Below are 144,179 nucleotides of genomic sequence, written 5' to 3'. Positions count from 1 at the left end.
TCTTGAAGTCCATGGCAAAATTGTAGCAATATAAGTCAGAGATTGCTGAAAAATAAAGGTATTTCTAAAGTTCAATAGCTTGCCTTTTTGTAACAGGAACAAAATTGGAAATGTTAAATATATAATTGTATTATAAGCTCTAGATAAATATAAATTTAGTGTTATAACTTAAGGGAAGTTACCATCCACCTAAGGAGTAGGAAGGGAAAAGAAAGACCTCTGTCCCTTGACTTGAGGGACAGAGGTCACAGGGAGATATAAAGGAGGTCAGAGGACAGAGAGGATGATCATGGGTCCCAGAGTATATCCCTGGAACAGGGGCTACATTTGCGTGGAGACAGGAGGATTTTGTGACAGTAGAGTTTGCCACAAAAACCGCAGACATGTTGAGGGAGAAATTAAGAGCATCCATGCTAGTGCTCTGTTTTCCCAGGCTGTCCAAGCTGGCCTTGGAGCAGCAAAGCAACAAAGAGTGGAGGACGTGTTTGCAGAGATGGGCCTGGTATGGCACACCTGACTCTCCCTTGGTGCTTATAGGACGTGGAAGGAATCCAGAAGCTCCTGGATGCCTCATGGAATGTGAACCATGCATGCTGGCTGTAACCTTGCTAGAGGCAAAGATAGGCCAAGCAGGATATGAGATGGAGTCACTGGGAAGCTGAAGCACCATGTGGTACCTGATCAGCAGGAGGTGATGGCTGAGCTCTTTGGGAGCAATCACCATGCATTGCCCATCTTGGAAGAACAGACCCTGAGTTCAAACAGTCAGATGCTTGGTAGCAGCTTTAATGTGCTTGGAGGCTGCCTCCCAAATACCAGGTGAGGTGAGCTTAACAGAGTATCAGAAGGAAGCAAAGAAGGACAACAGAGAAATCATTCACCTCTTCCTGGACACATCAGTCCATACAAACGTTCCCCTATTCATATTCCAACTCCCTTGAGAAGGTGGTTAGAACATTTGCAGTGTCTGATTATCCAAAAGAGACAGAGTTACTTTGCAATGAGCAAGTTTAAAGATTCTGACATTCCAGAAATGAGAACTCTTGAGCAAGATAAAGTCAGTTACCACAAAATTAAAAAGTGTGTACTTGTGCCCATCTGAGCTGTGGGTCGTCACTTCTGACCCCTCTGTACTATGATTGAGTATGCATCCTGCTGTGGAAACCTAGGAGGCCAATGTTTTCAGACTGTGAAATTAAAAAAGGATTCCCAGAAGAATAACATTTAAGGTGAATTTTGAAGGGCAAGCAGGAATTATCCAGCTATGAGGAGGCAGAAGTATATTTCAGGAAACGCAGAAAACATGAGTCAGGGCACTTTGGTCAAACTAAGTACAGCATGTTCAAGGAAAGCAAAGTTGTCTGAGCTCAGGAGCAAAGGAAAATCAGGTGGAACAGGTAAACTGCAGGGCGGTTCTGTCAATGGTTGTGGAGGTTGTGACCTACAAGGATCTTGGAGAGGTTGGGGGTTGAAAAACAGCATATGCTCTACTCTCCAAGGTCACTGTGTACCCTACAGCAGAGGGCATGCTCCCCGAGGATGTGACCACCCTTCATCCAGTGTTCACACAAAGGCTTGCTTCTCTCTGTAAGCCCTGTATCACCAGGCTTTCTGTGCCTCCAGGGGTTGCCTTCTCAATTTTGCACAAAGTCATCATGTAAATGAGCAGGGATCCTTTAAATTTGGTCAGATTATGGAAGCCCATGCAAGCTACTTTAAAGAATTTGGATTTTAAGGAAGAACAGTGAGGAGCCTCTGAAGGTTTTTGGACAGCGGTGTGATATGACAAAAAAGTTATTCCACAGCAGCTGCATGCAGGGTAGATTGGAGCCAAGAGAATCAGGAAGTTACTGTAGTTGTCCAGGCATGAAGAATAAGGGAGATTCGATGGTATCCATGGTAACAGAAAGGGAAAGATATGGAAATTATTTGGAAGGCAGAAACAACAGGACTTGATTACTGATTGGATATGAGTGTATGAGAGAGGCAGCAATAATAAATGACTCAGGGATTTTGAGCTAAGGAAGCTGTGAGAATAAATCTGAAAGGGAGACACTAAGCAGGAGGGCTGCTTTGAGAGGGAAGACAGAGAGTTTGGGTTAAGGCATGTTCATGATGGAATGTGTAAGTGGAAATGCTCTCCATAGATTTAAAAGGGCAAGACTAGGGCATACTTCCTTTTCTTTTCCCCTGCTTCCTCTTCCCCTTCCTCTTCCCCTTCTTCTTCTTCCTCTTCTTCTTCTTTGTCTTCTTCTTCCGATTTTTGTTCAGTCTCCATGATTTTGAGTGTATCTGAGGCTCTTTTTCCAAAGACTTTTGGGAATAGATTTGCCACTTCCTTTACTTTTAGTAAACTGTGAAGAAGTTTGTCATCATTATCATCATCAACTTTGTCTTCAAGTTAACACAAAGTGTTATTCAACACCTATTGTGTTTGTCATTTTTGTAGACACAATTCACAGTAACAGACTCCATGCCCTTGAGACATTTCCACTCTATGACAGCCAATATTGGTAGGATCAATACATAGAGAACACACAGGATAGAATAATAATCACTGAACAATACCTACGTAAGATTAAAAGTAGTATTGTATTTATGCTCTACAGGAGGAAATAAGGGAAGAGGAAGGGCACTGAGCTAGATAAAACCAGGTGGGAAACTGGTGGGGAGGTAAAAAAGAAAAGCGGCTAGAATTTCTTTTCTGGACAAGACTCATGTAAGTCATCATCTCCTTAGGGAATGAAGATGGATTTAGGATGCTGCTTTAGATGACACTTTAGATGATAATAATCATTATTTTCATTAATGCTTTGTACCCATTATTTCCTCCTCTCCATGGATTCCAGGGCTTGTACAAGACCAGCTCTTCCACAGGAAGCTGGGTCTCAAACTCAAAAAATTTCCAGCCCAGCAGGCTGAACCACTTTAAGGATGATGAGAAAGACCACAGTATTTCATGAGGAAGTTCAGCTACTTTCTAAAAATATCAGAATGTAAGAACCCAAAAACATTGTTGTTAAGGGCAGGTCCTTTGGCAAGCTCTCCTTCTCTGCCTTTTACAGACTGAGACCCTTCTGCATGAAAGGTCCCGAGAGTTGGCTGCTCGTCTCTGGACCATTGGACCAGCACATCCCCTTGACTCAGACATCTCTGTTTGCCTCTGCTGCTATTCCTTGCCTGGAGCAGCTCCCTGCCATATTTTCTCCACTATCTTAGAGAGGAGGATCAACTTTAAACAAAAAGAAAGAGAAAGAAATGACATGTTTTCTCCCTTGTTTTTCTATTTTATTAGTTTCCATTACAGTTTAACACTGTGAGTCAAAATCTGGGCTTGGAGACAGGTGACTTGGTTCATGTTTTTGGTCCACTGATGGGCAAGTTATTTAACCTTTGTGCCAGTGTTTCCTCTGCTGGGCATAGTAGCAAAGCCATGGATGGCTGTTGAGAAGATTAAGAAGCTCAGTCAAAATGGTACCTTACAGACATAGGCACCCTTCAAAATCTGTCTGTTGGTGCTGGTGGAGTCCACATTCCCACCTTTAGAGAACTCTGGATTAATTTAAGTTTCTCTGTAAGTTATAACCATCAAACATTCACCTTTAACTTACATAACATGTTTTCTTCAAGTTTCCCTTAGATTTTTCACTCTACCAAAGAGAGGGACTTTCTAAAAAAGTATCTTTATCTTTCACAGCAAGTTCAATGTATGAAAGCTTGATTTCTTTGCTACCCACACAGTTTCCTCTGGGGCCTTAGTCGGTAAGGCTAAGTCATCATTCTATGACTCACAGCTTTACTTTTCATAAATAGATGCTAAATACTGTCCCTGATTCTATTGGAAAAGGCAGATAAAAATACTCAAGGAAAAAGCTTAACTAATGCAGTTAGATTTGAAATATACAGCAGACCCCCTCCCTCTCTCCTCTTTCCTCTCCTTCTCTTTCTCTTGTGTTTCGGCTCACCAGCCTGCTTGTCATAAACAGTGGTTATCAATCTCTGTCAGATAATTCTATTCTGTTTATTTCTCATTCCTCAGAATCATAACCCTTTTATTTGGATGGGGTTGGGGGAGTCTTTAGTCCTCCTCCTTCTTTCTCTCTTATCCTTCATTTGTCCCTTCTCCGCCTCACTGTGTTTTCTCCTGTCCTATTCATTTTCTCCTCCTTCCCCATGCCTAGGCCAAGCAGGTGTCAGCACTGGTCCCAGAAAAAGTTCCTTCCTCCTGCCAGGGATCTAGTTCATTTGTCATCTTTCTTGATTGCAAAGATCCCTGGGAAACCTCAAGTGTTCAGAGTCAGTGAAAATAAAAATACCCAGCATAATTTCAAGCCCAGTTTGAGAGCAGAAACTGGAGGCACTGAGAACCACTACATTCTGGGTAAGATGGTGGCCTAAAGATAGCAGTGGAAAAGGGATGGAGAGCCCACAATGGGCATAGACACCACGCTTTTTCAAGACAGCTTCTGCACTGGACTCTCATTTTTCTGTACATCTCATGAGCAGAGGCACTGACTTCCTTTGTTTTGGAGTAGCTTTTCAAGGATGCTTGTATGAAAAGCAGCCATGGAAGATAGAGCATTTCCCTCCGGAGCAAAGGGCAGGCCTACTCATGGATTATCGTAATGGATTTGGGTTCCCCAGCTGAGGGTTGAGCTCCTGTCATGAAACCCACTGCATGTGCAGGTGTCACCTGGACCTCTTTGCATCACCCTGTGGGAATTAAGACTCCAGGCATTGCCACAAGAAAATTCTGAGACCCTGTCTACTGCCATGTCTCCGAGTAATAAAGCTTTTTCTCTCTGACCCAGGAGTCTTGTGTCTTCTGCCAGTATCTATGAAACTGTAGCAGACTCATGTTTTAAATTACAAGTGGGGTAAAACCTCAACCCTTTACAGTTGCTAATAATCTTCAGACTTTATATGATATTTTAGGCTGTCAGTAAGAATAGAAAGCAGGTAAAAATTTAGATGCTAATTTTTTCTCTGTCAATATCTTGGAATAGTTAAATATACTTCCCCACCCCCTTCGGCTCCCACCTCCATCTAGTCTAATGTACCTTCTTAATATTGATAATGATGGGCTTTAATGGACCATTTATTCCGCAGAGGGGATTTCTAAAAGCAATTTCCAGATTACGTTCGTGTGCCAGTATTACATTTGTTTTCATTAATAGAGAGAGGAGTCGAGCAGCAGGTTAGAGTTGACTTTACAATCACTTAATCAACAAATGCATCCTGAGTACCTTCTTACTACTGTGTTGAGAGCTGCATAAAGCAGCCTCAGTTCTCAAAGCATGTTAACTTCCTTCACTCCAATAAAGAAACACTTCCCCATAAAAAGAATCCAAATGTTTAAGTCACTCATTCAACCAGGAGAAGCATTTTTATAAGAGGGCTTTTAAAAGTATTCTCGCTTGTCGATCCTGCTCCCAAACAGAAAAGCAATTAGAGGACTCAGGCTCCATACCCTTCTGATGTTGAAGAACCTCTGACCTTCAAGGAACTCAGACTAAAGAGTCCAGATCTATTAAGCCAACATTTTTCTGGTATTACTGATTTATAGTAATCATAAAATCAAACATTGCTATCTGTCATTTCCAATTAATTCAATCCATAATGATGATTATTTGTTGGGGGAAAGAAAGCAGTGAGTCATGGTAAGGCTTTAAAAGTTGGGAAAGGAGCCATGTGAATACACACACATGCACACACACACACAATTTTCAACTTTCACATCAGCTTGAATTGTAGCATTTTCTAAACAATGGTGCTCAAATGATAAAAGCATGTTACAGTTCAAGAAAAACTTAAAGTCTATCCATTGAGAACAGACACGTGATTGCCCAGGTAGAGGGGAGGTGGGGGAGGAATGAGGTGGGAGTCTGCGATTGGTAGCTACAAATTATTATATATAGGGAATGGATAAAGAAGAGGGTCCCACTGTACAGCACAGGGAACTATATTCAGTATCCTGTGATAAACCATAATTGAAAAGAATATGAAAATATGTATAATTGAATCATTTTGGTATACAGCAGAAATTAACACAATATTGTAAATCAACTATACTTCAATAAAATAAATTTTTAAAAAACTTAAAGTCTATCGCCTGTCCTCAATCCTTCTCAGTCTCTGTGATCCCCAATTCAGTCCAGAATTTAACCTCCAAACCGTACAGTACTGATCACTTACGTTTCTGCCACTGTCTTGAGAGAGAGAACACAGGAAAACTGGGTGTAGCTTGGCTACTGAAAACTCACCAGGTTCTACAACCAGGGCACCCAGCAACCAGCCATTAAGGTAGTGAAAGGTTTAAAAGGATAAGACAGCCTTAGGACTTGCATTTTTTCTGTGGGAGTGAAGGAACCCCAAAGCTGTGACCTATGACCTGCCCCACCATTCACAGCTTGTTGCTTTTAGTAACATGGCCTGTTTTCTTTGTATTGGTTTCGCTGTGGAAGAAGGCTGCAGACATTCAGCAAAGTGTGCCACAGGCTGCACTGCTTGCTGTCTTGGCCTCAAGACAAGGATGAGGATGAGAACCTAAGTACCAAAAAAGATCCTTTCTAGGTTTTCATAACTGAATGGGCAAAAAAATGGTTAAAGACCTCCATTATGTACCAAACTGATGGGGGAAGCAGCCTAAAGTTAATGACACTTTTATAATAGTCAAGACTTTTAGGTCGTAGCTGGCTTGGAAGCTGTTCTCTTTTCAATTAAAAGCCAGTTATTTCCACAAATACTCACGCCTCCTTCACTAAATAAGAGGGCTGGAAAATAAAAAAAAAGTGAGGGCATAGGAGAGAGTTAAGTCATATCCAGGTGGCTAGCACAGTACGTTGTTGGGGAAAAACAGGAAAATCTCAAGAAGTTCCAGCATTACACAGACCCAGACAGTAGTACTTTGGAAGAGGAGTCATTAGATCTCAAGAACCACAGCTGATAGAAACTCAAAGTGTAGATTATGAGCAGCTGCAGACAGGGAGCCTCAGAATTCTATAGTAGTATAAGGGCTCCGATTCAAGAAATAATCACTCCAGCACAGACATATGGGGGATAAGGAATAGCATGGCACATAGCAGATAACAAAATCACATCCTAGAATTAGATGAAAATGGGGAGGGAAGGTGAAGACCTATACATGGACCGGGCATAGACATTTACCTTAGGCATTCCTGACCAAACCCTCTACCAGTTCTCTAATGAGTTAAGATGGGAAATCTTGTGATTGCTTGAGTATATAAGATTGGTAGTCTCATGTGTACATGTTGTGTATGTATATTTGCTTGTTAACTGCTTAGTAGGTTGGACCTAGTACATTCTTGGGTATGTGTTTAATTATCCTCATTTAATTATAAGACCCAATGTGGAACTCCCCAGAAAATATCATGATGAATAATTACCTGGACTGGATATGCCCAATGGACAATCATAATCAGATTCTGGTGATTAGCGTAAGCAAACATTAGCAACAACCCTTCCAGAACGTTGCTCCAGCAGGACTACTCCTATCTGGATATGCCATACCACATACCGGCAAGGCACAAGGCTGAAGAAGAAGGGTCCCAAGTGATTTGGTTATGATATATAACTCTTCTCATAGAGGATGTGATCTGACAGAACTTAATGACCTGCCTACCCCCAAACCATCTCCTTCTTCAACCTGACATGTGCCTGAAATTTTTCACTCCCTTTGTTAAAGCAAGCATGATGTTAACATGCAGTTGAGGGAAAGGGGTGATTGACACGCTTAGCTTCTACTCAGGCATTGCTAAGGCCATTTCTTCAGATTAACTAGCAAGGGGTCTCGAATACAGTAAGCATACTTTACACATCTAAAACTGGGTCAAGTTGTTGTAAAAGTAAAAGTGTAATTATAAACTTTAAAAATTTTTGAAATCACAGCAGTACTAGAAGAACTGAGCTATTAAGTTATCACAGGCATGAAACAGGGTCGTTTTAATCTAGAGAGAGGTCAGGGCAGTAGAGCCAGGTGGAATGGAAGAGTGTGGGACCATCAGTATCAGAGAGCATCACAGCATACACAAGAGGAATGGGAAGACAGTAAAAGAATGAGAATTAGCTGGTTCTGAAAAACAAAATGTCACAAGGCTGCCCTGGGTGGTCCTAATGTTTTCACTTAGCCCTCAAAATTTTTGCTGCAGTCTTCAGGGAAAGAAGTAAAAGAAAAGTGGACAAAGATAAGATATCCTACTTTCTTGAACATAAAATATGGATAGAGTGAGTTCTCAATTCACTGTTTCCCAAGTCCCTACTCTATGCCAAGCCCTGATCCCGGCTCTCCTTCCACTGGGCCAAGGACTGGGCGGTAGAGTGCATGTTCCCATAGCGACATGCCAGCGAAGACACCTCATGCCCCACTTATATTGAGCTTTCTATTCTAAATATTTCCAAGGCTTATCTCAAGCAGAAATAGACTTTTCTTCACGCTTCTGAGAAAGGGCTGTAATGATTGATTCTTTATTGCCGTAATGTGCAAAAATTAAGCACGAGGAAAGAAACAAAATAGACCCTCAATGGGCAAGCAAGTTGTTTCAGTTTAAAAGATCATCATCTACCCGACATCTGGGCAGAATATCAACAGCCCTTAATGCAGCTCTCAATTCCATTTGCCAAAATAGCTTTAATAATGTCTTTGAGAAATAAATTCCCCAGCCCCCACACCTCAAAATATCGTGAAAGAGCTAAATAGTTAAAACTAAAGTGATGAGGGATACACTAAGCAAGGAATGGTAATTCGTTTACTGAGTAGGACAGCGACTCACTTCAGATTTATGGGAGGGTAGAGCCTCAGTCAGACCTTGGCTAGTCAGTGTGGGCTCTTCCTGCCTTGGTTGGAGAGCACCACCTAGTGTATCTGCCCCACTACACTTCTCACAAAGTTCCTTGGTCAGCTCCAGGCATCCCAAACGTCCAAGGCTTTGAAAACTCAGGGCCAGCACTAATATTTATAAGCATCAATTGGACATACATGTCTTGGACTGTGGGATAAAGAAAGAGGAAGGAAGGGCCAGCTCTGAAGCTTGGAAAAAGGAGGAGCTTTGGAAGGAGGATTTTAGATTTCTTCTTAGCACCCAGACACCTGGTCTGACCCACTCTACATGAGCCCATTTTCTTGGCCTTATCTGCCACCTGTCCTTTGATCCAAGTCTGCACCAAACTGGACTCCTCACCATCTCTTATATTGTTTCTCATGATTTTGTTCATTCCATTCCCATTGCCTCAGTCTCACTACTGAGTCAAAACCTCCATATCTTTCAATTATTAGTGAAGAATTTTTATTTTTAACTTCATGTAAGCTTTCTTTCCAGCCTTCATGAGTCTTCATACCACACAGGGTCAAGAACAATTATTTAACAGTTAACCTGCATAGTGACATCTCTTGGAGGTTTTATTATTTAATTTTTGCCTGGTTCTCTAGGTATTCATGTGCTTTAGGGTAACATCTTGACAGGTTTTTAAGCTCCTGGAGGACAGAGGTGATGTGAGATATTAATTCATATCACACAGCACCCAGAACAGGGCCTTGGACATGACAGGCCCTTCCTTTTGATCTCATCACATCTTCTTCAGAACATCTTTCATTGTGCTCTGTGTAATTCCTCATAGGAGCTTATCTTTGTGAGAGAGCTCCGCATTCAGTTGTTAACCACGTACTCTGTACTCTCTTATCTTCACACCACAGCAGACAAAAGGATGGGGTAAGGATAGGCAAAAGTGGAGAGAAGTACCAGCAGAGCTTAAGAGTGAATAATTTTTCTTTGCTTCTAAGGGTTCCTCACAACCCAACAAGTCAAGGGGCTTAATTTTAATTACCCAGCCATGCTATGGAGATTCTTGAAATCCTTGTTTTCATTAATATTTAGAAACAGGTTAATGCATATAGCCTGTTATAAAGCATAGTAGCTGAGATCATAAATTTTAGAAAAAGACAGTAAACTGGGTTCCATTTCTAACTCTATCCATTGTATCCTATGTAACGTTGGACATATTTCCTAATACCATTGAAGTTGCTCTCCCCATATGTAAAAGAAGATAACAGTCACCTAATGGGATTTTTATGAGAATTAAATGAGCAATATTCATAAACCACTTATTGCAGTGTCTAATAGTAAGTGGTGGTGGTGGTGTTTATATTCACAAGGCCTAGCAAGAGCCTGGCCCACAGGAAATACTCAACACACACCACACACACACACACGCACACACGCACACACGCGTGTTAAAGTAAAATAGAGTAGAGAAGGATAGATTCATTCTATCCCAGATGCTATGAACAGATCTAGCCTGATCAAGCACTGGGTGGGACAAATCTGTAAAGATTTCACTCTCGGCCCCATTATCAGCATCCAACACTCGTTCAAGCAGTTCGTTAATTACAGTCTTCTCTTTCTGTTCTCATCTTCTCTGAATCTCTGAACTCTTCTCCCAATTTCTACTTCTGGCCCCTTCTGTGCTGATGACCCAGTGGGGCATCCCCCTGTAATATGACCCATGTGCTCTTAGACCCAGTTGAACAGCATAGTCTGGGTCCACATACTCTCTACTCAGTAAAGGTTGTTTCTGCTTCCCTCCTTCCAGGGAATCCTTTCTGATCTCATCAAGGGAGGGAGACGGGCCACAATTATCCAAATGAATAACTACCAAAAGCAAAAATATCAGTCATCTACTTGAAAGATGAATACACTCTCAATTTTTTGATCATATTTTGACTGGTTGCAGGAAAATAACATACTCCACATTTCAACATTGTACATTAGCCTGTCCACTGTTAGAGACTAATGCTTACCATTGTTAATTTTTACAATAACCTATAAATATGTGTCCTGTAAATGTGATGTGCCAAAACCTCTTGCAGTAGGATGATTATTAGACACAGGTAGAGGACCAAAAATGCGTGAACTTGACAAACTTTGTCCTTGGTTTGTTTTAGCATCATTTCCTGGCAAACTGTGAGATTCACTGTTTTTCCTGTTATTTTGCTTTCGGCTAGTTGTCAATGAGTATCCCTCAGGTGTAGACTGACATTGCCTTAAGGTGTTTGAAGTGCAAAAATGTATAAGTCTTAAAATACAATACCTCTCAATGGTATTTATGCTTTTATATGGAACTCTTGAAGAGAGTCCCAAAAGAATGTCTCTCTCACTGTAAGATTTCAGATATCTTGACAAAGGTTGAAAATTACATCTGTTCCTGAAATTACATCATTTGTAGGCTCAGTCACTCCATCGTCCACTAATGTTAGAACCCAGACAGAGTAGACAGTAAGCAATAAAAAAGGTAGAGATGAATATGCAAAATATAAGGCTCTCTTCTTTCATTTGATTTCTGAGGTTAGAAGCAGTCATCGGCTCACAGCTGCTCCAAGAAGAGTTTTAGAACAATCAAGCCCAGCTATGAAAAATCCTCTCCTGGTTGGGCTCCTGACAGACAACAGCTTTTCTATGAAAAGTAACAGCTCCTTTCCCTCAGGTAAAACCTGAAATGGCTGTGCTCTCTGTGAAATCCAAACTGGCCAAAGATTTTGAAAGAATATTGTTTTGATACTGAAACCACCAACATGGAGAGAAAGTAGAAATACTCTTTTTAGCAGGCATTATGAGTCATAAAGACCAAAGATAAAGCTGTAGAATTCAACCTACTTAACATTATTTCCAGAGGGCTCGGGACACCTAAATTCAATGAGCTCCATGGCCCTAACCCTCTAATGTATCGTCCCTATGCCCAGTTCAACATCACAAAACTCCCCACTTTATTTTGCCAATAAATTGAAAAAAATTAATGTCTGGAGGAAACTGTGAAGAAAGCCCAAGGCAACCAGTAAATAAACACAACAGAATATTAAGTATGGATGTGACTTGGCCAACATAGCAGAGTACCATAGAGGAAGGGAGGGGATTGTGTGCGATGCAGTGCATGGCTGGGATCGAGAACCTCAAGGGAGACTAGAGAAAGAAAGGGCCCTGTGGGTAGCGGGATAGTGAAAGGAATTAAATAAACCCCAATCCTGGAAGCATGTTAGGGAGCATTTGAGACGTGAGCCTCAGAGTGAGCTTAGATGGAATGATTCCTATTACATTAAGGCATCATAAGCAAGGCCAAAGACTCTCACTAGATGAGAAATATACAGATGTGATAAAGCAGAGATTTCCAGTTTCATATAATAACCTCTGAATTGATGGTTTTTTTCCTAATTAAAACTTAATATAGCTGTATGTTAAGAGTTTCTTGCCCCATATATTCCAAAATATACTTCTGGGAGAAGGAAATATGTTAACCCAGAAGTATTCCATGAAACTTATTGCCTGGTAAATTTGTGGAAAGAAAAGTTAATACAGGGTTATTAAACAAGAGGTCTGGAAGAGGTTCTATTCTAAAGTCAATAGACTAAAATCAAATCATTATGGTATAGAGCATGAGACAATGCAGAGAGTGTCAATCGAGGTGTGTGGTAGGGAAGTAGAATTATCTCTGGCATCTTTCCAAACTACACACATCTACCACACATAGATTCTGATGGAATCTCAAGGGAAAACTCCTACCCTCCCAATCCATAGAGCAAAACTGCTATTGATGGACAGGAATCATCAGGTTTGTTGACTGAGAAAAGGTTGGGAGTCATCAGCAAAATGAGGAAATCACTGGTCTAGAGTCAGATGGAACAAGAATTGAATTTGGGTTCCCACACATACTAAATACTTGTTTGGGTACTTATTATTTAACTTCTCCCTGCATCTGTTTCCTTGTCTTCAAAAAGGGTGTTGGGGGATAGTAAGAGCTACCTTACCAGTTTAATGTAAACATTAAATAAGATAATATATGTGATAATGATATTAAATAAATATTAGTGGACTCTGAATTACATCGTGCCATTCATAACTATCTATGATAGTTTATCAAACAAATACGTCAGATTCTACCCACTGTTTTCATTTTACCTTATTTTCATTTATATCAATTTTTCCCAGTTTGTACTAAAAGGATTTCCTGGATTGTATATTTTTAATCAGTTTGTGGGAAAGGAAGTTCTCAAAGGAAAGACTCTTTGCTCTATATCCGATGAAATCACTGGCATAGTATTTAGAAAGTTAAGAAAAAATAACTTGTTTACAATTATTTGATTCAACATGGAAATTTCCTTAAGTTCGGATTTCTTTTTGTTGATATCATTGGCATAAATTCAAATTGCTGAATATGAAGATATGAATCTAGTGTTTATGGAACAAAGCTGTGAAGTGCTATCAACTAACCTAAATTTTATTCTCATTGGTGTTATCAATTAATGTGAAGTTAGACAAATAATCTTCCCAGATTACAAGTTAGTCTATCCAAAATCTAAGGAATGCCACCCACTTATTGAAATAAAGAAATAAACATGACATAATTCCATTGTAGAATACCACCACATAACTAGGCTTCTGTAAGTCTACACACTTAAGGATAAAGTCTTATTTACCTGTTTCTATTTATTCTATTTATGTATCACTAATATTTATGTATTACTAACATGTATCTCAGTCAACATTGGTGTATATACTGGTAACTTCGTAAGATTTGCAGTTTGGTGGATCAGATGAGAAGATTATGCTAAGACTGACATGCTCCTTTCTCCACCTAATGGTTTATCCACTTAACTGAAGGCTACTATGCTCGTTGGGAATCTGTAAGTGTTCTTGGTGAAACTGACAAAAGAATTCATTTTCTTAGAATTTTGTGATGTAGTTAATATTCAGGTTGGAACCTTCAGCATTCCAGAAAAGAGTCAAGTGTAGAAAGGAACTCCAAAAAGAGTATTTAAGAAGTGATGGGGAGGAATTTTCCCCTTCCTCCCCATCACAAACCTCTAACCTCAATCCACCTAAAATTCTGAGAAATCAATAAAGTTAAATGAATATGTGTGAGTTTATCATTGTCTCTCTAAAAAGAATTGGGCCCAGGCTTTACAAGCTGCATTTCTGTAGCTTCCGTGCTGTCATAAACTGCAGTTTCATTTAGCTGAGGTTGAGGATATTGGGCAGAGTCAAGGTGAATGTCTAGCAAACAGATTTGGAAACATTCCAGGGAGAAAGCTGAAGCCATTTGTCACTGGAACAACAAATAAAGTGGATTGTTCTAGAGTTTGCTCCTTCACCTCCTTCCCCCACCTCCACTTTCACTTTGGTAGCCAGTATTAAATACTGGTTCTACACTGTTCATGAAATAATACCAAAGGGAACAGAAACTCAACATTCACCTCCTTTCATCAGAAATCTAATCAATAAAATGTGACAAAGTTTCTAACACTTCCCCTAAAAGACATTTTAAAATGTAGCTAAATAAGATATATGAGAGTTTCTAAAAATCAGATTAGCAATAAAAAAAATCATTCTTAGGCTCAGAAATTTTGCCTAAACAGCTTCCTCCTCTGGAGTTCTGAAAAAGCAGAATAAATACTCATCATAAATATTCAACTGCAAAGGGTCATTTATAAAGCAACCATTTTACAAATGAAGAAACTAAGATTCAGGAAGTGCAAATGATTTGTCCTGTCATGGACCTAATTAATAGAAGAGCAAGATGTTTCCTACACTTACTATCTTACTTTTCTGTTCATTATTTATGCAGAATTCCTGAGTATCTATTATATCTACAGTGCTGTATAAGGGCTGTGCAGGATACAAACTCAAACAAGTCATGCTTCCTACTTCCAAATATATTATAATTAAATACTTGACACAGAGCAAAATGATAACCACTATTTATCAAATATTCATCATGTGAGAGAAACTAGGTCAATGTCAGGGTCACAGATATTATCTTCTTTCTTTTTTTCTTTCTTTCTTTTTTTCTTTCTTTCTTTCTTTTCATTATCTTCAGTTTACAGACAGGAAAACCAGGATACAAAATGGTCATGTAATTGTCTCAAATCACACAATTCATCTGAAGTAAAGGTCATATTTAAGCCAAGATCTGCCTGATTCCAAGACCTTAGCTCTTAACTACATCATAAGCTATGCTACCACTGAAACTTAACACTTATCCTCAGAGGCAATAGGAGATACTTGAGCTAAATGTAAAAGGCATTTTTTTTAACATCTTTATTAGAGTATAATTGTTTTACAATGGTGTGTTAGTTTCTGCTGTATAACAAAGTGAATCAGCTATACATATACATTTTTTAAACATCTTTATTGGAGTATAATTGCTTTACAATGGTGTGTTAGTTTCTGCTGTATAACAAAGTGAATCAGCTGTACATATACATATATCCCCATATCTCCTCCCTCTTGCTGTCTCCCTCCCACCCTCCCTATCCCACCCCTCTAGGTGGACACGAAGCACCGGGGTGATCGCAAAAGACATTTTTTAAAGCAAGTTTATTTAATCTGGAATAATATACCAAAGGAAACTACAGAATTTCATCCTCTCTAAATGACTTGAAAATGAGAGGTTTCATTTAAAAGTGGGCCTATGTGATTGCCTAATAGGAAATGAAACCAAATGACACCTCAGGCTTTCTTCCATCCTCTGACTCTAAAGGAAAACAATGACAACCAGAAAACAAAAACATCTACAAACAATAACGTCTGAAAAGTGATAAATATACTGCAAAGAAAGTAGTTGTGCAGTGCTCTTGGGAAAAGAAGCATGGACTATGAAGCTTTAAGATGTTTTCAAGGAGATTTTGCATGGTCTGTCATAGTAAAGCCTGGTACTGAAGTTTGGGCAAAGGTGTGTGTCTGTGTGCCGTGATGAAGCCCATGTGTGGAGGAGGCAAACGTTGCAGATGGCTGAAAAAGATGCTAATGCTGGAAGGCCAGTGTGATGGCTGGCATCCTGAAAGAGAGACAGATGTTTCTTCAAAAGAAGAATTTTAGAACAAGTGGCTTGGGGTCCTATTCAGGCTTGGTTCTTTAGCTGTGTCTCAGTGTCATATACACATCGGAACAACTATGCTCCTCCCTCTGTATCCCAAGAAAAAGACAGAACACCAGGAAAGAGACAGTTAGTTAATCACAAGGACTTGGATAATAGTACCTTCCATTCGAAATGCTTTTTTTAGTTTTCAAGATATTTTCATGTTCTCTAACACTTGCTTTATAAACTTTGCCTTTGTTCACATACTGTGACCCCCTGCAGTGCTCCCATAACACTCTGTACCTTCTTCTTCACAAAAACCAGCCCTCTAGTATTCACTTTTTAATACAATATCTCTTCTCTGCTAAGCTATATGCTCATTTTATGACAAGGGGCATGACTGCCTATTAACCATAAAATCCCAAGGACCTAACACAATGCCAGACACATAGTAGGCGCTCAAAAACCTTTTTTCTCGGCACTCCTGAGAATATCTTTAGATATTCTCAGATATGCCAGAGAGGCAGAAGCTGGATTGGCTCTTTCATTAGGCTGCTTGGGCAAGATCATTCATTCATTCATTTATACAGCAAATATTTTCGAGTTCATTCTATGTGTCAGGCACTGTGCTGAGTGATTGGGTTTCTACAATGAAAAGAAGAAAAGAGACAAAAACTTTGTCCCCATAGAACTTGCATGTCAGCTTAACTACATTTGAGCAAGAAATTTTAAAATCCAGCTATTTGACTACAAAATCCTTTAGTTTGCAGATTGCATATATGGCAAAGGATCTCACAAATTTTCTATCTTGATCAAGTGGGGATATATCTCCATAAAACCAGTAGAGTTTTAACTTGAGAAACATAACTTAAAGGTGTATAAATCTATTGTAATGGACATATCAAAGCCAGTCATGGCCACCCTTCTGTGTGGAACATTAGAAATGGCTTTAGCATGAATACACATGTCCTATTGTTTCCTGCCACCTATCAGGGTTCTAAGTAATGGGTTCTAGGTTCTGATGGGAATAGAAACTTGTGGAGTGTGGGAATATTCGTCCAGAAAAGGAAGTTGAAACTAACATGTACCAAGCTGTTTGCAGGAGCTAAGTTATGATCGACATTTCACATACTGCATTATCTCATTTAATCTGGACAATAAACAAACAATAAATTAAATCATATGGGCTCCTTCTTATTTCCTACCAAATGAGGAAATAGGGTCAAAAGTAGAGCTGTGACTTTACATATCAATAGAGAGATTATAGATTTTGCAATGGCCAGAGCTCCTAAATCACTTATTAACTTCCCAACTAACAGATTTATAGACTTGCCTAAAGAGTGAATAAATGAATGGTCTCACCAGATACTATGAAAATTTGTTTTTCATGACTCTGTGCCAAAAAAGAAATTGGAAATCATCAGACCAGAGAGAATGGCCATCTACTTTCTATTCAGCCAGGCAAGATTTTGTAGAAAAGATGGAAACTGGCTACAGTTGATGCTATTTAAAGAAATCCTGACTTTTAAAATTCTCCACTCCCTTTCTTAATGGCATTTTTTTTCTGTCCTTAAGGTCACAGGCTTTTCTCCAGCTGAAAACACAGCTGTCTCACAGAAACACTGCATAAGAAAATTAATAACAATAAAATCCAGAGGAATCAGGGAAGTAGTGATAAGGCTGCTTGATGCTTTTCCTTTATTCAACTGGGAACTTCCTTTGAGCCTCACTTGCTGAGTGCTAAGAGGCCAGGGGAGAACGCTGGGCACATGGAGAGAGAAAGGAGAGGGGGGAGGAGCAAAGAGACGAGGGAGCAGAGGGAGTTTTACAAAGGAGAAAAGTCTCCAGCTGGGACTGGTCCAAGGAAAAATCGAAGGTCAGCAGAGGGGCTTTAACACAATCCTCTCTCTCTCTCTCTCTGTTCTCTGCCCTGTTCTGATCGCCTTCCGTTCCCATTCCCTTCCCAGCTGCTCTGCTTTCCATCCCCTCAACCACCTGAAACAACAAATGCTCCAAATCAGGAGTTAGCTTTGTGTGTGCAGTGGAGTCTCATATTGTCCAAATTTAACTTCTATTCTGGCTTTAGAACCTAGTCTTGCAACTAATTATTTTTAATCTTCAACCACAACAAACCCATTAGCATGTATTAAGGTTATAGTGGCTCAATAGTAAAAACCAAAATGGAATATATCCTGCAGGCAAGGTTTAGAATTGACACTTATCTCCTTTTCTCCTCCAGAGAGTTAATAGGTACTTCAGAGGCAGAATGTTGTGACGGGTCAGATATCAGAATATGTGTAGTCTTTTTATTCCAACCTTAGTCTAGATCAATGGTAAGCGAATTTCAATATGCATTAGAATTACTGAAAAGCAAAATACCTCAAAACCATTTACACCATACGTCATAGATTAGTTCAGGGCTTTTCAAGCAAAATTTTGTCTCTAGTTGGGACTTTTGAACATGCTCAGCTGCAAAAGTCACTTCCACTGTATGTACTTTTTTCTGGGGAGAAGGTCTATAGAGCTTGAAATGCTCTCTAAGGAATCCAAAACCACCTAAGTTGAGAATCACTGCTCTTCCCATATCAAATCTCACCTGTCTCACATCCTCCTCCCTCAGGAATATCCTGTTCCCTTACTAAATTACTATGGCTTAACTGATAAGTTAAACCGAGTTAAATTTTTCATGGTTCCTGCACCTACATAGCACCTGTACTTTACGAACGACTCTAGCACCCAAACCCAGGGGATTAGATGATTTGGGAAAATTCCAAGAACTCTGGCAGAATCAGAAAGGGAAATGCTTGAGCAAAGGAGTCAAAAAGGGTTTTTAGAGGCTCTGAAACCACACCTTATAAGTAAGCACTTCCTCCTCCTTCAGGAACTTTCTTCTTGGCACTCTCTACCAACCCTACTTCAGCTCTCACACCACTGCTGGTGTGTGGCAGTATCAATGTGACCCTAAATTGCCTGGGTCTGAAGATCTCTAGGGAAATAAAAGAGAAAAGGAAGCTGAAGAGAAAGGACCTGAGAATCTTGAAGCAGAGTGAGGTTTTTAGAGGTGAGACTCTTGAGGCTTCTACTACTCCAATCCTCCATCTGTTGAAAGAGAATAGAATAAAATCAGAAAGTCTCGTGGCCAAGCTTCTGAGATCCATCTCATGTCTTCAGGTCAGACAAGTACACAGAAATTACAGATCCCAAAGTGATTCAACACAGTTGGCATACTTTGCCTCTAAGAAGTGTCACCCTTAAGAGGAGGCTGGCACACAGAGCCACCCCCCAGCCAGTTCTGGGTAGAGAGAAATGACACTGGGAACCCCCTTTCCAACTGCCACACCAGGAAATTACTAATGTCCACTTGGTCACTTTAAAGAATCCACAAATTCTCTGCCTTTGGGGAACATTTCAGGTCATCCCTATTTGAGCAGCAGCTCTCTTTCCTTCTACAAAGCAGAAATCCATACCTTTGTCATCACAACAGCACAGATCAGAACATGCGTGTGCAGAGCAATATGGAAAGCTGAATCCAGTATCTTGCAGAGGTTTGATTGTAGCTAAACAAATACATGAGAAAGATGCCTAGAGATAATAAACACCTTTGCACTCCAAACACTGCATCTGAACTTGGGGCAACTGCAAATAGAAATACAGAAAATTCTATGCAATTAGATGTAAAACCCATGACGAAAGTAATCTATCTGCACATAGAGTCTGGGATATGAGTATGAGGCACAGCAGAATAGCAAGGTAGGCCCTGGATAATGAACTAAGACAGAAATGTTTTCCTTGGTCATGTCTGGCAGAGGGTTTCACCAGTTCCTTGGGATGAAGGAACCAGAATTACTGCCAGAACAGGATTTTTAGTTTGTGATATATTATTATTTTGCTCATATTAACTGTATGGTAAAGTTCATATAATTTTCATTTCATAATATAGACTCACTAACCATGCATTAATTCTTTTATTTTCTTAATAAAATTTAAGATAAAGAATTTCTTCAAATATTGTTATGTCAATATTTCTGGACTGGAATGAAACTTCACTGAATTTTGCATTCAAGATTCTCATATCCAGGGCTTCCCTGGTGGCGCAGTGGTTGAGAGTCCGCCTGCCGATGCAGGGGACATGGGTTCGTGCCCCGGTCCGGGAAGATCCCACATGCCGCGGAGCGGCTGGGCCCGTGAGCCATGGCCACTGAGCCTGCGCGTCCGGTGCCTGTGCTCCACAACGGGAGAGGCCACAACAGTGAGAGGCCCGCGTACCGAAAAAAAAAGATTCTCATATTCAGACAAAAATTCTAGGTAAGCAGCATATGTTCTTATTCCATCATTTTTGTTTTACAAATAGCAAATATAAGGGATGGCAGTATATATTTCCCCTTCCAGTGTCCCATAGATTTGCTCTAATCCTTGTAGGTTTTTAAAAAGATGCAGTCTCAGAGTCAGGAAGTAGAATTGTTCATAGTACAAATCTAAAAGGATTAGATATTCAATGACTTTCCACCTCAGCCTCAGAAAATGGTCCCATATCATCTGAGCTCCCATAATGCCTGGCACCAGGGATCTGCTCATGCTCACAGTTCCTGTCTCTGTTTCTGAAGTCTCATAATTTCCTTAAAAACATCTCTTGCCATTGTGACTTCTCCAAATTCTACCCAACAAACCTAGATCTGTTATTGTAAAAGAGAAATGGTGTCTTTTGGGGGTTTTTTTGTTTTGTTTTGTTTTGTTTTGTTAAAATGGTCCCACTAATGGCCTTGTTGTGATTTCTGTTCTACCAAATGCCACTGGGACTTTGCAAAGTAACTGGTCCTCAATTTGCTGAGTTGTAAAACAAGGGTTTGATCCAGAAGATAATCTGTAAATTGTACATGTACAGGAAACATGAGTGAATGGTACCCTTTCCTGTGAAAAATTCATCAATTTAACAGCAAAGAGATACTACTACACACCTATTTAAATGGCTAAAATCCAACATACTGACAATATTAAGTGCAGACAAGTACATGAAGCAATAGGAACTCTCATTCATTGCTGCTGAGAATGCAAAATGGTATATCCACTTTGGAAGACAGCTGTTTATAAAACTAATAGTCTTACCAGCAGTTATGCTCGTAGGTGTTTACCCAACTGATTTGAAAATATATGTTCACACAAAATCCTGCACACAAATGTTTATAGCAGTTCTATTCACAACTGCCATAAACTGGAAGCAAGCAAAATACCCTTCAATAGACCAATGGGTAAACAAACCTTGCTACATTCACACAATGAAATATCATTTAGTGGTTAAAAAAAATTACTGTGTACTTCCAATTATGTGACATTCTAGAAAAGGCAAAAATATGGAGATGGTAAACAGATCAGTGGTTGCCAGATGTTCAGGTGGGAGGTGAGTAGGTAGGGTTGAATAGGTGAAGTGCAGGAGACTTTTAGGGTGATGAAACTATTCTGTATGATACTGTAATAGTGGATACATGACAGTACACATTTGTCAAAACCCACAGAACATTGCAACACAAAGTGAAACCTTAATGTATGCAAATATTTAAAAAATCATTTTGGAGGTCAGAGGATCTCAGGATTGAATTCAGAATGTGACAAAGGAATACAAATATATTACAGATGTATGAAACAATCTCAATGAATGAGGTAGGGAATTAGGGTGCTGACCCAAATAACTTTGGAGATCAGTGGAGTCTGTCAGTGTAAAGGCAAAAGGGACTCTACATGTTCTCTAGTTGATAAAGTTGTTTCTCATGAATTATGGGTTAACAGTTCTAAAACCACTAATGGATATTTGAATTTAACCAGTAAGTAAATGGATAGTAGACGGTGGAAACCAGGTTTCTCACTATTGGAATGGGAGGTTACAGATAAGCAATGGGAAGAGTCTAGAATGATCCATGCAATAACGAGTTAGAGTTGGAGTCATCAGTATAAACTAATGTTTAGCTTAATATAGATACAGATGGTTGCATATAGAAGTGTTTATAGATATGTGTATAAATAGTGGTAAGAATACACATATATATCTCCTTGCTTTGTCATCTGAAAGGACTTAGAAGCAATGACACACTGGTAGCAATGAACATATCTAGTGCCAAGATCTTGGTTTCTAATACCATTCTCCAATAAAAGGAACTAGAACTCCTTGGAGAAATAGCTGATTCTAGGATTTGGACATAAAATATATGAAATGAGCTTAGAGCATCTTGTAGTGCCAGAAAATAAGAAAGTGCTCAAAACAAAACAAAACCCTGCACTGATGGGGGGTAGCCTACTGAAGAGTTCCCAATGGCAAAATTTGAAATAATTATAGAAAACAAAATGATGTAGCATTGGATTCTAACACAAAGCATGAAGTAAGTATTCACTCTGATGTAAATGATTGAATAAATAAATAAATGGAAAAGAAGAAACAAATTCCCTGTGCAGAAAAATTCCAAATAATTTATGTAGATACTCCACCTTAAATAAGATGGAGCATAATCCCCACTACTTAAGTGTGGGCTGCACACAGTGACTTTCTTCCAAAGAGTACAATGGAAGGGGAGGAATAAAGAGTAACTTTAGAGTGAAGAAATCTGACAAACACTACCTCAAGCCAGGTGATCAACAGTGATAAGTCATATTGATAGTATGTACTCTTGATATGATGTAGTAAGAATGACACCCTACGTCGTCTGTGGTCATCCTCCCCAAAACACATTACCCAGTCTAATCATGAGAAAAAAAAAATCAGACAAATCCCAACTGAGGGGCATTCAACAAAATATATGGCTAGTGCTCCACAAAACTGTCAGGTCCTCAAAACAAGGATGTCAGAAATTTTCACAGCCAAAAAGAGACATGACTACTAAGTGTAATGTTGTATCCTAGATGGGATTCTGGAAATGAAAAATGACATTAGATAAAAAACTAAAGAATTCACAGGATATCTGAATACATTATGGAGTTTAGTTAATAATAAGGTACCAATATTGGTTCACTGATTGCGACAAATATTCCACACTAATGTAAGACATTAATAATAGGGGAAACTGAATGTGGGGTATTTGGGAAGGCTGTACCACCTTCACAATAATTCTGTACATCTGAAACTGTTCTAAAAAGAAAGTTTATTTTTAAAATTACCCATAATTAGATAATTTTAAATTTATCCAAATGTTGCTATGTTCCTGCATTGTACTGGGCTGCACTGCCTATAAAGCTGTGAGCAAAACAAACCTGCTCCACGCCCTCAGGAACTTATGGTTTAATTTGAGGCAATGATGTTCAGCAAATACTCAAGTAGAGAGAGAGAGAGACTATGCTGTGAAGATTTTATAAAGTCTAATGACTATAGTTCTGTAAAGATGTCCTGAGACTGATCCCAAAGGGGGAAGCATCATACTCTGGCCCCACAACCACAGGCTGACATTGAGCCCAGCCATCAAGCACTTTCTGTTGATGACAAAGAAGACTCTATGGAAGGTGGGGGTAGGCAGGACATGAATGGATCCATTAGAATCAGAAGACCTGGAATCAAATTCCTCATCTTGTCCCTTACCAGTCATTTCAATTCCCTGAGCTACAATTTCTTCACCAACAAAGTTTAGATAATAATACCTACCTTTCAGAGTTGGTATGAAGATTAAATGGATTGTAAATGCAGCCAGGCACACTTAATGTCTACTTTCGGGGGCTCAGCTAAAACCTCACACCAGTCTGCTCCCTTAGTCCAGACCATGTTCTGTCCCAACTTGCTGTCTTCCCTTCTCTCACATAGATCACAAACCACAGGCTTGCTAGGATTGGTTTCCCCTTTCTCCCCAAATATGCCTCTTTCTCCTTGAGAACACTTGTTCCTCCACACCTGACTGCCTTATCTATAAAAGCCTGCTGTGCAATGACACTATAACTCAACAGAGCTGCCCAAAATGGAAAAAATTATTTTTCTAGCTGCTTTGCTTTCACACAAGGAAACAATTTATCTTGCAGAGGGCGAAAGGAAGCTTCATCCAATTTATTTCTAGAAGTAGGGAATATGTTACAGCAAAAGAGAAAAAACTAGAAATACAATTGCACTTAAAATCTAGGAGAAGTTATATCATTAATTTATATGCCACTAATTCAGAATTTTTAATAATTAAAAGAATCCATGTGTTTCTATTGAATAAAAATAAAGGTTAGCAGCTACAGTGCAATATGTTTAGTAGTATATTCTATTTAAATTAATTGACTTGATAGAAACAAACCCATGTTAAATTATATTAATGGTATAGGAGCATACATTTTTAGTAATTTTTTTATGTATTAGATAATTTAGTCACAATCATTATGGATATGTGATGTTGTATTGTGTTAGTAATTCCAAGGATGCTGAAACTGAACCTCAAGAAACATACACTAGCTGTGTGTAAAATAATGCTGAAAAGGGCATTGTTAGGGAGTGAAAGGAGAAAGCAATAGTTGGAACTTCAAATAAGAGGATATTCTTGGGTGAACAATCATCAGAAGTCCAAATCCATTGCCTGGCTAATATTAATTTTTAATCTAACTCAGGGGATGATGTCCAGCACCTACTGATGAAGTGGGTACATTTATATCTTCATCAGCCCTGAAGAAAACACAGGATTAAACTTTATCCCTGCCTCCCTTTTCCCCATCCTAAAATCTGACTGGGTTAGCAACTGTTTAGGTAGGTTAATTATAATACATCTAGAGAAAAGATACCACCTGTATCAAACACTAAAAAGACTACAAAAAGATTCTGACAGAAACACATATTTTTATCTCATTCTAATGAATTCATAAATATATATTGTGTACTGCCAAAAATATTTATTCTTTCAAATACATCATCATTATTTCTCTACTAATTTTAGCTTGAATTCTATTTGAAATATTTTCCTTTTAGTACTTCCAAAAGCATTATGAAAATCATTCAAATAGGAAAAGTTTTACACATCTACAGAAAAACTGAGAAACCACTCTCAATGTCTTTTGTTTACTATTTCTATTATTAATACACTACACTTTGCCTTTTCACAACAATGTCCTTTTCATAACATCTGTCATCTGTCTGTTTTAAAGATGATGAAATAATTTCAGGGATACTAAATGCCTGAATTAAAGCCATATAGCAAATAAATGATGGACCCAAGACCAAATTACAGGTCTCCCAGCTTCTAGCCAAGACTTTACAATACCTTCATAAGTTTATACAATTTTCAATACTGCTGCGCTGAAAGTTTTTTATCAAAAGAACATTTTCCAATTTAACTGTTTGCAAAACATAAATATATTAATGAGGTTGAGAATGTTAAACTTTGTAATATCAGAGGAAAATGAAATTACCCAACAATCTGTTATGTTCATGGATACTGACAACAAATCACAACAGAAAAATGAGTGAAGCCCTCAACATTAATTAATCTGAGAGAGCTTCACCTTGTAGGATATAACTAGTAATGGAGAGTTTGGAGATAATTTTGGGAATTCTGAAGAACTGGAAGGATTCAGAACAGAAAAAGTAACCATGTTCAGAGACAAACAGACCACACCTTCCTTCCACACTTGTTTCAGTTGAGATTCTTTTTGTTGAAAGTAAGAGACACTAACTTAATCCTGCTTAAGCAAAACATGGACATTTTTATTACAAGGACATGGTGCTGCATCAGAATCCAAGATCATGTGTCTGGGGCTCATGATTCCCAAGGCTCCATTTATAAGCGTTCTTTGCATGGAGGGAAGAGACTGGAGTATAGAAAATCAAGTCTAGAGAGGATTCAGTGGGTAGAAACATCTGAGCAGACTTGTTTCTGTGTGTACAGAGATGTTCTCAGGTTCCCACACTTAAGAGACTCAGGCACAGGTGGGGACTAGTAAGTTACTGCAGTTTAATAAATGAGGGCAAAGGAGCGAACACATTCTGGACATTATGCTAATGTAGCTTTATTTCTACCTACAGAGGAGACGCCTGAGGACATGAGTTACACACATATTAGGAATGTGACACAGAAGAGGGAGAGAGGGATTCTCCACAGACCAGTGGAGAAAACAGCATGAGATTTCTGCACCAAAGCTCTCCCCATCCGTGGCTTTGGCACAATGAAATAGCTTCAGTACTGAAAAAAAGTGGGGGACAGGAGGTAGGAGGGAGCCAAGGCAAGAACCCTTGGCAGTGGCATCTTCTCTTTGGCCCTGGGATATTGGTAGCAGACCCTACCCTAGGCAGCAAAACTGTGGATGGTTAAAAGTAAAATGATTGGGGTTGAGCCTGTCTGCTATGGAGAAACACTCTCTAAGGATGACTCAAAAGTAATCAGTAACAGTTTCAAAGGAGTCGAGTGAATGAGGCAGAGCCAAAGAAATAATATACTTGTACTGTTATTCTGATCCTCTTATTTTTACCTCTTAGCGTGGCTTGGGAAACATGGTGTATAATACGTCACTAGAAATATGTGACTCTATCACTCTATATCTATAGAAATCTCTCATTATTACCTTGGAACCATACTACTTCAAGGGACTTGATGGTAGAAAAGTTGTTTTGTACATTTGTCTGCCCTTGCCTGAACACTATCTGACACACTGTAGGGACTAAATAAACCATTGCCGTTTATGACAATCTTGATGCCTCACATATATGGGCTTATTTCAGTGTCACTTCTATTCTCTGAAAAGGATTCTACCCATGTAGATGTAGTCAAGATGTCAGGAAATAAAACATGGAATATGGCAACAAAGTTTTTTTTAAAACCCAGAACCTATCTACTACATTCATTTTAAAGGACATGTCTCATAATATGTAATACTTACATTCCTGAAAACCCTTTGCAGTGAATTGCATATAAAAGCAAATGGTGTAGATAGCCTCATGCACCAGGGGGCAGACAGCAGAATAAATAAGAACTACAATCCTGCAGCCTGTGGAGCAAAAACCACATTCACAGAAAAATAGACAAGATGAAAAGGCAGAGTGCTAGGTACCAGATGAAGTAACAAGATAAAACCCTAGAAAAACAACTAAATGAAGTGGAGATAGGAAACCTTCCAGAAAAATAATTCAGAATAATGATAGTGAAGATGATCCAGGGCCTTGGAAAAAGAATGGAAGCAAAGATCAAGAAGATGCAAGAAATTTTAAAAGAGACCAAGAAGAATAAAAGAACAAACACCTAGAAGAATTAAAGAACAAAAAACAGAGATGAACAATACAATAACTGAAATGAAAAATACACTAGAAGGATTCAAGCAGAATAACTGAGATAGAAGAACGGATAAGTGACCTGGAAGACAGAATGGCAGAATTCACAGCCATGGAACAGAATAAAGAAAAAAGAATGAAAAGAAATGAAGACAGCCTAAGAGACTTCTGGGACAACATTAAATGCAAAAACATTCACATACAGGGGTCCCAGAAGGAGAAGAGAGAGAGAAGGACCCGAGAAAATATTTGAAGAGATTATAGTTGAAAACTTCCCTAATGTGGGAAAGGAAATAGCTAATGAACCCCAAGAAGCACAGAGAGTCCAATACAGGATAAACCCAAGGAGGAACACTCCAAGACACATAGTAATCAAACTGGCAAAAATTAAAGACAAAGAAAAAATTTTGAAAGCAGCAAGGGAAAAATGACAAATAACATACAAGGGAACTCCCATAAGGTTAACAGCTGATTTCGCAGCAGAAACTCTACAAGCCAGAAGGGAGTGGCATGATATATTTAAAGTGATGAAAGGGAAGAACCTACAACCAATATTACTCTACCCAGCAAGGATCTCATTCAGATTCAACTGAGAAATCAAAAACTTTAAAAACAAGCAAAAGCTAAGAGAATTCAGCACCACCAAACCAGCTCTACAACAAATGTTAAAGGAACTTCTCTAAGTGGGAAACACAAGGGAAGAAAAGCACCTACAAAAACAAACCCATAACAATTAAGTAAATGGTAATAGGAACACACATATCGATAATTACCTTAAACGTGAATGGATTAAATGTTCCAACCAAAACACACAGGCTTGCTGAATGGACACAAAAACAAGACCCATATATATGCTGTCTACAAGACACCCACTTCAGATCTAGGGACACATACAGACTGAAAGTAAGCGGATAGAAAAAGATATTCCATGCAAATGGAAATCAAAAGAAAGCTAGAGTAGCAATTCTCATATCAGAGAAAATAGACTTTAAAATAAAGACTATTATAAGAGACAAGGAAGGATGTTACATAATGATCAAGGGATCAATCCAAGAAGAAGATATAACAATTATAAATATATATGCATTCAACATAGGAGCACCTCAATACATAAGTCAACTGCTAACAGCTACAAAAGAGGAAATCAACAGTAACACAGTAATAGTGGGGGATTTTAACACCTCACTTACACCAATGGACAGATCATCCAAGCAGAAAATTAGTAAGGAAATTCAAGCTTTAAATGATACAATAGATCAGATAGAATTAATTGATATTTATATGACATTCAATCCAGAAACAGCAGATTACACTTTCTTCTCAAGTGCACATGGAACATTCTCCAGGATAGATCACATCTTGGGTCAAAAATCAAGCCTCAGTAAATTGAAGAAAATTGAAATCATATCAAGCATCTTTTTTGACCACAACACTATGAGATTAGAAATCAATTACAGGGGAAAAAACACAAACACATGAGGCTAAACAATACATTACTAAATAAAAAAGACATCACTGAAGAAATCAAAGAGGAAATGAAAAAATACCTAGAGACAAATTAAAACAAAAACACAACAATCCAAAACCTATGGGATGCAACAAAAGCAGTTATAAGAGGGAAGTTTATAGCAATACAAGTCCACCACAAGAAACAAGAAAAACTTCAAATAAACAAACTAACCTTATACCTAAAGGAACTAGAGAAAGAAAAACAAACAAAATCCAAGGTTAGTAGAAGTAAAGAAGTCAAAAAGATCAGAGCAGAAATAAATGAAATAAAAACAAAGAAAACAATAGCAAAGTTCAATAAAACTAAAATCTGGTTCTTTGAAAAGATAAACAAAATTGATAAACCATTAGCCACACTCATCAAGAAAAAGGAGGAGACTCAAATCAATAAAATTAAATCTGAAAAAGGAGAAGTTACAAGAGACACCGCAGAAATACAAGGCATCCTAAGAGACTACTACAAGCAAGTCTGTGCCAATAAAATGGACAACAAGGAAGAAATGGAAAAAATTCTTAGAAAGGTATAGCCTTCAAAGACTGAACCAGGAAGAAATAGAAAATATGAACAGACAAATCACAAGTAATGAAATTGAAACTGTGGTTAAAAATCTTCCAACAAACAAAACTCCAGGACCAGATGGATACACAGGTGAATTCTATCAAACATTTAGAGAAGAGCAAACACCCATCCTTCTCAAACTCTTCCCAAAAACTGCAGAGGAAGGAACATTCCCAAACTCATTCTATGAGACCACCATCAACCTGATACCAAAACCAGACAAAGATACTACAAAAAAAAAAAAAAATTACAGACCAATACCACTAATGAATATAGCTGCAAAAATCCTCAACAAAATACTAGCAAACAGAATTCAACAACACATTAAAATGATCACACAACATGATCAAGTGGGATTTATCCCAGGGACGCAAGAATTCTTCAATATATGCAAATCAATGAACGAGATACACCATATTAACAAACTGAAGAATAAAAACCATATGATCAACTCAATAGATGCAGAAAAAGCTTGCAACAAAATTCAACACACATTTATGACAAAAACTCTAAAGAAGGTGGGAATAGAGGGAACCTACCTCAACATAATAAAGACCATATATGACAAACCCACAGCCAACATCATTCTCAATGGTGAAAAACTGAAAGCATTTCCTCTGAGATCAGGAACAAGACAAGGATGTCCACTCTCACCACTGTTAGTCAACATAGCTTTGGAAGTCCTAACCACAGCAATCAGAGAAGAAAAATAAATAAAAGAAATACAAATTGGAAAGGAAGAAGTAAAACTGTCACTGTTTGCAGATGACATGATACTATACTTAGAGAATCCTAAGGATGCCACCAGAAAACTACTAGAACTAATGAATGAATTTAGTAAAGTTGCAGGATACAAAATTAATGCACAGAAATCTCTTGCATTCCTATACACTAAGGATGAAAAATCTGAAAGAGAAATTAAAGAAGCACTCCCATTTACCACTGCAACAAAAAGAATAAAATACCTAGGAATAAACATACCTAGGGAGACAAAACACCTGTATGCAGAAAACTATAAGACACTGATGAAAGAAATTAAAGATTATATAAACAGATGGAAAGACATACCATGTTCTTGGATTGGAAGAATCAATATTGTGAAAATGACTGTACTACTCAAAGCAATCTACAGATTCACTGCAATCCCTATCAAATTACCAATGGCATTTGCTGCAGAACTAGAACAAAAAATCTTAAAATTTGTATGGAGACAAAAAGACCCCAAATAGCCAAAGCAAACTTGAGGGAAAAAAACGGAGCTGGAGGAATCAGACTCCCTGACTTCAGACTATATTACAAAGCTACAGTAGTCAAGACAATATGGTACTGGCACAAAAACAGAAATATAGATCAGTGGAACAGAATAGAAAGGCCAGAGATAAACCCACATACCTATGGTCAACTAATCTATGACAAAGGAGGCAAGGATATAAATGGAGAAAAGACAGTCTCTTCAATAAGTGGTTCTGGGAAAAGCAGACAGCTACATGTAAAAGAATGAAATAAGAACACTCCCTAATACCATACACAAAAATAAACTCAAAATGGATTAGAGACCTAAATGTAAGACTGGACAGTATAAAACTCTTAGAGGAAAACATAGGAAGAACACTCTTTGACATAAATCACAGAAAGATCCTTTTTGATCCACCTCCTAGAGTAATGGAAATAAAAACAAAAATAAACAAATGGGACCTAATGAAACTTAAAAGCTTTTGCAAAGCAAAGGAAACCATAAACAAGACAAAAAGACAACGCTTAGAATGGGAGAAAATATTTACAAATGAATCAATAGACAAAGGATTCATCTCCAAAATATATAAACAGCTCATGCAGCTCAATATTAAAAAAAAAAAAAAAAAACTACTCAATCAAAAAAAGGAGCAGAAGACCTAAATAGACATTTCTCCAAACGAGACATAAAGATGGCCAAGAAGGACATGAAAAGCTGCTCAACATCACTAATTATTAGAGAAATGCACATCAAAACTACAATGAGGTATCACCTCACACCAGTTAGAATGGGCATCATCAGAAAATCTACAAACAACAAATGCTGGAGAGGGTGTGGAGAAAAGGGAATCCTCTTGCACTGTTGGTGGGAATGTAAACTGATACAGCCACTATGGGGAAGGTATGGAGGTTCCTTAAAAAACTAAAAATAGGGCTTTTCTGGTGACGCAGTGGCCTGCTGATGCAGGAGACACAGGTTCGTGCCCTGGTCCAGGAGGAATCCACATGCTGCTGAGTGGCTGGGCCTGTGAGCCATGGCTGCTGAGCCTGTGCATCCGGAGCCTGTGCTCTGCAACAGGAGAGGCCACAACAGTGAGAGGCCTGCATACCGCAAAAGAAAAAGAAAAAAAACTAGAATTACCATATGACCCAGTAATCCCACTACTGGGCATATATCCCAGAAAACCATAATTCAAAAAGACACATGCACTCTGATGTTCATTGCAGCACTATTTACAATAGCCAGGTCATGGAAGTAACCTAAATGCCCATCAACAGATGAATGTATAAAGATGTGGTATATATATATATATATATATATATATATATATATATATATATATACAATGGAATATTACTCAGCCATAAAAAGGAACAAAACTGTGTCATTTATAGAGACGTGGATGGATCTAGAGACTGTCATACAGAGTGAAGTAAGTAGGAAAGAGAAAAACAGATATCATATATTAATGGATATATGTGGAACCTAGAAAAATGGTAGAGATGAACCAGTTTGCAGGGCAGAAATAGAGACACAGATGTAGAGAACAAACATATGGACAGCAAGGGGGGAACGTGGTGGGGGGATGTTATGAATTGGGAGATTGGGATTGACATATATACACTAATATGTATAAAATGGATAACTAATATGAACCTGCTGTATAAAAAAATAAATTTAATTTTTTTTAAATACAGTGGTTTGTTATCAATCATGTAAATTTTTCTGGTGATTAGGAATCAATGTTTTAAACAGTTTATATCATAATATGATAGTTTTACTGTGTAGTAGTTTTATTTTAGGTAATTGGTTGAGGGTTTTTAGTAAAGTATATTGCACTATAAATTTTTCCCATTTAAAGAACTGGAAATATTGCAGTTATTTCCAATATTGCAGTTAAATATTCTTGGTTAGGTCTTTTGCACAGAATATCTGATTTTCAGATATGGATTAATGATCTTAAATAGAAGGTGACTGTATCTCTTCAATGTCATACTCCTATACACATCCAAATATAACAATTTTGGGAAATTCAGTTCTTTTGTATTCATTGTCTGAATAACGTGTCAATGTAACATATTCTGATAATTGTTTCTTTTAAAATATACTTAGGATCTGGTACCCTGTGTTTCCAACCTTTTTTTCTTTTAGTTTTGTAATTTATCTTTATAAATGAATTGCTTCTCGAAATAAAGAAAAAAATCTAGTTATAAAAAAAAAAGCAAATGGTATTTTAAACTGATCATTGAAAAAAAATCTAGAGTGAATTCATTTGTAAAGGAAATAATCACCTCACATTCATTTCTTTTGTAGATTTGTCTTGCCTCCATAGTAGGATTGCGGAAAAGGGATAGCACAGCAGAGTGAAAGGAGCATGGGATTAAAATCAAATAGGCCAAAAATCAATCTTTATCTGCCATTAACTAGCTGCATGACCATAAACAAGTTTCTAAGATTTGTTGAGCTTCAGTTTTCTCATCTGTAAGTAAAGCTATTACTAATCTCACAACTTACTGTGAGGAACCATGTAAGGAACTTGTTCATAGTAAATGCTCATATAGTTATATGTGGCATGTTTTATATTTCTCTCTCTCTCTCTCTCTCTCTCTCTCGATATATATATATATATATATATATATATATATATATACATACACACATATATGAATATATAAAAATCCATACATATATAATACATGTCTATACATATATAATATATATAATACCCACATTTTTGTTTCCAAAGAAAATAGCATTTCTAGAATTTTTAAAGTATATTTGCAGCAAGAAAAGTTTAAAAACTATGCAAGACAGGGAAACCATCACAACTCCTCAATATTCTGCATAATTAAATTTATAATTTTTAACCATTTCTAATTTTACTGAAATTAGCATCTTAGCCTACTTTTTATTACTATTTAGATAAAGTTGAAATTTTCACCTCAGTTCCTACCAAATGAAAAAAATTAATGATTGAGATGTACTTTTCCTTCATTGGATCCCTCCACCTCTGTAAGAATCTCTATCAAGTGATCAGTCCATACCTGCCAAGGACACAAGACTGTACTGAGCATATCAGATCAGATATTAATTAAGCACCTTTTTTTCCACTGAAATGGTACACCCCGCTTCCCCAAAATCTTATTTTTGGTAATTTTATCTATCCTCTAAATTTTAGGAAAAAGTTTGCTCAAAATAGCAATGAATCCAAGAGTAAATTTCAGATGGCTTTTCTTCTTTTATAACATAGTCACCCAGATGCCATGTTTTATAATACAGTCACTCAGATACCATGACCATTTGTTGCTGCTCAAGTTTCAATATTTGTATATTTGCAGGTGCAAAATGGGCCTCAAATATGCTCAAAAACCAATGTGTTTCAATTGCAAGGTTTTTCCCAAGAGGAAAATTAGAATAAATTTTATATGGTAAAATCACTGATTTGCATTCTATGACCTTAGCTGATTTCTACACTAATGTGGTAGAATTACAGGAATCGTTTCTGGAACACATCCGTCATTAACTTTGCTAGAAGATAGCTGTTTGTGGGCTTAAAGAGGCCAAAACGTGAGTTGGAAGAATATGTTCCTCAATGTTGGGAACACTTTGTGTCAAACAAATCTGTCAGTGTGTTTACCTCCACATAGGACATTAGTTCTTATTTTTAGATTCTCATTAAACCCAGTAAAGCAAGTGTCTGCGTAAACTGAAATTTCATTGATACACTTGCTATGCATATGGATAGAAATTACATTGCTCCTTATTATTGGTAATGCTTGCCTTAAAAGCAGAATCTTAAGAGTATTTTAGGAACTGGATTGAAAAACTCTTTAGTTTCATTCTTACTTGAGTGGTCAAATCCTGTTATCAAAAACGTAGTTTCAAAGAAAAAAAATCACTGTTAGCAAAATATTGGTTTCACACTAGTCAATGTGCTACCACTGACCTCAGGTGCTTCAAATCAAAGGATAGAATTTGAGATTTGGAAATGACCTTGGAGATTATCATATTTTCCAACCTACTTCTGTTATAGGTGAGTGAATTAAAGCCCATCACTGTCTCTCTTGTAGATCTCATAGCATCAGACACTGACATGCCCCAGTTTTGTGAGTAGTCTCTCACAGGTTGTGAACATTAAAAGATTTTTTCCCTAATAAGTGGCACTAGCTGTGTTCTCACCCTGTAACTGAGCAGGAGCCTATGGGAACTTCCCATAACAGACCCCCCACAATGTTCTCCGCCTGCCTCTTGGCTGTAGAAAAACTTTACCCTCCTAGGCCTTCCCCGAGTTCCAAAGAGTAAATTTAATCAGAGAAGAGAGAAAATGCAAAAAGAAAGGAAAACAGTCAAGCAAGACAAAATAATAATAGTTTAGCCATTAAAAAAAGTCAAGGACATTTAGTTTCTCCTTGAAGGCTATAGATAATATTATGAGCCATATCCTTCAAGCTGTTTTGCAGACACTGAAAACCCCACCAGGTTAAAGAAGTTAACTGCATGCTGCCCACAAGTACGTGGACCCCAGAAGGTTGATGATGTTGATTTCCAATTAGCTCACCACCAACCAACCAGAATACTATCCACTAGATGATCACACACCCCATAACACCCCTCCCTCACCCTGTCTTTAAAAACCTTACCCTGAAAGCCTTCAGGGAGTTCAGGCCTTTTAAGCACTAGCTACCTGGACTCCTTGTTTTGCACCCTGAAATAAACGCTGCACTTTCCTTCCCCACAAGCTGGTGTCAGTAGATTAGCTTTACCGTGTGAAGGCAAGTGGACCCAAATTTGGTTTGGTCATAGCCCCACACCATTTTCCAGCCTGGGGAGCAGGCTCCCTTCAGGTATCTCATTCTGGTTACATAACTTTGTAGCCACTTTCAGTTATTAAAAGCGTCACATTTTGGATCTTTAAAATCAAGTGCTGCTCACTTGACTTTAATCTCAAATTTGATCCTAGGTCCTCTGTCTCTCTGCCCTGCACAGACTAAACTCATGACTCTAGAAACTTGGAGGAGAATGAGGAGCACATTGGTTGACTTCCCCCCTTTTCACCCCTCATCTTCCTGCTTCCTGTACTCCTCCAATATTGAAGTAGGGAGGAGGGAAAGGGACAAGAGACCAAGACTCCTATTCTGATCCTGCTCATCATGAGGTTTCCATCTTCTTCCTGTTGGTGGATTCTCCTTTCTTGCCTTATATGGGCAGGCCAGAAATCCATTCAGTATGGCTGACATTCAAATACCCTTGGACCTCTCCTTTTATTTATTCACACTTGCTTCACTGGTGATCTCACCCAGTCTGGTAGCTTTAATAACTTCTATAAACTAAAAACTCCCAACATCCAACTGCCTGATCCTCATCTCTACTTGGATGCTCAGTAGGCATCTCGAACTGAACATGGCCACAAAGCCTGCTCCACCTGCCATCTCCCCATCTCAGCTCACAGCAACTCCATCTTGCTAGTTGCACAAGCCAAAATTTGGAGTCGGTTTTATTCCTTTCTTCTTCTCTTACTCCATATTCAATCTTTCCACAAATTCCATCATCTCTCCTTCAAAATTATATCCAGAATCCAAACTCCTCTTACCACCTTCCATGCTGCCATCCTCATCCCAGTCATCACTGGCTCTCACCCAGATTATTGCAACTGACTTTTAATGTATCTGCCTTGCTTTCCACAGTCTTTCTCAACAGCAACCAGAGCAATCTTGTTAAAACATATATCAGATCATATCACATATATGAAATATTAAATATGACACAGATGAACATATCTATGAAACAGAAACAGACTCACAGACATAGAGAACAGACTTGTGGTTGCCAAGGGGGGGCTGGTGGAAGGATTGGGAGTTTGGGATTAGCAGATGCAAACTAGTATATATAGGATGGATAAACAACAGGGTCCTACTGTATAGCACAGGGAACTATATTCAATATCTTGTGATAAACCATAATGGAAAAGAATATGAAAAAGAATATATATATGTATATATAAATATATATTTATATATACATATGTATAAATCTGTGACTCAAAGTGATCTGAGTCACTTTGCAGTACAGCAGAAATTAACACAGCATTGTAAATCAACTACACTTAAATAAAAAATTTTTTTTAAAGTATATCAAATCATTTCACACCTCTGCTCAAAATCCTGCAAAGAGTCCCTATTTCATCCAGAATAAAAGCCAGAGGCCTTACGACAGCCTACCAGGCCTTCCATGATTCACTTCATCCCCTATTATGCCTTTGGACTCATATTCAGCCACATTCCTCCTTGCTCACTACACACCTGCTTGTCTTCAACAAACACTCCAGGCACATATTTTTTCTTAATTGGATGGATGAATGAATAGAGAAGATGTGGTATCTGGAAAAGATGAAAACTCTCATTTGAAAAGATACGTGCACCCCAATGTTCATTGCTGCACTATTTACAATAGCCAAGACATAGAAACAACCCAAGTGCCCATCAGCAGATGAATGGATAAAGATGTGGTGTACATATACAATGGAATATTACTCAGCCATAAAAAATAAGATATTGCCATTTGCAGCAGCATGGATGGGCTTAGAGAATAACATACTAACTGAAGTAAGTCAGACAAAGACAAATATTATATTGTATCACTTATATGTGGAATCTAAAAAATAGTATAAATGAATCTATATACAAAACAGAAACAGACTCACAGACATAGGAAACAAACTTGTGGTTGCAAAAGGGAAAGGAAGGAAGGGAGGGATAAGTTAGGAATATGGGATTAATAGATATAAACTTCTATACATAAAATAGATAAGCAACAAGCATTTACTGTATAGCACAGGGAACTATATTCAAATATCTTGTAATAACTATAATGGAAAATAATCTGAAATATATATATACATATATATTTATACATATATATGTATATATATATCACTGAATCACTTTGCTGTACCCCTTAAACTAACAGAATATTGTAAATCAACTATACTTCAGTTAAAAGAAAAAAAGATGCAGTATATATATATATGCAATGGAATACTACTCAACCCTATATAAGAATGCAATCTTGACATTTGTGATAACATGGATGGACCCTGAGGGTATTATGCTTACTGAAATGAGTCATACAGAGAAAGACAAATACCATATGATTTTACTCATATGTGGAATCTTAAAAATGTAATAATAAAAAGTTAAAACGAATGAACAAATAAAATAAAACAAAAACAAACTCATAGATACCAAGAACAGATACATGGTTACCAGAGGGGAAGGGGGATGGGGGTGAGCCAGATAAGTAAAAAGGATCGATCTTATGGTGATGGATGGTAACTAGATTTTGGTGGTAGTGTACACAGATGCCAAATTATATTCTTGTACACCTGAGACTTATATAATGTTCTCTATCAATTTTACCTCCATAAAAAATAACATAGAAGCATGCTTCTGAATTGCAAATTGTAAATGTTGAATTTTTTAAATGACTTTTTTGTTATATTTATTGACTGTTTTCTTTTGAAGGCAGGGTGGGGCAGTGTTGTCTGTTTTATTTATTAATGTATCACCACTGCCTAGAATAGTGCCTAACACTTAAGTAGACACTTATAAATAATTGTTAAATGGAAGCAAGGAAAGAAGGAAGATGTCAGAAGCAAGAGGACAATGTCTAAGGTGTCTCTCAAAATACCAAGCCATCTCTATTGTATGTGACTCCCCAGGTCCCCCAAGCTGCTGATGCAGCGCCCCATTGTCCCCATGGAATTTCAGTCATGGGACTCTCTCCCATCTGCCCTCTTCATGGACTTCCCAATCTTTCTTTTCAGCACATGCCAGGTGTTCACTTATGCAAAAAGCCTCTACATCTTGATGGAGCTGCTAAAATGTTTTACTCATCAGGCATTAACCTGCTTGGCTTCCCCCTTGCTGTGTCTTGATGTATCTATGCATTCTCCGTCCTTGCCCCCCACCCCCCAGCATACCCCACCTAATTGTGAGGGGAGTCTCCGACTTCCTTCCCCTCTTCCATAAGCAGCACCCAACCTCAGCCCCACCCCCTCCTCCATTTCCTCAAACCCAGAAGGCACTCATATGCTCCATGCCCAGAATTCCTTCAGCTGAAGAGACTCCTGGCTTGTATTTCTCTTCAGAGCACTCATACATACAAGTAGCTATTATTTGCTACATTACCTGGTGGGAAATTCTAGAAAGCTACATTTGTTTTGCCCTCTCAGTATCAGCCCTCACACATAGAACAACAGGACTAGGATTGCTATTCATTTATTACATCTTCTTCATTTGAGAAAATAAAAAGTGAAATGATGGGCATGTATGGGGATAGGGGTTATGGGAACTCACTGTACTTTCTGCTCAATTTCACTGTGAACCTAAAACTTCTCAAAAAATTAAGCTTATTAATTAAAAATAAAAGTATAGCTCTGCCTTACAAATAACAGTGGATTTATGTAAAAATCACTGCCCATTCATCTTCCTGTTAGTCCAGTAAAGTGAATGTGAACTCATTCAGACTTTAAGCAAATTCCCTCAATGTTTATTAATATTATTATTTATTAATTATTTTATTTTATATTTATTGATATTAAATAATATTAACAAATATTTTATCTATTATATATTTTATTTATTAATAAAATATTATTAATATCAATAAATATTCAAAAGTTGTTTGTCTCAGTAATCTTAAAGTGATTATCAATGCCTGTTTTGCTCAGGGTGTAACCAGAAAAACACAATTCACTTAAAGTATTTACAACAGAAGATACATAATGTTGAAAGTTGATTCCACAAATAATGAAAAAACCGAGAAGCCAAACGAAATGGTGAGAGGGAATCTAGATATTAGCAACATCAGGGAACCACTACTATCCCTAGGCTGGAAAGACAAAGGGAGGAAGCAAAGTTATCAGAACCCGGGTGCCAGGGTCACTCAGCAGAGGCTGGCTTCATGGCAAGCCTGGAAGACAGAATCTAGTGCCACGGAAGATATATAGCCCTGCCTGAGACACCCACCAGAAAGAGATGAACAAAGAGAAATACCCTTGTTACCGAATGCAAGTTCGTGTGCCTGACGCACATTGCGGCCAAACAAACCGAAACATGAGTTTGGAGCAGAGAAAAGTTTATTGCAAGTCCATGCAAGGAGATGGCTAGCTCATGCCCGAAAGACCCCAAACTCCTTGAAGGGTTTCAGCAAAGCACTTTTAAAGGCAAGATGAGGGAGGGGCAAAGTTGGTTGCTGCAAACGTCTTGGTGTCGGAATCCTTTGTTCTTGCAGCTGTCCACGTATGTCAGGTCATGATGTTCCTGTAAACCCCCAACAAGACAAATGTTATTCCCTGTTCCGCAAATTTTATCTCTATATAAATGGACTCTTAAAGGGCAGAGCCTTGAGAATAGGTTATCTTGAATATTTCAGGCTATAGGCAACATTCTTTTACAAACGGGTACAGAGCCAGCATGACTAAGCACAGGCAACAGAGCACAAAGGTAAAAGTAAAATGAACAGATCTAATGTGGAATTAGATTTGTTCTTCCCTATTACACCCCGACATCTCCATTTCTCTCACCCTCCCATTTCCTGCAGGGCTTCCCATCTATCACGCTGAGCCAGAAGCCAGGTGACACATGAACCTGGGAAACAGCCTGGAGGGATCAGCCCACTCAAGCAGGGGCAGGGCAAGGATTAGATCTGAGGGCAGCAATCAGCACAGCACCAAAGCTAGAATAAATACATATAGCAGGGCTTCCCTCGTGGCGCAGTGGTTGAGAGTCCGCCTGCCGATGCGGGGGACACAGGTTCGTGCCCCGGTCCGGGAAGATCCCACATGCAGCGGAGCGGCTGGGCCCGTGAGCCATGGCCGCTGAGCCTGCACATCCGGTGCCTGTGCTCCACAACGGGAGAGGCCACAGCAGTGAGAGGCTCGCGTACCACAAACACACAAAAAAAACACATATAGCAGAATTTGAAAAATGTTCAATAATTTCTATCGGAGTTGATGCTATTTCAGAACATTTCAAAATGCACGTTTTAACATAAGCAAGAGTAAATGGCTTATGCTCCCTTAGTTTCAAAAAAAAAAAAAGAAAGAAAGAAAGAAAGGAAGGAAGGAAGGAAGGAAAGAAAGAAAAACTACCTAATGGTAAAACATTATTAGAATAGGGACTTCCCTGGTGGTGCAGTGGTTAAGAATCCACCTGCCAATGCAGGAGACACTGGCTGGGGACACGGGTTCGAGCTCTGGTCTGGGCTCCACATGCCGTGGAGAAACTAAGCCCATGTGCCACAACTACTGTATCTGCGCTGTAGACCCTGCTCACCACAACTAGAGAAAGCTCGCGTGCAACAACAGAGACCCAACGCAGCCAAAAATAAATAAATGTTTTTAAAAAGGCATTATTAGAATAGATAAATACTCAAACAAAGCTTGAAAATGGGTTCCTGTTGGATTCCAGCACACAATAATCCTATTCTCTTGGTCTTTATGGCATAAGAGAAGGTTAGAAGTTTCCATGTTATTTCTGGCTACTCCAGTTTCAGCATAGGAAAAAAAAAAACAGTAATGGTTCAGATCTTATCTTGATATTAACCTCAAATGTTTGTATTTTTAGAGAAGTGAAACTAGTAAATAATATTTGAAGATTAAGTTCCTTTTTCTTCTTCTTGACGCTGTAAAGTTATTTCAATGATTAAAAAAATATTTGTCTGAAAAAAGATTGTGCCATAAAGTTCAAGGGTCCATAATCTGTAATTTGCCAGGCCTAATGTTATGAGAAGACTATCAGGCCATTATTGCATGAAGACTAAGATAACTTAGGAACAGTAGGGACTGCCCAGGGACTTGAGTTCCAACACATGGGTCTGAGTGTCACCTGGAGTACCTTCCTAGCTGTGTATTTTTAGACAAAGAACTTGACAACTCTGAGCCTCGGGTCATTGCAAATAATAATACACTCATGGCACCATTTAGGGTCATGGTGATGATTTAAAGAAACAAAGTTGCTGACCATTATTGCACAAATGTTGGCTACTGTTGTTGTCCTTTTTATTTCAGGGACCCAAGAATGAGCCTTCCTTTTACCACATGAAAAAACACGGAACACACACATGTAGTCAGAAGCAACCTAAAATAGCCACTATATAATTAACCTAGTCTCCAGAAGAGAAAACAATTACAGGATTAGAGAAGGAAAAACACAGACAATTTTCTATGCCTTCTCCACTGCAACAGCTAAATGAAGACCTTCAAGCTCACTGATGGCCCCCATCTATTTTACTGAATCTTTACAGCCCTAAATAGTTCAGATGTGCAGGGCTCGCCTGGGTCTGGTAAGCCATGAAACAAGTTAACCAATGGTTTCCCACAAAACGGTGGACTAAGTAATCAGAAGAAGAAATGAAGATCACCTGGACATCTCTGCCTTAAAATAACTGACATGTAGTAGGAAACATTTTCTTTTGTAAGTACAAGTTTCTTATTTAAATACCTCCTGGGAAGCAGTTTGTCTAACCAAATCACCAAATTGGTTTCCACTTCATTGCTTTGTCTTCCTCTCTAGTTCAGACCCTGAGAATGATCTATTACAACCCACTCACTCTTCTTTTGAAACGATCTTTTTTTTCCATAAAAGTACTTTTTCTTTTTTTTTCATGAAATTACCTCCAGTTTAGTCCCTTGGAGAAATTTGGCAAAGAATTCATCATACAACAAATAGTTAAAGTCCTACAGTTGCCATGCACTCATCTAGGCTCTTGAGATACATTAAGGAATAAACAAAGGTCCATGCCCTTGTGGAGCTTATATTCTAGTGGGGTAGACAGACAATAAGAAATATAATAAGGAAGTAAGCTGTATAATGTGTTAGGTGATAACACATTAGGTGATAAATGTTATGAACGGTAGAGCAAAGTCAGCAGGATCAAAACTGCTGAGTTGGGTTTGGGGAGAGGGGCAGAAAGTTATCCCCTGTCCTCTCAACCATTAGCATTTAAAGAGTGAGGATTCCATAAAGACACACAGCCTTTCTTCTGGAGCAGCGTTTCATACTGGCAAGTAATAGCTTTGTTCCCTTTCAGTTCAAGCAAGCAATGGAAATTTTACATAGTTGTTTTCACTCTTTTAATTTCCACATCTGATTTTATGGAATGACATATTAGGATACCCTAGTTTCTACATCCATTATATTTCATTAGGGCTAATTTAGCTTCTCCATCTCCAAGTCCTCAACTTTCCATCTTCCCTTCACAAATAGATTACCAGTTCACATCCTTTGAGGTCAGAATAGTCCAATTAGTCAGTGTTTTACCAATTCAATTCTAAGACTTTCCCGGGACCTCATTTGAACTTCCATGGGTACAAGCTCATCTTAATAAAAGACATACTTTTATTATGTGGCAAAATTGTGCAGCAAGTGAAAACTGAAAGGGAGACCCTCCACAACTCATTTCTGAGGCTCTTCACCCATTTATTACTGTACTTTCCTTCTCCCCCTCCCTTCCAAAATATAGTGCTCTGATGGTAGTCCCACCCTGCACTACAAATCTCACCCACCACGCACCCAAGTTTACCCCCTGTGTGGCACTTCCTGAGGACTTTCCACTTAACCTGTACACCAGGGGTTGGTAATAAGTTAATTCAGACTTACTTAATCCAAGTAAAGTAAAAATTTTTTTGAAGTGAGGAGGGGTGTTTGGCCTCATCTTATTCAGCCTTGTATCTTCAGGGCTCAATGCATGTTAGTACTCAATGTATGTTTGATTAATGAATGAATGAATGATTAACACCAATACATGAAAATGTAATCCTGTCAGAGGGAAGGAACAATGTGAATTTTGTTTAAGTGGTTGAAATCAGGACCACATCTCTCCTACAATCTTCTGCTTTATCCCCTACTCATACGTACTTTTATTTCATAATGTTTTACTTGTTTGTTTGTCTGCCTGTCTCTTCCACTTTACTCTGAGCTCCTTGAGAGATTCTACGTGTTTAGCTGTTTTATCTCCTGTCAGCAACATCCAGGATGGAGGAACACTTCTCTCCCCACTACTTGTTTCCAGCCAGAGAGGAGCAGGCATGTCTGTCTTCCTTCTCAGAAGAGAAAAATACAAGGGGATCTTCTAATGTCTCTCCCAGCCCTCCCTCACTCCTGTCCAGGCTGCTCACTTCATCAGGCAGGAAATGCAGGGGAAGAAATCACACGTGCTCCACTCAGCCCCATTTACCTCCCCTTTTGGGTTGACCTGCCCTCAGAACATCCATATTCTCTGTCATGGCCATGGAGCAAGTATATGGGGTGGGCTGGAGAGTGAGGGGGTGGTACTGTTCTTCCAGGCCTGGGTGAGTAAACTGGCCTAATCCAGGAGTAAATTCTTAGGTGGCCGACTGGGGACGCCATTTCTAAACCATGGTCTCTAGTCAGCCTTACCAACAAAGCCAGTTTTGTATCTCTGTTAAATTCCCGCAGCTATGCCTGAATCCTCTGAATACCACAGCTGACACTGGGCCTGGCTCATCATATGCACTCAAAAATCAGAGAGTTTAATGAAATAATGTTGTCGGGGTCTTTGTGATGCTTGTCTAGAAATGTGAAGGATGAGCTGTATAAGCACAAGGCAACTCCAATGCTCAGGAAAATGGGGAGTCAGCTCTGATTCAAAGTCCAGGACTCATTCATTTATTTGGTACTTAGAGGAATAGGAGCAGGCTAGGGTGAGGTAAAAAATGTCTAACCTTGGCTCTGTGTTTCCTTATTATTATATCATTATATCATTAATGTCTTGAGCCTGAGCTGGGGCAGGTCCCAGCAATACCTGATGTCTTTATCCTGGGAATACCCTTCTAAAAGTGTGTTCTGTGGGATTCTGCTTGAGCAACATACTCTTTGGAAAAATAAAAAAGGAAGAAAATAGAGCATCGTGGTCAAGATCATGGGTTCTGCTGCCAAACGCTTGGGTTCAAATTGCAACAAAGTCACTCGCTCATAATGTCTTAGGCAGTTATTGAAGCATTCCAGGCCTCAGGACCATCATTCCAAAAACTAAGGACATGACATACAATAGTTATATGGATTAAATGAGGTAACCTATGTAAAGCATTTAATGTGGTAAACAGTACAGAGGTGCTCAGTAAATGCTGGCTTCCTTGCATTCATTTGATAAACCTATTACCTCCCTCTGTTAGAGATTCACAATTGGCAGAAGTACACTTAGGGCTCTGAAATACCCTGCAATATGCCTTGACTTCCTAAGTGTATTTCACCATGAACTCTTTTTTTGTGGCTTTAAATTTTTTTTCTTAACATCCATGCAAAAACTTTACGCAACACTGCCATAGGATGTGAATATAGCTAAGGGCCACAAACACCCCTAGTGGCCATCAAGCTCTAAAAAAATTCAGACATACACCCCCATTTGGCTGGTGAGGTATCTCTGAGGTCGAACAGCGTGCAGCTTCCCTCACCATCTGCCTTTTCATGACCAGTGCTATGCACAGGCCTTAGTTAATTGAACATGCAAAGTGCCGCCCACAGGCAACGATCTCAGTGTCTATTTTGACTCATCATCCCACGAAATCAGAGATGAAAGCAACATCTAATGGCTGCGAATACATAAATAGCCATTTCCATTCACTTTCAATTACCCTGCAGAGGAATCTGGTCACAGATGAGCTCAGTAAATTCACAATATGTTAGCCTCAATAGCCATGCTGAGCAAAATCAGCCAATTTGTTAGAACATTAATCCTCTAAAAGCGTGCCAACCCTAATCATTTTATGGCTTCAGATTGCTTAATGGTAAAGCTGAGACGACCCCCCAGGGACACCCAGGTGTGACCTTCAGTTAGTCAAGTGCAGACAGTCTCCTGATAATGTGGATGCAAGTCTTGCTGCCTCGATACCTGCTTTACGCTAGGGTGGCAGGTGTTCCAAACTCTCATTTGCACTGTCTTTCACCAACTCATCTTGGAGGAACGTCCAGTCCTTTGAAAGCAAGGATTACATATTATTTATTTCTGAATCGCCAGTGGTGGGCATAGTGTCAGGCACAGAGTTCACACGAAATACATTTGTTAAATGAAAACTCAAATAAGTGACAGTAATTTACCCTTAGAAAAGAGGAGGGGAAAGAAAGAAGAAAGGAAGGGAAGGGAAGGAAAGGAAGGGGAAGGAAAGGAAAGGAAAGGAGAGGGGAGGGGAGGAGAGGGGAGGGGAGGAGAGGGGAGGGGAGGGGAGGAGAGGAGAGGGGAGGGGAGGGGAGGGGAGGAGAGGAGAGGAGAGGAGAGGAGACGAAAGGAAAGGAAAGGAAAGGAAAGGAAAGGAAAGGAAAGGAAAGGAAAGGAAAGGAAAGGAAAGGAAAGGAAAGGAAAGGAAAGGAAGGGAAGGGAAAGGAAGGGAAAGGAAAGGAAAGGAAAGGAGAGGGGAGGGGAGGAGAGGGGAGGGGAGGAGAGGGGAGGGGAGGGGAGGAGAGGAGAGGGGAGGGGAGGGGAGGAGAGGAGAGGGGAGGGGAGGGGAGGGGAGGAGAGGAGAGGAGAGGAGAGGAGACGAAAGGAAAGGAAAGGAAAGGAAAGGAAAGGAAAGGAAAGGAAAGGAAAGGAAAGGAAAGGAAAGGAAAGGAAAGGAAAGGAAAGGAAGGGAAGGGAAAGGAAGGGAAAGGAAAGGAAAGGAGAGGGGAGGGGAGGAGAGGGGAGGGAGGAGAGGGGAGGGGAGGGGAGGAGAGGAGAGGGGAGGGGAGGGGAGGGGAGGAGAGGGGAGGGGAGGGGAGGGGAGGAGAGGAGACGAAAGGAAAGGAAAGGAAAGGAAAGGAAAGGAAAGGAAAGGAAAGGAAAGGAAGGGAAATGGAAGGGAAGGGAAGGAAGGAAGGAGTGAGGGAAGAGAGAATGGCTTTTTTTTTTTACACTTCTCTGTCTGAAGGCAGAGGTGAAGGCTCTCTTTGCTTGATTCTACCTGTGAATCTGAAATTCTGTACTGATAACTTCAGAGTAAAACTGGTAGAATAATGTAACAACTAAAAGTGGGCTGCACCATACTATATGGGTTAAAATTTTTGGATGTCTCTTTGTAGCTGTGTGACTTTGGGGGAGTTATTTAGCCTCTCTTTGTCTTAGTTTCTAAACTCTCAGATAGGGATGATAACATGAGGAGTAAATACAGTTTATATAATATCTATATCTACCTATCTGCTTATCTATATATGTAGAATGTCTGGTACATGGTAAACACTATGTAAGCCTGAAGGACTAGGAGTAGAGCAGTAATGAGTTTATGGACCCTTGTTCCCATGTCAATTGCTCTCTCTTAACACGCTCTTCCCTTTTCTGCATCTCTTAGAATTCACTTCTCACAAGGCGGAGGCAGCAAGAACCTAGCAAGGAACAGCATGTATATATTTGTCTGGCCTTGCCCTTTAGTCAGATCTCTCTAGTAGAAGTGGCATCTAGTCAAGGACACTATCTACCACATGGTAGACTTGTGCCCTCTGGCCTTCCCTTTTCTCTATCCTGGGGGTCTCTCATTCACACCTTCTACCCCCAGAGACCATAATAAATTCTAGCCATGCAAAACTCCCACAGTCTCACCAGAAAAACTGTATTCACATCCTAGCTTGGATATTGAGTCAGTGTTACATGAATTCATACAACCAGCAGGATGACTGTTGCTGGCTGACCAGTGGTCACCTCAGGGACCCATGCTTCATAGTCACCTTCCTTTTTCTCAATGAAAAGTGCTTTTTAAAAAATCAACTTAATTGAGGTATAAATTATATGTAATAAAATGTGCCCATTTTAAGTGTTCAGTTTAATGAGATTTGATAAATGTATACACCTGTGTAACTACTACCATCATCGATACATTTCCCTCCCCCTCCCCAAATTTCCCTTGTACCACTCGATAGTCAATTATCCCCACACCAATCCCCAAGCAACCATTCATTTACCACTACTGATGAGCTTTGCCTTTGCTAGAATTTCATATAAATTCACTTTCGTGTATTCTTTTATTCAACATGTTTTCGATAGTTATTCATGTTGTTACATATTTTAGTAGTTTGCTTCTTTTTATTGCTAAGTAGTATTCCAGTGTATGGATATATTATAATTTGTTTTATTCACCTGTTGATGGACATTTGAATTACGTGCAGTTTTTGGCTGTTACAAATAAAGATTTTATGAACATTCATGTACAATTTTTGGTGTGGCATACACTTTTATTTCTCTTGTGTAGATTCCTAGGCATGATTGCATGATTGCTAGTCCTATGGTAGTTGTGTGTTTAACTTTATAAGAATCTGCCAGATTGTTTTCCAAAGTGCTTCACCATTTTATGTTCCCATAAGTAGTTTACAAGTGTTACAGTTACTCCACATTCTTGTCAATTCTTAATATTATCAACCTTTTTAAGTTTTAGTAATTCTAGTAGATATGGGATTATATCTTACTGTGTTTTAATTTTCATTCCCTAATGATTAGTGATGTTTGGCATCGTGCTTACTGGCCATTTGTATATCTTCTTTGGTAGAGTATCTGTTCAACTCTTTTACCCATTTTCTACTTGGGTTTCTTTTGTCTTCTTATTATTGAAATCTAAGAGTTCTTTATATGTTCAGGATATAAGTGTTTTGCCAGATATGTATTTTGAAAATACTTTATCCTATGTTTACTTTTTCATTTTCTTAATGGTGTCTTATGAAGATCAGAAAATTTTGATTATGGTAAAGTTAAATTTTTCAATTTTTTTCTTCACATTTCATGCTTTTTGTGTTCCTAAGAAATCTTTATGCCAACACAAGTTCGCAAAGATTTTCTTATATTTTTCCTTTAACAATTTAATAGTTTTGGCATTTACATTTAGGTCTATGAATCATTTCAGGGTACTACATGAGAATGATGGGAAGTAAAATACAATGTTCATTTTTTTCTAAGTGGACACCCAGTTGTTCCAGCATCATTTGTGAAAAAGATTTGCTGCAAAGTGAATTCAGTACATGCACACACACACACACACACACACACACAATCTTCTGTTCTGTTGATCAGTGTGTCTATCCTTACATCAGTACCATGTTATCTTGATTACCGTCATTTTTGTTAATCTTGAAAGCAGGTAGTGTAAGTTCTCCACTCTTGTTCTTCTTCAAAATTGTTTTGACCTTCTAAGTCCTTTGTATTTCCATATAAATTATAGAATCAACTTGATAATTTCTTCCCCCCCCGAAAAAAAAGTCATGCTATGATTGAGGTAAAATTCTATGCAAGGAGAATTGATATCTTAACAATAAGGAGTCTTCCAGTTCATAAACATGCTATATCTTACCATTTATTTAGGTGTTCCTTCATTTCTCTCAGCAAGGTTTTATAGTTTTCAACTCTCATAGTGTACAGTCTTAATATCTCTTGTTAAATTTATCCTTTATTCTTTTATGTACTTTATTCTGTTCTAAATGGAATCACTTTTTTGTTGAACGCTCCAGTGGTTCATTGCTAGTATAAAAACATGCAATTGTTTTTTGCATGCTACATTTTATCTTATGACCTTGCTAAATCCACTTGTTAATTCTAGTAGCTTTCTTGTAGATTCTTTAGGGCTTTTATACATGTATGATCATGTCATATGTGAATAAAGGCAGCTTTACGTCTTCCATTCTAATTTGTATGCTTTTTTTTTTTTTTTTGGTCTGGCTTTATTGCACAGAGTAGGACCATGTACAAGGACAAATGCAGTGTTGAATAGAATTGATAAAAACAGACCTCCTTGTTATGCTCCCAATTTTACATTGAGTCTTTCACCATTAAGTATGATGTTAGCTGTGATTTTTTTGTTGTTGTTTTTTGTAGATGTTCTTTATCAGATTGGAAAGTTTCCTTCTATTCCTAATTTGCTGAGATATTTTACCATGAATATGTGTTGAATTTTGTCCAATGCTTTTTCTGCATCTAATGATGCTTATATTGTTTTTCTTCTTTATTCTGTTGACATGGTGATTGATATTGATTCTTTTAATATAAACCAACTTTGCAGTCCTCGGATAAATCTTATTTGTTAATTTTGTATTATTTCTTTCATGTATTGCTGGATTCCATCTGCTGATAATTTGTAGAGTAACTTTTTTTCAATATTCATGAGGGACGTGGGTCAACAGTTTTCTTGTAATGTCTTAGTCTGGTTTTGTTTCAGGGTAAGGCTGGCCTCATAAAGCATGTTAGGATGTATTTCCTCTTCCTCTGTTTTTCAAAAAAGTTTGTGTAGGATTTGTTATTTCTTCCATAAATGTCTGACAGAATTCACCAATAAAGCCATCTAGCAAATCTGTAGGGTTTTTTTTTTTGTAGGAAATCTTTTCATTTTGAATGCAGTATCTTCTATAGATATAGGACTATATAGATATTCTATTTTTACCTATGTTGATTTTGATAATTTGTGCTTTTCAAGAAATGTTTATTTCATCTTAGTTGTCAATTTTTTGACATAAAGTTGTTCATAATATTTCCTTATTTTCCTTTTAATGCTGCAGGATCTACAGTGATAAATCTTTTTATTCTTGATATTTGTAAGTTGTAGCTTTTTTTTTCCTGATCAGTCTGGCTAAAGGCTTATTCATTTTATTGATTATTTTTCAAAGCATCAGCTTTTGGTTTTATTTATTTTCTCAGCCCACTTTCTATTTAATTACTTTTGTTTGTGTCTTTATTATTCCCTTCCTTCTGCTTACTTTGGGTTTCATTTCCTCTATAGTGTACAATATGCATCTTCTTAAAGTGGAAGCCTAGATCATAATGCCCTTCTTTATCCTGATAATATTCCTTGCTCTGAGTCTACTTTATCTACTATTAATACAGCCATTCTTTCTTTTGATTAGTTTCTCCTTGGTATTTTTTTCCTTCTTTTACTTTTAACCTAGGTTTTGATATTTAAAAATAGGTTTCTTACAGGTATCATAGAGTTGAATATTGCTTTTTTTCATTCAATTTGACAATCTTGGTCTTTTACTTAGGGCCTTTAGTCCATATACAGTCCATGAATTATTGATATAGTTGAGTTTAAATCCATAATCTTGCCATGTGCTGTTTATGTTTGTCTGAATAAATCTTTTTCACATTTATTTCTGAAGCATATTTTTGCTTAATATAGAATTTTAGGTTAACAGGGTGTTTTTTGGGTTTTTTTTTTTACTTTTTTCAGTACTTTAAATCTGTTTTTCCATTATGTATTGGCTTGTACTGTTTCTGACAGGAAGTCTGACATCATTGTTATCTTTGTTCTCTTTTATATAATACGATATTCTCATATCCTTTGGGTTTTTTTCTTAATATTTATTTATTTGGCTGCATCAGGTCAGTTGCAGCATGCGGGATCTTTGTTGCGGCATGCGGAATTTTTCATTGTGGCACGTAGGCTCTAGAGCTCGCGGGCTCAGTAGTTGCAGCACACGGGCTTAGTTGCCCCGCAGCATGTGGGATCTTAGTTCCCCAACCAGGGATTGAACCCATGTGCCCTGCATTGGAAGGTGGATTCTTAACCACTGGGCCACCAGGGAAGTCCCCCTCTGGCTGTTTTCAGATCTTCTCTTTATCAATGATATTCAGCAATTTGATTAAGATATGCCTTGATGGGTTTTTTGTTTGTTTGTTTATGTGATTGTTTGTTCATTTTGGTTGGGGGTTGTTGAATTTCTTGAGTGTAAAATTTTATGGTTTATATCAAATTTGGAATTTTTCTACTTTTTCTACCCTTTCCTTTCTTGTTGGATTCCAATTATATGTATACAGAGTACTTGAAATTCTTGCAAAGATCACTGAGGCACCATTCATTTATTTTAGTCTTTTTTCTTTCTCTGCTTCCATTTGGATAGTTTCTATTCCTACATCTTCAACTTAACTGATCTGTTTTTCTACACAATCTAATCTTCTGTTATGTTCATCCTGTAACATGTTTATGTTAGGTATTGATTTTTTTGTTCCTAGAAGTTCCATTTGCTTTTTTTGAAATATAGTTCTCTCCTCACTAACTTCATGTTTCTCTTTAAATCCTTGAGCATATTTGTTATAGCAATTTTAAAGCTGTTATATGTTAATTCTGTCTTGTTTGTCATTTCTGGGTTTACTGATTTACTTTTTCCTGGTTATGGGTCACATTTTCCGGCTTCTTTATACACAGCTAGTAATTTTTATTGGATCCTGGGAATTGTGATTGTTATACTTTGAATGCCAAGATTTTGTTGTTTTCCATTAAAGTGTGTTTAAGTTTGTTTTGACAGGCAATTAAATTATTTGTGATCACCTTGATCTTTTTGAGGTTTGTTTTCAAATTTTTAGGAATGTCTAGAGTAGCCTTTACTCTAGGCTTAGTCTAGATCTAGTACTAAATTGTGAACCTTCTGGGGTCCCCATTTATCATTCATTGAGGTCTCACTACTTTGGTTAGTTGGAACTCAAATATCTTCCAGTCAAGTAAGATCTCTGGAAATTGCTTATTTTACACCTCCTTCATTGTTCCTTGGTTGGCTTTGAGGAGTTTTCATCCTCTGCTTGCATAGCTTACAGTTCATCAACAGACTCAAGTGGACCTCTGTGCAGGTTTCTGGTGCTCTTTCTCTGCATGGTTCCCTACTGTCCAATTCCCTGACCTACAAACTGCATCTTCCTCAGCCTTCTCAACCACTGGTTTCTGTGTCCTCAATGCAATAGGACCACTGCATTCTGCTTAGGCTCTCCCTCTACAAGCTGGGGTCATTGAAAGAATGACCCCACACTGCTTTTTTGTCATCTCTTAAGGGTCACAGTCCTGCACTGCCAGTTGTCCAAAGTCTGAAGACAGTTATTTAATTTATTTTTGTCTAATTTTCTAGTGTTTTTAGTGGGAGAGCAAACCCAATCTGTTACATCATCATATCTGGAAGTGGAAGTCAAATGCTGTGTTTTGATTACTGTTATACTTTAGGCAAAAATGGTTTTCTGATTTAAGTAAAGTTCATGTTAATCTACAAAAGACTTAACCTTCCCCTTCAAAGATCACAGTAATCCCTTTTCATCATTGACAGGATTTGAGGAAGAGAAAAGAACAAACGGTCAAAGAAATCCTAAAATGGTTATGTTGTCAGGATTTCCATTTAAGAAGGGTACGTACGTACGTACCGACTTCACTTAGCAACAAACCTCTGCCTCACCACTTTTCTTCATTTACATTCTGGGTTCTGGATTCCCCATGTAGTACACCGTGCTCCTTGCTTTTTTCAAAATGTCTCTCAACAGAATTTTCTGCCTAATGATCCATCTGCTCAGAGTCCAGCTCCCCATACAGGGACCATACATGTGGGACACACTTCATGGGTGGTGGGAGACTAACTCAGGGTTTATTGCCTTTGACCAAGGTAATATGTTATTATCAGCAGACCGCTTCTGGAGAAACAGTTCTGCCTTTGTTGTTTAACCCATAAGAGTACATTTAATCAATCCAGGAAGAACAAAGACCTCTTGGCCAGTCATTGGAAGTGAACATTTTAATTAGATCAGGTATTTAAATGTCTCCAGGTGGGCAGTTAATAAAACAAGAGAACTATCAATGACGTTTAACCAAAATATATTTCTCTCCTTCCAGTATGCAGAAGAGCAATCGAAGGAAACATTCAAAATGATTCCTACTTAATTGATCTCCAATGGATGATACAGTTATACCTGGCAAGTATTTACAGGCCAGGTGTTTGTTGTTGTTTTGGTTTTGCTCTTTTAAGTAATTTGTTAAATGGTATTTTTATTTATTTATTAATTCAGAAACATTTACTTCACTCTTACTTTGGCTTTGTCCTAGCCATTCCCTAGTGGTGGCTGGAGATGGTGGCTCTTCCCAAGGTTCTCAGAGTCCCCTAAAGGAGCAAGATGTGTAACTGGATCATTATAATATAGTGAACTCATTTTATGGAGATATGCTCAGAGAGCTGCAGGAGCACAGAAAAAGGAGTAATTCTCCATGCCTGGGAAGAGCAACCCAGAGGGAGTATCATTTCAGTAGTAGATTATGGTCAATATATCTGAACCTTTCAGAATTGAGGCAGTTTTGAACTGGGTACATTGTAAGAAATACAAGGGAAAGTAACACAAAAGGAGACAAAATTGCATCGTAACCGCCCATGTACTAGTTTCCATAATTATCAATAGATAGCCAATCTTGTTTCACCTATACCCCCTTTTCTCACTGGACTATTAAAAACAAAATGACATTACCATTTTTAACATACCATCATTATTACACCCCCAAAATGACAGTAAATACTCAGTACCTTCAGTGTACAAATTTCCCTGAGTAAGAGTCCAAAGTCCACCCAGAGCCTTTGGGTTGAGAGGGCTCCAGAAGTTTACTCCTTACTGACCTGTCCAAACCCTCCTAGTTAGAGTCCTCTGTTCCCTTCCCCTGCAGCTCCTGAGCCCGAGCTGATCAGGCCAGGATTGCAGCAGCAGTGTTAACCACCAGCAGGTGGATCGGGAAATTATCTTTCTTACCATATCATCTATCAACTATAGTTGAGCCTGATTTTCCTTTGTGCTTCTGCTTTATTTCCCTGATAAGTTTCTGACCATTTGACTACTGCACTCATGACTATCTGTGGTGGTTTTAAAATCAAATTCTTTGACACCCTTTCTATTGAGAAATGATGTCTATGCCCCAGTTGAATTGGGATGAGTTTTAACTGTTTTGATCAACAAAGTATAGCAAAAGTGATACAATGTGACTTACAAGGCTGGGTCATAAATGGCCAGGGAGCTCCGGTCTTTTTCGCTGCACCAGTTCACCATACTGTGAGGAAGCACAACCCACGTGCAGATGTCATGTGTGGGCCTTCTGGTTGAGAATCCCGACTGAACCCAGTCTTTTCACCACCCCACCAGACACCATATCTGTGGTTGAAGAAGTTTCTAGCTGATTTCAGTCCATTATTATTTGAGTCATTCTAGATGTCTGAATCTTCCCAACTGAGACTTGAGGTATTATAAAGCAGAGACATGCCATCACCACTTAATTTTTATTAGAGAGTGACCCATCTGAAATCCTTACCCATAGAATAATGGATTCAGCGTAAAAAAATGGCGAATGTTTTTGCCACTAAATTTCATAGTAATTTGTTACATACAACATTAATAAGCACCCTAGTTCCTGCATGTCTGTTTCCTTGGAGCACTAAATCCCCTCAAACTTCTGCCTCAGTTCAATCCACTGAATTGCCATGATTTGGGAGACCAGCTAAAGAAATGGACTAAGAGATCTTACCATTCACCCTGCAGAATTTAATGTAATCCTCATTTCTAGTAAAGTGACTCACTCTGACCTCAGGCTGTATCTGTCATCATTAAGTCCAGAGTGTCTTAGTTCCATTTTTCTGGAGAATAAATATCCAGATGCCTGGCTTTATGGTTGTGGGAGAAGGGTTTAAATAGTCTGCATTTCAATCAGTCTTCCTACATTAAGCCCATTCTCACCCTGCCTCCAATCCTTCCATCTTTCCTGGGTCTTGCAGAGTCAAGCTTCACTGTTGGCATCTTCTTTGGAGGTACTTACATTTCCACTGTTTTCACTTGGCTAAGCTGGACTCCACCAGCATTCTCTCTTCTACAGTATTTGTTGGCATAACACGTCTGCTGTGGTTTCCCACCCTCTTTTCTCTGTCCTTGTGTATTTGTATCTTGTTTTATTCATCCTCAGGCTTCTGATCTCCTAGAAGCAGATCAGGGAAAGTTGCTGGAGGGCTGGCCATGTTTTCTGGTTGTGGACTCTCACCCAGTCCCTGCTTTCTGGCCTGCCTCTCACCCTAGCCAAACACGATGCCCAATACTGCTGAGTTCTAAGCTCAAGCTTTCTTCTGTGTGTTGCAGACTCCCAAACACTTTTCTTATTCTCAGTCCTGTGCCTTGTTCCCAACTTCCACAGTACCTGACACCTCCAAGTTCTGAGCCTCGTATGGTCTCTGTGGAGTGGACAAGCTCACCACTTGTAAGTTTCCCCCTTTTCAGATGCTACTATGTCAGTCATCACTTCTCTGTCCACTTTCTGTCTCTCAAAAATGTATCGTTCCCCCCTAAAGTACCATTTTCTTCCTGGGTCTATAGCTTTTAAATTTCTTTAGGTCTTAGAAGGAAGAGGATATAAACCTATGTGGTCAATATACTAAGTTTAATAAATTGAAAATTGTCAATATTTACTTAGAAAGTCACCAATGAATAATGAAGGTTTGCTAAGACAAAAATCAGAAATCATATAGTAGTTGCTATTTTATATCATACTCACTGTCTAATGTACTTCTTTCTTTTTATTGGGTTGCAGAATATTGAGAGGCTTCTATTTCATAGAGAAAAATAGTTGCAAACAATAATGTTTTTACCAGATTGCCCAGAAGTCTTCTGATACTCAATATAACTGATCCAAAAACTTGAAAGAGGAGCTGCAAGATATGTTTTATCTACAAATAATAAATGTTGGAGAAGGTGTGGAGAAAAGGGAACCCTCCTACACTGTTGGTGGGAATATAAATTGGTAGAGCCACTATGGAAAACAGTATGGAGGTTCCTTAAAAAACTAAAAGTAGAACTACCATATGACCCAGTAATCCCACTCCTGGGCATATATCTGGAGAAAACCATAATTTGAAAAGATACATGCACCCCAATGTTCATTACAGCACTATTTACAATAGCCAGAACATTGAAACAACCTAAATGTCCATCGACAGAGGAATGGATAAAGAAGATGTGGTACATATATACAATGAAATATTACTCAGCCATAAAAAGAACAAAATAATGCCATTTGCAGCAACATGGATGGACCTAGAGATTGTCACACTGAGTGAAGTAAGTCAGATACAGAAAGACAAATATCATACGATATTGCTTATATGTGGAATCTTAAAAAAATAAAGGGAGTACAAATGAACTTATTTACAAAACAGAAGTAGAGTCACGGATGTAGAAAACAAGCTTATGTTTACCAGGAGATAAGAGAAGGAGGGATAAAGTAGGAGATAGGAATTGACATATACACACTACTATATATAAAATAGATAACTAAGAAGAACCTACTATATAGCACAGGGCACTCTACTCAATACTCTGTAATGACCTATATGGGAAAAGAATCTAAAACAAAAAAGAAAAAAGTGTATATATGTATAGTATAACTGATTCACTTTGCTATACACCTGAAACTAACACAACATTGTAAATTAACTACACTCCAATAATTTTTTTTTAAAAGATATCTTTTTTTTAAGTTGATGCACTAACAATACCTCACATCTTGTCATTGGCAAGTATTCAGTTTGGAGTGAGTTGGTGCGACAATTTTTTGAACAGCACATAATTGGGAACATAATGAGATATCCAATAATGTCTTTAAAAATCTCAGAAAGATTTCTGTTCAAGGTTGTAAATGAAGCACACACTTCCCTCCCCTTGTTCTTGAAAACCAATTGGAGTGACAAAAAGCAAAGAAGAGGAGAAATTCCTATAAGAGCTGGAATTGGGAAGGGGGGTATCAATGTAATTTACCAAAAGGTATTGGTAAACTTCCATAAGACAGAATCTAGGTGATGTGATTCCCGTGGAGGAGCAAGAGTAGATGGCACTCCAGCTCTGAGCATGTCCCAATGTGGCTGAGGCAGAGGGCTGGTCAGCTCTAGTAGTGATACACACCAGAGTCAGGAGTTGATAATTATCATAGCTGAGTTTTGTCGAGCGCTTACTACATGCCAAACAATGTTTGTTTTCTTTGTTTGTTTGTTTTTTTTGCAGTACGCGGACCTCTCACTCTTGTGGCCTCTCCCGTTGCGGAGCACAGGCTCCGGACGCGCAGGCTCAGAGGCCATGGCTCACGGGCCCAGCCGCTCCGCGGCATGTGGGATCTTCCCGGACCGGGGCACGAACCCGTGTCGCCTGCATCGGCAGGCGTACTCTCAACCACTGTGCCACCAGGGAAGCCCCAAACAATGTATTTTTAAGCACCTTACTAGGTATTGTCCCATTTAATCCTGACAACAACCTTATTAAATCTGTACTATATCCAGATGAAGAAACTGCGGCACAGAAAAGTTAATATTATGCCCAAGGTTCCTCAGCTAATAAGTGATAAAGCTACATGTGGGACTCGGGCAGTTAACTCCAGAATCTTATAACTGCTTTACCAGACTGAGGCTGTTTCCAAACGGCTATATTCATTTTGTTTTGCATGTAGAATTCAAACTTTAAGGTTCACTTTTATTGATGATATTTCATCTGTATTTGCTTAAGCTAGAAAATACTGAGAGACTGCACTGTAAAATTGAGCTTATTCAATTTATTAAAAGTCAGACAGAAAGCACCAAAAACTCACAAATGCTAAAGCTGTCATATAATTGGATCACGAGTTACCCATTCACATATCTTTTAAAACCGGCTGTTTCTCCATGAAAATGTCATGCATCCAGTGGAAGCATTTGAGTGTTGCGTAAGCTTTAATTGAGCACAGCATACAGTAGCTCGTTATAATGTACTTGTCTATACAACTTTGTGAGGAGGCACATACAGCAAGCTGAATTCATCCTACCCCTACACTGGGGTAGGATGACAAATCTCCTATAGAATGCATTTTTTTAAAGTACAAGTACAAAAGCTGTCAGAAAAATTTTATTCCAAAGTTTGCACAAAAGCTAGTTAAACTAGGTATCACAAGTCAACACCTAATGTGTGGCCCATATAGTAGACTTTGCAGAGGTGTCCTAGGGCCAGCACACACAGGAAGAGGCTCCTGGTAACCGTATTTATACTGCATGATTCTGTGCCCTTGGCCATGGTTGATTGGCTCTACAGTTGATACCTGGGTCAAGTTAGCCAGCTGGATCCTCTCTCCTAAGCATTTGGAATTGGTACTGCACATTGAGTCAGTGTCTGCAGATACACAAATGCAGAGGGTGTGTAGTGGCGATATTTTTGGCTACAAGGCCTGAGGAGCACAGGAAGCATGTCTTGAGAGAAAAGAATGAAGAAACACACAGAGTTGAGAAACAGCCCTGTTGACCTCTGGTACCTGGCTTAGGTTCCTTTGTGAGACCTGGCTGCCTTCTAAACCTTGGTCTAGGACAAAGTCCTGAGTCCTTCAAATAAAAGACTCCATTTTGGCTTGAGCTAGTTAGGGTTGGTTTATATTACTTTAAATCATAACCCTAACTTATAGGATTAAAATTTAGTATCATGGGGCTTCCCTGGTGGCTCAGTGGTTGAGAGTCCGCCTGCCGATGCAGGGAACACGGGTTCGTGCCCCGGTCCGGGAAGATCCCACATGCCGCGGAGCGGCTGGGCCCGTGAGCCATGGCCTCTGAGCCTGCGCGTCCGGAGCCTGTGCTCCGCAACAGGAGAGGCCACAAGAGTGAGAGGCCCGCGTACTCCGCGACAGGAGAGGCCACAAGAGTGAGAGGCCCGCGTACCGCAAAAAAAAAAAAAAAATAGTATCATGGGTTAAAATTTAGTATCAGCCCATGGGTGTGCTTTTTACGAGTTTTTGAAGTATTCAAAACGTCTTCAATGAATTTTTCCTATGTTTGCAACTCCTGCTACTTCTGTGGCATGCACAGCATGGAAACCTCTCATCTAAAGCTGCTGAACAGAATGAAGAGTACGGCCAGCCGGAAGTGAAAACATCACACCATTGGCAAGATGTAAAAACCAAGCTGCCTCTCGATCGGATTAGTAAGAAGCCTAGTCTTGCTGAAGATGCTTTCTTGTATCTGTTGGGTTATCTCTTGCTGCTTTGGGCCCAGTGGAAAACAAACAGGAGCCCTGGAGATTCAAAGGCCCTCCCTGCTGCCTGAGGCTGTAGCCTCTGCACTTACTGTTGCTGCTCTTCCTGCCTCTGCCGTGGGAAAGCAGTTATTTGTTTGCTCTGGTCTCTCCTTACTTGTTGTTCTTGTTGCCGGTGCAGCTCATGCTGCTCCAGGCCTCCCAGTCCTCAGAGACCAGGCCCAGCTTGAAACAGAGCAGGTCTCTATGGGGCCTTCCCAGGACAGACCCCACTCCATGTCCTCCACCTGCCTTTTTTCTGTAGAAAAACTTCAGCCAAAGAATAAGTTTAATCAAAGAAGTGAGGAAATGCAGAAGCAAAGGAAAACAATCAAACAAGACCAAATAATAATAGTTTAGCCATTAAACAAAACCAAGGACCTTTAGTTCCTTCTCAAGGGCTATAGATAATATTCTGAGCCATATCCTGTGAGCTGTTTTGCAGATACTGAAACCCCACCAGGTGGAAGAAGTTAACCACATGACGACCAGACTGTAGCTATGACGTAGGGTGCCACAATTCAGAGAACTGGCCTCAAAGAAATGGGAACAAACCGACCCTGGAACCGAAGATTAACTGTACCTAAAACAATCAAGATGATGATGATCAAACAACCGCATGACCAATTTCAAGAAAACTGTCAGAGCTGACTGTGCTGTTTCTGCATGTAGCCCGCTCCCTCTCCCTAGACACCCCTGAGACTCCCCTTTAAAAGCTCTTGCCCACTGATTGTCAGGGGGGAATCAGCCTTTGGTTGCCGGCCTCCAAAATAAAGCAAACTTTCCTTTCCACCAACCTTGCCTCTCGAGTACTGGCTTTTGAGGGACTAGCGGCTGGACCCTACTTTCGGTAACAAACTGACACAGAGCACCAGAGAGGAGTCAAAGCTCCCCCAACCCCAGACCATGGTCCTCGCTTAACTCAGGTCATGACAATGGGAATATCCATTCCCTTCAGGGGAAATCCTTTCCTCACTACAAGGTGTCATGCAGTTTGCGGCCTCAACAAAATAATATGGTACATAGTGGATCTTCCTAAATCTGAGATTTTCCAGTCATATTCATGATCAACTTTTCTCGATGCTCCATTTATTGAGTTGGATCTGTTGGCTGGCTGGTTGGGATATTAAAAGTGCAAAAAGCACTGTCTTTGGTCTTTGATGGCCAGGAAAGTCAGGCAACTCACTAGCATAGTGAAATTAAAACAAAACAAAGCAAGCAAAAATAACAAAACAGAAAATACTAGGGAGAAAGAAAAGAGGGAGAAAATCGAAAGACCGAAGAAGAGTCAGAGAGTAGCAAATGCTGGCAACCAAAGAAAACAGATATCGGGCTTCCCTGGTGGCGCAGTGGTTAAGAATCTGCCTGCCAATGCAGGGGACATGGGTTCAAGCCCTGGTCTGGGAAGATTCCACATGCCTAGGAGCAACTAAGCCCGTGCACCACAACTACTGAGCCTGCACTCCGGAGCCCGCAAGCCACAATTACTGAGCCCACATGCCACAACTACTGGAGCCCATGCACCTAGAGCCCATGCTCCACAACAAGAGAAACCACCGCAATGAGAAGCCCGCGCACCACAATGAAGCGTTGCCCCTCCTCCCTGCAACTAGAGAAAGCCTGCACGCAGCAGCAAAGACCAAACACAGCCAAAAATAAATAAATAAACAAAATAAATTTATTAAAGAAAGAAAGAAAGAAAACAGATATCTTTGGACCTTACTTGTGGTTTAGAGGGATGTTCAGTGAAAGGGCAGCTAACTTACTAACCTTGGCAGCTCCATAAGTAGAGCACAGCAGAACTCAGGCAGTGCCAAATGTAAGGTACCCCAGTGGGCTCAGCTCAGTTCAGCTGCCAGGGGAGCATTTGCTACTTGATCATTAATAACAACAACATTTATGGGAGTTTATGGAATTTATAGGAATTTTCATAATCATGATCTTATTTGATCCTCACGGCCCTGGGAATTGACAAGTACAGCAGTATTATTGCAACACTTTAGAAGTGAGGAAACTAAAATGAAAAATAGAAAAGGTTATTTTCTCAAGGTCTCCTGACTACCCACCTCATGTTTCTTTCTATACATCACAACAGACTTTGATTCAATAATTAATTGAATAGAAACTCAGCTCTGGAAGTTATGCCATAGCAGAGGTATCACTCCCCTTTATTTGGAAGAGACAAATAATTGAAAAGCAAGTGGCTATCAAGGACTTTTTCAAGCGAGCAAGTTCTAGTGTCTTAATCTACTCAGTCCTACATTTGCCTTTATAAGGAACAATAAGAGCCCATTTACTGAGCACTTAATGGGATCAGCATCTTAGATGCTTTGTTTAAACTTGACAACAGCTATGTGATTGACCTTCATTTTAATGACAAAACTGAGTCTCAGAGAGGTTAAGTAACTCACCCAGTGTTGCACAGCCAGATAATGACAGAGTCTGAGTTTGAGCCAGTATCTAACTCTAAAGCCTTGCTTGGTTCTTAACCACCACACCTTGTGGCCTGGGTAAGCAACACTGTGCTAAGTCAGGTGAGGTGTCTTGTCTTTGAGTTAAGGAAAAGGTAACTCAACACCTAAGAATGCCAGAAGTGTTATATATATATTAGCCAGGGGGCAGGGGAGGAGGGTGCAGGGGAGGATCAAAATCTATTTTAAATTTTTTGACTTAAGTGAACTTTCGTGGTCAGGAGAAATTACTTTCCTGAATTACATTTTTCCTTTCAGTTCAGGACACATGAGTCATTATTCCACTTTTACTCTGTATATCGTTGCCCAAGTTTATCTTTATTATTATTATTTTGATTGCACTATTATCTTTATTTACATAAAGCAGAAGGATTTTTTCTAAAAATAAAAAATCTCTTGAGCAGTAGTTCATTTTTAAAAATACGTACCCACCTAATTTTTTGTATATGAATAAATGAATAAATGTGATTCTCTTCATGCTACACTCTTACAGCACAGTCCTATTTTGTGGGGCTTCCTCTTCTTTTGAACAATTCCACATTTCTTGTCACTTCTCCCTGTAGTTATGTTTTTGATGATATTTCCTTTTTGCCTTTTCATTATTTTTACTGGTGTGATCAAGGTGCCTTCAGTCCAGTTTTTCTCCTGATATTTTGCAAGTTCTACCTCCCTTTCATTCCATTAATGGCTGCCTTCCCTTTCCTGTGCTCACAATCACGCTCTCATGTTTTCCTAGTTTATTTGAAGAAAAGCTGCCATCAGTTTCTCCCCTACCCCAGGAGTTCTATTATTTCATTTTCTCCCGATTCTAATAAGATTAAACTTTTAAAATATGCTCATTCCCCCTTCTCTTGCTGTCCTCTACTCCCTGCCTTGCTCACCATGAAACTTTGGGAATGGAATTATTTAGTCCTTTTTCCTATCTCCGATTGTTAGACTTTGCTGAGATAGTTAAAATCACTGGTTTCTCTTTTTGAGAGTCCTAATATTAAAACATCCCAGGCTAATATTATCTATTTAGATTTAAAGTAAATATATCTTGCAAGCTTCATTGCTCACCACTGTTTCCTCTCCTTGACATCTCCATACTGATTTTTTTTTTCATCCTTTTGTTTGGTGTCTTTTCTAGAATAGTTTCCTCATATGGAGAACACAGATGATAGAGTCTCTGATTACTAGCACAACCACAATTAAATTTCTTTCATCTTGACAGGAGAATGATCCTTGGTTAACATAGGATTCCTAGGTTGCAGGCTTTTTTTTTTTTTGTAGATAGTTTGTGGGATGTTTGTTAGTTCTCTGTTGCTTTTAGTGTTACAACAGATGAGAAGTCTGATTCCTTGTCCTTTGCAGAAAACCTGTTTTTTTTCTGTCTGGAAGTCTGTAAGATTTTCTCTTTAGCCTTAGAATTCAGAAATTTTACCAAGACATGTCTTTAAAAACAGAATCAATACTACTAGAAACTCATTGATTCTTTCCAATATGCAGACTCAAGTCTTTCATAGTTCTGGCAAGTTTTCTACTATAACTTAATAAATGTTCTACTCTTGTCTCTTGTAAGTTTTTTCTTCTAGAAGTCTTGTAAAATTATTACTATTTAGCATGTCAGAACTCCTAAATCTATCTAACCAAAAAGTGATCTTTTCTCATCATTTCTACTGTGCATTTTGGGTATATTTCTTGTCATTATCCTTCTAGGCCACTAATCCAAGCATTATTTACAATAGCCAGGACATGGAAACAACCTAAATGTCCAATGACAGATGAATGGATAAAGAAGATGTGGTACATATATACAATGGAATATTACTTAGCCATAAAAAGGAGCAAAATTGGGTCATTTGTAGAGATGTGGATGGACCTAGAGTCTGTCATACAGAGTGAAGTAAACCAGAAAGAGAAACAGATATCATATATTAACGCACATATGTGGAATCTAGAAAAATGGTATAGATGAACCTATTTGCCGGGCAGGAATAGAGACATAGATGTAGAGAACGGACATGTGGACACAGGGTGGGAAGGGGAGGGTGGGAAGAATTGGGAGATTAGGGTTGGCATATATAAACTACCATGCGTCAAATAGATAGCTAGTGGGAATATGCTGTGAAGCACAGGAAGCTCAGATCAGTGCTCTGATTGCGGGGGAGGGAGGTCCCAGAGGGAGGGGATATAGGTATACATATAGCTGATTCACTTCATTGTACGGCAGAAACTAACACAACATTGTAAAGCAATTATACTCCAATAAAAAAATATTTGAAAAAGAATAGATACATATATATGTATAACTGAGTCACTTTGCTGTACACCTGAAACTAACACAACATTGTTAAATAACTATACTCCAGTATAAAAAGTTAAAAAAAAAAGATTCTCATCCCCGAGGTGTGGGGTGTGGGAGGGGAAATAAAAGGAGAAGTTTGAGATGAAGAAAGATATAAGAGACATAATCAGTGCAACATATGGACCTTATATAGATCTTAATTTTAACCCTATACAGATCCTATTTTGATCTATGAGGAAAATTTGAACACTGATCATTATCTCATTATCAAATGAGATAATAGAATTAAATGTTAGGTTTTTAGAAAGAATCTTTTTCATGTAGAGATACATATTAAAATATTTATGGGTGCAATTATATGATGATTAGGATTTGCTTGAAGAGAATCAGGGGAGAGTGGGACAGCTCCTTTTCCTTTCTATCTAGTCTCGGACTTTTCCTCTCCATGTGGCCTTCTCATGTGGTCTCTTTATCAGCAGATCTGGCCTTCTTCGATGAATGACCCCGAAAGCACAAAATTAGAAGTTGCCAGACCTTCTTAAAGGCTGAGGCCCAGAACTGGCACAGCATCACTTCCTTTACATTATGTTGGTTAAAGGGAGACAAAGGGTCATCCCAGAATCATTGGAGGAGGGGGCTACACCAGGGTGTGAATACTGGAAGGTGTGATTCATGGGGCTAAATTAATTCATCTACCACACCTACGTATTAATTAAACCTTTAAAATTATAACGTTGAGATGTCTTGTCTCCAGCTGAGGACTGCTGTGGACCAGCCATTTCAGTGGGGAGAGAGGTCCTGAGCCTTTTCTATCCCATTTAGCATTTGTCCTCTTCTGCCAGCCTGCCAACATCTCTGACCCAGCCAGCATCAAAGCAGGGAGATGCAGGAACAGTAAACAGAGTGGGAGCTTTTACTTTAATGATGTTTTTCTAAGTTGGCTTCGCTCTTTGAATTTGGCAAATGTTTACAACTGATTTCTTCTCTTGCGACGGGACGGTGGCTGGGGCAGAGTTGGTGTTTCATGAGTTCCTTTGAGATCTCCCTCCAGGCCACGGGGAACTTTGTATTGTACTTTCCACAGCAAAGATACTTTCCTGTGACTCACTGGGCCCTTAAAGCTCAGGTTTGTCTTCTGACTCTTCAATGAAGACCCTTTGCTGGGATCCCCTCTTTACCCATCTCCTACTCACACAAAGCAGTCCTCTTGGACAAAATTCGGACCAACTCCAAGTTGACTAGATCACATTTCCTACAGCTGGAAGCACTACTCACATACCCTTGACTCAGTAATCTCTGAGAATGGAAACCAGTCTGGATGCAGGGACATGTCCTTAGTTGGCACCATCAGAGAAGCTAGCTAAGCAAGCCATCTTTCCCAGATTTTAGATTTTTCCAGGGAGAAGCCCATTTTATTGCCCCAGTGTCAGGGAACATATCAAGCTCTTCAAGTAAATTCACTGAAGATCCCTTTCATGAGGATCATACCCCAAACCTACCTCCTTGGGTGGAGAGAAGGGCTTTACAGATCTGCTCTCTCCAAATGAATCTTCTCCTAGGTACTGCTCTCAACCATTTAGACCCTCAGTGTTGGAGGGGCTTAAGAATTGTGTCCTGAATAGAAAACAGACTTGTGGTTGCCAAGGGAGCAGGGAGTGGGGGAGGGATGGATTGGGAGTTTGGGATTAGCAGATGCAGACTATTATATATAGAATGGATAAACAACAAGGTCCTGCTGTATAACACAGGGAACTATATTCAATATCCTGTGATAAACCATAATGGAAAAGAATATGAAAAAGAATGTGTGTATATATATATATATATATATATACATATATATATATAAAACTGGATCACTTTTCTGTACAGCAGAAATTAACACGTTGTAAATCAACTATACTTCAATTAAAAAACAAAAAAAAGAATTGTGTCCTGGGTTTTCAGTTACCTCCTTTTCCCAAGTTCCTGAAGATGGCTCATCTCACTTTGGTTATCTACTATCTATTGTATCTTGGCATCTCCATCATGACTTTTAATCTCATATCCTAATACAAATGATCTGTATGTGCAAGCTGAATTCATAGACCGATTCCTAATTCAAATGTTTGTTTTGCACTTCCATTCAAATGTTCCCAAAAGGTTTTCTTCCTTCAGTAGTACCTTGAGACGAGTGGATTGAGAACAGTTATTTAGAGAACATGGAGAATGCGTAGTGCTTTATATTTCAAAAATAATTTATATCACAACATCCTCAAATTTCTTTACCCAAAGGAGAGACTAAATACTGACAAGTTCCCTTTTCCTCTTCTACTCTGTACAGCTACACAGATATTCATAGCCTAGGAACCAGGCCACTTCACTGACATAGATGATCAGGAATCCAGGGCCCATCTTGGTAACCATAGAAGCAGGCAACCAATGACATCAGAAGCCTACGTCGTGGCTTCTCTTTGCTTAGTGCTGCTATGTTGAAGGAAATCACAAGGTGAGGCAAGGAAAACATTATATAAAAAGCCTTTCATTCCTTTTGAGAGGTACTTGGGGATGATTTCTAAAAGAAGTATCTGAATCCCTGCAGCCATTTTTAAACCTTCGGCTTGCATTAATAACATTTACAGTAGGAAAGAATTTGACAATTTGAAAATGATGTAAAGTAATAAGAATGCAGATTCAAATATATCTATTTTTTATCTTATATAAAATATATAAATACATTCTTTTTAAACCAATTGTTAGTTTTGGCTTTTAGTTTGACTATAAAGGCGCCCAGCTGTAGGATGGTTATGCCATAACCCCAGACTTGTATAAAGTCATTTTAACATAAACAAAAGTTGGATGCAGCAATCATGCTGGGCTATGGTGTTTGATTTCTACCTGAACTCCACTTTTCCTAATGTTCCACTTTCCTTCCAGCTACACTCTAGGCTTCTCAGATTACCTCCTCATGCCTGTTCTATTCCATCATTATTGCCAGGTCCACTCATTCATTTTCAGGGAATCTCTAAACCTGTACTTGAAAATAACTTGCCACATGCCAGGTTTATTATTCAGAATGGTAATGCATGTAATATATTTGGCCTAGAGCCTCAAAAAAAAATTAGTGATTTTATCCCACTAAGAAAATTCACAAGCCCTATCCTGGTTAGAAGTAGCTAGCAGTTTGGTTGGTTGGTTGTTATATGGACAAGGGAGAAACGATTTTTCTAGCTGCATTGACAATTAAGACTATTAAAAAGAGGGGTTTTCAACAGAAGCTGAATGACCCAGTCCATATGAGCTCCTGAAACCCTGGCAGACCTGTCCCATTACTAAGGAATAAGGGAGGCCTAATAACCCTCTCAAACAAAAATCCATGTCACATGAAATGTGCAAAAATGAGCAAAACGCTACAAAGAAATGTCATTTAGGAGTCGTTCAATACATTCATAGCTTGACTCAAACCATATCATTCCAGCCCCGCGGGTACGCCCAGTCTCAGGTCACTGTTGATGGCTACACAAGCTGTGTGTCATACAACCCAGGACTCCGGTGTTACTTTTGACATAGACCAGCTCAACAATGCAGTGGCCATGTCAACCCTCTCTGGGAGACATAACTTAGCTGGGGATGGAGGGCCTCTGACTTAGGACTTCTGATTCCCTGACCCATTATGTCACCCCTAAGTGTCTTGGGTGCAGGAGCTCTCTCACAGGTAGGAGGAGGAAGGCCTAAACAAATGTCCCTAGTGCATCAGCAGGACTGGCTTAAGAGAAAGACATGTGCACAAAACGTCAAGACAGAAATCTTTAAAGCAACTCTTTTTAAAATAGTACTTCTGAATTCAAAAACAATTTGTCCCAAGACAAACATTTTAAAACTCATCTTTTGTGAGCTAATTGGTTGAGTGAATTGAAAAGGTGTATTTTGGAATTGTGCAAAACCAGTTCTTCTGCAATTTGCTTCTGCAAATGGGTTATCCCACTTGTAACAATATGTATCCTATATATGACAAAACTTTGTCACAAAGAGTAGCTGTGGGAATGCTTGCTCCTACCAGGGTGACTCCACCACAGCTGCACAGCCAATGAAGCTTGTGTAGTATTATTTAGCAGTAAAGCCCACCCCCTGGTGGACATGAGTAGAAATTTAAAATCAGTAAAACCTTTCAAATATATTTCATTCCTCTTTAACGTTTAAATCATAGAATTGAAAATGAAAAGGGGATAGCTGCTTCACTGGTGGGCCATAAAAGCTGTAATATGGTAGAAAGATTTGTGTGTGTGTGTGTGTGTTTTAATATACATTTATTTATTTAATTTCTTTATTTTTGCCTGTGTTGAGTCTTCGTTGCTGTGCACGGGCTTTCTCTAGTTGCGGCGAGCGGGGGGCTACTCCTCACTGCGGTGCACGGGCTTCTCATCGCGGTGGCTTCTCTTGTTGCGGAGCACGAGCTCTAGGTGCGTGGGCTCAGTAGTTGTGGCACACGGGCTTAGTTGCTCCGCGGCATGTGGGATCCTCCCAGACCAGGGCTTGAACCTGTGTTCCCTGCGTTGGCTGGCGGATTCTTAACAACTGCGTCACCAGGGAAGCCCTGGTAGAAAGAGTTACGTTAAAGTCAAGGCTTTTGAGGCCATAGTGAGGGTTGAGATGTAAAGCCATTTTAGGGTTTGGAGTGGGGCAGGGGTCTCTCAGTCTTGGCACTATTGACATTTTGGGCTTGACAGTGTTTTGTTGTGTAGGGCTGTACTGTGCATTGTAAGATGCATAGCAGCATCCCTCACCTCCAACAGGCTGATGTTTGTAGCGCTATACCACACCTGCACACACATTGCCAAATACCCCTGGAGGCGCTATAAATAACTCCCAGTTGAGAACCGCTGGAGTAGAGGGATGACATGATATGATATCATTTAATAAAATCACTCTCTGCTTCTCTGTTGAGAATAGCCAGCAGGCAACAGAGACCAGTTAAGATTGGAGATGGTGAAAAGTGGTCAAATCCTGGATATATTTTGAAGTTAGAGCTGACAGAAATTTTGGAAGGACAGATATGGAGTGAGAGGGAAAAAGAGTCAACGCTGCCACCAAAGATTTTGGCCTGAACAACTAGAATTGAATTGCCGTTAACCGAGATGGGAAAACAGCATGAGGAGCTGGCTCTGGAGTTGTTTGGACTTGAGGGTCTAGATCAGGAGCACACAATTGTGAATGTTAGGTTTGAGAGTCATTTTAGACACTCAAATGGAGATGATAGACTGTCTGGAAATTAGGAGAGAGGTTCAGACTGCTGCCATAAGCTTGGGAGTCATTAGCTTACAGATAATATTATAGATAATATTTAATGAGCTTAAGAAATGAAAAAAATGTACATATATTATATATTTATAAAAAAGTAGATATATAGACAGATACAATGACTGGGCCCTGAGCAACTCTAACCATTCGATGTAAGGGTATACGAAAGAACCAGCAAAAGCAGCAGCAAGAAAAGTTAAACAGGCAAGTGTAATGTTCTGGAAGTCATGTGTCTTTGTATGTTTCTTTTTTTTTTTTTGGCTGCGTTGGGTCTTCGTTGCTGCATGTGGGTTTTCTCTAGCTGTGGCGAGTAGGGGCTACCGTTCGTTGCGGTGCGTGGGCTTCTTATTGTGGTGGCTTCTCTTGCTGCAGAGCACGGGCTTTAGGCGCACGGGCTTCAGTAGTTGAGGCTCATGGGCTCTAGAGCGCAGGCTCAGTAGTTGTGGCGCACGGACTTCGTTGCTTCGCAGCATGTGGGATCTTCCCGGAGCAGGGATCAAACCCATGTTCCCTGCATTGGCAGGCAGATTCTTAACCACTGCACCACCAGGGAATTCCTAGTTTTTATTTTTTTCTTTAAAAAAATGTTTTTATCTTAGTAACTCCCTTCTTAATGTTATCATTCATGAATATCTGTAATTTATCATACTTTCTGAAATAACTTAATTACCTGGCTGTTTCTTCTAGATTGTGAGCTCCTGAGAATGAAGATCTATCTTTGCATCTTTGTAGCAACTGGCACAGTGACTGGCACGTAGTACATAATAGATGCTTCTAGTTTAATAGGAAATTCACTCCTCTGAAATGAAATCACCTGTACAATAAGGTGACAGTCATTGAGATTCCCAATTAATTCAAAATCAGCAATAACTCAGACATAATTAAAATAACTAAGATATTTAGATTATGTGGCATCATCAAGGACTCAGCCACCAACATCTGCTGTACTGAATCCTACAATGAAAGGGAACCTATCCTTGCCTTGACTTCTACCAAAGTGTCTCAGCTTTTGTTCGTTTTACATATTGGTACTCCTGATAAGATTTTATTTGATAAAAGAAAATTAGTTCCATGGTTAAAAACTATGAAGACATTAATCAACCCTAATAGTCTGTTGTCATCAGACTCATCAAAAGACATGCTTGAAAACTGAAAAGGCACAGTTAGCCTTCATGTTATCTTTAAAAATATTTAGTTGACTAAGTAAACAATTGCTTAGTCATACTGTATGTCTACAATGTGTCAGAGATTATGTAAAGTGCTTTGTATATTAATACTTTATCTTATTAACTGTCAATAACAACCCTATAAATTGTGACACAGATGAGGAAACTGAGACTCGGGGATATTAATAAATATACCCCCAAAACTTCCAGTTAATAAATGGCAGAGCTGGCTTTGAAACTAGATTTGACTCCAAAAATAGTGGTCTTAAATACTAGGCTCTACTGCCTTACGTGTATGGCTATGAAAGAAAGGCTATGAAATCACTACAAATGGTTTTTTATAATGTAGAGTTGCTTTTGTTATGGAGGTGAAGGGAGAAGGGAAGGATGAAAACAGGAATAAAAATTACATTGTAACATGATTATAGCCCTTACTCACAGATAATGTTAGAAGAAAATGGACGAAACAGAAACACGAATGATCCCAAGCGGTAGAATTGTGGGTGGGTTTTTTTCCCTTATTTCTACTCTTTATTGGTATTATCCTTAATTTTTTCAAAGAAAGTATATTGTTTAAGGTGAGCCATAATTCAGCGGGGTTGGTGGTGGTATTTTTTATTATGAAAAAAAACTTAACTTACACTAAAGTTGAACTGAAGAGTATAATAAACTGCCATATACCAATTCTGGAACTCAATTCCGATAATTAACAACTACAGTCAATCCTGTTTTGTTTATATTCCCATCCACATCCCTCCCTATATTATTCTGAGTCAAATACCAAACATCATGTCATTTCACTGTATTTGAGTAGGTGTCTTAAACATAGCTGCAATAAAGCCATTATCACACCTAAAAGTTTAATAGTAATTCCTTGCTATTATTAAATAACCAGTCAATATTCAAATTTCCAGTTGTCATAAATGCTAAAATTTTTTTTTTCAATTTTTAAGTTTTTTTGATTCAAGATCCACATCAGGTCCACATATTGTGATTGGTTGATATCTTCTAAGTACCTCTCACCTTGTATGTTTCCCTCCAACTCCCCTCCATCACTTTTTTCTCCTTGCAAATTATTGAAGAAACAATTGTGCCAACTGCATCCCTTCAGTGTCATTCAACATAATATGCTGCTCTCTTTCCTGTAAATTGGTAGATACTTGATCAGATTTAGGTATGATTCTTTTTGGCAAAACTACTCTATGTGTCATAGTGCGCTCCTCCCTCAGAAAGCACGTGATGCTAAGAGTGAGTCTCTTTGTTTACTTTTAGCAGCTGAACAATGGCATGGCCAATGCTTATTATCTCCATTAATTCTTTGGAAGTTGCAAAGTGATGATACTGTAATTCCATCATTCCTTTTTCACTCATTAAGTGGAACTTTTTTTTTTAAGAAAAAGTATCCTTCATTTACTACCTGCCTATCCAGAGGTACACTGTGTATGGGAACTGTAGGAAATATTGAATTCTTTTGTTTATTTACCAGTTTTCAAAATATTGAGTCAGCTTGCTAGTATCCTCCAACGGTGATCAATTAGTGCTTTGGTTTTTGTATGGTGTCTCTTTATTTAGCATCATTTTGAACTCATGTATTTAAACATATTCAGCGTTTCCACCCACTACAGATATTATTTTCTATATTGATGTTCAAATTGTGCTATCTGCCAACTGGCTCGTGAGTCTTTTGAGAGTGTACTAAATCATCCTTTATAGTTTTCTTGCTATCTGACCTGACAAGATATGCAGGCTCATTTTATACTTTTCCTACTGAATATATCTATTTCTTCTTAAAGTAACTTGAGTTTATGCTGATAATTCTAATTAAAAACAGGGCTCTACAGATTTTCCTAAACTTATATCTCCTTTCTCTTCAGCCAAGAATCCTAGTCCTAAACAATGAATGGAATGATAGAATTAGAAAATCACATAATTATTCACTTGCCTTATTCACAATGTTTTATTCCACACAATAATCTCAGAATGCTGACACTGTCACCAATATGATTGTCAACAGTGTAAGATGATTTTGCAGTTCTTTTTTACTTTAGGACATATCCCACTAGGGAGGTACAAATTATTGCATTTTATAGCAATTAGCATAGTTATCTGTGTGGCTGTGGCACCAACTGGTTATATATTTAGGTACCTTTGGTGTTTCTTTTTGCTTTTTTTTTTTTTTTTTTTGGTTATAACATTGTAAAAATATTTAAGTGACTCCAAAGTCAAAACATGGTATATTCCAAGAATTCTAGCTTCCAACATTGTCCCTTCCAACATATTCCTCCCCCCACCCCCTTATTGGTAACCATTTTTTAAAAATTATGGTTAAACCTTCAATTTTTAAAAAATATAATCATATACTTGTGTGTATGTGTGTGGGTATAGAGCCCTACCCTTCTTAAATAGTAACATGCTACAACACACTTTCCTCTAGTTTGCTTCTCTTAATTAACAATGTATCCTAGAGAAGTAGCTGAGTTAGTTTTACAGCTACATAGTACCCATTACATGGACATATCATAGTTTCTTAACCAATCCCTTGAAACTATTTTTTTTTAATTTTTTTTTCTAAGTGTGTATTCAGGATAGAATTTTAGAAATTGGATTGCTAGGTCAAAGCATAACTAACTGCATATGTAATTTTGCTGGTTACTGAAATTTACCTCCATAGGGACTGTTTTGCAATGACCAATAGGAATATAGGAAAGTGTTTCCCCACAACTTTGTCAACAAAGTATGTTGTCAGAATTGGAATACTGCCAACCTACAGGTGAGAAATTGTAACTCCATATACTTTTGATTTTCATTTTTCTTATTATGGGTGAAGTTGAGCATCTTTTCTCATGTTTAAGAACCATGTGCATTTTTCCTATGAACTGTCTATTCATTTCTCTTGCCTAGTTTGGACCTAGGCAACCTAGGCAACCTAGGGTTGTTGGTCTCTTTCTTCTCTATTTTGGAAACAAGTCAATCATTTGAGTCAAGATGCAGTTTCCAACCCTCTAATCATGTAACTTTTCAGACTGCGTTTCTTGAAAAGTGGTGACTAGCACTACATATTCCAAATGCAGTCATATCACATTAAACATGAGAGAAAGAACACTGGGCTTGAATCATCTACCATCTCCTTGTCAATTAAAAAAACAAATTCTGTGCCTTATATGTCAAGGCATAAGCTTGTTGCATCCAATTTTTTCTCACTATCCTCAACTTCTTAGCTATGTCTGATATGACTATACACATCCCTCCTTAAAACTTCATTTGTGTGGCAAACTGGCTAGGTACAAATCACTTAAACCAAGCTACCTTAAATTCTTTTTGGAAAATGTCAGGACATTAATAAAAGTCAATACTTAAGTCATTTGCCCTTTCTTGCTCCATTTCTTTGGCTATGAAATAAAGCAGTTGGTCTTCTTAAAGTGTCAAATTATCTGGTCTTACATCACTTCCTTTTCAAAAATCTACTGAGGACTACCCCAACTGCTTTTAAAATACATCTCCAAACACTTTTCCAAGTTTATTCTTCCCCAAATGTCTTCCACTCACTGTCTCTTAAACTTTTTTTTTTTCTTTTCTAATTTGTATACTTCTTGGGCCAGAAGCATCAGCATTACCTGGGAGTTTTAAATGCAAATTTGGGGGCCCCATCCCAGAGCTATGGACTCAAGAAACTGGGGCTGAGGCCCAGCAACACATGCTTAACAAGCCCCATATCCCGACTCCTGAATGACGCACGCTCAAGTTTGAGAAAACAATGGTATAGACTAACCTTTCCCACAATTCTGCGAATGCCCTTGCTAAAAGCTATTAGCTTCTATTGCATTTTAATTTAAGTTCCAGATATTTTTTCATGTATATTGTCTCCCCAGCTAGGCTAGAAATTAAAGTCAGGTCTTCATCTCTTATCCTATCAAACAATCTAACATGGTTCTAGTCACGTTCCAACGTTTGCAAAAACCTCAACTACATATAGCTTGATTCACCTATTGTTGCTTTGAAATAGCACAATAAAAATTTATATAATTTCTTTCCAGGAAAATAATTATTTCATGAGAGCAGTCTTAAAAGATAGGAAAATTAAATTTGTTTGGCCTGAGTCAACTCCTTCAAATCTATCGTTTTAGAAAAATGTAGGTGAAACTTACTGTAGGCTCAATAATGTTCTCCTGAGATATCCAAGTCCTAATCCCTGGAACATATAAATACTGTTACCTTACATGACAAAAGGGAGTCTATAGATGTAATTAAGGACCTGAGACAGGGAGACTATCCTGATCATCCAGATGTGCCCGACAATGTCCTTATAAGGGGGAACAGAGAGAGACACTATGACCAAAGAGAGATCATATGACCACAGACGCAGACACTTGAAAATGCTGTACTTTCGGCTTTGAAGATGGAGGAGGGGGCAAAGAGACACAGAATGCAAGGAATGCAGCTCCAGAAGCTAGAAAAGGCAAGAAAACACTTACTTCCCTAGAGCCTCCAAAAGGAACCAGACCTGCCAACACCCTGACTTTAGCCCTGTGAAACTGATTTTGGACTTCTGGCCTCCAGAACTGTAAGAGAATTGATCTGTGCTATTTTAAGCCACTAAATTTGTGGTAAGTTGTTAACAGCAGCAATAGGAAATCAATACAAAGCTTTTGACAAGTTTTTATTGTGAAATATTGGATTTAGAAAAAAAGTACAAAATGTCAACAGTCAGATGTGTACAGGTACAGTATTTCAATAGTCTATACATGTGAACAGCTTAACAGGTTCACTGCAGAATGCATATTTAGACCAATACAATCTAAAAAGGACTGCAATATTCACAGGCTATTAATACATAAATAACTGGAGCCAAAATGACCCTCACTGGTAAATGCTAATCGATAGCTGAAAACAGGCTAGAAAGCACAATACGGCACACCATAGTATCTCCTTACAGGTCCACATTGAGAGGATATCAGGTCATTATGTCAATACACTACAGATCCAGGACTGGGACTCAATTACTAGTTTATACAACTGCAAAATAATCAGGTTATAAAACCAGGTCATAGAATAAAGAGAGGGCATTTAATTAGGACTAAATACTGTGAAGCCCCTAAAAGGTTTTAGCCTTGGAATTTACAAAGCTTAAGTATTTAGACTCATTTCAATTTTTAATCTCTTACCTAAAAAATGGGGAAGGGGCATCTTTCTTTTGTAGCAGCTCCAACAAGGTATAAGAACTATTACACAGTTTAAAACCATAATGACCACTGTGGATTGACAAATGGCTATGAAACCAGAATACAAACATTATAAATTTTAAAGAAAGGTAATGATGGTATTATGAATTTAGCAAATCCTGAAAACATTAAAATCTGTGTTAAGGAGGCATTACCTATCATTGTTGAGAATACTAAGTTTAGGAAGATTATTGCATGAAGATTTCATAAAAATAAACTGGTTTAATTCTTTCAAGTCTGACTGATTCAATATTTTACTATCACTTGAAAATTACCCTAGGTATATGTTTTCAAATTGGACAAAGAATTATTTGAAATCTGTTTATAATGAATCACTATAGGAATAATCTACTGAAACATGAATCATGTTAAAAACAATTATTACAATCATCCTGTGTGCTGCAGAAAGAGGATCTTTGATAGGACATTCATAATCAATGCTTCAAGACTGATAAATTTAATAACAGTTTACTTGAAACAAATTTCCTTTGCCCATAAATTCCTAAGAGAAGGAGCCTTCTACTCTATACAGTATATCTAGCAATGCTTGACGCTTTAAAATTGAACTGAAACTCTGAACTGGCATTTACTAAGTAGGAGATCAATTCTATTACAGGCTGAAAACCACTGGATTAGAACACAATTAGTAACTTCTCCTAACCTATCCCACCCTACCTTAACCTTTTATAGACAATTTTAAAGACTCTGATATAATTTTCTTATAAATAATGCCTGAATCTTGCAGTAGATTCTAATTTATTTAAAGATAATCACAGATTGATTTAAAAGATATTTAGTTTTTTTCCAGATTTGCTTTAAAACTTACAAATTAAGTATGGTGTACATAAATATTAACTTAGATAACCACATATTATAGGGAAAGCAGATATATGGACCACTGCAGAAAAATTATTTTTAAAAATTTTAATAAAAGAAAAATAAAACATGTAACACAAAATATGAACATGAAGCCATATGACATAAAAAATAAAATTATTCTATCAGAAGTGATTTAAAATTAAATCTTTTGGGAAGTATTTTGACATAATTCAATGAATTCAATGACCAACAGCTTCCCATATCACACAGAAACAAAGCACAAAATTATCTAAAGTCTAGATGCATTATCAGTTCTTAATGCAACCTCAAACATTTTACTAGCAACTTTGATTTCCTTTTGAAATAGGCTTCTGTACATATGCATTTATATACAAACATTTATTAAACATGATTTTAAAACAAACTATGTACAAAAGATCAGCATTCCTATAAATAAAAACATTAGGTGGCAAAAAGGCACTTGTAAGTAAAAATCTACAGTAGTTTTTACAAAACAAACACATTTACCTTGGATACTGTACAATAAACATTAATTCCTATACCAATAATGAAAATACTAGTTTACTAACTAATGGTAACGATGTAACTTTAAAAAACATATTTACATATACTCTGAAGTCCATTTAATAAAAGCACCATGATTCTCTCCTAAAGTCATGTTCATGAAAAGTAAAAACACAATTACCAAAAAACCAGTGTTCACAATTTTTCTTGTTTAAAAGTTTTTGTATTTCTAAATTGAAAACTGTTTATATGAAATTAGCATAGTGTAAAACAAAAAACAAAACAAAAAGCCCTGCTGCTCTGACTTCTGAAAACCATACCTACTCTATTATTGCATGTTGTATTTTATAAAGAGCACTACTCATGCACTCCCTTACAACTGTTTAATACTATTGCTGGCAAAAAAGTTCCTGGATATCAAATAATTAAAAAGTTGCTTCAAACCAGTTGAAGTTTTATTTGAATGTTATACAACTTAAAAAATGCTGTATATCAGTTACAAAAGTGAATAGGAAACATGCCAATTCATTTGGTGTGCAAAAATATTTTTCCACTACACAGAATTTAAGGGCTTCACAGAATTTTTTTCAAATTTTACATTTTCAGCAGAAACACTAATGAATAACCAACCACTTCTCAAGGGGATGTTAATATGCTTCCACTTTTGTCAAACTTTTTACCCTTTGACAATGCTGCAACCTGTTTGAGTAGTTCTCTGTTTTTGGCCTGTGGAAGACAAAAACATTTACGATTAAAAATGTTTCAAACATTAAGTTATGCTGAAGAATACTATTTCAAGTATTTTACTGAAACACTAACAGAATAAATGAAAGAGTTGATATATTTAGGTTCATCTCTTTAATGTTGGATATGTAGAAGGAAAATCCTAGATTCGTTTATCAGCCCCCTTTGTAATGGCAATATTAAAGTAATTGTTGTCCAAAGATATAATTGGTTACACAAAAGGCAACTTAAAGTGAATCCCTTTAAAAGAGGGTCAAAATTTTAAATAGGGGAAAAATATTTTTGTTTTATCTGAAAAACATGAAACAAAAACTATGAATATAAGCACTGTTGTATGATTAATAAGATCAAATAACAAGTGATAATTTGAGAGGGCTATTTTTAGACAAACTCTACAAAGTCTTTCATTTTGATGTTTACCTATTTATAGAGCAAGCATAAGGGGTCCTTTTTGCAAAAATATTCAGACTTTATGACTTTCCCAAAGAGACTACTCTCTTAATGATATTCAAAAGAAAACTTTTTGAAGCACCCATCACAACCACCCTTTCTGGTCTTTCTGTTGTTGTTCCTTTATTTGGCATACAGTTATTTGGTATTGGGTTTGATATAATTTGAGCAGTTACACATCATCACTGTTTTCATTTTCATGAAAGGCTGAAATTTCTTTTCAAAGATTCAAGATTTCATTTTGTCATCAATCTGAACTGAATTTGCAAGTCATTCAAATGTTCCATCCACCACTGACAACACACTGTCCTCAAGCCAATGTGCTATGACAGTCACTAGTGTTTAGTGAGGAGGAAGGTATAAATGGGGGCCTTCAGTGAATATTTTCAAATTTTGACTACATCCATCTCCCTGTGTAATCTCTTAACTGTGGCAATGTAGATAATAAAGGACCCTCCATATATATATATACAAATATGTTAATGCACAAATGCTTTTGGAGTTTTTGAGCCAAAACAGGGAGAATGTTGACAACAGTCTGGAATCTGAGAACTGACAAAATTTCAGAAGATATCCTCTGGTTTACGTTTGAAATCCATTTTTCTGCACAGGTCTCAAGACTTTTTATTATCTACACTTTTTTAACCTCAGTGCTTTATCTTCTACTCTAATTTTAGCCTTTGTATGGCACTCTGCCTTTTCAGTATACCATCTTAAAGCAGTTTCATAGAATATAAACCTTTCCCAAGCTTTGTACGTCCCAACCCTCCCCAACCCTTCACCAATCAAATTCTCCCTAATTAATACCCATGACCTCCAAAATGCAAATATCCTAGCTATCTTACATTTGCAAGTCAAATCATTTTTTAATGTTCGACTGTATGATTAATAGCATTTCTCTATTCCACGATTATTAAACAATTAAGGTGGTAATTAAGGGCTTCAATTTCAAATTCAATTTCAAATTTGGAAAATCATTAAGAATTTAAAAGGATTTTTATTTTCCCTTTAAAAAGAAATAGTTTGAGAAACTCAGACGACAAATCAGTGAGAATGCCTGGCAGTTAGTGGAAGTCAAGTACACGCAACCATTATCAATTGGTGTATTACTCAGCTGACTAGTCCTAGTAAACATGGTAGTTATAAGTTGTTTTCTTTTCATTGTTTGCTACATATTATTCAATATATAACTATAATAGACTCACTGGTTAAAAAAAGGAATCTTAAGAAACAGAAATTTTAAAATACAAATTAATGAAGGGCATAAAAAAAGGAAAATGTCTGCAAACTTGCCTCAAAGAGATCTCTGTCAGATTTGTAAGTTATACAAAAGTGTTTACACTGACATAGCAAATCATTAAAGAGTTAATTTTCAAACTATCTTTTCTCATTCATCAAGAAAAAAACAAAAAAATCAATGAGTTTATAATTTTCATATTCTAAGTATGAAATACAAGAACTCAAACCTTAGGTATTGAAAGAAGTTTTTCCTTTTAATTCTTTAGCAGCTAATTTTCAATCTGCATGTATATATTCAGTCTCCTAATCACGTCACTAGTAAATTTATTTGCTGATAAATTATGTAAGAAAAAAGCCTTTAAGAAAAATAAACAGTAAGTCAGTTGTTAAATGGGGACAAGTCCAAATCTGTCTTATTCTTATTTCGGTACATTTAAAATATATTTTATAGAAATATTTAATATATATGCATTAAAATTTTTTATCCTAATATTACTTCTTTATTATGCACCATGCAAAAATCAATTATTTAAGAACTCTTAAGCAAGTTAAGTTAAAAATGTTTAGAAATGCTGGCCTCAAGAAAAGAATATGTGGATTACGAATCACACAGATCCTGCTTTGCATCCTGGCTCTGCCACTTATCTGCTATGTAACTTGGGAGCCTATTTTCTCATATGTAAAACAGAAACTTCACCATCTACTTCAACAGGAGTTGAAAGAACTAATCAAATATACAAAACACTTAGCCTAACACAGTGGCTGGTATATGGTAGGCACTCAAATGTTAATTCCCTTTCCCCTTTTATCAACTTACCTCCTAAATGAAGGTCTACTTTTTATTTGGCTTTCTTGATATTTTAGACAATTTGGTTTTTGTTTGGTTGGTTGGGATTTGTTGTAGGGTTTTTGTCTTTTTGTTTTTGGTATTTTGGACAATTTTTTTTCTTGTGATGCTCAGTGCTTATTTTTCAAGTTTGGTAGTTTCAAATGTTTTGAGTTATTAGAACAAGATAAATTTTCTGCTTCAGCATTCAGTTTCTTATGACAAAAAGAAAAACAGTTCACTATGTTTACTCACTTAGGTGGAGAACCTTACTAGTACATGGTTGCTAAAGGGAGTGGGGTTAAAAGAGGATACGTAACTGTGACAGAATGTCACCAGTAATAATACAAATGATAAAGGGAAGTGGCCTGACAATAAGGATGAAGTAGAAAACCTGAGTAAGCTGAGGTGGGAGTCAGTGCAGAACAGGAGAAAAGTATAGTTAAATCTGAGTCAGAAGATATAGGTTTCTATGTCACTTCTGACTCTGTGACCACAGCTTCATCTGGATACCACATAACTTAAAGTTACTGTAGGGAGCAAATAAGAGAGCCTATGTAAAATTATGTTGAAAATGTATACTTCTATATAATTATTAGTTATTATTAAATTATATGAAACTTCAGCTACCAACCAGGAAGAGGTAGGCTTAAGATACCAATCAGGCTAAGATGTCAAAGAGAGGTTCCCTTGTGCTTACAACTACAAAAGGAAACAGTGAGAAGTACTAAGTTTTATCATAGTTAAGTACTGCTCACAGGTTTTCTGTCATGTCATTCTGGATTTATGCATGTCTTGGCTAAATCACATTAAACCAGAGATCACCATGCAGAAGATTTTGTTTCCAGTAATCATTCAGCACTAATAACTGAATGAGTAAAATAACATAAAACTACTGCTTGCTGGTGGATGAGAAACAATAATGTACAAGAAGCCTAATATATAAAATGGGCAATCTCTCAAAACAGAGGGCAGATGGGCATTTCCATAAATTGTCACTCATTCAACAAATCATTTGAATTCCTACTATGTGTCAGGTTCTACTAAAGTTTCTCTTCAGAATTCTCTGTAATAGTAAGATCAGCATTACGACTAGGCAATCTCTACCTTGAATTTCAACAGGTTCCTAAATCCACTTTACAATCTTACTCAATTTAAGCTATTTTCAAAGTATGAAGAACACAAAACCAAAAGATAGGAAATAGCAAATATCCCTTGGTATTACACTGTTTAAAAAAAAAAAAAAAGCAGGGCAATATTAATTCCTTCCTTCCCAAGCTACACTCTCCCATCAAGAGCCTAAAGTCTGTGTGCTGCCATCTTCTATGCTTTTAGGACTTAATTCTACAAATGTCAGAATGTATAAATCGATAAAACATATGATTAACTTAGTGTAGTCTGATTTCTAAATTTATGAAACCTAGGTGAAAAAAGGCTTAAATAAGGGAATAACCTAAATCTCTGTTTGATGCTCTCCATCTCTGCATTCCAGACCTCAGAAACCACCTTCCTTGTCACTGTGGTGACTCTCGGCATCACCATTCAGTTGTTTTGTATATGGACACCTTACTGAGTATCCTCTGCAGTACTCCGAGGAGGTTGGCCTACATCCTTAGAGGCTCCCTGCTGTGGATACAGCAGAACCCTATTTGGCACTTTAAAAATCACAGTACAGAGGTTAAAGTGCACTCTTTGGCCTTGCATCTCTGCATGCAGCATGAATTTCCTCCACTCGAGGTCCCATAAATTGGTTTTGTAGCCCCACCTCTCCTCCTGTTATCTGGGAGGAAACAGGAAGAATAACTACATAAGGTACTGAAGACCTTACTTTCACCTTAGTTTCATGAATCTGATTTTTAATTTTTTGCTTTTCACCTGAGGATCAACTGAACATACTTCAGTGATATCCTCCTCTGAGAACCCCATTTGAACTTTAGGCAAAAGGTTTCAGAATTAATCTACTGAATCCCCTTATCAAGTGATTTCAGGCAGTAACTTTTAATGGGAGCAGGATTACAAGGTATTTTAAGTCAAAATCAAAGCTGAAAATGCTCTAGATATGCATAAAGTAGGGATACCAATACCAGTGTAAGAGAAAGAATACTATTAACCAAGTTTACCCCTCCTTGCCTAACAGTTTACAAAAATAATCTCATTTACCTGGAGTTGTTCCACAGTTTCTTTGTGAGCTTTTTCCATACTGTTCATCTTTGTTCTCAAGTTTGACTCTTGGTACTGAAAGTCTGCCTTAAGTTCAGTTAACTGAAAGATTAAAGAAAAAAAAAATATATATGTATATATATGTATATATATATATGCATGTGCACAAACACATCGTTAAATATTTTTCACAATAAACTCACAATTCATTATAAAAGTGGAGAAGGTTAACAGCAGTTCACTGAGTTTTGTAACTTATCTCGAATTTGTTTTGAGACATGATGAATTCTATCTAATTTACTACTTTAATACAATTTTAATGTTAAGATAATATTGAAACATCAGTATAACTTTTGAGAAGTTGTCTTTTTTGTTTCTTTTTTAAGGTGGTTTCACTGGACACAGTTTGGCAACTGGTATGCCAACAGAAAAGCTTAATGGTTAATACCTTGGAAAATGCTTCAGTTAAAACATACTTCACATTATATATAAACAAAGTAAACAGTAAAACTGGTTTCAGGTTACAATAGTCTTTCAATGAAAAAAAAAAAGTTTCACATTGGGCAAGTATATAAAGGAACAGTCTTATCAACCAAAAGCTATATTGCTTTTATTTTAAAATTTATGTGCAGAATTCCATATCCAATACCACTTAAGATTTGAGGTAAAAATGGAGAACAAAGAACAGAAATACAACTAACACAGAATAAGAAAGGAAAGGGGGTTATTTTAAAATTTGGGTTAAATTAGACAACGTAAGAAAAAAGATGGTGATTTGAGGAAGGAAAGACAGCTATATGACAATTTTTTTCATAAATATAAATGACATACATAAAGATACAAAATCTCATGACTTCATGCTAAAAAATAAGTTGGTATTATATAATTTCAACATAAGAACCAGGCAGAAGAAAGGTTCTGGTTATTTTTAATTGGTTTTCATTATGCAAGCTTTAAAGGTTTGCAGGTTCTTTTCTGTAATTACCCGGTAGCCAGTAAACAAAGAAGTACACCAAAAAGAGAGAAAGGAAGTCACAGTGCCCTATATTCTGATTTTCTGAATAAAAGCTCTCGCTTTTTGTCCAGTTCAAAGAATAACTGAATCCTGCTTTCTACATTACAAAGGAATTCCTTTTCTGAAATGTCAGTTCACATCAGATAAGCTATGATATTTTCATCACTACACTGTGAGTTGCCTCCAGATTATGAATTTCTGGAAGATAAGAATCATGTCTTATTTCACCTTTTTATCCTCATGATCTAGTACGTGGCTGGCTCTAGAAGTCACTGAATAAAGTGAAATAAATTCTAGAAAATAACGTGGTTGTCTTACATTTACATTATTTTAAAAAGCTGTAAGTATGTAGCTATTTTAGGCTTACAATTATTTTCCTCATAGTACTGCTAATTTCCATCCCCATTAGTGTTTAAGAAAAAAGGAACACTAACAAAACCAGAAAACTTTTCACTAACTGCACTAACATAGAATAGTGATACTTGAAGAAAAAAAAAACATCTAAAAAAGCCAAAATTCCACAATTCATTACTACGTAGTTTTGGAATCATTGCTATTTTATAGTAAACTTCCCATTTTATTCAACTTTTATCTAGGTTAGTACAGATAGACCTGTCTTTGTGTAACAGAAATGTTTCTAATATTTTGTGTGTAGAACAAATTTCCATTAAAGCTAATTTAAAATATTCTGTTGTTAAGCAAAAAGAACCATAAAAAATAAAATACTCCTAACTATCCTATTGTTGTCTATGTCAATCCTAAATTTCATTTATCGAATTTGCTTAAGGTAAGGTACAAATGTATTAAAATAAATTTAAATCTATTAATCATCAAGGTGTGGGAAAATGTAACATAAAAGTTACATTTTTACGTGAAAGCCAGAAGTAAAAGCCAACTCAGTGTCAAGCACTACTATGTAATCTCAGAGATAGCTACATACTACATATTCATAATCACAACTTGTTGATAATTTTAAAAGAACGTTTTTAATGTTTTCCTATTGCAATGATATGTTTGAAATAGGTCAAGCCAGACAGTCTAGGATCCTAAAGCAAGTACAGAAGTAGGTTCTACCCTCAAAGAAGACCAAACCCCAGTAATAGCAGCTATGAGCACTTATACATGCCAGAAGCTGTAAGTAAACACTTTACAGTCTCATTTAATCACAACCATCTTCCCATGAGATGGTGTTAATACTCTCATTTTTAAAATGAGAAAACTGAGGCCCAAACAGGTAAAATTCTGCTCAAGTGCACACAGGAAGTGTGAGAATTTTTCACTAAACAGACAACATATTCGATATTCCTCTTTATCTAACTGATAAAGTCTCAATAAGTAGACTTACTTCCTATCTTAGATACCTATTGTTAATCATTACCACATAGGAAATTCCCACAGCATTAATTTTCTCCACTTATTTGATCTTGATTGAAATAAATATATAATTGGTATATCAGACTATATTCTATTACTTTCTTATACCAAAAGAATTGACATAATATTCCATTTACATCTCTTTTTCAAATTAAGACATTAGATCTAATTTTAGATTACAGGCTTACTGAAAACTAATGTTCAGAAATTATTAGAATTCTAATCAGCTCTCAATTGATTCTTAGAACTAAAATTCTGAAGTACCACTTTTACATATCATAATTAGATGGCCTACGTTCCACTTTGGGCTTCTGTGTCTTATGAGAATCATGTACCACAAACATGACCAAGTTATTGAAGAAAGTCTAACAAAATTTGCAATTATCAAGCAAGAGTCAAGATGTAAACCTTACCAGGCTTCAGTGAATCATGTACTTACCTTTTTATCTTTTTCTAAAATGGTCTGGTCTCTCTGTTGTAAGAGACGTTTAAGTGACATCACTTCTTCTTTCAGTTGACTTATAAGGACAAAATTGTCTGTTCCCCCACTATCTGCTGACTGATTTATAGAGCTACTAAAAAGAAAAAAGTAAAACACAGTTAAATGAAGTAGAAGGAAAATTAGCAGGTGTTCAAATTGCATAATTTAGACAATTCCACAAACATCCTTAAGGCTAATGCAAAAAAATATGTACCTGACAGAAATGGATGCAACTGGCAAATTACCTTACTAATGGCACACATTACATACACCTGCAGAAATATAATTCAGTATTAGCTTTTAGGGGGTCAATACTTCTAGTGTAAAGCAAAGGCAGCCAATTTGTACAGTAACATCAGCAAACTTTTGGCTAATGAACTAAAACAAAGTCACTCTCAAAATACTTTAAATCTAAAAACATTTTCCAAGCAGGTCAATTTCAAATATCACAATTAGTTTTGTGTTTCACTGAAGAATAATTAAGATAATGTTCTCTAGTCAGATTTTTTTTCAAAACCCAAATTTATGCCCCAAACAGAACATCATTCAGTGCCACTTTCTTATTGCTAAAATTAAGTTAAAATTTTTAACTGATTATGTTTACTCTTCTAGGTGACTCAAAGAAGTCAATGTAGAAGATACATGTTCTATTCTTTTACCTAGTAATAATTGGCAATCAGCCATAACTGTTCAACTAAGTTGAATTTTCACAGCACTAAAGGAATTCATTTTTACCTATCTCCATTAGATGGCTTAGATTCCAATTTGGGCTTTTTCTTTGGAGTTTCATTCTGAATTGCTGCAGAGGATTTATGGCTGAAACCAAACATTAATAAAAATAATTAGAGTAAAAAGGGCATAAGCATCAAATGAAAAGTTATTCTTCTTCCCCTAAAGTTTTACTGAACATCAGTTTTTTTAAAGCCTAAGTAACAAAGTTAAAGGAATATCACATCTTAAAAAATACATGTCAAAATACTTCATAAAATACGTTAACATATTTACCTCTGTTTCCACAGTCCCTGCTCTTGTTCTGGACTCAGACTGCTGATTCTGAAAAATACACAGATGATATCTAATAACATTTATTTAACCCATCAGCATTTTAACAGCATTCTTCCCAATGGAATCAAATGATATATGTTTATATTCTTTTGTTCTGAGGAAGGCATATTCAACTAAGTTTCCAGACTAAGCTAATATATATTGAATAAATCACATTCCAATAAGATAAATTCTAATCAAATGACTACTAGCCATCTTAAGTTGTTTAAGAAAGGTAAGATGATAGGGACTGGATTTTCTTTTTAATCAGTACTTTCAATAATTCAATTTAATATCATATTAAGGGTTAGGGTATATGAGCATGAAAACCACCACAACAGGGTTCTATAATGACAAAGTCTGAAAATCATCATCTTAGGCTACCCTTGCTATTTCAGACAGATGTTTTATCTTAAAGTTAAGGCCTTCCTAATAATCCTACACAGAGATTCCTTTGGAATAACTCAAGTTACTCACAGTAGTGTGTCAAGTTGAACCAGGAAATATCTGAATTTTTCTTTCTTTCCTAGTTTTCCTAAGAATCTTTTCCAAAGTCTCATCTTTCATTAGGCTGTATTTTCAGTCATGCTGAACATACTGGGAAATCTCATAGTAACTACTCATTTTACTTTTACTTACAATTACTACTACAGTACTACTTCTTTTCCACTATGCCGCAATACTAGCAACCACTTTATAACTATGAATTGTCCATACTTTTTTCCTGTACTTTCACATTGGCCAATCCTCTAGCTTATTCATTCAACACGTGCAGGGCATCTCCTATGTAATGCACACCACGTAAACTGCTGACCCTTGAACAACATGGGGGTTTGGGGGTGCTGATCCTCTGTGCAGTTGAAAATCTGCACTTAACTTTACAGTCAGCCCTCCATATAGGAGGTTCTGCATCCACAGACTCAATCAACCACAGATCATGTAGAACTGTAGTAAATATTTAGTAAAAAAAAAAAAAAAAGCTGAGTATTTAAGTGGATCTATGCAGTTCTAACATGTTGTTGTTCAAGGGTCCACTGTATATACAATATAAGAGATGTTAAAAAGACCTGGGCTGTGTGACCTTTTGCAAGTTCTTAAAATCCCTGAGCCTCAGTTACCTCATCTGTCAAATGGATATAAAACATACCTTATAGGGAAAATGAGGATTAAATGAGTTACCTATGTAAAGACACTTAGTATACTGCTAGCATACACAAAATAAAAATATGTACATATGTTTGTGTGTGTATATAAAATTTACTATTCTTTTAGCTGTAGAAGCTTTTTAACCATGTTCTTAAGAATCAGCTATAAATAACAAGCTGGGGAAACAGCAGCTGTAATTCTCTCAACCTGACTTATTCTCTACTTGTGGCAATGAACGGCAACCCTACTGAGGAATTCAGTTGCCATTTTGTTTCTTTTACAAATTTCATTAAAAGCATTAGCAAGGTATATAATCACACATGAATTAATAGAACTATCCAGACCTCAAAATGAGAAAAATCACATTAATAATGACTTAACAGAAACAGAATCTCAGCTTTCTGAGGTGGCCTATTTCTTGCATCCATGTTAACCTGAGTTTCTTCCTTCCCCCATCACTATATATCACAGTATGTAAGCTCTTCATAATCATTCTTATCCAATGAACTTAAGATAGGGCTCCACAAACTGGTTGCCTACTCATCAAATACAAAATAGTATTTGCATATCTTAAATAATCAAAAAGAAAATAAAAAGTCAATCCATTCTCTTTCCCTTTAATTCTGAAACCTTAATTTCAAAAGATTAAGTTCCTGTCACAAAATTTGATCTTTATAAACATAATCTGAGTGTGTCCTTTTACATCATGCTAAAACAAATTTATCTGTAAAGGGCAAGGGAAAGGGACATTTCAGCTGAGTCTTAGGTCTGACAGTTATCATCATGGTAGTTATTTCCTCATATTTTTTCCTAAAGCAAGAAGCAAAATCAAGGAAGGTTTACATTCCTTTGTTCCTTGGGATACACTGATATAGAGGCCACAAGATTTCTTCAAAGTAGCCAGATTAGAAGTCATTACGCAGTTTACCACTGTTACATCCAGAAAGCACTACAACACAGTGAGACAAATGGAAAAACTGCTAGAGAAGCAAACAATCTCAGTGCCTCAATAAACCCCCATAATCTAATATGTGCTTGCCTATAATTCAGAATCAAATGTTGTTAATTAGACAGAACTACATTACATTCCACAAATATCTTCATGTGTTCCAAACTAGGGCAGGCATCAGTTTTCTGTAAATGAAACTGTTTTAACTGTCTAGAACTTTAAAAAGGCTCAGAGAAATTTGTGAAAAAAAAATAAATTCTCCTGAAAATCAGTGGGTATCATGTCCCCTTCTTCTCCATTTTAATTTTTGTGTTTATTTTGCATTTTAATATTCTTGATTTGTCCATGAAGACTAAAACTACACCTTAAAAAATACTTTACACACATAAAAGGTTAAGATACTACTACTATGTAACTTTTCTCCCTAAGGCAATTTAAAAATCGAGTAGTTGTTAATATTTGAAGAGTTCCTGTCTGTTTTTTAAAAAAGCAAAGTACCATGTCAAAAAGATTACTTCACAAAGTACCATGTCAAAAAGATTACTTTGTGAACCTTCAAGGTTTAGAATGCTTCCATCATGGTCACAAATGACAGTGTTACAATCTGTTCTCCAAAAATACATTTCCTAGTCACTGGTTTAAATTTGTTTTAACTAAAAAAAGTTAATAGTAACTGAGGTAAATAAAATTTTTACAAGTAAAATCCCAACAATTCTTTGAACATAAAAAGAATACTGAGGCTTTTGATAACATGAATCAATGAAGCATCAATTAACTCTGATGTACTTGTATTCTGACTTCATTATATGATCATAACTTTATATTGTAAATCTCTAAAGGTCCTATCTTTATATTTATGGTAAACAACTACACTCATTATGTGTAATTCTGTACACTGAATAAAGTGGGGAACAGCCCTAGAAGCTGTCATGGTAACACACAAGAAGCTTACCATGTACAATGGAAACTAGACAAGCACATAGCTAGCGTTTACAAAAAGTTAAACACCAAAATCTGGCACTAAAATGCCAGTGAGGACTTTGGAAAACACAATTTCAAAGTACTTACTTGTGATGGCTACTGCTGTGACGATGGTGATGGTGATGATGGTGGTGATGATGTTTTGAATGATGCTGGTCTTTCTCAGTAAGAGATGAAGAAGATGAATTTGAATGTGACGATCCCAGGCTCTTCCTTTGTTCTTTTGTCTTCTGCAAAACTCTCTTGTACGATAAAGTACAGAGCCAGCATAATAACTTCCCATCAACCTTTTAAAAGAAAATACTTATATTAGATTAAATATACGTGTAACTGGCTATAAGTGAAACCAGGTTAAGATAAACTGCTCAACTGCTGGTGTGCATGTGCACACTCTCTCTCTCTCACAAACACACACACACACACACACACACACGCACACAGTTGCAAAATGGAAGTAAAAGTAGACTTTTCCGAAACTTGGGGAAATGTTTATTTAGAGGGTCATAAAATTAGAAAGGATGATATATGGACTTCCATTAGTTTTGAGGCATTTCTAAATTTGGAGAGGAAAACTTATTTTATTACTAGAAAATAAGCATAACTTGATGATATACTTCAAAGAAACCTTATCTAACCACTATCATAAATTCTTAAATTACTGTGTAACTACTAAAATGACAAAGTATTTCCCATGAAAGCAAAACTGTTAAAGAAAAAATGAGATTGAATGACATATAGAATCGACTCTCATTTGCAGATTTTGTATTGGCAAATTCACCACCTATTAGCTAAAATTTATCTGTCACCCCTAAATCAATTTGTAGCACTTTTGTGATCATACACCCACATGCACAGAACAGCAAAAAAATGTGTGTAGCTAGACCGCAAATGTTCCCAGATGAGGTTAACACGGTGATGCTTTGCTGTCTTTCTTCAGCTCTCATACTGTAAACAAGTATCCTTTTCAGTCTACCTACTATCACGTTTTTCACATTTGTGCTTTTTATTAGTGATTTCACTGTTAAAATGGTCCCCAAAGGTAGTGCTAAAGTGATGTACAGTGTTCCTAAGCATAAGGCGACTATGATGTACTTTATGTGGAAAATACCCGTTAGATAAGATTCATTCAGGCATAGTTATAGTGCTGTTTGCTATGAGTTCAATTTAATCAATCAACAATATATATTAAGGTGTCTTTAAACAGAAACATACACAAAACAAAACAAGATTAGGTACCGATCCACTGATTACCACGTTGTGACCAGAGGCAGGGACCTATCCTGTATTGTCCGTAGGAGCAACAGTTCTATTCACTAACTCAGTGTTTGCAGCAACTTTATAGAACACAACTCTCACAGACAATGGGAGGCCAGTGTCTGCGTGTCAACGGGGAGGAAAAGAGACTTCTTTCCAAAATTAAGACTAAAATTAAGTTCCTATCCTCTATTTGTTCAAATGAGAAGTGCTGGAGGAACATGTCTTACAACTAGGGTACATATATTGCTGTGGAGGAACACGGCAGAGCCCCTCAAAGAGACAGTCATCCTCCAAATCAACTGAAACTGACAGTCATCAGGAGGCCTGTGTGAATGCTCAGCAGAGAAATGTCACACACATATAGATACCTTTTAAGTCACTGTAGGTAGAGAAAAACAAACAATGGTATAAAATATGAGCCCCAAATCAAAAGGTACATGACTAACTTTGAATCATATGTGTTAAAGTGCCATCAGGTATATTTTCACACCAGCAACTTCAAGTAACCAGCAAAAAGGTAAGTAGCTGAAAAGATTTAAAAGCAGTTAGTAATTCTCCCACACCAAATACTGAATAACCAAATAGTACAGAATAGCTATCACAGAATGTTTTTTAAAGTGTAGTAATCTCAACTGATCAACATGAATCTACATATCATGCCAGCAAGGAGAAAATGCAATGTTCCTGCACTTTCATCTAACCACCTGCTTTCAGGGACCCAACGAATACATCAAGCTTCAGTAATACATTAAGTATAATAACTTCCAACTTGTTTGTGTTTTATTTAATTTCCAGATGTCATAAAATAAATAAAACATACCTTTCTTCTTCCTTCCTCCTTCCGATCAAAAGCACATTGTTGTTTGCACTGTTCACAAGTCTGAGGTGGTCCATATTTTTTTTCTGAATTTGTGCAACGCTGACACTTGGTACCAATAAATGCTGCAATTATGTTACAGTATTGACAAGGCTTAGGCTGAAAAACAGATATATATTTTCTTTAATTGAGACATTTTAAAATACTAAAATTTTGCTGCATAAAATATACCCAGTGAACAGGACATATTTTAGGAATTAATTAAGGAAACTAATAGGCAAAAAGTTTTCTGTGAAGTATGTTGCCCTATCATAGTCAAAGACATTTATTATGCTTCTATTCATTTGCTAACATTTATTTCTAGACTCATTAAACTTTTCATTAGTTAAATAAGATCGTGAAAAATGTACTTATGACTTGCATAGTATGTTATATAATACAAAAGCTACATGTAAAGACATTTCAATAAATGAAAACAAAGGTACACACTGACAAAAGTTTCATGTATCCAGTATTTGGGGGAGTGAATTTCTACTAACATAATATCCTGTTAGCTTAATTACTATATCATTTATTCAAAATACATTTAACAACTTTTCATCATATATAGGTACAGCTGATGCAAGAAATAGGTGAGTTTTCAACTAAAAAAAACTGGCACAAGCATATTCAACATAACTATAACAAACATACCTTGATTTTCTTTGATATTCAAAAGACAACTGAAGATTTTAGTATCCCTTAAGGCCAGAAATTTGACTATTCATGACTGTAATATACCAATAATAACTATAATATACATATAAAAAAGAACTTATATGAGGATAACTTCTTGACTTTTGTGACTAAATGTCTGAACTGTGCCACTATATAAAAATTGTCAGAGGTTCTGAGGAAGAAGTAAAGTACAGTTATGCAAACTTTATAAGTAGGTTCTCTACAACCAGGAGTTTGTTTGCTATATTTGACTCCTTAAAGAATAAAATCATAACTTCCCCACTGAAATTCAATATATATAAACATGCACATAATATGACTGTTTTAAAATTTTATCTTCCCATCAGACTCTCTATAGAAAGTTTCTTTCCTGAAATATTTTGGTACTTGAAATATTTAAGAACATAGCATACATATTTTTTAAAAGGTCCATCTTTGTGAAAACATTAACTGACCAGCAGCAATAAAATGAGATGAAAATATAAGATATACTTACGGTGCCAAATTGCTTCACATTTTGAGCACACTTCTTACAAATCGTGTTAGTTTTGCTGAAAAGGAAATTGTATATCGATGATGAAACTTATGCAGCACGATGCTGAACTAAAGCAAGCAAAGTGTACTATTAGTAGAAGTGTACCGTGTGCTTTAGTAGTACTTAAAACTTACTCTAACACAGAGTAAGAATTTTTTAAAAATGCAAACGTAAGGATCTTTTTAGGATCTTCTTAGGATCTTTTTTGCTCCCCTTAAGATAAATGTTTTCATACATTTTTATTGTGTATTTTAAATGGAAACAAATCAAAAAATCCTATTGTTTTCTATCTAGTTCCAAAATCCTCACACTTGCCACTATTTATGCACAGCACCAGTGCCTATCTAACCTTCCACTGGGTGCTCTCCACTATTATGATGCTCACACCTACTTGTGAAGAAATTATTTGTTCTTCTTTTAAGCTCTTGTGCATGCACTGAGGCTCTAACAGGAATCACTCCATTAAGAAATATGTGCTGTTCTTCCACTGGTAACAAGTTACTGGATTTCACCCTTGGAAGGTAGCTGGTAACACTATAGACCTTTCCTCAGGTCCATGTCCGCACTAACATTCTGCCATTTTTTAATAGTTTAACAGTAACAGTTTATATTTGCACTTTTCGTTAGCAAGGCTGTACATTTTCCATGCAATAATTTATTTTTTATCTCCTCAGGTATAAAGTCTAGCTGTAAAATACCCATTAATTTTTGGTCAGCATTCTCTCTCCTACCATGCAAAAAGGGCTTACAACTTAAAGCTTAGAAACTAAACCACTTAATTAAAAAAAAAACTGTAACATAAATATGGGATTACAACCCTCAAGTATTCCTTACAGACAATACTTTGTCTTTAACAATCAAAAACTGTTCAATATACAAACCTCTCTTGTTGAAATTCTGATCTGCAGTAAGTACATTTTACAATGGGATGCGCAATCCGACATTCCTGTAATAAGACAATATGTTAGTCATTATCTATCTCAAGGTCCTCAAAATTTCACGTTTCTGGTGGAAAATTATTACCCAACCTAGTCAAATGCCTAAAACATCAATAAAATCTGTCCCCCAACGTAGAAAATTGAGTGATTTATCAAATAAGTAGCCAATTACGGCATAATTCCTTAGGGAAGACTTAGGTGTCTTTGTCTTTATTAGATGGGGGGGTACGCAACAGATAAATTAAAAAAAGCTGTCAGGGCCGATTCCAAGGACTGGTTAAATGTGAAACTACTTATTATTTTGCACCGTTGCTCACAGACAGCATCCCGGCTTTAATGGGATGGGAGGAGCTCCAAATCATAGAGCATTCTGTTCCCAAGCCAGACGCTTCGCTTTCCTGGACAGGGAAGAAGGATGCCATCAGCTTTGCGGCTTCAGGTTCCTAGCAAGAAAGTGCAAACACCGTCCTCTGCCTCCCGGTGGAAGGAGAGGACAGACTAGACAGAAAACCGAGATGAAAACATCTCCATCCCGGGGTCTCTGCGGCATAGACAGGTGGCTACCTCACGCAGCCCCACCCCTGAAACCCCTCAACGTTGCTGGGGCCCGGCCCCCTCCTGGGTCGCCTGGAAGAGGGCAGGGTTCCGTCCTCCTTTCAGGGGCTTTCCCAGCTGATGCCCAGGTCCTCGGATAACGGGGTCTCTGAGTGAGGAGGCGAGGGCTCCAAACCCCCAAGGCGCCGGCGAAGAGAGAGGGGCTGCAGTGCAGCGGGCACCCAGCTCCCTCGGGCTATGGCCGAGGAAACCCCACCCGCCCACCACCCAGCGCCCACGGACCTTGCAAAGCTGCTGGCCCTGGGAGAGCTCCTCGAAGGGATAGCGCTGGGTGCACTTGGTGCAGGCGTACAGGGCCGAGGCCGCCATCCTGCTCCTCAGTCTCCTCCTCCACCGCCGCCCGCTCCGAGGCGGGGCCCTACGGGGAACTCGGGCGCCGCCGCCGCCGCCGCCGCCGCCGCCGCCCGGGCCGCGGGCTCCTCCTCCTCCTCCCCCCCCTCCCCCGCGCCCACCAGAGCCTTGACGCGAGAGACCAAGGTACTGCAGACGCAGCCGTCTCCCTCCGCCTCCACTTCCGCCCCAGCCCACCCAGTGACGCCGTCCCAGCAGCTCCCGCTTAGGCCCCGAGAGCGGCGGAGGGAGACGAAGCGGATAGTTCGCTGCGGTTTAGCTGCGCGGCGACGGATCCGCTTCCTCCTCGGCCTCCCTTCCCCACCCCTGATTGGCTGGGGCGACTACTGCGTCACTCGGTCGCTCCGCCCAACTCCTAACCCCCGCTACGCAGGGAGCTCCCACAAAGGGAGGAAGTCGCTAGCCAATAAAAGCCCGACGGTCTCAGCGCGCGAAAGCCGCTTTAAACTCACCCCGCCCAAAGGTCCCGGTCGCGGCTTTTCCTAGCAGCCAGTCCCAGGTTTGGGTGGAAACTTCCGAATCCAATTGGGCAGTTGTTTGCGGAGGTTTACTCTCTGCTCCTACTGTTTTTTTTCCCCTTGACTTCTATTGGACCAAATCTTTAAGCTCCCTCTCCTTCTATTTGTTATTGGTCGAAAGGTAAGTACCTCACGTGGAGAGGCGTCCCCGAGTCAAACTCACGCTCTCTCCGGCGATTAACGCAAGGGAAGTGATGCAGTGTTTTGAGCTTCGCATTCGCTTTTATTACAGTCATCCCATTCAATCGCCACTGGAGACAACACAACGCCTCGCCCACGCTTCCCCTTCGAGAATGCCCGCCCCTGTGCAGAACCCCTTCAAGAGCCGCCCGGTAGCCAGCCAGCCCAGTCCCCGCGGCGCGCTACCTTGTGACGTCACCGAGGGAAGAGGCGGATTCTCCTACCACCGGAAGACGTCTGATTTTTTGATTGGCTAGCCAGGACGTCCGTTAGGACGTGTTGCGCTTTTGGTGTGCACTCGGAGTGTGGGCGGCCCTGTGGGGGTGTGTGGCAGGGGTTTCCAGACCCGGGGCCAATACACCAGCCCCTTCCATCAGGGGTTCGGTTTAGGGTCGCCCCTGGCGGGCGGCTCTCGAATCTTGAACAGCACACGAACCCGGACCCTCCCGGGGCTGCGGAGGTCGGCAGGAAGATGGCGGCAGCGTCGGTCTCTGAGACTTTGGCTTCTCAGTTCTCGGTAAGAAGCGGTTGACGTTCGAATAGGCCCCGGGTCGGTCCTGGCGCCCCTTTGCTTTTTCTCACTCTTCAGAGCGCTCTCGGCCCAGAGTCTCACTCCATCTTGGGGAGCGGCGGGGGGCGCCTAGATCGCCCCTTGCTACCTCGGCGCCCACCGCTCCTATGTCAAGGTTGCACCCTTCCATTTAGACAGGCCGGGCCCGTCACTCCCGCCCCCCCCCCCTCGCCTCTTTTATCTTTCGGCCTAGCCGCCCAGGTGCCGAAAGTTGCCTGGACTCGCAGGGATGACTACCTACACCATGGCCTGCGAGAACAGGGCTCCTGGGTCTCGTGGGTGTAACGGCCCCTCTTGGAAACTCTCCGAGACCAGGTGGGCGCTCTAGTCGGCTTAATGGGCAGCTGTTGAATTGTTATGTCTTGAGTGCGTCTGCTGATTCCTTTGCTTGCAGTGCCTCCCCCTCCCATCCTCCCAGTAACTTCGATCTATGCTCATCCTATCTCGAGCGCGCGCGCTTGTCCCACTTCCCTCTGTATTACGGTGACCTCAGTGTGTAGTAAATGCCCTTTTAGAGAGGCGACAAGGGGAGCCAATCTTAAATATTGTATTGGCCTCTACAAGAGCCACCAGTCTCTTCAGTCACTGGTATTTTGTGGAATTGGAGCGGGACCTGCCGCATTGGGAATAGATAGGCAGTAAATGTGAATGTGAAGCAGCTCAAGCTGGAGCCATTACTCTTCATCTAGCAAATGCTGAGTGTCTGGCGTACTTTTAGGCTCTAGGATTACACGGATGAATAGGGGAGAACCCCTGCTCTGAAGGAGCAAAGCACTGAAGAGAAACTACACGTAATTAGATTATTACACAGTACAGTTTGATAAATGCCACCCTGTTAGAATAACCTAGGCGAGAGTGATTAGCAGTGCTTGGGTAGAGAAGGTGGAGCTAGCTGGGTGGTGAAGGAATCGGAAATGCTTGTCCCAGGAACAGAAAAGGAAGGAGAAAAACTCACCGCAGGCATTTTGGAATATGTGCCAAGACAAGAGGTGTTTTCAGAAAACTTGTAAAAATTTGAATTGAGCAGAGGTAGTGTGGAGGTAGAGTTCGGTTACATGAATTGTAAAAATAGGTTAAAATATGAAAAAAGAGAGAAAGTGAGAGGAGAATATCAGGTAAGGTTGTCAAAGAAGTTAATGGGGAAAAGCTTAGGGGGACAGTAAAAGCAGAGTCACCTTGGTGAAAACACACTTTTCCTCAGTTTCAGCTTTTGGTGACTGTTGTTAAAATTTGTGTTAATGAGGCCAGAAGTGATCTTCAGAGTTTCAGCACAGTGGGGGTAGCAAGTTTGTAGAGAGGTCAGGGATGATTAAGAGGAAGGAAGGAAGGAAACAATCGGAGTTATCCAGGAATTAGATCAGTGAAAGGGAAGATAAAAGACAAGCTATTAGACTATTAAGAAATGTCATTAAGTAGATGGATGAGATGATACAGGAGTTGTGATTAATCAGGAGAAAAAATAATTAAACATAATTGGGAAAGGAGGGCTTTTCACCACTCTCAAAACAGCACTTGGAGACTGAGCAAGGAAAACTATAAATGTTGATTTGAGCTGAACTCTGCCAAGGCCACCTAGCTGAGAGTGGTTACTGGGGTGTGGTCAACCCTTAGTCTTTAAGATACCCTGGACAGAAATCCTATAGAGTGTTTAATAGGAAAGCATATATATTTTTATATGCTAAGCTCAGCTTTAAGTGGATTCGAAATACTCAGAGTACACTAAGAATACCTAGGACCCTTTACAAATCAAAGTATAACTTTCTTAACTTTACCTGCTAAATCAAAATGTCTAATTTGGAAGTCACTATGTCTCAAAACAAAAATGACTAAATTTAACTTATCAGTGTGTAGGAAATGGCCCTGCTTAGATACTTTAACTGTCCTGTCAGAAATAAGGCTGGCATTTCCAACAGAATTTAAAAAGCACTCCAGCTTAACAGCCGATCATAAAATAAGGCAACGAAAGAAGACCTTTTAAAACTACAACATGAACTCAGAAGGCTACTCATAATGAGATTTCAGGGTTGTGAACATTAACTATTTCTGTTGTATTTAACATTGATAAACCCAGCATAGGTATAGTAAATGGAAATGCTTTAAGGAGGCAAGGATTTTTATCAGGTAGATTCACAAATAACAGTCTTTGGGAAGCAGGTGCAATGTAAATCTCAAATGTGAACAACATGGAAGTAGGTGATACTTTTGAATTGTTCTTGTAAGCATTCTTTCTCTGCAACAGCAGCAAGAAGAGTAACAACTCGCAGCTAACATTGATTGAAAGATTGTTATGTATTAACCCACTAGTGGAGAGCCTCAGGAAAATAAGTATGATCAGGCATAATGATAATGAAAGTACAGGCAGCCTAGTGTTGAAACAGAATATCTTTCCTGTTTTTGTTTTAAATTTTCCCCAGTAACCACGGTCAGCACTCTTAGGTCACTTTGGACTTAATTAATAAGCTAATCTCCTAATTGGTCTCCCTGGCTTTTTTGCCAGGCCCATTGACAAACCTGCTCTGTATTTCTCTTAAAAGTGATTTATGAATGTATCATAGATTTCATAACATTAAATATATAAAGATTTATTTTTGAGTATAATAAAATGAATACCTTCATGCCCCTTAGTGCATCTTCCTGCTTCTCTTTTACTCTCTTACACACACACACACACACACACACACACACACACATTTTGAGATTATAATAATATATAATACTAGTATAGTACTATCCAGCAGGCATTTTGAATACTTTTTATATATTAACTCATTTAATCCTCATAATAATCTTATGAGGTTGGCCTTAGTATTTCCATTTTTGAATGAGCAAAATGAGGGACAAAGAGGTTAAGTCAAGGTTACACAACTAGTAAATGACAGAGCGTCTTTTATATTTCTGTATAGTGTAGTATCTTAATGGGCTTTGGGGTTTTTAGGGTGTGTTCATTTGTTTGCCAACTATTGTAAACAGTCCTGTTGTGATCATCTCTATATGTTTCACATGTGCAAAATTTTCTCTAGCGTGGCAGTTCTCAGAGAGTGGTCTGAAGACCTTTGGGGGTCTACAGTGTCCTTCCTTATCCAGCCACTTTGTGGGAGACCAGATTCTTCATGTACATTAACCAAAACAGAGAGAATGCAGAAGCAAATAAAATCTAGCAGCCTTCTTTAAGCCAAGAGTTAAAGAGATTTGCAAAAAATGTAAAACAGTGCCACTCTTTTCACTAAATTCTTTGGATGACATAGTTATTTTTCATTCAAAAATTATATTTATGATAACATCATGGGTTTAATATTTTTAAATTAGTAAATATCTTTAAATTTTCTGTTTTAATTTTTCATGTGATAAATATCAATTGATATAACCCACATAAGCAAAAGCTTTTTGGGGTCTTCAGTAATTTTTAAGAGTGTAAGGGCGTCCTGAGACCAAAAAGTTTGAGGAGCAGCGATTTTTGAAACACAGGTTTGTACTGCGGGTTACAACTTAGTAATGGGTTGTAGTGTATGTTTAGAAACTTAGGACTGACTTTTTTTTTTGAGGAGAGAGAGGAAATAGTTAGTGAAATGCTGGGTCATAGAGTGTGTGCATCTTTGGCTTTATTTGGTAATGCTGAATTGTTTCCCAAAGTGATTGTACCAGTTTACATTCCCATCAACAGTCCCCTTTAATCTGTATCCTCTTTAACCGGTGGTGGTGTGTCAATTTTTTTCTTTTTTTTGCTGAGAGATGAGTGTGAAGTGGTGTCCTGTTCTTATTCTTATTTGTGTTCTCTGATCATTGATGAAAATACACTTTTTTTTCATAATTTTACTAGTCTTTTGTGTGTTTTGTTCTTGTTATGTGATATGCCTCTTAGTATCTTTTGCCTTTTTTCAATTGGTTTGTCTTTTTTTTTTTTTTTTTTTACTGATTTATAGTCATTCTTTACGTATTCTGAGTCAACTATTAGAAGTCTTCTAATGCTCTTTGGCTTGTTTTTTTATGATATGTTTTGATTAGCAAGAGTTCTTTATTTTAATGTAAAATTTATTCTTTCTTTAATGATTATTGATTTTTGGCTAAATTCTTCCTTATAGCCAAGGCCTTAATGATATTCTGTATTTTTCTCTACAGGTGTTAAAGTTGGGGCCTATTGTCTTTTATTTGCTTGAAATTAATTTGTGTGCTTATGAGGTAGGGATGTTTTATTTATGATATGCATTTCAGCATTGTTTAAACTCATCCTTTCCCCAGTGGTTTACAATTCCAGCTGTAGGTATATTAATTTCCATATGTGTATGAACATGTTACTGGGCTGTTTGTTCCACTGTTGTATTTTTCTATACTCACTGTCTTAATGCTTTCCTTTTTTTTTTTTGGTCTGAGAGGCCAACTATCTTCCTTGTTCCTCAGAAGAAATGGTAGCTATTCTTGGTCCTCTGCTGTTCTTCAGTAGAAATTCTAGAATCTGGTATTGGAATTTTGATTGAAATTGAATTGAATTTCTAGTTCATTTTGGGAATAACTGATATCTTTAGGATATTGAGCTATCTGAACATGTTATTCCAGTTTTTTTGAGTAACATTTATTTGAACATTTTTCAGTAAAGTTTTATAGTTTCAGGTCTTGTATATTTATTAAATTTATTTCTAGTTACTTTATTTTTTATATGTTTTCATAAGTTGCATTTTCTAACTAGTATATAGAATTATTATTGCTTATTGCATATTAATTTTACTCAGCAACTTTCCTAAACTCCAGTTGTAACAATTGAGGGTTCTTGGTATTCTCTGTTGAGACAGTCATAATAAGTTTGGATTCTTCCTTTACAGTTTTAACATCTGTTATTTCTTTTCATTATCTTAATGTGCAGGCTAGGAAATAACAGCACAACATTGACAAGAAGTTGTCTTGTAGATAATCTTTGCCTTGTTCCTGAATTTTAAAGGGATGTTTTAAATTTTGCACCATTAAATATGTTGCCATTTTTTGGGTAAATTTTCTAATTACCATAAGAAAAAAGTTATTTAATAATGGCTAGATATTAAATTTTATTGACTACTCTTTTGCATTTGTTGTTCGTATGGATTTTCACTTTAATGGGATGGATTGCATCAAAAGATGTTCCTAATGTTCACACAGTTTTAGATTCCTGGAATAACCCCGCGTTGGTCATACTGCTTTATCTTTTCTATGTATTTGTGTATGGTCTGCTAAATGGTATTTAAATTTTTATGTACCTGATTTTTATTTCTTCCAGCTGTGTTGCACATTACATTTGAAAAGAAGGCAAGTAATAGTACATTTTTTATCATCCTTCACACTTAACACAGTGTCATACACAGAGACGTTTAATAAATATTTGAGGGGACTTCCTTGGTAGTCCAGGGGTAAAGAATTGCCTTCCAATGCAGGGGACATGGGTTTGATCCTTGGTCGGGGAACTAAGATCCCACATGCTGTGGGGCAGCTGAGGCCACGCGCCACAACTGCTGAGCTCACGTGCCTCAAGGAGAGAGCCTGTGTGCCGCAGACTACGCAGCCCACACACCCTGGAGCCCATGCGCCAAACCAGAGAGAGAAAAAGAGAAAACCCGCACGCCACAGGTAGAGAGAAGCCCAGGCACCACAACGAAGAGCTTGCATGCCTCAATCAATCAATAGTCTTTTTTAAATATAAATAAATAAATAAAAAATATTTGAGTTATAAGTGTTCCTAAGTAGGATGTTTGCCCTAACAACTAAAGCTACCAGGAAAGAAAGTGATCAGGTTAAACATTTTGCCTTTAATCCTGAAAGTTTTTCCTAGAATCATATCATTTTAGTCGGAAAAATATTTGGAAAGAGGACTGGATTAGGAGCTGGACTTGGGCACCTTAGTAGCTGTGAAACCTGAAGCAAATGGTTTATGTTTTCTTAGCCTCTTTTTTCACCTACAAAATGGGGACAGTAATATTTGCTATGCTTGCTTCTTAGGGTTCTTGTGATAATTTAAGGAGAATATGAGTGTGCTTAGAGAAAACAATGTGCTAACAAATCTAAGATACCATGTTCATTGTTCTAAAAATAAATCCAAGTATATTTTCCTGAACTATAAAGTGGAGATACTTTCTTACTTGCTTACTTGTCAGGAATGTTGTGAAGATCAACCCAGATAATGAAAGTGTAGGTTGTAAAGTGCAAGGTGAGTTTGAGGTTTATGGATTGTTTTTAGTATTAATATGAGAGAAGATAGCATAAACAGTATGCTTAAAGGATCCTTTGCCCTTCCATAGTTCTCAGGTACCATGATTGGATGCATATGGCATTGAAGACAGAAAATAATTCTCTCTTGAAATCTTCCATAATTCCAGATGACTTGTTATTTTTAGAAAGGGCTGTTTGCAAGGTTAGCTCTTCATTGGCATCTGTGAACTTGAGTGGTAAACAGTTTCCTACACAGTTCTAGAACTTTAACCTAAATCAGGAAAGAGTGGCTTATTGTGCTTAAACTGTTTATGCAAACAATGTTGAACACCTGTTTTCCTTCTGGGAATCAGGAATATAACCAGCCTCAAATAAAAACCTTGGCCACTGAGTCTAAAGAGCTTCTTTAGTAGATGCCACTTGACACAGCTGTCTCTGTTAGTTGCTCGAGGAATTAAGCACATCCTGTATGACTCGACCTAGAGAGGAATTTTCAAAGCTTGTGCCTGATCTCTTGTAGCTTCTCCCTTTTCTGATTTTCTTTGTATCCTTTTGTTGTAAGAAATCATAGCTGTAAGTATAACTCTGTGCTGAGTTTTGTCAGTTTTTCAAGCAAATCATTGAACCCGGGGATGGTCTTGGAGACCCCTGACTCTGATGGTGACAATATTTGGAACCTTCCCAAAATTCAAGTTCTGAAATACCAGCCAAGAACTAACCTTGCAGGCAGACCTTGAGTCTGCGATGTTAACTCTTTCTACACAGCCTCCCTATGACATTTGTGCTATTATTTGGTACAAAAGAAACCAAAAGCTTTTGTCTTCTAAGAGATTATAGTAACTTTATTGAATAGGATTATTCAGTTTTATAAGCATTATGCAGTTTTCCTGTTTTGTAACATATTTATATAATTAATTCGTTCAACAGATTTATTAAACATATTTATTGAGTGTCTTTTTGGAACTTAAACCCTTAATGGGGTGACTATATTTTTCCAACATGCAATTTTTCTATGCCAACTGGGTGTCCTACAATTCAATTCTGACACTACCTAGAGATAGTGCAAACACCACAGGTTAAGACACTAGGTCCCACAAGACTGCCCCCATTTCAGTTGCCACCTGCAAGTCCCAGATGTCCCCAAGGAAGCTGTACTTCTGCCCAGCCAACTGTAGATTAAGGAGTTCTGACTCTTCCCCCGCCACATTCAGTAATTTGCTACAGTGACTCACAGAACTCAGGAAAACACTACACTTACAATTAAAACTTTTTTTAAACTTTTTCTTATAAAGAATACAACTCCAGAACCACCAAATGGAAGAGAGACACAGGGTAAGATGTAAAGGGACTTCCATGACCAATCTGGACACTCCTGGGACCTCATTGAACAAAGAGTTTTTTAGGGAGGTTTCATTATGTGGGTAGGATTGACTAAATCATTAGCCATTGGTGAGTGAGCTCAATCTCTAGCCCCTCTTCCTTCTCTTGAGGGCACGGGGTGGGACTGAAATTTCTAACCCTCTAATCGCCTGGTAGGTTTTTCTGGCTATCTGCCCTCATCCTAAAGCTATCCAGGGCCCCCGCTATTACCATAACAAAGACACTCCTATCACTTAAAAATTCTGAGAGTTTTTAAACCTCTTTCAGGGACAAAAACTAAATATATTTTTAATTTTTCCACAGGGCATAGAGATGATAAATATATCAGGTAGAAATAGTGTTTCTTAAAAGGGTAAGGAGATAGAGTGACAAAAGGTGCTACTTTAGATAGGGTAGTCAGGGAAAACCTCACTGACAAACTTTTGAGTAGATAACTGAGTAGTGGGAGGAAGGGAGCTTTCCAGGCAGAGTAAATATAGCAAATGAAAACAGTGTACTGTGCATTTTAGAAATCCAAAAGTTGGTCAGTATGGCTGGAAAATATGGGGGTGGGGCGGAGAGAGACTGGTAAGGGATGAGGTCAGGGTTAGCCTGGGGTCAGTTAATGTGGGGTCATGGTAAGAATTTTGGTTTTTATTCTGGGATGGAAAGCCATTGGAAGGTTCTGATTAGGGGCATTACTTGAATTATTAAAGGATCATAACACCTACTATTTGGAGAACAGACTGGGGGACCTCGACAGAAGTGGTTAGGAGGCTATTATGGTAGTCCAGACAGAAAGATCACAGTGGTGTCAAGCAGGGAATTAGTGGAATTGATGAGAAGTTGAAGACTTTCTGTATATATGGTAAAGACAGAGACCCAGCCAGGTATACTGAAAGATTGGATGTGAGATGTGTATGAGAAATGACTCATGCAAGGGTTTTGGCCTGAGCAGCTGGGTAGGTGGTGGTGCCAATTATTGTGGTATGCTTTGAGGAGTTGGTTTGGGAAATAGATTCAAGAATTTGGTTATAGACATGTTAAGTTTGGGGTCCTCATATTGACATCCAAGTGGAGACAGCGAGTAGGAAGGTTGATTTGAATATAGAGTTTCAAGAGGGAGAGCTATATATAACATATTTAAACTTGAAAGTTATCAGCAGATAGAGGCTTTTTGAAAGCCCTGAGAGTTGATGAGATCATCAAAGGTATCCATGTAGATGAAGACAAGAGGAGGAAGGACTAAGCTTTAGGGAACTCCAGCATTTAGAAAGAGGAAGAAGAGAGAGCCCAGGAGATTCTGAGGGAGACACCTGGGTGTTAGAAGGAAAATCCGATTGTTGTGTTCCATCCACTGAAGGAAGTATCGGGATGAAGTGATCTGCTGTATCACATGCTTCTGGGAGGTCACTGAGTTCAGCCCTGTAAAAGTCACTGGTGAACTTGAAGAGCTGTTTCTCTGAATTGGTGAGGATTGAAGAGGGGATTAAAAGGGAAGGTGATTAAGAAGTGGCAGCAATTACAAACAAGTATTTTGAGAGACTTTGTTATAAAAGCTGAGAAATGAGACAGGAGCTGGAGAGGAGTCCCTAAAGTTCAGAAAAGTCTGTCTTTCCTTCCTTCCTCACCTCCCTCTGCTTTCTCTGTTCCCTGCTGTCTCTTCCCTCCCTTCCTTTCCTCCTTCCTTTCTCTCCTTTCTCCCTTCCTCCCTCCCTCTTTCTCTCCCTTTCTTTCCTTCCCTCCCTTCCTTTCCTTCCAAATTGGCAGTGTGCAAGGTCTAGTAGGGAGGGAGAAATAGATGGCATCTGGAGGGATATCATGTCCTTTAGAAAGGACAACCAAGACTTTGAGTAGGTAAGTGGAGATAGGTCTGTTATACAAAGCTCATTCCCTGTGTTATGTGTGTGAAAATAGATGCAAGTAGGTTTGTGGGTTCTTTTGAAAGCTAGTTAATTTTTCAGTTAATCACATAGAATGTGATTGCCCTGATTCTACTGGAGGTCAGGTTGGTGTGACAACTCACTATTTTCTTATTATCTTTAGTTGTTTACCTAGTACTTTATCATCTTAACCATTTTTAAATGTACAGATCAGTAGTATTAAACATATTCACATTGTTGTGAAACAGATCTCCAGAACTTTTTCATCTTGCAAAATGGAAACTCTATTAAACAACTCCCCTTTGCAACCTCCCCCCAGCCCCTGGTAACCACCATATTTCTACTTTGTTTCTATGAATTTAACTACTTTACCTCATGTAAGTGGAATCATAAAATTTTTGTCTTTTTGTGACAGGCTTATTTCACTAAGCATAATATCCTCAAGGTTCATCCATTATGTAGCACGTGATGGGATTTCCCTCCTTTTTAAGGCTGAATAATATCGTGTGTAGGTACCACATTTTATCCTCTACAATTTTTAATAGACACTATGTGTACGTAACTGAGTTATCAGTTTCTTATTTCTTGGTTTAATTTTATTTCAAAATAGTTCTTGTAAATAATTTTTATAAAGCCATTTTGTTTTCTTTCTTCCTTTTGCTTTGGGTTGATTTATGTATTCTTCCTGTTCTTTGCTTCAGACTTCTGGCAGCAAATGAGGACATTGATCCAAAACATTTATAGTTAACAATGGCTTTCATTGCTTAAACCCTGACATTCAAAATGAGGTGACTGACTTAGAAAATGGAATATATTTAGAATTACTATTCAAAAAAAGTCTCATTATAACTTGCATTTTTATATTAAGACTTTTCTTAATTTGTCAACTGATCCAAGCAGTATTTTGATGATGTATACGTAACAAATTTTGTTGAAAGACAAATATTGAACTGTTCATTTTACAAGAGCTAGCAGGCAATGAATTTAGCAAAGATGGTTTGTTCTTATTTCTTGATTGGGTGTTTTGTTTTTTTTTCTTTTGGGTTTTGGTAAATTATTTATGCATAATCCTTCTGTTAATATCTGTGCAGTGTTTGGTAATACTAATACAATTCCTTTTGAAAATCATAAGTGAATTTGCTCATGGTTTATGTTCATAGATATGTTAAATGCTCCCTAACCATTGTTCTTTGAATGGTAGTTGTTAAATGATAGGATTCTAGTAGGTTGTATGGAGACATGAGGTACTCTGTGAAGAACAATATTTAAAGTTAAGCTATGTGGTTGATTATGCATGGTGTTTTGCAAGAGCTTTGGCAGTATTATATATTTTAAGAATTGAAAAACACCCTATTTTCTAGCCACCTCCAAAACTTGATGTCAGTTTGCCCAAAAGTTGAAAAAATGCCAACTATTAGTCCTTGTTGCATGTGAACACACGTTTCACAGTAGAGTAGCATGGATTTAAGTACTGCTTTTGAGACTTACCTCCTACCCTTTCCAAGCTCTTTGCCCTCTCTTTTAGTTTTCACAGCCATAGTGTATGTTTTGTATTTGCTTTCTTTTTTTTTTTTTTTTTTTTTTTTTTTTTTGCGGTACTCGGGCCTCTCACCGCTGCGGCCTCTCCTGTTGCGGAGCACAGGATCCGATGCGCAGGCTCAGCGGCCATGGCCCAGGGGCCCAGCCACTCCACGGCACGCGGGATCCTCCCGGCCCGGGGCACGAACCCGCGTCCCCCGCATCGGCAGGCAGACCCTCAACCACTGCACCACCAGGGAAGCCCTGTATTTGCTTTCTTAAATCAACTGGAAAATTGCATGGTTTTTAACATGGAAATATAGTCTTCAATTTTTAATAAGATTTAGATACAATATGGGTTTTGATGGCGTTTTATTCCAGGAGGCGGTTTACTGTATTGTAAATATTCATTGTTCCTTTTTAGTTTTCTGGACACAGGTTATTCTGGTACTTTATAGTCAGATATATTCTGGTACTATTCTGGTATATATTCTGGTACTATATAGTTCCCCAAAGGTAAGAGTTGAGAACCTAGTTTACTGTGGCTATTTGAATAAGAAAAATGGATGTCTTAGAGTTTTGAGCAGCTAGCAGTCATATCTTCTACCTGAGCTTTTCCCACTCTAGGTCTTTCTACCAAAAGGAAGTCACCTACAAAAAGCAAAACAGTTAGCATCCCCTGCACTGAAAATTATCATGTGGAATGTAATCCCAAATTGAACAGTATGACAAATGCAGAATGGTGTATGTGTGGAAATAAAGTTTTATATTTATGTGTTTGATAAGCTTTAATGTTTTCTAATGGCTTCTCCCTTTTTTCCCCCTAACTAAATGTAAAATTTTTGAGACAAGGAATATGCCTTATTTTCTTTCTATATACCCCAGAGTTTTGGACATTTGTTAGATACTCAGGAATTGTGTAGTTGATTGGGGAAAGATTAATTTAGTCATTTTCTAGCAGTTTCTGATACTGTAAAAAGATAATATTTACTTTTCTGAATATATATCTTATGGTACATATTTTTAAAATAAACTATATTAATAAATTAAACTAATTATTTTATAATAAACTAATTAATTAAACTATACTCACAATATTCATTGTGAGTACCATATTTAAGTATCTCTGCAGCATTTGTATTCAAGTTGTGTGAACATTATTTCCTTTTTATAGTATTTGGCATATGGCTACATTTAGACATATGAAACGCTTTAAAAGTTTTATTATTTTCAAGTAATGATTGAATTCTGTTGTGTTTGGTCAATGGACTTTAGTTTTTGCCTCCATCAGTGGAACATATGTATATATACACATGCTATTTGTGGTTTAAAATTTTGAAAGGTAATTTCTGTATTTTTATTTTTCAGAACATCTTAGCAGAACCATCAAAGTCTAATGGAAATATGGTTCACGATTCCTCATCTTCATATGTAATATATCCACCTGATAAGCCTTTCCTTAATAGTGATCTGCGACGTTCCCCAAATAAGCCTACATTTGCCTATCCAGAAAGCAACAGCAGAGGTAATAGAGCCTAACAAAATGGAGGTTTCTTTTGTGTGCTTATTCACTGCTTAAAAACTCTTAATTGTGTCTTCCATTTATTGTAAAATTAGAGGAGGAGAGTATACTTCCCCCTTCCTGTTTTTAATTTTTTTTTTTTTGCAGTACACGGGCCTCCCACTGCTGTGGCCTCTCCCATTGTGGAGCACAGGCTCCGGACGCGCAGGCTCAGCGGCCATGGCTCACGGGCCCAGCCAGTCTGCGGCATGTGGGATCTTCCCGGACCGGGGCACGAACCCGTGTCGCCTTCATCGGCAGGTGGACTCTCAACCACTGTGCCACCAGGGAACACCCCCCCTTCCTGTTTTTAACCTCCTCAAAATATAATGCCTTTCTTTTGTTCCTTGATCGTTAGACGTCATCATCCACCTGATCATCAAGACTATGTAACTTTGAGTCATCTAGGACTGCTCTGTCATTTCCAGCATCACTCAGGAACCAAGACTTGTGTTTTGCTTCTGAAATATCCCCAAAACTTACAGGTTTTCTCTGTCTCTTCATTCTCATTGGTTTGGTTCAGGCTCTCATCATCTATTGCATAGATGATTGTAATACACTTTTAACCAATTTCTCTGCCTTGGTCTCGCTCTCATCCCCAGTTAACAACATTGCTGCCATTTGCTGTTAACTCATCTCTCCCACTGTAAAGAAAAGTTTCAGCACCTCTCCATGGCTTAAATAATGAAGTCTTAGATTTTCTGTAACTTAGGCTCTACCTGCTTTACCAGCTTCATCCCTAGCCACTCTTCCATTCTTCCTTACCCACACATCCTTTGCTTTGGCTGCTTTGAAATATAGTTGTTCCTGAAACTTGCCATCTGTATTAGTTTTCTTGCTGCCTTAACAAATTACTACAAACTTAGCAGTCTTAAATAACCAAAATTATTATCTGTATGACTAGCAGGGTACTCTATGTAGGCTCCTGAAATCAGTGTTGACTGGACTGTGTTCCTTACTGGAGAGTCTAAGGAAGAACCTGTTGCTAACTCATTCAGATTCTTGGCCAAATTCAGTTCCCTGTGGTTGTAGAACTGAGGTTCCATTGTCTTGCTGACCTTCAGTCAGCACCAGTCTTTGCTCCTAGAATCTGTCTGCATTCTCATGCTTTTCTTATGGTCCCCTACAGGAATGGTGGGTCATGTCTCTCTCATGCTTCAAATTTCTCTGACTTCTCCCACTACTTCTTTCTAATTACAGCCAGAGAAAATTGTCAGCTTTTAAGGGTTCATGTATTTTAGTTAGATTGAGCCCAGTCAAATAATCAGATATAATTTCCCTATCTGTAAGGTCCATAGCTTTAATTACATCTCCCAAAATGCTTTTTACCATATAACAGGTTTTCAGGGATTCTAGGATTAGGACATAGGCATCTTTGAGTGTCTGTTTTGCCTACCACACCAGCCACGGTGAAAATTATACTCTTTTCTCTAAAGCCTGGATTGTATATTATTTCTTCATAGCAGTCTTCTTCTCTACCAGCTTCCTCAACACATACCTCTCTTTACTGTCTTCAGATGTCTCTTCTGAACTCTCTTGGTCCTTTGGTCATACCTCATAGCCTTTACTTTTTTGTCTGGGGCGAGGGGTGGTGGTTTCTGTGTCTATCCATCCTATACTGAAAGTAGGTATCATTGGATTGATACCAGAAACGCTGTAAAAGTATAATGGATCATAATGATTATCTTGGGGCATTGCTACACAGTTCATAACATCATGTTCTGAAGGAATAAAAGAAGCTTATTTACTGTCTTCCACTTTATTTTTTCTCGTTTACTTTCTTCTTCCTCTCCTTTTTTCTGCCCTTTCTCATTTTCCTGAAAACCACAAATTACACACAGGCAGAATTTAGCTTTATTGCTAACACACTAGGTTAAACACTTGCTAACCTTTGCTTTGTGAATAAATCTGCCCCATTTAATTTTTGTTATTCATGGATTCTTTAGTAATTTGCTTTTCTCTGAACTTTAAAAAAAGTCTTTAGATCGACGTAGAGATCAATGTAAAGATCAAAACTAGATGAAAAATCGTGATAGGATTAGTATCTAATTCTTAGACCTTATGTTCCTGCTAGAACTCTTGCATGTTTTTGTGTGTGCTTATTTTTTTAAAAGAAATCATTACTAAAATTTAACTGATTTTTGCTCCACGGTGGGCTTCAGTTATTTGTTTTGCTTTTTTAACCTATGTTGTTTGAAAGTTACACAACTTTTGTTATTTTTCTAAATTGCCAGTCTTTAGCTGCTGTATTCTGATGAGTAGCACTTTATCAATTGTTTTATTAACCGTTAAATTAATTAGTATTTTCTTTATCATCATCTTTGAGATACAGTATCTTATGAATAAGATATTTCTAGTTAGTAAATTGAGTATCACCTATTGAAATTCTTAAAAGACACTTAAAAGAAATTCTTAAAGGCCTCAGGTTAAATTTATTTCAGCAAACACTTTTAATGTCCCATTACAGGCTAGGATTTACATTGGTAACTATACTTAGATATTGTTACCTACCTAGTATTTTATTATACAGCCAGTACACAGTTTATAAACCAGTGTTATTCTGAGATTGATTTTTAAGATATTTGCAATGCATTTCCCAATTGAAACAAAAGGGTTCCTAAACTAATTTACAAACAGCTGTTTAACCCATATGTGGCTAAAATATAACACTTCTTTTATCTAGAAAATCATTAGTAAATATAATTGCCACACTACTGATTAAACACAACTTTAAAAAAAGAATGAAAGGAATGAAATGCAGTAACATTTCAGACATAGCAAATATATTTCATTTCATCCTCTCAGGAAAACTGTATAAGGTAGGTATATTCAAAATTAACTGATGAAGAAACATCTCAAAGATGATTACTTTAACATATGCAGTATCAAAACCATTTTCTCTTCCCACTTTTTCCCTGATTTGTTCAGTGAACCCTCAAATATTTACTGAATGAATGAAGGCTTATTTTGAATAGATACTGGCCATGATAAACTTTTTCTTTTATACTTAGTAAATGTTTTTTTCTCACTAATACTTTAGGGGGAAAAACTTGTAGTTTAGTTACGGTTTAACATTTTCATTGATAAATTACCATTTCACTTCACTATCGGAAAATGACTTTGAAAATATAATTTGACTAATGCCATGGAACGAGATAAACTGTGCTTCTTGTAATTCTCATATTAATTTTGAACTTCAGTTAGAAAAGAAATGAACAAGAAATTCGAAATTATTACTGACATCAAAAAATGTACTAATGTTTTTAGAGAGTCCTTTAAAATAATGGTAACATCATTCCAAAGATTTTCAGTATAACCCATAGCTCATGTCACTTGTTCAGTACATTTCACATGATAGTAATGTGAAGAATGGCTTGGATGTTTGAAGCAGGGTAAGTAGCTACAAGGTGGTTCTACTAGGCCAGTGCTTTCTAACCTTTCACATACCATAGTACATATGCACAATAAAATAGTAATACATATATAACACACTGAGATAAACTGGTGGGGTTGGTGGCAACTAATCTGGGGTCTTTTACTGTCCCAAGCTACTCTTGATCCCCCTAAGAGCTGAGAGAAAAAACATCTTGGCGTATCTATTACAAATTTGTGTTGGAACACTCAGTGTTATTGGGACCAGTGTTATAGTCAAGTTATAGCTATTGTGTTAGGTATTGATAACAATTTACTGCCCATCTGTTCTTCTAAAGCATTGGTTCTCAATTTTTTTTGGTCCAGGAAACCCATTAAATGTGTACATAAGTATTTCAATGAAGAATATTTTTCCAAATTTAAAAAACATACTATAAAGAGTGGCATTGTTTTATTTTACACTGTAAATCTCTTGTTTCTGGCTTAATAGAAGACAGCTTAACTCTCATATTTACTTTTGCATTCCACTTGTGATGATAAATTGTTCTGATTGAAGTATGTGGGAAAGAAAATCTGGCCTTACACAGATATGCAGTTGGAAAATGAGTAAATTTTAATAGCCTTTCCAACAATTTGTGGCTATTCTTTGACACTATATCACAGCTTGGCAAATACAGTTTCTTAAAATTTAGCTGCAGTGTGGATTATGGAAACATTACTGAGTTTTTCATAATCTGGGACCTCAGAACCACCTACGTGGTTGCATATTAACTAGAAGGATTTAAGATTCAGAAGCAGTTGTAATTACACCTGTGGTTTATTACAGGGGAATCTGGAGAAATCCAGATTCAGGCTTCCAAAGTTTTTTCTTGTGATCACATAAAACACACTTCTTCCTCCAGCAATAAACTGCATAACTAGGCTCAGAGACAAGGGCTTTTATTTGGAATTGGTCACACAGACACTTTGTGCCTGCTCAGCTAGTCAAGATATTCACCATAAAACATATTGTTTACACAATCTAGGCAGACTTCTGCAGCAGGATTCAGTGCCCTAGTCATACAAAACGACCTTATCGGTTAGTAACATAGAGAACATTCCCAAAGCCAATTCCCAGAAGTTAGTCAAGGTTCAAGCCTGTAAACCAATTTTTTTTTTTTTTGAGTGCTATTCCACTGAAATTCATTGGTTTGTTTTGAACTTTGAATGACTCTTTTACCCATGCATGACTTGTTAATTGTATTGACTTATACACACTTGTAAAATTTGACATTTCTTTATACAATATCAAAAAGATTACGTTTGTTAATATCACTCGATCTCAATAGAAGAAAACCTTTATATTGGGAAACTATAAAGCTCACAAAAGAGATAACTTTTTTTTTTTAGAATTTTAACTTTCACTTGAATTTTATCATTGGCAGCAATTACTGTCAGCTCTTTGAAGGCCCATGTCATTTGAGAATCAGGACAAACTCATTAGGAAAATGACTAAATACCTTAAGTCTGAATAGTCGTAGTCTAACAAAAGTTCTTTCAAATAAAAAGCGTGTTCCTTTGAAGGAAATGGTTTTTGTTCAGTTCACAAGTCAAACATTTGTGCATCAAGACCATTGTCCTTTGTTACGTACTTTACAGATGTGTCCTTCCCATTTTGTCACACAGTATTAAGTAGATGTGTACTCAAGGCTTGAGATTTAATGATTTTTACTGCTTCATCGAGGCCAACAAACAAGCGGCTTTGTTTTTTCTTACTGAGTGTGGCTGTGGCGAATACAATGCCAAAATTATTGTTTAGTGCCAGTTCTTTGATTTGTGCTAAAATTAGTAGTTCTACCCAACATTGCTCTTGCATCATCTTTGCAAATGTCAACACAGTGAAAAGAGTAAATAAAATCTTAGTAGTGTAATGAAAATAGTGTTGATCTCACAGACCCTGGTGATGAGCCACACCTCCCCATGGGGCCATGCCCCATGCTTTGAGAACCAACACAGTAAAGACTCTGAGTACATACAGAGTCATGTTTTGTTTATGTAAATATTTTTCACCAGATGCGGGAAGAGTAGATAGTAGCATCTCTCTCCAGAAACTAGACAATAGCTCCTTGAAAGCAAGGACTATCCTAATTATTTTTATGTTCTCTTCTTCATCTTGCAGAGTGCCTTACCCATCATATGTGCTCTATAAATGTTGAACTGAAATTTAGGTCAGAAATTAGTCTAAACTGAAGCAATGCCAGTTGGGATAGAGAACAGGAGACTGATTAAGGAGAGATTTATGCATAGTTTGGTGGGCAGTGAAGAAGTCCAAGATTTCTATTGTGGAGAATGGTAGTGTGATTAGGACAAATTACAGGAAAGCTAGAACATTTCAAGGAAAGATAATGAATATAATTTTGGCTGTATCAAATTTGAGATGCCTATGAGTTAGGTGGAGATGAAATAGTAAGCAAATGAAAATAAAAGTGAAGTGTAAAAGAAATCTGCACTAATGAACTCAGGCATGAACAGGGATATGGTAGTAAATGAAACTATATGTGTGTGGAGGGGTTTCTCTGGAAAGAAAGAGGGGGAAAGGGTTTTGGAAAATAGCACTGTTTAAATAGTGAGCTAAAATTAGTGGGAATAGTCAGAAGGGTAGAGAACTACAAAGACAGAAAAATACTAGGGAAATTAAAGATGTGTACTAGTGATTTGGGTCCCCCCCATGTCCCCCCCCCTTAATCTGCAGCAAACTTGTGCTGATAAGTTAGTGATAGAAATATTCCAGGTAACAGATAGACCCCACTTTGTTGTTAATGAGATGATACTGAGGTCTGCTAGGTTTAATGTACCCCAAATTCTGAATGAATGACAAGCTAGATTGAGAAGAGGAGAAAGTCTTTCATTCTTTTCGTGCTCTAGATGTTACTAGAAAGTTTTCAAACTTTGCACATTAGAATCACCTGAGGATCTTGGACTCCTGCCTTTCGTTCCAAATATTCTGTGGTGGTTTTTGCTTGTTTGGGGGTTTTGGGGTTTTTTGTTTTTGTTTGTATGGGATATGTTCTGGGCATTAGGATTTTTTAAAGCTCACCAAGTAGTACAGAAAATGCAATGAAGGTGGGGAATCACTGATTGTCTTAGGGAAAGAAGGAATTATAAATTACTAAGATGAGGTTTAATTTTATTAGGTTAAGAGTTAGAAAGAGATTGCTGCCATGTCTTCTAATTTATATTTTAGATTAATAATCATGGAGACTTTCCTAGATATGTTTATTGAAACATCTACATACCAACTATGTGCCACACATAATATGTAGCATTGGCGTTTGAATTATGAATAATAGGTTGTCTCTTCCCTCTGCGGAGTTCACATTTCAGAGATGATTAAAGTTTAAGGAAAACTCGGTATCTATCTTTGACGCTAAGTTTTCCAGAGGCAATTTGCACTCTCCTACTCAACTAACCAAAATGTATTTAATTTTGAAATGTATGTTCAGGGATACTGTGGGTAAGGAGGATAAAAATTTTAAATCTAGTGTTTGCTGTGGAAGGTCTATTTGTGAAAATAAAACAAATGTGTACAGTATTTTAGTATGTCACTTTTTTCCATCTTTCAGTGTTTGAATTTGCTTCTTGTTCTAGAAATGTATTTCCCACTGTATACCTTCCCAATATATGAAGTTAAAAAGATCTCATTTTTCATTTCTACATAGAATATTTTTCACTCAAGGGAATTTCTAGGTAATGTGGTTATTTGAACATAAATGCAGTGGTGCATGACCTCATAGATGTGAGGGCAGTAGAAGGGAGAAAAAAGCAAGAGTTCACTCACATACTTTTCCAAGGAAAAACAAAAAACGTAAGATCCATCATTTCATCACCTAGAATGTTTTTTAACTCAATAAAGCAGGCATGTTTGTATGAAAACTAAATATAAAGCTGAAAAACTATGCCAAATGTAACTCTTAAAGTGAAGATATAATGTACGTGAACTTCCTTTCATACAAAATCTCATTTTTGACATAGAAAATGTATTCAGGGATGTGTGTGCATATGTACTTATGTGTTTATATATTTTTAAATATATATTAGCCATTTGGTAGAACAAAGTCATTTTGTATCTTTATGGTACTGGATTTATTTAATAAAAACTTAGAAAACAAAGAGCAGTTAATGAAAACTTAGCTATAAGTGATAGACATTCCCAGTCTGAACTAGCTTCGGCAAAGAATCTTTTTGGTTTACAAACATGCAAGGGAGGATTGAACAACCAAGAACAGAAAGGCAGATATACGGGTGGACTTAAAGAACATTAGAAACCAGGGACTCAAACATGACCAACACTTTCTCCCCATCTATTTTTAAAATTCTTCTTCTAGCTAGCTTCATTCTCTCTAGCCACAGAACAGCTTTTCCACATATCAGGAAACATGGCAACTAAAAGCTTGAGTTTGAAGTTGAACTAATTCTGGCTTCAGCTTTTAGGGCCAGAGTCCAAAAATACCAAGAAGAAAGCCATTGTCTGGGTTTCAGTTGGGTATCCCTGTGGGTCAGTCAGCTGTGGCCATATTTGTGAGAGGGTACTAAAGGAATACATCAGTTGTATTTATAGCCATGTTGAGGTAAGAGGAACTTACCGGGAAAAGACATTTGTAAGCCAGAAAAACAGTTCTCAAGATGTATGCTATACTTCATACAGTAAAATACAATAATAAAGAAAAATCAAGGAAATAAAATTAGAAATAATAAAATACAGTGAAAAAAATAGGGTGACATTTATCAGATGTGATGACATTGATTATGTTAAAAAGAAAAAGAAAAATTTGAGTCAGTATATGCTTTTTAAGCCAAACAGAATGACACAGATAAAAAGCTGGCAAAGACATGTTAGGAACACAACAAATAAAAAGGATGATGGCAGTATTACTGTCAGAATAATTGTCAGACAAATAGCAGCAGTTTCATATGATAATAAATAACAAATAAAACCTAGCTTTAAATTAAGAAAGGGAAATACCTAGGTGCCAGAAATAAAATGAAAATAAGGCCAAAAGCCTCAGGGACACTCTGAGGAGTCTTGGTATTAGATATAAGCCTTATTTAGGTGTTGGGGTACAGAAGGGGAGAAGTTGGGATTTTAAATCTAGGTAGCAACTGGAGACAGCTTTAGGCCCAGGTGAAGTGGCTTCTGGAATAATGCTTCCTTTGCAAATCTAATTGGAGAAAAGGAACTGGAATCGCTCAGCCACCTGGCCTGGGAAGGAGGCCATGGTAAATCTGAGGTAAATCAGCCTAGGCCTGTTCTGTGTGCTCTGTGAGGAGAATACTTGAAGACTTGAATAAATGGAGCTGTGCACTGTTCCTCAGTGGAAACTCTTAATATTGTGAATATCACTTAAAGAATGATGTGTGAGAGCTGCATTTTTTCTTTTAATAGAAGGCTTCACTCATATAAAGGATGGCCTCACCATGTCAACTAATAACAGATTATAGAGCTATAAAAATAGGAAGTGTGGTTTGAGCCGGTTCAGAACTAGAAATTAGTGGAACAGAAAGTTCCTAGACAAGTATGTATAAGGATGGAATTCTAGAAATGTATCTATAGATTGACATGGAGAAATACTCATATTTCAATAAATGTGATATCAGCTAGCAAAGGGATAATTTCACTAACTTATAAAAGCATAGAAAAATCCAGAAGGATTTCAACAAAATGTTTATAATTATTATACTGAGATGTTAGGATTGTGGGTCTCTTGGTTTTCCTTTTCATTTCTGTTTTTTCCTAAATCCTGCTTAATGTGCATTCAGATATTTTGCAAAAGAAAACGGTTAAGCATTACATACTTAAACTTCTGGATTGCAGTACTTGGAAGGAAATTCATATAATCTTAAATACTTTCATTATCGGTCAAGAAAAGAATGAAAATAATTGTAGTTAACACTGCTGTATGATATATAGGAAAGTTGTCAAGACAGTAGATCCTAAGAGTTCTCATCACAAGGAGATATTTTTTTATTTGTACTGTATGAATATGAGATATAGAAGTTAACTAAACCTACTGTGTTAATTTCACAATACATATAAATCAACCCATCATGCTGGACACCTTAAACTTATACATTGATGTATGTCAAGTATTTGTCAGTGAAACTGGAAAAAGAAAACCGAAGCATTAATTCAAGTTTGTTAAAGAACCAGTAGAGCTAAGACAAGTGGGAGAAAGAAGTAATGTTTGGCTTTCGTTTTGTTTTGAAATAAAAATGCTGAAGATTCCAAGGAACTTCTGAGAAAGATTCTAAAGAAATGCTAAGATTTTAAGGAAAGAACATAAATCAATTATTCACATAGAAATAAGGAGAATATGATAGATGACTGTAGGACTATTAAGTTCAGTTCTCTATTAATAAATTTGGGTGTCAATAAAATATTTTTAAACAGAAATGAGGGGGAGGGGGTTGACTAGAAAAAAAATGCTAAAAACTGTCAAAGTCTCGGTAAGGTTCTAACCCCGAGTAGTTTTAGGGAATAAGTTTTGAGAAATGTTTAAATAAACAATCTCCATGATATATTAGCCATTTCAGAATGCAGTGAAGGAAAGCATATACTTTTTGGGTCTTTTCGTTAATCTAGCATATCCCTGCAATATCATAGTGGGTGATGTATCAAACAACAATAGAGTGTTCCAGCCAATTGCAATAATAACTGTAAATGCAAAAATAAAATACTAGCAAAATCATTTACTGTTAGGTACAGTTTAATGAAGGAATGCAACAAATGTTTGCTATTACAAAGTTTAGTAAATACTCAGTGGTTCAAAACAGGCAAAACAACTCAAATATCATGTATTAATTTTCTCTTTTTCTATTACTTTTTTTTTTTACATCTTTATTGGAGTATAAGTGCTTTACAATGGTGTGCTGGTTTCTGCTTTATAACAAAGTGAATCATGTATACATATACATATGTATAAATATGCGTCTCCCACCCTCCCTATCCCACCCCTCCAGGTGGTCACAAAGCACCAAGCTGATCTCCCTGTGCTATGCGGCTGCTTCCCACTAGCTATCTACCTTACGTTTGGTAGTGTACATATGTCCATGCCTCTCTCTCGCTTTGTCACAGCTTACCCTTCCCCCTCCCCATATCTTCAATTCCATTCTCTAGTAGGTCTGTGTCTTTATTCCTGTCTTATCCCTAGGTTCTTCATGACATTTTTTTTTCTTAAATTCCATATATATGTGTTAGCATACGGTATTTGTCTTTCTCTTTCTGACTTACTTCACTCTGTATGACAGACTGTAGATCTATCCACCTCATTACAAATAGCTCAATTTCGTTTCTTTTTATGGCTGAGTAATATTCCATTGTATATATGTGCCACATCTTTATCCATTCATCCCATGATGGACACTTACGTTGTTTCCATCTCCGGGCTACTGTAAATAGAGCTGCAATGTACATGACTCTTTCTGAATTATGGTTTTCTCAGGGTATATGCCCAGTAGTGGGATTGCTGGGTCATATGGTAGTTCTATTTGTAGTTTTTTAAGGAACCTCCGTACTGTTCTCTACAGTGGCTGTATCAATTTACATTCCCACCAACAGTGCAAGAGGTTTCCCTTTTCTTCACACCCTCTCCAGCATTTATTGTTCGTAGATTTTTTGATGATGGGCATTCTGACTGGTGTGAGATGATATCTCATTGGTTTTGATTTGCATTTCTCTAATGATTAATGATGTTGAGTATTCTTTCATGTGTTGTTGGCGTGTATCTTTGGATAAATGTCTATTTAGGTCTTCTGCCCATTTTTGGATTGGGTTGTTTGTTTTTTTGTTATTGAGCTGCATGAGCTGCTTGTAAATTTTGGAGATTAACCCTTTGTCAGTTGCTTCATTTGCAAATATTTTCTCCCATTCTGAGGATTGTCTTTTGGTCTTGTTTATGGTTTCCTTTGCTGTGCAAAAACTTTGAAGTTTCATTAGGTCCCATTTGTTTATTTTTGTTTTTATTTCCGTTTCTCTAGGAGGTGGGTCAAAAAGGATCTTGCTGTGATTTATGTGATAAGAGTGTTCTGCCTATGTTTTCCTCTAAGAGTTTGATAGTTTCTGGCCTTACATTTAGGTCTTTAATCCATTTTGAGTTATTTTTGTGTATGGTGTTAGGGAGTGATCTAATCTCATACATGTACCTGTCCAGTTTTCCCAGCAACACTTATTGAAGAGGCTGTCCTTTCTACACTGTACATTCCTGCCTCCTTTATCAAAGATAAGGTGACCATATGTGCCTGGGTTTATCTCTGGGCTTTCTATCCTGTTCCATTGGTCTATATTTCTGTTTTTGTGCCAATACCATACTGTCTTGATTACTGTAGCTTTGTAGTATAGTCTGAAGTCAGGGAGCCTGATTCCTCCAGCTCCGTTTTTCGTTCTCAAGATTGCTTTGGCTATTCGGGGTCTTCTGTGTTTCCATACAAATTGTGAAATTTTTTGTTCTAGTTCTGTGAAAAATACCAGTGGTAGTTTGATAGGGATTGCGTTGAATCTGTAGATTTCTTTGGGTAGTAGAGTCATCTTCACAGTGTTGATTCTTCCCATCCAAGAACATGGTATATCTCTCCATCTATTTGTATCATTTTTAATTTCTTTCATCAGTGTCTTATAATTTTCTGCATACAGGTCTTTTGTCTCCTTAGGTAGGTTTATTCCTAGATATTTTATTCTTTTTGTTCCAGTGGTAAATGGGAGTGTTTTCTTGATTTCACTTTCAGATTTTTCATCAGTGGTGTATAGGAATGCCAGAGATTTCTGTGCATTAATTTTGTATCCTGCTACTTTACCAAATTCATTGATTAGCTCTAATAGTTTTCTGGTAGCATCTTTAGGATTCTCTATGTATAGTATCATGTCATCTGCAAACAGTGATAGCTTTACTACTTCTTTCAGATTAGGATTCCTTTTATTCCCTTTTCTTCTCTGATTGCTGTGGCTAAAACTTCCAAAACTATGCTGAATAAGAGTGGTGAGAGTGGGCAACCTTGTCTTGTTCCTGATCTTAGTGGAAATGATTTCAATTTTTCACCATTGAGGACAATGTTGGCTGTTGGTTGTCATATATGGCCTTTATTATGTTGAGGAAAGTTCCCTCTATGCCTACTTTCTGCAGGGTTTTTATCATAAATAGGTGTTGAATTTTGTCGAAAGCTTTCTCTGCATCTATTGAAATGATCATGTGGTTTTTCTCCTTCAGTTTGTTAATATGTTATCACATTGATTGATTTGCATATATTGAAGAATCCTTGCATTCCTGGAATAAACCCCACTTGATCATGGTGTATGATCCTTTTAATGTGCTGTTGGATTCTGTTTGGTAGTATTTTGTTGAGGATTTTTGCATCTATGTTCATTAGTGATATTGGCCTGTAGTTTTCTTTCTTTGTGACATCCTTGTCTGGTTTTGGTATCAAGGTGATAGTGGCATCGTAGAATGAGTTTGGGAGCGTTCCCCCCTCTGCTATATTTTGGAAGAGTTTGAGAAGGATAGGTGTTAGCTCTTCTCTAAATGTTTGTTAGAATTCGCCTGTGAAGCCATCTGGTCTGGGCTTTTGTTTGTTGGAAGATTTTTAATCACAGTTTCAATTTCGGTGCTTGTGATTGGTCTGTTCATATTTTCTATTTCTTCCTGATTCAGTCTTGGCAGGTTGTACCTTTCCAAGAGTTTGTCCATTTCTTCCAGGTTGTTCATTTTATTGGCATAGAGTTGCTTGTAAGTAATCTCTCATGATCTTTTGTATTTCTGCAGTGTTAGTTGTTACTTCTCCTTTTTCATTTCTAATTCTATTGATTTGAGTCTTCTCCCTTTTTTTCTTGATGAGTCTGGCTAATGGTTTATCAGTTTTGTTTATCTTCTCAAAGAACCAGCTTTTAGTTTTATTGATCTCTGCTATTGTTTCCTTCGTTTCTTTTTCATTTATTTTTAATCTGATTTTTATTTCCTGCTGCTAACTTTGGGGTTTTTTTTATTCTTCTTTCTCTAATTGCTTTAGGTGCAACATTAGGTTGTTTATTCGAGATGTTTCCTGTTTCTTAAGGTAGGATCCTATTGCTATAAACTTCCCTCTTAGAACTGCTTTTGCTGCATCCCATAGATTTTGGTTCCTTGTGTCTCCATTGTCATTTGTTTCTAGGTATTTTTTTAATTTCCTCTTTGATTTCTTCAGTGATCACTTCATTATTAAGTAGTGTATTGTTTAGCCTCCATGTGTTTGTATTTTTTACAGATCTTTTTCTGTAATTGATATCTAGTCTCATAGCATTGTGGTCAGAAAAGATACTTGATACGATTTCAATTTTCTTAAATTTACCAAGGCTTGATTTGTGACCCAAGATGTGATCTATCCTGGAGAATGTTCCATGAGCACTTGAGAAAAATGTGTATTCTGTTGTTTTTGGATGGAATGTCCTATAAATATCAGTTAAGTCCATCTTGTTTAATGTATCATTTAAAGCTTGTGTTTCCTTATTTATTTTCATTTTGGAGGATCTGTCCATTGGTGAAAGTAGGGTGTTAAAGTCCCCTATTATGAATGTGTTACTGTCGATTTCCCCTTTTATGGCTGTTAATATTTGCCTTATATATTGAGGTGCTCCTGTGTTGGGTGGGGCTTCCCTGGTGGCGCAGTGGTTGAGAGTCCGCCTGCTGATGCCGGGGACACGGGTTCGTGCCCTGGTCCGGGAAGATCCCACATGCCGCGGAGTGGCTGGGCCCGTGAGCCATGGCCGCTGAGCCTACATGTCCGGAGCCTGTGCTCCGCAGCGGGAGAGGCCACAGCAGTGAGAGGCCCGTGTACCACACACAAAAAAAAAATCTATTACATTTTTTATCTGATTATTCCAGGTATATCAAAGAATTATTGTTCCTTTAAATACTTGGCTTATGTCTGGGCTGTTTTCCTATTCTCTTAGTCTTCTCAGTTGGTTTTTCAGGTTTCTGAGTGTGTGTATTCATGTTTCATATCTGTGTTCTTTCTAATTAGATTGTAGTCTCATTGTATACCAGCAAGAATAAGCTGGCTATATTATAAAATGTATCATTCTTCTATTTGCGGCCTGCCACATCCTAGGCACTGAAAAACTTGTTGAATTAATGACTTAGGTTAATACATGGGAATGCGTGCCTTGTTTTTAGTGAGAAAGCTCTATTTTTAAAAGATGGTAGTTCTTCCTACTTATTGTATAGTTTACATGAAGTTTTATTTAAATCATTGTTTAGGTGAAATGATTCTGAATATTTAATTGGTAAGAATAATTTTGAAATGTTTTAAAGATTTATATACTGTGGGAGACTGGCAGAATTGATGTTTATATTATAAAGTTTTAGTAATGAAAATACTGGCATAATATTAATGAAACCAGAGTAGAAGAAAGTCCTGAAACTGTCTTGGGTATGTGTAAGTAATAATTATATCTGTATGTATAGATATGTGTGTGAACTTGGTATATGATAAAGTTGCCATTTAAAGTTCTTCCTTCAATACGAAAATGTTTGTATTGACTTTTATTTGACTTGAATTAAATGTGAAAGTGTATGAAACTATAATAAAGAAAAATACAAAGTTTATCTAATTGAGGTTACAGAAGAACTTCTTAACAAAGAACTTGACGGGAAAGATTGTTAGATATAGCTATGAAAAATCAAAACATCTTTGTATCAAAACTAGAATTAAAGACAATAAAATGGAATGGGGAGACTATTGAAAAATGGGCACAGAAATTCATAAAAGACGGCCAACAATATATAACAAAATATTTAATCTTTTAATAGAAATGCAAAATAAACTAACCAGAGTAGCATGGGTTTCTTAATCAGAATGGTAGAGATATTGTAATTAGTGATGGTCTATATTGGCAAAGACATGTACTTCTGATGAAAGTACAAATTGATAAAACACTTTTTGAAGGTACTTTGCTCAAGGGTCTTTAAAATATGAATATTCTGGGACTTCCCTGGTGGTCCAATGGTTATAAGACTATGCTCTCTCAATGCAGGAGGCCCAGGTTCAATCCCTGGTCAGGGAACTAGATCCCGCATGCCACAAGTAAAGATCCTGCATGCCACAACGAGGATCCTGTCTGCCACAGCTAAGACCGTCTGTGGCCAAATAAATAAATATGTTTAAAATAAAAATAAATAAATAAAATATGAATATTCTTTGATCCAGTAACTTAGTTTTTCAATTACTAATTGGTCACAAGGAAATAATCTTTTAAGTCTATCTGATTGCATGAGGGAATGCTCGCAGTTCCATAATGCTAAGTGAAAACACTTAGATCAATTTTGATCTCTGTTTATGTTATACACATAGGAAAAGATTGAAAGAAATGACCAAAATTGATAGTCATTATCTCTTAGGATTATCAGTTCTTTGTTGTATTTTCCTGTGCTTTCTACAGTGAATATGTATTATTTTATAATCAAAAGCTTTTTGAGGGGCAGAGTGCTTAGGGTTTTTTTTGAGATCAAAAAGAAATAGTCCTTTATGTGCTTGACTGTTTTTAGCTCTATAATTGGATTCTGCATGTGATCCTATTAGTAAAACAAAATATTTATAGTTAATAATGTGCCTTGGGACAGTTTATGAATTATGTATGATTAGCTAAATATTTTTACCATTTTATAAAATCTTTGAAATGTTTTTACCATGGCATTTTTTACTTGAGTACCTAGCACATTTCAGAGACTCAAAAGATGTCTTTAAATGGAGTTTTTTAAACAATTACCATGTGATGATAATTCCCAAAGAGTGATTCTCCATCAATTTTATTTTTTATTTAGATGAATTTATTCTTTTTCAGTGAACTTTTTCCGTATGTATTATAGTATCCGTGTTTGTATTTGGCAGCTATATTTTCTGCTCTGAAGAATCTTCAAGATAAAATTCGACGTTTAGAACTTGAAAGGATTCAGGCAGAAGAAAGTGTGAAAACCTTGTCTAAAGAAACAATTGAATATAAGAAAGTACTGGATGAACAGATACAAGAAAGGGAGAATTCAAAGAATGAGGAATCAAAGCACAATCAAGGTTTGTTTAATTATGAAAGAAATGAAACACTATCAAAATAAGTATTGTAAAATCACTCTAAAAGAAATTCCACATTAGTGTTTTCTAGTGCTTAGTGTCTTCGAGCACTACAAAATTACATTTGTATTTGGGAGCATTTTGTGGAACAAGTGCTGATGTCCTGTATTATATTTACTGTCAGAATTCAAGGCAGATTAGACTAACATACAGAAAGAGAATGACTTAGGTCATCTGAAAAGGCTTCTAGAGCTACTGGAAAATGTTTATTATATATACTGTAGATTCATGTTAAGCAGGTTCTTAAAACTAAAACTTCTGCGAGTGAGCTGATTTCTGCTTTTCTTATGAATTCTTTTTAGAGCTGACATCTCAGCTGTTAGCCGCAGAAAATAAATGTAATCTTTTAGAAAAACAATTGGAATACATGCGTAACATGATAAAGCATGCAGAAATGGAGAGGACATCTGTATTAGAGAAACAGGTATGTTACTTCATAGAGTCACTCTCAAGAAAAGTTAGTTATAGAGAAAATTAAGTTGATATAAAGACCTTTTTTCTCAGTGAGGACTAATGCTGCTGTTACAAATAATCAATTCTCCGTCCATCTTAAAAGATAATAGTACCAGTAGTTCATTTTGAAAAACTGCTAGTGGAAGCTTTGAGAAAAATGTGGTTTGTTTTTTCAGCGAAGCTAAATAGAGGAGTTTCCTTTTTGGATGACCCTCACACACACTGCCATATCCTCTACACACAGCTTTAACAGCTTCTGCTTTGGAACAGTACAACAGCACAGGACTGAAATTACTTGGGATCAGTTATGGTGTCTGAAGATTTGATTGGTCTTCATTGTTATTGCTGTATTTGGTAGAGTTTTACTTAAATTGGAAAAATACTACACATTTAATTGTGTTTTCTTTTCAGGTCATGTTAACTTCTTTGTACATTATCAAAAGTATAAATAAGCATATTATGTACCTCTCTGCCTCTTGAATTTTGTTTAAAGACTCAACTCAGGTAGCACATTTCAAGGTTCTTTATACTTTGAAAGACTTTTTTACAGTTGTTATTTTAACAAAAATATTTTGCTCTGTCAAACCAGAGGTATTTTAATTTAAGTAACCTATGCATTTACGAGAGGACATCTGCAATATCAGTCTCGAATATATTTTTTTAAAACATACCTCCTTTTCCTATTATGAATATAGAATTTGATTTCATCATGAATACTATAGTTTCTGGGCATCTTAACTTTATTATGCAAAAGTTGAATGTTTATATGCTTAATATTTTGCTGGGTACTCTGCAGTGTGAAAGAAATTAAATGCTTTCCACCTCAGTCAGCTTTCAGTCATAGTTGGAGATATCAAAGAAATATTTGATTAAACAACAATATTTAAGAGGATGTTTCAGCAATTTTCATTTGTATTATAGGTCTCTTTACTATGCCATTGAGTTTATTTGTGACCATATTTTTTGTTTCCATTTGGTTCCTCTTCAGTCCACCTATTTTTGTTGTTATTTTAATGTACCATTACTTTGCTTTTTATTCCTTCATTTTATCTCTTTGAACACTATAAAAATTCCTACTCTTAAAATCATTTTTTTTCTTATGAGAACTGTATACGTATATATATTTTTTTATGATGAACTCTTATTCTTTGGAGTTGTTTATCTTGGGAATTCCATACTTCTAAGTTGTGTAGGCAGCCTTATGAAATGGTTGTGGATTTGCCTTTGCTGGGGCTTGATGGGTTTCCCTGGTTCTGGTCTGAATTTATGATAATTTGTTGGCTTTGGGCTCCTGCGTCGTGCAGGTGGTACGTTGCCTGAAATTTATGTCACGTTCCTTGTGTATCTTATACACCAAGGCTATAGTCTTGCCTCGTGTAATATTTGGCTTCAGTATTACTTGCTTTTGATTTATCTTTTTTGCATCTGAAGAGTTCCCTTTCTTCAAACTTGCTATGCAATTATTATTATTTCTGTGTTTTCTCTGACACTTTTATGTGATGGATGGGGTTGGGAAAGGGATGGTGAGTTAAATCTGATTGGAAATGGCAAAACGTTACGTACAATAATACGCAGTTCTCTTCATTGGCGTATTTCTGTTCTCGGGTTAGAAAGCGTCTGTAAGACAACCGTGAGATGTCTTGACTAATATTGATATAGCTGTTAGACAAATGTGTGTGTATATATATATATATATATATCTTTGAATTAAGCCCTGTTTTCATCAGTAAAGTTTAATTAGCCCATTTTATGAGTGGTTCCAATACTGGAAGTGAAGTGTGATTTGTGCCAATATTTAACTCAATGTATTATTTCAAGGGCAGTAACTATCCGCTAAGGTAGGTAGGAGGAAATTAGTAGTTTACAGAAATTCAGGAATTTATTGGTTTGTATTACTTTGTCATATTCAAATTTCTGTTAGTATGATACCTATTGCTATAGACTTGTATATGAAGATACACTGTTTACAAGTTCATGTGCTTAATGTTTTGCTTTTTACCAGTAGACCTCAGTTTAGCATACTTCCACTTCTTATCCTAGTTTAATGGTTTATCCTGTGGCTGTCAGTCCTTAAATCTGATAGGTGGCAGTCTTTTCAAATCCTTGACCCTAAGCCTGAAAAAAAAAAAAATGATAGATGTTTTGCGTAGAATTCAGAGGAAGTGTAAATGTTACATACCAAAATTGTGATTATTGCCTTAATTAAGAGATTAACTATGTTAGAGAACCAGACTAATTACAACTATTTGTGTGTAGCCTATATGTCTAGTAAATACCTTCATTCAGAGCGTATTAACAAGTCTTAGTATAGAGAACCAAATGTTAGTATATAATAAGAACAAGATTTCACTTGTATTTGTTAATTTTCCTCTGGTTTCATCTTAATATTGTTTTCCTGGAATTCCTCTGTAGTACCTAAGTAGTTGTATGAAAAGCCAGACAACATCCTTAGTACTTATTTTACTTGTAACTGGAAGTTTGTACTTTTTATTTTATATTGGAATGTGGTTGATTGACAATGTTGTGTTAGTTTCAGGTGTACAGCAGAGTGATTCAGTTATACATATACATGTATCCATTCTTTTTCAAACTATTTTCCCATTTAGGTTATTATAGAATATTTAGCAGAGTTTCATATGCTATACAGTAGGTCCTTGTTGGTGATCAGTTTTAAATACAGAAGTGTGTACATGTCAATCCCAAACTCCCAATTAATCTGTCCCCCTCACCTTTCCCCTTTGGTGACCATAAGTTTGTTTTCTAAGTCTGTGAGTCTGAAGAAACTTAGTATTTTTTTGATTTTTCAAAGGACTGATTTGTAAAAGTCAGTTTTACAATTGTCATGGTCATAGCCTACCTTTTCTCAAGTAAAGCTGGTTAGTCTCATTTTAGGTTATTGGGTTTTTTGCCTGGTTACGTTTCAAGGTTTTATATGGTGAAGGTATCTCAGATTCCTTTTAATTTTTTCAGGGAATTTAGATTACTTTTGATTAAGACCTGTAGATCAGATACATAGGATAGAAACATCATGAATGAAAAACTATTCATAGGAACACCTTTCTAAAAGTATTATTTTCACTTGTCCAACAAGTATTTATAGCCACTCCACTAGGCAAGTGGAGACCACAAAAATCAGAGGCTACTGTGATTGTGTTTTATAGTCTTGTAGTATAATAACATATATGTAAGTATAAAATAGTACACTAAAAATATAAGAACTTTGACTAATCAAAAATAAATAAAAGCCAGACAAGTAGCATAGTACTCTCAGTGTTAGTTTTTCAGTTTTTTGTCAAATTATTATGCTGTATTTAATATTGTTTCCCAGGTTTCCCTAGAAAGAGAACGACAACATGATCAAATGCATGTTCAAAACCAACTTGAAAAATTGGATCTTCTTGAACAGGAGTATAACAAGCTTACCACAATGCAGGCCCTTGCAGAAGTCAGTGAAAATCTTTTATACTCATCAATGCATAATATTGGTTCTTATGTAAAATTGGATATTTTATAGGAAAAAAAGTGACCTTGTAGCAAAGAAACTTATAGGAATTTTTTTAAAGGAAGAAATGTAAATTTGGAGAGAAAGTTCACATTTTATCATCTTAGTGTACATAAGGAAGGAGTTCGTTTTGAAAATGTTGAAAGATGAAGTGTTTTTGAGTATCCTTAAGGCTTGTATCACTTCGTTTTTGTTCTCTGAACTAATTTTAGTTTTTTGGTTTTTTTTAAAATTTTTATTTATTTTTGGCTGCATTGGGTCTTTGTTGCTGTGAGCAGGCTTTCTCTAGTTGTGGTGAGCGGGGGCTACTCTTCCTTGTGGTGCGCAGGCTTCTCATTGCGGTGTCTCCTCTTGTTGCAGAGCATGTGCGCTAGGCACGCGGGCTTCAGTAGTTGTAGCATGTGGGCTCAGTAGTTGTGGCTCACAGGCTCTAGAGCTCAGGCTCAGCAGTTGTGACGCATGGGCTTAGTTCCTCCGCAGCATGGGGGATCTTCCCAGACCAGGGATCAAACCCGTGTCCCCTGCCTTGGCAGGTGTATTCCCAACCACTGCGCCACCAGGGAAGTCCTAATTTTAGTCTTAATTGATTCATTTGGGAAGTATTTAATACCACTGAGACTATAAAGTTTCAGATTCAGCTTCCGTGTAGCCCAGGGGTCCCCAACTGATGAGGAACCGGGCCACACAGCAGATGAGTGGTGGGTGAGCGAGCAAAGCGTCATCTGCTGCTCCCCATGGCTCACATTACTGCCTGAACCATCCCCCCCCCCAGCCTCATCCGTAGAAAAATTTTCTTCCATGAGAAACCGGTCCCCAGTGCCAAAAAGGTTGGGGGCCGCTGATGTAGCCTATATGGCCTCATACAGAGGCTGTGTTCTTTGCCCGTGAATTTTACCCATAATTCTGTGGAATTGCAAAGGAGAGTCATGGATAAAAATTTTACAAATAGACACTGAAACTCTTTTCACTATTATCACTTTTATATCACTAGAAAAAAATGCAAGAGTTAGAAGCAAAACTCTACCAAGAAGAACAGGAAAGGAAACGTATGCAAGCTAAGGCAGCCCAGGTAAGTTGAAATGTGAGCAGGTAGGCTCCTCACATTTCATGCTACTCTTTAAATAGATGTAGATGTGCGCTGCTTTGATTATTTATAATTTGGAATGATCCAATATATAAATTTGCAGACTTAGCTTAATATGGAAAACTATAAACATATTTTTACAGACAGAAAGTAAAAGCTGAGCAATTCTTTAGGGTTTTTTAAATTGTGGGCTTTCTATCAGCTTTATTATTTTTAAATCAATAGACTAAAAAATATCAGCGACTGTATACATAATATAATATGTAATCATCTAAAACTTTTCACATTAGTCACTACTGGAAATGTTTGAAAGCCTCATTCAGTATCCTGCTTGTAAGTGCTTCCTGTTTTTGGTGGCCTCGAGACACCAGGACACTAGCTGAGGTCGTGGGCTACACAACAGGTGGTGACCCATACTAATTTACAAAAGCCACCATATAAGGAAAATGAGCTCTTCTCATTTCTAGCCTTGAATTTTTATCCCATGCAGTGGCCACCAGGTAGAATAGGTGAGGCAGTGTGAATTCACAGAATCATTGAGTTTGTATATACCAACTAGAACTGCATTTCTAGAAGATATAGCAACATTTCTATATCCAACAAATCTTACAGGCTAAATAAAATACTTCTGTTTATAACTGAAGACTCTCCCCATGTGAGCTTATTAATTCAAATACCTCTTGTTTATTGCCCCTCCCCTTCCAAAGTCTTTAAGTTTTATAACATTTACATGTATCTTTTCTCATAATATTAACACAAGAAGCAGGTCCTGATTCCAAAACAATTAGGAGAGGAGGCTCTGCAGTTCAGGTTGTGGCCAACGGTGTCCTGGGCTCACTTCATAAATGTGCTCGCAGGACTATAAACATCTATTATCTCATCTTTGTTATCTTGTCTATTTTTTCCAGTGCTTCCCAGAATTCATTGACTTAACATATTCTCTTTCTATTAAACGCGATATATTTTCTTTTTCAAATATTTACCTTCTGATCAATTTGTATGTACTTTTTACCTCTCTGTGCTTTCTGAGTTATATAGTCATGTGGCTTTATTTTTGACCACCAACAAATTTTGAAATTACTTGATTTCTCTCCCCATTCCACTTTTTAGGGTAGGTAGGCCACTTTACTGTGCCTCTGTTTCCTCACTCATAACATGCAAACTTTAAAGTTATGCTTTATATACACTGTGGTGGTGAGTTCTACTATACATGAAATACAGAATTAACAAGTTATTTTATGAATTTAAAAAATTATTTTGTGGTAGTTTTATTTTGTATTTAGCAGGCAAAATGTTGGGACCAAATCAGTTATTACTGATAATATATCAGTAAAGGTTTTGAGTTCTGAGTTCTGATAGTGAACACTGTTGTGGTAGAACAGGGGCCGGGGTTGATACATGGTACCAAGTCTAACCATAATTTGTGTAGTCCTGGGTGAGATATGTAACCATTCAGAGCTTGGGATTTTACCACTGATACTGGTCTTTATTTTACATCTTCTTAATGTTGGAGAGATCCAACAAGAGAAAATATAATGAAAGCACTTACAAATGTTAAAACTCTGCCACACAAATATATGACAGCTACTGGGAAGAACTTAGGAAGTTAAAATAGTTCACATTTTTTTTGTTTTGTATACTCTTCAAATTCATTGGCTTCATAGGTCTTCCAGAGTAGTGATTTCATGTTCATGGAATTATGTCCATTCAGTTTACTACGTATAAAACATCGTTAGATGTGTGGGAATGTAGACACTCCTGAGAGTAGGAATCCCTGTGTTCCTTTGTCACTGAATAAATTCTATCCCTAAAGAATGCAGTCATTGTGGGAAGCATTAGTAATGATCTCAGGATTTCTTTTAACTAATCCATTGGTTCTGAGTGTTTGAGCTCCCTCATAATTTCCTGAAGAACTTTAGAATACTTTTAAAATATAAATTTCCCCAGCCTGGAATGTTTAAAATCATGATGTCTGGAGAGGCACCTAACAATCTGAATTTTCTCATAAACTCCAAACAGTTTTGATACATAGGCAGGTTTGAAAACCCCTATTCTAGACAAATACACATGAACACACACACACACGAACACACACATACCTGTGTATATGTATGTAATTATATTTTTTAAGGAAAGTTGAAAACAGCAGTCATTGTTTGAAATCCTTAGTAATTGTTTGTGGAATTTCAACCATATTAAATTAATGTAGTTACTAAGCTAGAGAAAAGGGCTTGATAACATTCTCTGATATACTTCCCAGTTGTTTTGGACATAGATTTCCAGTTCCTTTTTCTTACATTGTTAAGTGTATGAGTTTTTAAAAGAGGAAGAAATTGTACTTTGTTCTCCAGCTGCTTTGTGTCTAACGCTGTTGTATATGCTGTGCGTGACAAGAAGAAAATGTTGAAACATTGGTTTGGAGTTAGAAATACTGCCTTTAACTCATTAGATATGATTTAAGGACCAACCTCAAATAAGGAGCTAAACGTTTCCAGGCTAAGTGAAAGGACAAATTATAGGACAGCACTTTAAGTAAATTGAGAGAGTGGTATTGATTTAAAATATCGGATAAATGTTAACGGATTGATTCCAGATATAGCTACACAGCTATGATGGGTTTTTCATTCTATACTATACGATACTACTGTAGGTTTTTTTAACAGGCCTTTACATGGCAGATCTCAAATTTGAATCATAGCTTTTATTTCTACAGTATTAACTTCAGGCTCTCATATTTTTCCTAGTTGCAGACTGGTCTAGAAAGAAATAGACTTATCTTTGAAGATAAGGCAACTTCATGTGTTCCCAATGCAAAAAGAATTAAAAAAAAGAAGTCAAAACCACCAGAAAAGGTATGAAAAAATAACCATTAAGTCAAAGTGCTGGTTATTACTTGGCATAGTTTATGTGAAAACACTTATAAACCATGTGGTACTTCAACCTTGGATGAGTAAATCGCTTTCATTCTCAGTTTCTTCATTGGGAAAATGGGGATAAGTAATACCTACTTCTAAATTTGCACCCTGACAGTGAGATAATATATATGAAAGTGTTAGAACTACACAGCACCGCTCAAATGTTAGTTATTATTCAGTATCGCATTATCTTTTGCACTTAAAAGTTTGTGTATATACACATGCACGCGTGCACACACACACAGTTTCTCTACTGAGACTGTAACTGATGTTTTGTCAGGAACTGTTTTTTCTTTCCTAGCCTTTCCTAGGCTAGGATATGTGTTGACGAGCATTATAAGGAACTCCAGACCATAATGCCTATAGAGATAAAACAAGCAGTAGCCCAGCAGTAAGCTGAAGTTTCAGGTTAGTCCTATATGGCCAGCTTTTATCATCATGTGAGTAAAATTGCTCTTCTTTTTTCTTTTCCATGCAGAAAGGTTCTAGGAACTACTTTGTTGCACAACCACATTATAGATTATGCTTGGGTGATATGCCATTTGTAGCTGGAAAGGTGAGTTGGTCGAACTCTGGCTTTTTTTGTACAACTTAGATCTTTGAATTAAATCCACTCATCTGCCTCTATACCTATAAACGGCGGAAATATTTTTCTGCTTTTTTACCAGTTGGATCATAGTGATGTGAGAATGAGATGAAGGAAAGTTTTATGGGACTGGGGGAGCAGGGAGGAGACTGGGGGGCACTTTAAAGCAGGTAGAGTCTATGCAGAAGGGAACTTATGAGCAAAAGCAGAGACTCTGGTTTGCAGAAGGTGTGGTTGCAGATAGGAAATAGTATATTTGTAGCACTGGATTTTTAGGATCAGCCCTGTTGATTTGTATTTAGATATAGATAGATATTTAAATGAAAAGAAGTCACATCCTCTTTGTCCTCACATGCTTATTACGTATAGGATTCATTCTCCAAGAAGCAGTCATACATAGACTTGAATCTTAAGTTCCTTCAGTGCTTAAAAATGTGGAGATAATTTTATCAAGTATCAGCAAGTACTGGGTGATTTCTAAGAAGTGCTTAACATTGTGTTAGTTTATACCACTTTTTCATTAATGTTTCTGTTGCTGGTTATAGATGCCTTGAGTATCCAACTAGATTGTGAATTTGAGAAGCTTGAGGAGTAAATTTTAATTTTAGGTATTTATTTGTTTGTTTTAACCCCACAGTAAATCCTCAGTGAAAGCTTAGGGAATGAACTATTTCCTAGCTTTTCCACTTGCCCTTTGTAGATGCGTGCGGCCAAATCACTTTTAAGAAGTTTTGTCGTTGGCTTTCCTTTACCCTAAATTTAACCTCTTCTTAGATTGCAGACCATCTTTTGACCTACCAAGGTCAAAAGGTTCATCTTTGAACCTTTGTTCCTAACCAAGGTTCTTCTACTTTGCCACAGAATCTTTGATTTGGGCTGGAAAGTTTCTCAAAGGATGACCAGCTGCATCAGAATCATTGACTATGCATCTGAAAAAGCAGATTACGAGGCCCCACCACAGTTCTGCTAAATCAGAATTTTCTGGGTGTGGGACCTAGAAAGTATAGTCAGTTGTTCCCGAGTCTCAATCTAATGTTCATTTAGATTTGGGACCCACTTAGTACAGTTCCCTGTCCAATGTTTTCGTTATGTAAGCATCCAGAATAATGGTCATGTACTCTGTCCAAATACAGCTATTGATGAGACCTCATTATACCCTCAAACAGCCCTTCACAGTTATAGACAGCTTTATTTGAAAGTTCTTAAGTGAGATGAAATCTGTCACTATAAATTCTACTCATTGGTATTTTTTTCTGCTCTCAGGGATCCACATAGACCAAATGAACCCTTAACTATAGGAAAATTTTAAAACTTTAGAAAATAGCTGTATCTTTTTTTTAACCTTATATTGATAATTAAGGGGTTTTTTTTGTTTTTGTTTTAATTAACTATTTTTTGGCTGTGTTGTGTCTTAGTTGCAGCATGTGGGATCTTTGTTGAGGCATGCAGGATCTTGTTGCGGTGCAAAGGCTCTTCATTGCAGTGTGCGGGCTTCACTCTTAATTGTGGTGTGCTGGTTTTCTCTTCTCTAGTTGCAACACGCAGGCTCCAGAGCATGTGGGCTCTGTAGTTTGCGGCCCGTGGGCTCTCTAGTTGAGGCGCCCGGGCTCAGTAGTTGTGGCGCACAGGCTTAGTTGCCCCACAGCATGTGGAATCTTTGTTCCCAGACCAGGGATCGAACCTGCGTCCCTTGCATTGGAAGGCGGATTCTTTACCACTGGACCACCAGGGAAGTCCCAGATAGCTGTGTCTTTATTCTCATCTCCTTTTTCTAGGTTATAAATAATTCTTTTTCTTCAGCTATTCATCATTAAGATATGCTTTATGAGTTTCCTTTTTTTTTTGCGGTACGCGGGCCTCTCACTGTTGTGGCCTCTCCCGTTGCGGAGCATAGGCTCTGGACGCGCAGGCTCAGCAGCCATGGCTCATGGGCTCAGCTGTTCCGCAGCATGTGGGATCTTCCCAGACCGGGGCACGGACCCGTGTCCCCCACATTGGCAGGCGGACTCTCAACCACTGCGCCACCAGGGAAGCCCTTTATGAGATTCTTAACCATCTCCTCACTCCCTTCCTGAATCGAATATAGTCCTCTAAATGTGGTGTGACTAGCACAGGATAGAGAGTCTTGGTCATGTTCTAGATAGTCTGTTAAATCAGCCTAGTATCACATTAATGTTATGGGGAAGCCACAGCATCCCTTTCACTCATTAATTCTAGAGTCATCTGAAGTAACAGGTCTTCTACTTAGTCTTAGCATCAGCCTCTCTAGGTCCTATACTTGTGGAGCTGATTTTTTTATACAGAATTTTTAATCAAATGGAGCACTTCAGGAATTGATTCACCCTATCCTACATTAGATTAGAATCTAGTTCAGTTTTCCGTTATGTATGTGTTATCCCCAAACTTAATTTGCCTATCTTTGGTAATTCTCACTGAAGTCATTAATACTTGAACAGGACAGGTTCGAACATAGGGCTTTTCAACCTGAGGTCTTCTTTTGAAGTTTTAATTTGTACTTTTTGTGAAATATTCAAACAGCTAAGAATGTGCTGTCATCTGAGCGTTTCCCAAACTTATCTGTTGTGGAGGACCAGTTTTTATTTTTATTTATAGAGTCATAAACCAGTACATTTGTAAAGTGAAATAAAGGTGAATTACTAGAAAAAATGAAATTTAAAAGATAAATACACGTTCCAATTTTTTTAATTACTAGATTCAAGACATAAAATTTCCTTAATAGAGTCAGAAAAATAACAGGAAAAAGAACTTCAAGATTCTTTTAGCTCTTCTAGTTCCTTTGCCTTTCCATGTGAATTTTAGAAAAAACTTCTCTACCAAAGAAAAGGTCTTGCTGGAATTTTGATAGGAACTGTATTAATTTGGGAGGATTGACATCCTTGTTGAATCTTTCAGCCCATGAGAATGGTACATCTCATACTTATTTAGATCTTTGATTTCTTTCATCAGGATTTCATCATACTAGTCCCATTCCTGTTTTATCAGATTTATATACAAATGTTTTTGAGCAATTGTAAATTGTGTTTTTTTTTTTTTTTTTTTTTTTTTATGCATTACGCGGGCCTCTCACTGTTGTGGCCTCTCCCGTTGCGGAGGACAGGCTCCGGACGCGCAGGCTCAGCGGCCATGGCTCACGGGCCCAGCCGCTCCGCGGCATGTGGGATCTTCCCAGACCGGGGCACGAACCCGTGTCCCCTGCATCGGCAGGCGGACTCTCAACCACTGCGCCACCAGGGAAGCCCAAATTGTGTTGTTTTAATTTCAGCTTCTACATGATCGTTTTAGTATATTTGAGTTTTTATGTTAATCTTATATTCTGTGACCTTGCTGAATTCACTTATTAGTCCTAGGAATTATTTTTTGGATTTACATAAGCTTTTTGTATGTGAAGAATCATGTCATTTGTAAATAAGGATAGTTTATTTCTTCCTTTTTAATTTGTGTGCCTTTTATTTCCTTTCTTGCCTTACTGCACTGGCTAGGATTTCCTGTATCATGTTGTAAGTAAGAGTGATGAGAGTGGATATCCTTGCCATTTTGCTGATCTTCAGGGGAAAGCATTCAGTCTTTCACCAATAAGTATGATATTAGCTGTAGGTTCTTTGTGCTCTTTGTCAACTTGAGGAAATTTCTCTCTGTTCCTGCTTTGCTGAAAGTTTATACCCTTAATGGGTGTTGGATTTTTTCAAATGCTTTTCTTCATCAAATGATATGGTTATGTGATTTTTCTTCTTTACCTTGTTGATATGCTGGATTACATAGATTCATTTTCAAACATTGAACTAGCCTTGCATTTCTGGAATAAACCCCACTTGGATGTGGTATATACATCTTTGTATATATATTACTAAATTCAGTTTGCTACCTAACAACAAAAACTAGGATAAAAAGAGCATCTGTTTAGTTTAGCTGAGTGGTTTGTAAACCTGGCTGATTAGAATCAACTGGCAGACTTTTAAATGTACATTTCTAAGCCTTGACCACACACTGATTGAGTTTGGCATGCTACCTAGGAATCTGCATTTTAACTTGCTTATGCAGCCAGGTTGGCCCAACCATCTGTTTATAAATTGAAGTTGCACATTGAGACTTGTTCAGTGTTCAAAACAAAAACAAAATTTTTGAGAGGGCTACCAGGTTTTTCCCGTTGCTTATGTGACAAACATGAACTTAATGCTTCCTACTAGAGGACAGAGAAATGAATACGGTAATAGTCTGTACCACCTGGAAGTGCTTACACTACTTAATAGGTGAAAAAGACATGCAAACACAATTACAATATATTGTGATAAATCCTGTGATCGAGATAAATGCCATAGGTGATCTGAGAATGGACCAATTAATTACCTGGATGTTTTAAGAAAGTCTTTACAAATCATGTATTTGAACTGGGTTTTTAAAAATGGTATAGGGGCTTCCTGGTGGCGCAGTGGTTGAGAGTCCGCCTGCCGACACAGGGGACACGGGTTTGTACCCCGGTCCAGGAAGATCCCACATGCCGCGGGGCAGCTGGGCCCGTGAGCCATGGCCGCTGAGCCTGCGCGTCTGGAGCCTGTGCTCCGCAATGGGAGAGGCCACAACAGTGAGAGGCCCGCGTACTGCAACAACAACAAAAAATGGTATAAAAATTGGCACACAAAAGAAATGGCATGTGCAAATACAGTTCATTCAAATAGTGGAGAGCAGGTAGGAGATAGTGGGACATGAGGCCAAAGTGTAGAAGTTGCAGCTTAGTGTTATAGGGCCTTGATTTCTGTGCTGAGGAGTTTGGACGTTAGAGTCAACGAGCTTAACGTTAAAGGGTGTCAAATAGAAGAAAGTGATCAGAATAATATTTTCGGAGGATAACTGATAGAACTATGGAGTTAGAGACTGAAGAGACTGGGAGCAGGGGACAGTTGGGATGTTCGTCCATAGCTAATAGAGATGGGTGTGTAGTAGATAACACTAGGGTGGAGAGTAAGGGGAGACTGGAGATGCACTGTACACCAGGAGGTTTGTGTCACAGGCTTTTCTGCAGAGGCGGAGAGGGTGTTTTTACCCAGGCTTAGGGGGGAAAGAGAAAACATTTTTCTAGAGGATGTGGCTTCAATTACTTCTCTTCATTTTCCTTCAGTCCACCAGCCCTAGCCATGCTGTGGTAGCCAATGTTCAGCATGTCTTACATCTAATGAAGCAACACAGTAAAGTCTTGTGCAATGATCGAGTAGTCAGCAGTGTTCCTTTGGTGAAGCAAGTGTCTTCACGAAGCGGGAAAAGCAAGAAGTCAGCAACGCCTCCCCCCTCCAGCAGCATTAATGAAGAGCTGGCAGAAGTCTTAGAGACTTTACAAGATGAATTTGGGCAAATGAGCTTGTAAGTTTCAGTTTTTTCGTTTTTTTAGTTATATTTAGTTCTAAAACCTCATTTAACTTGTTGGTGACTTTATTCTGTCTTTCATATTTCAGTATTTTAAGAAATATTTGTTGAACACAGTCCTTGCACCAACCACTGAACAAGTTACTAGGACTTTAACCAATACAACTGTTCTGGGTGAAATCTCTCCTTTTTCTGTAACTTAAATGTTTTGGAGACCAAGGTTTACATTTAAGTTTTATTTCCTTGTTTGGGAGCTTGATCTACATTGACTTTGGCTGTACGTAACTGATAAGTTAGGAATTGAGTGTTTGAAGAACAAGATCCTTCTCTAGACTTTCCTTTTCTACATATGTAATGCTCTTGTGGGGAAGGTAGAGGTATAAATAAGTGCTTTGAAATTAAGAACTCTTCTTGCATTTGCATCCAGTACCTTTTTTAAACTTTTACACTATCACTAATAATATGGAAAATTTTGCTCCATTTTTAAAAATTGAGTCTTTTTTTTTTTTTAGGTTTGTTTTTGTTTTTATGTGGACCATTTTTTAAGTCTTTATTGAATTTGTTACAGAATTGCTTCTGTTTTTTTATGTTTTGGTTTTTTGGCCGCAAGGCATTTGGGATCTTAGCTCCCTGACCAGGGATCGAACCTGCACCCCCTGCACTGGAAGGCGAAGTCTTAACCACTGGACCACCAGGGAAGTCCCAAAATAGAGTCGTTTTTTAATGCGCAGAGCAGTGGTCCCATGGTGAGTGAGATGTAGTGGACTTAACCAGCTGACACAGGAAACTTAACCAAGCTCTCCTTCTGTTTTTTATACAGTGACCACCAGCAGCTTGCGAAACTTATCCAAGAATCACCAACCACTGAACTGAAAGACAACCTAGAGTGCGAACTGGAGGCATTAGTGGGCAGGATGGAGGCAAAGGCCAATCAAATAACTAAAGTTCGAAAATATCAAGCCCAGGTAACTGTTTTCCTTAACTCGTTTCTAATAATTAAAAAAACAAGAGTAAAACAGAACAAAATAACCTCTTTTCTTCAAATATGTTAATTGATGCCCTTGTAAGTGTATCATAGAAAGAAAGCTACAGGAAGTATTTTTCACTGTAGACACTTATGAATTCATTGCATTAGTTATTAAGAAATGGTGTTAAGCAGGCTAAGAGGACACTGTCTTGAAGTCTCAGAGTAGACTTTATAATCTAAAATACATCTTCCAAGTACTGAATATGTTTAATATTCTTATATGAACAAGCTTTACCTCTGTGATGAGTTTAAATGGTTCTAAGTTTACCCAAGTCTTTTTAAAAACACCTAGAAATTCTTAATTTCTAAAGGAATAAATCGGATGTAAATATGTGAAAAAGATCTTTAGTTACATTTATGTTACTAATTAATAAAACAACCATGTATTTAGTATCTACCAAGTGCAATGGGAAGTCACACTCCAGGGTTTCCATCCAGAGAGAAGTGTAATGATTGGTGTATTTAAGAGAAAACTGTGACTGCCGGGAAGGGGTAGAGACAGGAGAGGCTGCGAGACCAACTATGCCATTTAAGCTTATCTTGATCAGAGGTCACCGGTGACTGCAGTTGGGGAGAAGTAGACAGATTTGAGGTGAGTCTTGGAAATAGAATTATCAGGGCTGCTTGCTGCTGGATATCACGTGGAGGGAGAGGACGGTGGTACAGCTGACTGAAACGGAGAAGACTGGTAGCAGAACAGGTTGGCAGACATTTATTAATTGGTTGCTGTGTAATAGGCACAATGCTGAGTGCTCTAGGTCATCTTATTTAATTTTCATGGAAGGCTTATGAGATGAGTATATATTTCATTTTACAAATGAGGAAACTGGAGCCAAGGTCCTGGGAGGTGGGCATACCCTAAAATGAAATTATGTAACTGGCCCAAGGACATACTGGCTCACTGGTAAATGGCAGAGGTATGATGCAGACTGGGGTCTTTGCAACTCCAAAACCTAGCTTTATAAGCATTTTTTTCCAAAGTTCACATACTAAAAATAAAAGAATAAATACAAGCAAATGATTCCTATAGGAGTAATGATCTAATTTGTTTCCTGTACATTAGATTTAACTTTATTCTAATGGAACATCAGTGTGCCAGCAGCGATTTATTTCAGCCAGCAGCTAAAGTAAAAATAAAGCTCCCTATCTGAAATTATTCTAAAAGGAGAAATAATAAAAATCCTTTTCATAGTATTAATACATTACCATTACATCCCTTCATCCATCGGCAACGTGCTTCTTTGTCTGTGCAGACTAGTTTCTAGGATGCCTTTCTCCTTCATGTATTAAAATCTTGTCTTCCATTTCCCATGTCAGATTTTTTTGCCGCCTCCCTGAGACCTTCCCCCGAACTCCCTTGCTTCTCACTCACCCTGTGCTGCATTTTGGCAAGTCTTAACTTCTGATACAGCACCAGAATTGATGTGTTGACTCTTGTTTACAAGTGTTTATGTCACTATATATTTTAAACACTGTTAAATGACTAATACAATAGATTTTTGAAGCCTTTAAAAATATAAACCCAGAATATATTATATGCGTTTTAGTATGAGAGTTAGAAATAACAGTTTTCAGAAAAATATGTTTTCATTAATTTCTCCTTTTTTCCCTGCCTTGGTTTTTTGGTATAGCTGGAGAAACAGAAGTTGGAGAAGCAGAAGAGGGGATTAAGAACCACCAAAAAGACTCTTGATGAAGAAGGAAACAGCAGCGGCCGTTCTTCTGCAACCACAGGGACCACAAATAAGAAGGACTTTGCCAAACCGAGACCTGGAGAAAAAAGCAGGAAAAATCTTCAGTTATTGAAGGACATGCAAACCATACAGAATTCATTACAGAGCAATAGTTTGTGTTGGGATTACTGACTGGTACCAGGTCATAAATGTTATTCACATAATCCGTACCTCATCAATCAGATGTTGACAGTTTACTTTCCAGGTCTCATACTCTTAACGTTGGAATTAATTAATAGCAGGTATTAAGGGGCCCAAGCTTCATTACATAGGCTTCTTATGTTACATATCACAACTAAATGTTAACCCATCTAAGTGGAAACCAGGGGAGTTTTAAAGGCCAAGAAGCCACACATACTCTGTTTCCTTGTTTGAGATGAATTTGCTGTACTGAGATATTGCACTTTGTAAACAAATTACCAGTGTTTTACTTGTGGGTGTGATTTTTTTAATAGTTCTATATATCTAAGTAAAATGAGGTTTAAATCATCAAAGTATGAGGCTGTCCCATAGGCAGTGTTTGAAAAGTCTCATTTTTAAATCTTCCCCTGGCGTGAATTGCCCACTTCTCTTTTTCAATACAACCATTAAATGTACTTTGTTTCAACTATTGATGGAGGTTTTCTATATTTAAATATTTATACATATTTAAGAGGATTGTTTTCTTTTGACACTTCAAACATTGATCAGTGTTAAATACACCTTTATCGATGTTAATCCACCATTAAAAATTTTTGAAGACCGAAGCATTCATTTTAAATCAGTTAACTGTGAAGATTACAAAAGCATGTTTAAAACTATAAACAAACTGTAAATGAGGTTTTAGAATGAAGAGAGAACGGGAGGTGTTGTAAAGCATATGTTTGTATTTTTAGATAGTACCTGTTTGTAATCATGCTATTTATTTCAAGGCATTATGGTTTTTAATCTTAAAACCTAGAAGAACCCCTTGGCTATTTTTTATTGGTGTACAGTGTGAGTGCAGTGTTAACTGTACACATGCAATTGTCATTGTGTTAATAATGTAAATCGTAATTTTGAATAGATCAAGACATGTTAACTTTTTATAAATTTGCCACTGAAATCAATAAAGCAGTTTTCTTAAGGAAACACTGAAATTTTCCTTAACAGCCTGTTAATAAAGGCTTTATTTGTTTCATTCTATCAAAAAAATACACTTTTAAATAGGACATTAACGTATTATGAGGAACAGTAAGAATATATGGTATTTACTACATAATTTACTTGCCTTTTTCATGCTTACATAGATACTAGGCCCAACAAAACTGGATTATCTCATGGTATAATGTTAAGATACTCTTAAGAGTACTAATGAACATGTTAACTAGATGACAGATATTAAAGCAATTCCTTTTTTGCCTCCCCTGGGATTGAAATGGAGTTCTAGGATTTTATCTAGCACAGCATGAATTGTAGTGGCTGGCTGGGCACTAAACTTGTTAGGCCTTTTACTGAATTCATTGTCTACAAAGTTTTTAATAAAGTGTCCTTAGATTTGGGGGTATTTGTGAATCTCCTAAAATTGTATGTACACCTCTGCTTACATGTACAGTTTTCTTCCTTAGCAAGCAAGGTATGCTTACAAGCGGGCTGCAGATACCTGAATTACACGTTTCGGTACAGTGCGGTGGTGGCATGTGTACCACAGAGGCGGTGGCACAGGGGGAGGTGAGGCATGGCAGAGAAGGGAGTGATGAACAGGGATCATTTCCTGGAGGAGGAAATGATGCCTAAACTCTACAGAACAGGAGTAACTCCATGGGAGAACAGTTCCAGGTCAACAAGGTAAAATGAACAAAAGCAAGGAGGCAGGAATCTGCCCTTTATATGGGAGAATTGGGACTAGCTGAGCAGTACTAGTACATAAAAGTTGAGGTATGCCGATGAGAATAGAAGGGTAAGCAGACAAGTGACAGGAGGCTCAGGAGCTTCGACTTAACCACACAGGCCTCTAAATTTTATATCCCTGATCGTAAAGGAAAAAGGTACACCTATGCAACCAATATTCACAGATAAATATAAAGTTATAGAACACTCAAAAGTTTTGTGGAAATATATAAAAAGTGCTAAGACCACCCTCCCAGGCTTCCACACACCTCAATGGATTATCTTTTTTTTTTTTTCTTTTAGATTTACATTTGTTAGAAACACTTTTATTACAAGTGTTTTTCTTCATTACATGCATTACAGAATGGGTATCATTTGCATGCACTGAAATAACACTGCTGAACACAGCTTCAGCTAGCTTTGTAGGAAGTATCTTTATTATGTCCTCTTAACATGCATTACAAAATGGGGGGGTATCACTTCCAGTCCCTGAAATGACACTGTGCTGAACACAGCTTGCAAGTAGCTGTGTTAGAAACATCTTTATTATAAGGGTTTCTTTTTAATTGAACAAATTTGACATGTAACATTGTATAAATTTCAAGGTGTACAATGTGTTACCTTGATACATTTAAACACTGTAATATGATTGCCACTGTAGTGATATTTATCACATATAATTATAGTATAATATTGTCTATATTCACTATATTATACATTATCTCTATGGCTTATTTACTGCTTGTTGCAAGTTTGTACCCTTAACATCGATCTTATCCCTCTAACCTCCATCTCCTGGTCACCACCATTTTACTGGTTTTTGAGTTTGACTAT

General features: G+C 37.5%; 2 protein-coding genes across 3 annotated transcripts; one reads left to right on the top strand and one right to left on the bottom strand.

The window, feature by feature from the left end:
- Positions 1-76,260: 76,260 nt before the first annotated feature.
- FAM76B (family with sequence similarity 76 member B) lies at positions 76,261-94,524 on the bottom strand. 2 transcript variants are annotated; one of them, XM_065882088.1, is made up of 10 exons: positions 94,438-94,524; positions 93,544-93,608; positions 92,624-92,678; positions 91,414-91,569; positions 89,424-89,623; positions 86,222-86,269; positions 85,952-86,032; positions 85,175-85,310; positions 82,347-82,448; positions 76,261-77,653 (listed from the first exon to the last, which is right to left on the bottom strand). In XM_065882088.1, exons 1-10 carry the CDS (start codon positions 94,522-94,524, stop codon positions 77,564-77,566), a joined length of 1,020 nt encoding a protein of 339 aa, XP_065738160.1. In that variant the 3' UTR covers positions 76,261-77,563. The 2 variants fall into 2 exon arrangements, with proteins under 2 accessions (XP_065738160.1, XP_065738161.1); XM_065882089.1 differs by having other exon boundaries at positions 77,564-77,653; positions 85,175-85,307.
- Positions 94,525-95,537: 1,013 nt separating this feature from the next.
- Positions 95,538-141,629, top strand: CEP57 (centrosomal protein 57). The gene is made up of 11 exons (XM_065881899.1): positions 95,538-95,781; positions 108,132-108,288; positions 124,585-124,764; positions 125,124-125,245; positions 128,603-128,719; positions 129,768-129,845; positions 132,605-132,712; positions 133,254-133,331; positions 138,496-138,734; positions 139,558-139,702; positions 141,396-141,629. The coding sequence occupies exons 1-11, from the start codon at positions 95,737-95,739 to the stop codon at positions 141,627-141,629; spliced, it is 1,503 nt and encodes a 500-aa protein (XP_065737971.1). The 5' UTR covers positions 95,538-95,736.
- Positions 141,630-144,179: the final 2,550 nt, after the last annotated feature.

The sequence above is a fragment of the Phocoena phocoena genome, chromosome 8, assembly GCF_963924675.1.
Source record: "Phocoena phocoena chromosome 8, mPhoPho1.1, whole genome shotgun sequence".
NCBI lineage: Eukaryota > Metazoa > Chordata > Mammalia > Artiodactyla > Phocoenidae > Phocoena > Phocoena phocoena.
Note: the sequence above shows the minus strand (reverse complement) of the source record. Positions and strands in the feature narration are given on the sequence as shown.

Excerpts from the sequence above, each read along its gene's own strand:
- FAM76B (XM_065882088.1), bottom strand. The coding sequence starts at position 94,524 with ATGGCGGCCTCGGCCCTGTACGCCTGCACCAAGTGCACCCAGCGCTAT. Across the intron at positions 92,679-93,543 it reads TCAGAATTTCAACAAGAGAG|CAAAACTAACACGATTTGTA; the intron begins GTTTGTATATTG and ends TTTCCTTTTCAG. Across the intron at positions 91,570-92,623 it reads ATGTGAAGCAATTTGGCACC|CCTAAGCCTTGTCAATACTG; the intron begins GTAAGTATATCT and ends TCTGTTTTTCAG.
- CEP57 (XM_065881899.1), top strand. The coding sequence starts at position 95,737 with ATGGCGGCAGCGTCGGTCTCTGAGACTTTGGCTTCTCAGTTCTCG. Across the intron at positions 129,846-132,604 it reads TGCAAGCTAAGGCAGCCCAG|TTGCAGACTGGTCTAGAAAG; the intron begins GTAAGTTGAAAT and ends TATTTTTCCTAG. Across the intron at positions 139,703-141,395 it reads TTCGAAAATATCAAGCCCAG|CTGGAGAAACAGAAGTTGGA; the intron begins GTAACTGTTTTC and ends TTTTTGGTATAG.